This window comes from Dryobates pubescens, chromosome 16, assembly GCF_014839835.1.
Source record: "Dryobates pubescens isolate bDryPub1 chromosome 16, bDryPub1.pri, whole genome shotgun sequence".
NCBI classification, from domain to species: Eukaryota; Metazoa; Chordata; class Aves; order Piciformes; family Picidae; genus Dryobates; species Dryobates pubescens.
The window spans coordinates 13994626-14104377 of record NC_071627.1 but is presented as its reverse complement, the minus strand read 5'-3'; the positions used below and the strand labels follow the sequence as shown (position 1 = coordinate 14104377).

Here is a 109752-nt window from a genome sequence, read left to right as displayed (position 1 = left end):
GCAGGTCCATCAGTCAGCAAAGGATAGTTAAAGAAGGTGTACCCCCTCTAAGGAGCCAGAACAGAGAACCAGTGTCAACAGAAGAGGAGAATGCTGAGGTACTCAATAACTCCTTTTGCCACAGTCTCCATTAGCAACCTTGCTTTTTACCCCTCCTGAGTTGATGGACCTCTAGATGAGGACCAGATGGGTAAAGTCCCTCCTGCTGTAAGGGAAGATCAGGTTAAGGACGACCTGAAGAACCTGAACACACAGATAGTTATGGGACCTGATGGGATGCATCCCAGAGTCATGATGGAACTGGCTGATGGAGTTACCAGGCAATTCTCCATGATATTTGAAAAGTCCTGCAGTCAGGTAAAGTCCCTGGAGACTTGCTGGAAGTAAGAACACTTAGAAAGAAGAAATATAAAGAATATTGGAAAGAAAAGCTTGTCTCATTCAGATTAGAAGTTTAACAACAGTTCCTTTAAACAGAAGTAAATCCACACTCAAGAGCTCAGCAACCATGTCACAGAGCTGATACAACCTTTTTCACTTCTGACAGGCAATCTCCTGCCTTTTGAAACTATCCAGAGTGTGACAGAATTTGTTCTTCACTCTTGATGTAAATCTTAGGGTCACGTGGTTTCCAAGCTCTGCCCTTAACGATGTCTTGGCAGGTTGTACAACAAGCAAAAGTAGGAGTTGCATTAACTCTGCTAAATAGGGAACACAACCAATGGGAATTCTTACTGCATCAAATTTCTCAGTGTAAAATTCTACAAGAACCTATAACCATAGTTGATTCTTAAACAAGCTAAAAAGTATTTTGATGACATCATAATGAAGAAGCTGAATTCAGATAATGCAATAGTCTGGATTTTCTCTAACTGTCAACAGGTTTGCCTGTATTGGCAAGACCTGTATTGGTAAAGACCACTTACACTGGGTTTCACTGAGCAGCTGCTGCACATCTGAAGATGTTAACTTTGAGGGGGAAAAAAAATTCCTCATAAATAAAAAAAACCCACCCACATTTATATGATGGACATCATTGCCTCTCCTCACAATGACCTTCATTGGTTTTGTCACTGCTTGAAGCACAAAACTGTGGGAAAATCCTACAGAGCTCAAGTTTGCTGATAAACATGGTGACCATAGCAAGTACAGAGGCTGGGTGGAGACCTGGTGGCCTGTGCTGCCATGGCTCTGTGGAGAATGAGGGGGGGCAAACCAGAGGCCCACTGTTCTATTCTTCCACTTATCACTTGTAATACTGCTAAGCAGAGAAGTAACACCAAACCCAAGAAATGTCTTGTGCAATGTCCCACACAGGCATTGCACAATAGCAGATAATGAGGTATAAATTTTGTCCCAGTCTCATTTCTCAGTTGGAGGGGATTGAGAGTTTGATGCAAAATGGCAGGGACAGATGGATGGGTTTGTGTTCCTCACTCTCCCCCCAGAGGGATGTCTTTTGGTGAACCTTTGGCCTCAGCTATTCTGAATGCTTTCCTGGGAGATGGACTTGGGGATTGCAAGTGCATTTAGAGCTACAGAGCTGGTCTGTAGTTCAGTGCATTCATCACAGGTAGTCTTAAAGAACCTGCACATGATGCATGTGAATAACCTGAACTGTTGGTGCACTAACTGCTCCAGTGAGCATGACTGGGCCTGCAACAGCCAGGCTGCTATTGTGGCAGCTGTTGGATCCATGCTCACAGCAACCATTGCCAGAGCTGCTAAGAGATCAGTCCAGCTATCCTAAACTCCTCTGACCTCTGAGGACTTAACAGAACCCACAGGGGGTTGTCTCTGACTCTTCTCTAAATGCAACAGTCTCCACTTTTCTGCGAGGGACCAGAGACAGCCTCACCCTGCTAGCGTGCAATGCCATTGTGAGCAAGCTCGTGCTTTTCCAGCAGTACCCAGTTAGGACAGCTAAATTAATCTGCACCTCCCGAGGATATTATCAGTTTTGATGCAGAGGATTTAATTAGCCCCCTGCTCTAAAAGCCAGCCCTGGTTGACACTTAAAAGACGCAGCTATTACACAATGGAATGACAGGAAGAATTACGAGTTCTCATTATGAGCAAGTCTTCAGCAATTGAATTACTGAACTCTTAGCCATCATTAAGCAACCTGTCATCCTTTTCTTACTGCTTCAAGAAAGAGCCCCAAGCGCCACCTCCTGCTGAACAGTTGGAACCACAAATAATCTCAGCAGCAGGCGATCTACGACGATGACAGCTACTCAGACACGCAGATCCATCTGGTGAGTACCAAAAAGTAAACAAGTTTTCTCACTAAGCCACTCAGTATGTCACAGCTATCAGAACTGATGCTTTTCAAGAGCAATCATACGAAGTTAGGGTATGGCTGACCAAGTGGCACACATCAGGAACCTGATCACATAAGGGATATTTTGCTCAGAATTCAGAAAGCATCCAAATAAGTAGCACTTTGGGTGTTTTTCGGGTTTTGTGGTGGTGGGTGGTTTGGGACTTTTTTGCCCTTTTTTTGGCTTTTTTGTTTTGCAGCAGGTTCCGTATTTCTTACTGACATGTCATTGAGCACCTCAGGCATATTGTCAGTTTCTAGCCAGGAAAACAGCACAGAACGCCCAGTGGGTCCCAAACTCAAGATGAACGGACTTGGGTACAATTACTTCACGGAATTAAAATCACCTATTTGATTCTTGTGAAAACTGAAGATGCTCAAATTAAACCAATGTTATTATCAACCAAATATCAAATATAGAATTTAGTACAGAACAGTCCCCTCTTACAGGTGATCCTCAGCTATGTAGAACACAAAGGAGACTGTAAGGACAGCAAAAACTTATCTTCAGAATTCCGAGTCTCTTGTCGTCTGTGTTTTGGCGGACGGGACGGGATTGGGTAAGGCAGGGGACGAGGACGGGGACGGGGACGGGACGAGGGCGGACTCAGCACCGCCGGACCGAACGGCGCGGAACGTTCCGCGGTAAACCCGCGTGTCCGCGACAACTGGCCAATCAGGTGTCAAGACTTCAGCACGCCTCCGCTGATTGGGAGCGAGGTGCGTCGCGTTCAGCCAAGGAGAAAGCTGCGTCTACAGAGCGGAAGTGCGCTTAGTGTGTGGCGCTGTGATTGGCTGGCAGGCGCGGCGGCGGGATGGCGGCGGCGGGGCTGGCTGGAAGCGACTTCTCGGACCTGCGGGAGATCAAGAAGCAGCTGCTGAGCGTGGCGGAGCGGAGCCGTGAGCGCGGTCTGCAGCACAGCGGGAAGTGGTGAGTGCTGCGGGCGGGCCCGGCCTCGCGGCCGGAGGGCCTTGCATTAACGGCTCTCTCTTTCTCCTCGCAGGGCCTCTGAGTTGGCCTTTGCCTTGGACCCGCTACCGCTGAGTGAGCTGCCTCCGCCCCCAGCGCTCACGGAGGTACGGCCGGGACTGGGAGGAGGCCTGGCCAAGGATGGCTTCAGCGATCTGCGGCGCGGTGGTTTCCTTGGAACGCGACCGCACCGCGAACGGGCCCCCGCGGGCGGGGTGGGGTGACCCGAGCCCTAGCTCTAGCCCTGTTTGTGCTCGAGGATTAGAGGGGGTTAATAACGCAAAGGGAAAGCGCTGCAGCTCTCGCTGGTAGAGCAGATTTGTGATCCCGTCTGCATCTGCTGAGGAAGAAGTGAGGTAGTGCTCTTGTTCCGGACCTGGGCGGGGCGCTTCAGAACGCTCTTGCCTCCTTGCCCTTCGGTATTTAACGGGGCGGCTTGAGCTCAATGTGCTCCCCCAGGTGAAAGCATTGAATTTTGCATCTTGCTGTGCCTAAAGGTAGACGCTCGGTAAGCAAAATTTGATATAATTTATTCGTCTTTAGTAAGGTCAAAATTTACTGTCAATACAATTCACAATGTGCTATTAAACTTGTGCTTGCTAGGGCACAATTGAAACTACTTGCATATCCATCCCCACCTGTGTTGGTGTACAGTAGGACTTTTAGATATATGCCTATTTAGTGATAAATTACAGTAGTGTAACACCTTAGGGCATTTCAAGGTGTAGTTACCAAGGAAGTGTTTGCATTTAAGTTAGAAAGTCAGTATTGTTTGATGTGGAATTCCTGAGCAGACTTCTTCTTAATGGTCATTCCTACCCATTGAACAACAAATTGATGCTTTCTGGCAGCTTGACACAACTTGTTCCCTGGAAACTCAGTTTTCTTTAAATGTTTTTACCTAGTTTATACTCAAGAATGAGGAATCTGTGTGAGGGAGTAAGGAGACTTCTGATTGTACTCAAACCGTCTTTGAGGATGAATAAACTTCATTTTTTGGCTTTTGGAGCAATTCCATTTATGTTTGTAACTAGATGATTTTTCTAAAGTGTGTCAGAACTGAGGTCTTGAAACTCATCTGTGTCCCTGCAGGAGGATGCTCGTGATCTGGATGCCTATACACTAGCCAAGTCTTACTTTGATCTGAAGGAGTATGACAGGGCTGCCTATTTTCTGCGGGGCTGCAAGAGTCAGAAGGCTTACTTCTTGTATATGTACTCCAGATACCTGGTAAGATAGAAGGGAAGGTCACCTTTTAGCACTGAACCCCTCTGCTACCCACTTCTCTCTGGAATATCTATTTTGTCTGTTCTGTTCCAGATGACCACTTATAAGTCCACATTGTTTGTTCAGGGAGGGTGTTCTGAGAACTATGATGTTTGTTAAAACTGTGTTTACGTGCTGCTGCTAGCATTGGAGCAAATGTAAGGAGTGTGCTGTCATAATGCCATGTTGGTTTTCCTCTCTTTTCCACAGTCAGGGGAAAAGAAGAAGGATGATGAAACAGTGGATAGTTTGGGTAAGTCTCTGGTGTCAAGAAACACAGGACAATATAACGAGCATTCCAGTGATGCCTCTTCATATAAATCATCTTGGGTTTATGGTTTTCTTATCAATTTTTTGATGATAGTGTGCTACAACATGATTTCTTTCATTCTCTTAATTCATAGTAGAGTTTTATTAGAGATTACAGACTTGTATCTAACTCTTGTCTTAAAGCAGGTGATCAGACTAAGTGTTTTCTGTTAAAAAGGAAAATAATCATAGGCTGAGTAGCTTTCAGGTTGTGTCAGTGATCATTCTGAATATAACTTGGACTTCAGTTGCTGTGGTGTAATACCTCTGACTGAAAGCTCATGGTTTGGCTTTATTGTCCTGCAGGACCTCTGGAAAAAGGGCAGGTGAAAAATGAAGCTCTACGAGAATTGAGAGTTGAGCTCAGCAAGAAACACAAGGCACGGGAACTGGATGGATTCGGCCTTTATCTGTGAGTGTCTCTATTTCTAGCATGTTCATGTGTATTTGCATTGATGTACAGAGTTTGTGATTCTGATTAACTTGACAACTTTCATCACAGGTATGGTGTCGTTCTGCGAAAGCTGGACCTGGTGAAAGAAGCAATCGATGTGTTTGTCGAAGCTGCCCATGTCTTACCTTTGCACTGGGGAGCCTGGCTAGAACTTTGCAACTTGATTACAGATAAAGAGATGGTAAAACTTTGGCAATACTCAGTTGTGGTTGCCACAAGCCTGATGTTGCTGTTGCTTTATTCTGTAAAACTGTATTGGGCAAAGCAATCCAAAATTGTAAATGATGCTGTTAAAACCTCTCTCTTCAGTTGCTTGCCATGCCGTACCTTGTAAACCTTTAGAGATGGGGCTAGTTTCTTCCCATTCACCCACAAAGTGATTTAAGAAATGGCTAACTTGTTTCTTCTGAAGTAGTTGTCAGCAAGGTTATTGCCTTACTCACTTAAATCATCCAGAATAGTGATATGATACTGATGATCAAACACAGGAAGCAGGTTCAGTCTTTCGAAGGACTTTGTAATATAACGGAGAAATAAGGCCAGGGTCTGAAGCAGAACCTGAGCGCTGTCAGATTCAAATACAGTTTCCTCACTGACTGACCAAATGAAATGTCTTCTTCAGTTCTGCAATTCCAGCAGTCATGGGAATGGATTGGGAGTGACTGAATAGAATTACGTGGTTGATGTTGTGCTGCATTTCAGACCAAATCTCTTAATGCTTCTTTTCTCTTTAATACTGTCAGATTGTAGGCATTATTCAGTCCCCCCTGTGGAAGAACCTGGTATTAATTCTTGGTCCTAATACTGCTCTTTTGTAGCTGCCGCTTTAAGAAAGCAATTGCAGGAAAGCCTCCTGCATCAAGAGCATCTACTAAATCATGGGAGGGAAGAGAATGGATTCTTGCCATGGGTGGCTCTTGGAATGCTACTGATTGTCATCTCTTCCTCCTCTTCTTTGGTTCTTGATAGTTGAAGTTCCTGTCCTTGCCAGACACGTGGATGAAAGAGTTCTTTCTTGCACACATTTATACAGAGCTGCAGCTGATAGAGGAGGCTCTGCAGAAGTATCAGAGTCTCATTGATGCAGGATTTTCCAAAAGCACTTACATCATCTCTCAGATTGCAGTTGCCTACCACAATATCCGAGGTCAGTGACACTTAACTGATGTAGGAATAAGCCTCTTCATGCAAACATGGCATTTATAGTTCTTGTTCTCCCCTCATCTTTCTTCAGATATTGACAAAGCTTTATCCATTTTTAATGAGCTAAGGAAACAAGACCCATACAGGATAGAAAACATGGACACTTTCTCCAACTTGCTGTATGTCAGGGTAAGCACTCTTTTTGCTGCCTGTCCACAGTGATGGTGTTTGTCAGAGGTATGTTAAACATGAGCAAAGGAGCTGTCTGGTCTGACCTGTCTGTGAATGTAGGCTTTCAGCTTCTGCTTTCTACTTTGCAGCACCATGAAATACATGCAGTGTACACATTGTAAACTGCCTGGGTTTTCTTTGAAACAGTATCATGCTCCTTTTCTCATCACTTTGATTTCTTTGTTTTACTAGAGTATGAAGCCTGAGTTGAGCTACCTGGCTCACAATCTCTGTGAGATAGACAAGTATCGTGTTGAGACCTGCTGTGTAATTGGTGAGAGCCAGCTCTTTTCCATGTTCTTGCTATGCTGTCTGCAGGCTGTGTGAGGATATCTTAGAAACACTTGTGAAAGTGATCAGCCAGCAAAGCTATAAGACTTGACTGTGGATTCAGACAGCTTAAAAAACAGACCAAATTTCCAATGTTTCTTTATGAAAGAGCTGCTGTAATACTGTCTGTGCAGAAAGGAGGTGAAGAAACCATCCTGGAAGACCTATGTAGCTGGTAATCCCTTTATAGTCTTGAAATCCCAGTGGAAAGAATTGTGTGTCAGGAGCAGGAAATTTATGTTGGATCATGACATGAGTTTGAAGGCTGAGGAGATGTGGTCTCTGATTAGTACAACTGGAAAGGATTGAGAAAAGACTGCTATTTGGTCTCTTGAGTTTTGAGTCAGGTCTGCCTTTAATAAGACTTCTTCTTTCCTAATTTAATGCTGAGGTTGGTTTGTTCATTCATTTGTTATTATTATTACTTAATTTAAATAAATATTGTGGCTTTTGCTCTAGGGAATTATTATAGCTTGCGTTCCCAGCATGAAAAAGCAGCACTCTATTTCCAGAGGGCCTTGAAACTGAATCCTCGTTATCTGGGAGCCTGGACACTTATGGGACATGAGTATATGGAAATGAAGAATACATCTGCAGCTATCCAGGCTTACAGGTATCACTCATGTACTGCACAAAAATGGTTACACGGGGACTGAAGTAGTACTGTCAGCATTTTGTTAATCTTTTGCTGAGCTCTGTCTTGGCTTTGATCCTGACTCTTTTCTGACTAGTTTATCTCCTTTTCTTTGACAGGCATGCAATAGAGGTGAACAAAAGGGACTACAGAGCCTGGTATGGCTTGGGGCAAACCTATGAAATCCTCAAGATGCCATTTTACTGTCTCTATTACTACCGACGGGCTCACCAGCTCAGGTAGCATTGAGAACCGAACTGCGTTTATTGGGTTTTGTTCAGAAGTAGTTGCTACTTGCTAAGGAATTTACACAGAGGAACTTACTTGAGCAAGGCAGAAGAATATCAGTGCTATGTGATTTGTGCAGTCTTGCTATTTCAAATAAATTTTGGTTGTGTTAGTTAAAGATTTTGTAAATGGAATGCCAAGAAGCACTGGTCAGGAGCATAAGAGATGTTTTATGTAAGGGAGGATGAAGACACTGTTAGGCATAGATTTTGTTTGTTTTGTTGTTGCTTGGTTTTTGTTCCCCCTCACCCCACTTTGAGATCAGATGGCTGTCCATCAAACTACATTTGGGAATTGTTCTTTTACAGACCAAATGATTCTCGTATGCTGGTTGCTCTAGGCGAATGCTATGAGAAACTCAATCAGTTGGTGGAAGCTAAAAAGGTGAGTGAAAACTGTTGCATGGAGTTAGACGTTAAGATGTCTTCCAGGACACTGGAGTTGTAGCAAAATTGTCTAGCTAATGCTGCTGGAAATGCATACAGCATAATGTAAGGAGCTTCTGGAAACCATTTATGTGTGGTTTTCATTGGAGAGGTTCTGCTGCAGTGTAACTAGAGTAGCTGACAAGTGGAGAGAGTCCTCTGCAGGTGATAGGTACCCCTTTGCTGGAAAGCCACATAGTATGTCTTTGTGATGTGCTTGACTGAATTTCCTTCCCTGCAGTGCTATTGGAGAGCTTATGCTGTGGGAGATGTGGAGAAAATGGCCCTGGTGAAGCTAGCAAAGTGAGTATCTGTGTTACTGTGAGTTCTTGGTTCTGTGGTAAATGCAACTGGCACTTTGATAAAACACTAGATTGGAGTATTGCTTGGGGAGCTCTCTAATAACTGCTGTCTTAAGGTGTGTAGTGCGTGCAAATCCTGGTGTCCAGCTTTAGTTGTCAGTTTCCCTAAGGAAAATTAGAGGGAATCAGCATAAGGCTGGTTGCAAGGGAGCTCTGAATTTTGATGTTATTTGAGTGGGTAGTGCTAGCAATTGTTTGTTGTATTGAAACTTAAAAAGTAATCCATGGTGGCAGGTGATAGACAAAATTGTAGATTTTTTTTTTTAACATATTTTTTCATTTCCCCAGTCTATGGTTCTGAAACTGGGAAAAGGTCCAATGTGAAAGAAACAATCACTGACATCAGCACTAGTTTTTGGTGGGGATTAAGTAATACAAAGTGCAAAAATCAAGGGGGAAGGAAAAGGGCAAGTGACAGGTGAAGCTGCTGTACAAAGACTTCTGGGATGTGGCAGGGAAGGGGCAGTACTTGGAGGAAATAGCCAGGTCTAGTAAAATCATGGAAATGTAATGGAACAAGCAAAAGTCCCTGCTTTGGTTGTCACTTTGGTTGCCTGTCAGTATCTGACAGGCTCCCTTCCTGGAAATATAACTGTTCTGAAGCTGTGAGGGCAGCACATGGTACGTGTCTTGTAAATGCTAAAGGAAAAGACCTGGCTTTAATCCAGGTCAGGTTGAGTAGGTGCTTTCTCATGGGCCGAGAAGGTCCTCAACAGTGCAGTCTTGTTCCAGTGGCCCCTTTTTCTCCTTTCCTAGGCTGCACGAACAGCTGAATGAATCTGAACAGGCAGCTCAGTGCTATATCAAATACATCCAGGATATTTATTCCTGTGGGGTAAGATGATATCATGGGAATAAAAGGAGAAGTAAGCACGGTATAGATCTAACTTGGAAGGTGCTCACAGATTGTGGCTTCCCCCCCATCACTGCAGGAGATAGTGGAGCACCTGGAGGTCAGCACTGCATTCCGTTACCTGGCCCAATACTACATCAAGTGTAAGCTCTGGGACGAAGCCTCAGCGTGTGCTCAGAAATGCTGTGCTTTCAATGATGTGAGTAGTTGTGCAGCCTTTGCTCTTTCTTGGGGGATCTATGACCTTGATCTTGCTTCCCTTCAGAGTAGGAATCCTTTTATCGAAGGAATGAGGGCTGTCTGCCATGCCAGTCACATCCTGAGTGGTGGTGGTGTATACCTGATTACAAATGCTGCTTATGCCTAAAATCACAGGTTATGGTGTAGAGAGTAAATCTGAACTATTGCTGTTCCCTAAATAAAAGAATTCAAGGCTCCACATAGCAGACTACTGAAAATCTTGGTGGTGAGGAGGTGGTTAATTGGTCAGACACTCCCACATGCTGTGGAGCAGTGGTACTCACATAACATCTTTTTTTCCCTCATCCTCTGTATATAGACAGTGCAGAGGATGCAATAGTATTTGGGTTTTATGTGACTATTCTGAGGTGTTCTATAAACAGACATCTTTGGATTTCACTGCCTGAAATATCCAAGTACCACACAGATCAGGTGAGTAAAAGGAGGAGAGGCTTACTGACATGGTTTAACAATTTTCTTCTGCTATTTAAATGAGGATGGTTTTTATGTAGCCTACAGAATGACAAACTAACTTACCCTGCTAACATACTGACTTTGACCCAGAAACCACCCGTTGATGGGTGTCTTGTTTTTTACAACTTGATTGCAGACTAGAGAAGAAGGAAAGGCCTTGCTGCGGCAGATCTTACAGCTTCGCAACCAAGGAGAAACATCATCCACAGATATTGCTGCTCCCTTCTTCCTCCCTGTGTCTTTGTCGGCCAACAACACTCCCACACGTCGTGTCTCCCCGCTCAATTTGTCTTCTGTAACACCATGAACAGTGCTGGTACTTCTGACCTATGCGTTGGATGTGACATTGCAGATAGGGCTTGTAACCACTGATTTCTTCCCAGTGAAATATCTACACTGATTTCTGCCTTCCTGTTAAGGGAAGGAATTACTAGAGCCCACAGCCGAAGACAGATGTGCCCCAGCAAGAAAAGGTGCTACCAATGTGAAAGTGACTACACTGAGATGTGAGAACCCACGGTGCTTCTCACCAGGTCATCCCAGTCACAGGGCAAATGTGTTCCTTATAGACAGGACTGCTCCTGACAGAGGGATTCGAAAGAGCTTACCTGCTTGAGTTCAAATAAATTTGAAGTCTGAATCTGCCCTGTTACCTCTGATCTCCACTGAACTCCTTTGGATGACCTCTTAGTGATATCACTTCTGCCTGCATCAGAAACTGGCTACTTAAGGACTTAATGGCTGGCCTTGAACTACAGAGATGTTCCACTAAAGCAGTAGATTCAGGCACTTAGAGGTGCTGTATCTCTACGGTAAGACTCTGTCAGAGGAATTCCAAGTAGCCAGAGCTGACAGCTGTTTGCCATTCTGTCTGTGGATCTGACAGTTGTTTTGGCTTTCAGGCAAAAAGCAGCCAGTGTGATAGCACAATAAAAAAAACTAATGGTTAAGATACTGTTCTTGGGAGTCTTTATAGTGCAGCTTTCCTGTGAAACTTGGTTTCCTGTCATCTGGAGGATGCTTCTTCCACATACACCTACTTCACATACTCATCTGTGCAAGATGCATCAGGGTTGAGCAGTTATGCCTGAGCTGGGTTGTAAGGACTGAGTTCATCAGTTTGTCTCCTCCAACTCTAGCTCAGGCACTTCATGTCAAGTTCAGAAATGTGTTTGATGACAGAGTGCCTACTGACAGGTCTGCTGTCTTACGCTAGCTCTGGTTGGTAACAACATCTGTTGCACAAGGTGGTAGTGATTTGTTAAGGAGACAACTACATGTAAGTAGAGGTAGCTTTCTACTGTCTATGAGCCATATATAATGCACCACATTGTTAGAAATCCCAGTGGCCTTATAAAAATCATTAGCTGGCAGTGACAATTGGTGGTTAATTCTTACACCACATGAAATAGCTTCACTTCACCCGTGAGGAAGCTGAAGCTGGGCCAGACTGGTCAGGTGTGCAGTGCCAGGCTACTGCGTACTCGTCCTTGGTTTCAATTCCCTTTTCTGACAGTTTCGTGGTAAAGATTTGGAATGCTAGCAGTTGGTGAAGGAGTAAAGGAGACTGATGGAATTTGGTGTTTAGAACAGAGGTCTCAAAATTCAGCTTTTGTCACTAGCTTTCTTCTGCTTGATTGTCACTGACCAAGGAACTACTTTATAGAAAGGAGACAATCTGCAAATCCAGTACCCACCTCAACTCTCTTTTAGCTTCTATAAATGTTTTTTTTTTCCTGTGGTTCAGAAAAAAAACCAACTACCCCCCCCCCCCCCCCGGACTGCAATATTTGTAGTTACTTAGACTCTTGTTGCTGTAGACAATTTTTGCAGAAAAATGAGCACTTTCTCTGACCAGCTCTGCTACCACTACTCTGTAACCTGCCACAAGGACAAGGGTTGGAACTCTGTTTATTGTCAACCTGCTGCATTCTTCCAGGGCTGTTGCCGTCAGTCTCTGGAAGGATGGGGAGGAAGAGGCTTACAAAGAATCTGAAGAGCAAGGGCCTGTGGTGTCATTGTGTGCATAGCTACCTCGCTCATGTTGGTGCTGTGCAGAAGTGCAAGGGCTTCTGTGGGTGACCTACAGTTTATTCAGATAGAAACGGTTCTCAGGCAGACTGGGCTGGATCTTGTTCCCAGAACGCTATGCACACCTTTCCCATGCGTGGTTCGTGGCCGCCTGGAACGCCAGCCCAGCACTCTCCATGCCGATGTCTCTTTCCTCCGGCACAACGATTTTTGCCACGAGGGGTGGTGTCAGGGTGTCGCTTGGGCCTCTGTCACCCCCGGCCTCCGCGCGTTTCCCGGGGTGGGGGGGGCTCCCAAGCGCCGCGGTTCCGAGGGCTCTTTGTCGCCCAGGCTCTGGTCTGGGGGCGGCGGCCTCACAGACCCTGCGTTCCGCCGGCGGCCGCTGGGAGTCGGGGCGCGGTGGGGACCCCCTCCGCGGGCTCTGCCTCTGTCCGGGCCAGGCCTTGCCCGCCTCATCGCTCCCTTCGCTCCGCCGCGGCGTTGCCATGGCGGCCAGGCGCGCTGCTCTGCGCTGCGGCGGCGGGCGGGGCCTGCCGCAGACCCCGGCCCGGCAGCGCAGGCCTCCGCCGCGGGGAGGCGGCGGGGCGGGCGCCCGCGCTCAGCGTCGGCGCGCAGGAGAGCGGCGGGGCCGGGGCTGGGCGCTGGAGCCGCGGCGGCGGCGGGAAGATGGATGCGCCAGGCTCGTCCCTAGCCGCTCGGCATCCTCTCTTGGCCGCGGCACGGTGAGCGGTGGCGGCTGGGGGGCTCGCCCGGTCCCCGCGGCGGCGGAACAATGACTGCGGCCGGCTGCGGAGGAATGGGGTGGAGGTGTGGGGCTAGGCGAGGAGCCGGGGCGGAGGAGAAGGAGCGATGGAGGCGAGCTGGCGATAGAGAGGAGGCAGCCGGAGCTGGTGATGGAGGAGAGGTGTGGCCGGGCGCAGCCCGCAGCGCGGTGCCAGAACCGCTGCAGCCTCTCCCGGCCCCGCACCATTGTGTGCCCGGTGCTCATTGTCTCTCCCTGTGCTGATCGCGGTGCGCTAGATGCCACCGCTGGTTACAAAGGGAGGGATTTTCCCAGAGCCGAACGGGATGTGCGGAGGCTGCGGCCGGCACAGCCTGGGCCGGACCTCAATGAGATGGCATCTGGAGCGGAGAGCAGAGCCCGGAGCAGCTGTGGGGGCGCTCCCCGGGTTATTTTCGCTCGAGGGCTGCTGCCTGCCCCATGGCACACACACCGCACACGGCTCCTTGCGAGCTCAGCTCTTCAGAACCCTCCTGTGTGCGTATCGGGTTGCCAGGGCTGCTCTCTGAGGATGCGTGGGGAAACATAGCTCTGCAGCCCCTGCGAGCTCCATCTCTTTGTACGTGCAGTACAGGCCTGTTTCTATAGCCATCCCCCGATGGAACAGGCGCTGGGGCCGGCCGACTGCTTGTTCTGACACTGCCGATTGCAGCACCTGAGCCTCAGCATGGATGCTCAGGACAGGTCTGGGTGCTGTGTTCGGGCTCTCTCGTGGCACTCAGTATTTATTTCTAGGCTGTTTCTGTTTTTTGCTGTGGATGCAACTACGTAAAAGATACTGAGTTTACCTTATAGGCAGAGTCTGGAGAGATTATGCATTTTCATAATTGAATTTGAACTCTTGTAAGGCAAATAATAATGGGATGTCTATATTTTCAAACATCTGTGTTCTGATACTGACCTCTGCATCACTGTAAGGTGACACACTGGAGTCCAATTTCTCTATGAATCTTATTTCTTGGGTCAAATTCTGCACTGGTGCACATATCATGCCTGATCTATCAGACCTGGGTTTCCCATCAGGAAAATGTTTTGTCCCTTTTCAGGCAGTAATGTGAGGTTTATTGCTTCTGCTCTGACTCAGGTTTTGTTTCTATTGATCTGTCCTACTGCTCTACAGAAAAATTTCAAATCCTGCTGTGCAGTGGATGCTAGCATGGCTGGCACTGGACCAGTGTCCTCAGATGGGTGACTGAGTGAGGTAAATACCTGGTGATTCTAAGAGATTCATTGGGAATGGTCATGTCTGAGATAGATTATTGCTGAAGAGGGTATGACATGGGTGCTTTGTAAGTAGTTCTGTAGCAATCAAAAGACACTGTGAATGTCTTGATACAAGAAGGACATGAAGCTATTAGGATGTGTCCAGACAGGGGCAACCAAAATGGGGGAAAGTTCTCAAGAATTAGACTTATGAAGAGTGGCTAAAGTCACTTGACTTGTTTATCTTGGAGAAAGCTGAGGAGGGATCTCATTTCAACCTACAATTATCTTGAGGGGGACAGTGGAGAGGGTGGTGCTGATCTCCCCTCTCCAGTGACAGGACACAAGGAACTGGAATAAAGCTGTGTTGGGAGCAGTTCAGATTGGGCATTAGAAGTAGATTTGTCACTGAAGTGGTCATGTTACCAAGCTTGTCAGAGTGTAAGGAATGCCTGGACAAAGCTCTTAGTCAAATGGTTTAGTGTGAGGTGGTCCTGCAAGCATGTGATCCTTATGAGTCCTTTCCAGCTGAGATATTCTGTGATTCTAATCAAGTTAGTGGGGTTGCAGCCAGTTCCACTCTTGCTTCCACAGTGAGCAAAATCCCAAGGAGGAGACTCAGGGAGGTAAGGTTGTAAAGTTTCTGTGGAGTTGCCTGGTGGAGGTGGCTGGGAGCAGCTCTTGATGCGATTGTCCCTTTGGCCATATCGCTTTCCCAGAGCTTTGTCAATGTGGTGGACTGCTGGGGATAGCTGGTTGTCAGCAGAGCTCCTACCTGAAAGTGAGAGTGAGCTCCAGGATGTCAGTGAGAGATACTGCAACCTTTCTCACTTGCTGATCTTGTACTGACTGTTCTGTTAGTGCCTGAGGAGCATGATCCTCACTGGAGGTGAATTTGAGCCAGATATTTCCAGTGTCCATCCCAAGCTTAACTTCAGGTTCTGTGATATATCAAATGCTAATGCATGCCTCAACTTCTCTTTTGATAAGCTTGTCCCTGCTACCTTTCAGTGGCTTCTGGTACTCTCTCTGCTTCCAGAGGCCATTCCCAGCTAAATAATCTTCTGAGTAAGAGCCTCCTACTTACTAGGAACTGAACATAAGGTAACAGCTAAACCACAGTTGTGTGTTAAGGAGGTGATTGGCTATTGTACTTCATAAATGTATGCTGCTCTCTGGTAGACATTTTATTATCAAGACCTTAATGTAGCTGGAAGAATGCTACATAATTTCTGTGCTATTACAAAGGGTAACTAACTGACCTCAGGGTCTTCAAGACAGAATGCTGTGAAAGATAAGTGGCAAAATGATGCCCAGAATAATTTTCAGTTTTCACTTGTAGTCATCCATTTGATGACACAGTTGATATTTTGGTTTAAAGACTGTATAAAAATAGTCCTCCAGCTGCAAAAAAAGGTGTGGTGATGGATTCTGCTATCATAAGGCTGGTGTAACTCAAGCATAGCTTGAGCAGTTGAGAGCAAATCAGTTTGTTAATGCCAACTTCTTTATTTTTTTCCTTCCTCTTTTTAACCAAACTATAGGAGACTGAAGATGCTTGAAATTTGATTTTTCACTACTGAGTCATGGTAATTTTTCATTGTGGTCATTATTTCTGCTTTCTATTTGCTTTGTGAAGTCATGAGGTGGCAAAATAGACCTTACCAGAAAGCATCACCTTCGAGTTAGTCATTCTTTGGATCTTCTAGGTTCCATCAGATTTCTCTTCAGTCTTTGTGCATGGCAATGCAATATTTGGGTTACAAGACTGCAAAAGAAATGTTTGTATTTAAAACCCCAATTATTTTACTTGAATTTACAATGGCATGTTTGCATTATGTGTTTCTAAATCAATACCTTGCTCAAATTCCCAGCAGGTAACCTCTTCAAAGATCCTTTCTAAATCTCTATCACTTGAAGATCTGGTCTTTATCAGATTATAACAAATTTATCTTCCCATTCTCAGAGATGGATTTGGTGATGCCTTCTCTTTAGTAATCATCTACATCTGTGCAAAGCATCTGTGCAATTCTCTGAGCTGTTGTCATCAGCTCTCAATATCTGGAAACCATGAGGGTAAAAACCCCATAATTTTTGTAGTACTTCTAGTTTCTGTATATTCAAGGTCTATCTGAATTTCACCTTTTAAATATGAGGACTAAGAAATCTTTGCTCCAGGAGGTGGGACTCTAAATAGAAAATTCAGTGGCGTATTGGCAGAGTAGTGAAAAAGGTCCGTGGTCTCATCACACTGAATGCTGTCAAGTTAAATAAGTGTAAATACAGCTTCTTTGTACATGACAGGAAACCAGTGTGGATCACAGTCTGCAGCTTAGAGACTAAACCATCCAATGAACTTTAAAGGGAAAATAATGACATGCACGCACTTTCAGCAGGCTTCCCGTTCAGCTCACTACGATTTGCAGTGCTGTATGATTTGCTTGCCAGGCATTTGGGTCACTGGTGGGTAGCTGAGAAACTCTCACATCCTGGAAACTCAAGGACTTGTGTTTCATCTGGAAGGTCACATTTGGGCATCAGAGCCAGTTCCCCATGTAAAACAGTCTGAATCAGCTATTGTCAGACAAGAAGCAAAGTGAACTGATAGATGTGACCATCTATATAGCACAGTTAAACAACGAAGAGGCAAATGAATGCAGCAAACAGTGTGAAATCCTGTTAGTAACAAACACCAACAAATAAGGAATACAAGTGAAGACTGGATAGGCCACAACTGCATTTCTAACTTTGGGTGGAATGTAACTCTGTGGGGAATAACAAAGCAAGCTGATATACCTGAGAAAATGGCTTAGCTAGAAAAGTTGCTGTGGTATGGGAGCTCTTAAAATGATAATGCAAAGCATAACATTGTCTCAGAATATTTTACCAGAAATCTTCAAATGAAATACCTGAGAATGGCTCATGTTGAAGTAGACTTTTTTTTTTTAGGTCTCCCATTTTCACTTTATGCATTTCACTCTCCACCTGGGAGGTAACATCTCACAGTTGCTGTTTAACACCTGTATTCCATTCATCAAGCTATTTGTTGAATTTTGTTGAAATTGTTTATTTTACGCTCTTTCAAGGCTTTAGGGAAAAGCCTCATTAAACCTTACATTGCATGTGTTAGGAAGCAAATCTTCACAGAAAGAGAGATTTGCCATTGGAATGGGCTGCCCAGGGAGGTGGTGGAGTCACCATCACTGGAAGCGTTTAAAAAGAGACTGGATGAGGCACATAGTGCCATGGCTTAGTTGATTAGATAGTGTTGGGTGATAGGTTGGACTTGATGAACTCAAAGGTCTCTTCCAACCTGGTTAATTCTGTGATTCTGTGCAAAAGGTCTAAGTTATGTGGAATCTAAAACTGAAAAGAAGAAATGGTTGTTGCATTGAGGTGCCTGGTGGTTTAAGGCAATCAATGAGTGAGGGAGTCAGGGCTTCTGCATTTAGAGATGGGGATGGGGGCAGGGAGGGGGGAATGTTGATTTTCTTTTAAAATGGAGACACAAATATCTTTCATTATTCATTTCTATGCTGTCTGCGAAATCCTAAGAACCGTTAATGCTACAGGTGCCAGAAATTGATTAGAGTCAATCCTGGTTTGTGTTTTGAGTAGGTTTGGTGCGCATATATTTTGGTGGTGAGTTTTTAAAAGACTTCAAAGTGTATTAATACATAATATACACTTGTGTTTTCATGAACATGAATGTTATTTGTGTTCTTGAAGTTCTGTTGTTCATAGATAAGTTCTTGGGGTTCTGTTACACTTTACTTATTTGTATTTAATAAGTTAAGGTTCTGCAAGCTGCTGTATTCTGTCTCTGTGCATTGGTGAGGAGCAAAATGAAATACAGTCATTTTTTTTTTGAGAATCAGCTAGGAGAATGCTTTAATTTACTATAGGCCTTAGTAATATCCCCTGCTTGTCTTCCCCTTCTGATGGGAAATTGTAATGGGTTATAACCAGTCTTTGACCCACAAAGAGTACATGGGGACTGTTGCACTTGAAAAGCATTGAGTAATTTATGGCTGAAAGAGCAATTTTGTTGGTTACTATTTGGTAGCTTATAACTAAGCAAGAGGTTGCATTAATTGATTTGGAAATGCCTTTAAGAATGAACCTGTAGGTTTAGAGTGTATCCAGTAGGTGTTTTAGAGGCAGAACTGTTTCACCCATGTGTCTGCAGGGGTAGGTATTGCTGACCCAGTGGTGTTCAGCCCATCTTCATAAGGCTCTGTGCTAGCAGCTCCCCGTTGAGTTGCGTCACGTATTTTTGTAGGTCACAGCATGACCTACATGTTGCCGTTTTCCTGGAGTGTGCAGTCAGTGCCAGTGAGCTGTGTGGCAGCCTGTGTTAGGGGAACTCAATGGAGGTGTAAGCAGTGTCTTTGGAAACTGATTACAAATTGTACACAATAGCTTCATGCCTATTAAAATCTCTGAAATTCCCATAAGGTACTTTACTGGTTTCAAATGCAACCTTAATGGAGATGTGTGTGTGTGTGTGTGTTTTCAAGAAAGTATCCCGAATGCCTTATAGCTGAAACCTCTTACTTCTTTAGCACTTTGCCATGTCATGTATGAACCTGCATCTCGCCAGGTCTGATGGGTAGCTTTATGCTTAAACCTTTGCCAGCTCAGAATACACCTCAACCCTTTGTACATAGGAGGAGAGCACTGCTCCCCTGGTCAGTACTAGCAGATGCTTCCATTTATAAAGCAGCACAGTTCAGCTAAATCATCCTGTAAATGTCAGGGGTCACTTTTAAATGGTAAACTGTGAGGATAAATATGACATTTAACATGAGTTTCGCTTTATCCTGGTTGTTTATTTGTTGAGTCCTGTTCTTAACATTATGAGCAGAGTGACAGGAACCTATCTTTTGAACATATGATAGAGGGGCAATAATGACAGTAACTCAAATGAAAAAAACCCAACTCTGGTCACAGTGTGTTCATAAGTGAATAGTTCTGAGCATTTCTAGTGAATGCTGCTTGTGATGTTTTTATTTTTGAAGGTATTTTGACTCTAAAAGATGGATAGAAATAGCTAATGGGATATCCACATATGTGTTTATGTTTCTACTGAAAAGCTGATGTGAAGAGATAAACTGTACTTCACACTGGCTTAATTGGTGCTCAGGTTCCTGGTAATGGGAATGCTCAGATTCTATTCCCAGAAAAAGGAAAGAAAGGGCAAGTATATAGGACATGGAAAGCTGGAGCGATGCATGCATGATGTTCTGCAAGTCATTGATAGTGATATCATGGGAGAAGAAAGTACACATTTTGAAGTGACATGGAACTGCAAGCTGACATGATCTTTTCATCTCAGTTGGTTTTCTTACTATTATGCATTTCAATTAAATAAAAGATGCTCTTGCTGGCTTGTTAAAAGCAAAATCAATGAAAAGAGACCATGATATTATAAACTTTGGGAACTGCAGTGTTTCAGGCTGTACATGTTAGAATAGAATAGAATAGAATAGAATAGAATAGAATAGAATAGAATAGAATAGAATAGAATAGAATAGAATAGAATAAACCAGGTTGGGAGAGACCTCCAAGATCATCGTGTCCAACCTATCATCCAACACCACCCAACCAACTAAACCATGCAACCTGGCACCCTATCAAGTCTCCTCCTGAACACCTCCAGTGATGGTGACCCCACCACCTCCCCAGGCAGCCCATTCCAATGGGCAATCACTCTGTGTAAAACTTCCTCCTAACCTCCAGCCTAAACCTCCCCTGGCGCAGCCTGAGACTGTGTCCTCTTGTTCTGGTACTGGTTGCCTGGGGGAAGAGACTAACCTCTGCCTGTCTACAACCTCCCTTCAGGTAGTTGTAGACAGCAATAAGGTCACCCCTGAGTCTCCTCTTCTCCAGGCTAAGCAACCCCAGCTCCCTCAGCCTCTCCTCATAGGGCTTGTGTTCCAAGCCCCTCACCAACTTTGTTGCCCTTCTCTGGACTCGTTCCAGCAAGTCAACCTCCTTCCTAAACTGAGGGGCCCAGAACTGGACACAGTACTCGAGGTGCAGCCTAACCAGTGCAGTGTACAGGGGCAGAATGATCTCCCTGTTCCTGCTGGCCACACTGTTCCTGATGCAGGCCAGGATGCCATTGGCCCTCCTGGCTGCCTGGGCACACTGCAGGCTCATGTTCAGCCTACCATCTACCAGCACCCCCAGGTCCCTCTCTGCCTGGCTGCTCATCTCTGCTAGTGGTTGAGTGTGACCCTACTTGCAGACAATAACAAAGAAACTTGCAATATATATATATTTATATACATGCAAGTTATTATATATAATAAATATTCAGAATATTATATATAATTAAAAATATAATAACATCTATTTAGAATATTATATATAAAAATATATAATAACTTGCATACAAAGCCATCTTTTTAGTGAACTAATGATGGACCTTGAATAATGCTTAAAGTAGGGAACCACTGACATGTTTTCTTAGGCCCTCATCTTGCAGTGAGCTGGGTGGGTTGGTAAGAGTTCATCCTTTTCCTTACAGTCCTGCTATTCTATTCTATTCTATTCTATTCTATTCTATTCTATTCTATTCTATTCTATTCTATTCTATTCTATTCTATTCTATCTTAAATAGTGTGTCTGTGTCCATGAACATCTCGTGCTGAAAAATACCAGAAATTCCAGAAAATGTCTATTTCCTTTCAGGATAGGACAGGGTTTTGTGTTTTCTCTGGTGATGTTCTTGGTGTGCATTGTGTTATGGCAACATCTAGGGAAATAGCTGTATGAAAAAGAGACAGATGGTATTTCAGCCACAGAATACTAGAATATTGGTTTAACAAATCTCCTCAGCTTTGCAGTGGATAACAATAATGCTTCTGTCCCCCTTTGACTGTTTCCATGGAGCCGCCAGCAGCTTGGATAGAGTTTTTTGGCTGATGTTTTAGAGTGAGGGCCAATGGTAATTTTAGCATGAGCGGCCTAGCAGCACCAGAGTCATCCTGGATTCCTTGTGCAGAGCCCTGAATCCTATGGGTGCCTTGAGCTCAGTTCTGAAGATATTTTAATATTCCTGAAAATTATTTGCTATTGATTAAAAATCTAATTCAATAGTGTGATTTTTTTTTCCCCCATGCAATCAAAAGCAGGAAGTGGTTAAGGTTTGTTCTGAAGAGCTGTTCATTCCCATTTGGTGGAATCATGGAATTATAGAATAGTAAGGGTTGGAAGGGACCTTCAAGGATCATCTAGTTCCAACCCCCCTGCCACGGGCAGGGACATCTCACACTAGATCAGGTTGCCCAGAGCCACATCCAGCCTGGCCTTAAAAACCTCCAGGGATGAGGCTTCCACCACCTCCCTGGGCAACCTGTTCCAGTGTCTGACCACTCTCATGGTGAAGAACTTCTTCCTAACATCCAATCTGAAACTACCCCTTTCTATTTTTTCCCCATTTCCCCTAGTCCCATCACTCCCTAACACCCTAAAAAGTGCCTCCCCAGCTTTCTTGTAGGCCCCCTTAATATACTGGAAGGCCACAATTAGGTCTGCTCAGAGCCTTCTCTTCTCCAGACTGAACAGCTCCAACTCCCTCAGTCTGTCCTCATAGCAGAGGTGCTCCAGCCCTCTAATCATCCTTGTGGCCCTTCTCTGGACACATTTCAGTGTCCCCAGATCCTTCCTGTAATAGGGTCTCCAGAACTAGACAGAGTACTCCAGGTGGGGTCTCGCCAGAGCAGAGTAGCGGATGAGCATCACCTCCCTCGACCTGCTGGCTATGCTTCTCTTGATGCAGCCCAGGATGCAATTGGCTTTCTGAGCTTTCTGGAATAAAACATGTAAACTACTAGCATGTGAAATTTGCTATCTTCTGACTGTAAAAAATACAGAACAGAATTACTAAAACACTTCAGATATTTGCAGCAAGCCTGAGCTGAGTTTTTGTGTTGATCTTGGGATGCTTAATTAGGATATTATACTGAAATAATATAAATTGTGCTTCTAACCACAGCTTTTCTTGATTGTGTATTCTGTTACGTGACTTAACACACAGCATGGAGTGCAGTAATTAGGGATTTAATTTTATTCTGAAACAATGCAAAACACAGGTAAATAAAAAGCCAAAGCAAAGACTTGATTTTGGGTTTATTCAAACCCCTCTGGCAGAATGAGACCTGTATGTTCCCTGTGTAGCTAGCAGAAATATAGTGATGGGAACTGGCTGATCATGGAGTCACAGAATATATCTGTTTGGAAGAGACCTCAAAGATGATCCAGTCCAACCAATGTGGAAATGTTATTTCCCTAAAGTATTTCTTAGGTCCAGATTAACAAACAAACATGAATGCAGTCAAGCTACTGGGATGAAATTTCAAGCAAGTACTGGAAGTATTCCTGCAGTTCCCAAGGGAGTTTCACTATTTTGGGGGAGTGGAAAATGTCTCTCAAAATTGTGGCACATTGTTGGCAGAGATGGTGACGTAAACAAAGGCCACAAGGATTTGTTGAGTATGAAAAGCCGTCACAGTGGCACTGGCTTTAGTTTTCGTGATTTGCGTTAAGGAGCTGCTGTCCTGGGTTACCACAACCTGCTCTCACAAGCCCTTCTCTCCCTATGTAGATGAGGGAAAGTGGCGCAAAACCCCTCTGGGGTAAGTTAAAGAGTTTTACTGGAAATGATACAATGTACAATTATCTTAGCCTGTCTGCAGAAAAGTGCAGCAAAATGCAGGAGCAGCAGCAGAAGCCAGCGACCTTTCCCAACCCCCTGCCCTGCAGCCCACCCAGTGGAAAATACCAACACCCCAAAACTGGAAACTGGAAACTGGAAGGAGCAGGTGGAACAAGAAGCCTCTCATGTTACAATTTGAACTTGCAGCCCCATGACACTTTGCTCCACCCAGCACTTTCATTTTGAAGCCGGCATGACAGCAGCTTGGTGTTGAATATCAGCAGCAGATTCAACTCAACTGATGACACTTGCAAAGCTAGGGAAGAACCACTAGAAGGCATGAAGATTTGGTTGACTTAAAGCTTGCAGAAGAAGTTGCCTTTGTGTCTGACATAGGGGTGGATATTGATTTGTATTCCTGAACTGCTAAGCTTGTCTTTTTGGAAGGGTATAACAGCGCAACTTGAGATTTTGCTTTGCCGTGTTCTGAAGTCCTGGTTCTAGAGTCAGAATTGGGATCTAGAGCCAGGGTCCTTGGATCAGCAGTCTTGATTTGGGAAAACTCCTGATGGGGTTACCTAGCCTGAATCCCAGCACCATTTTCTGGAGGAGAGATGGATCAGCAGAGTTATGAATTAGCCTGTTAATCGCTGTCTTGGCAAGAGTTTAAATGCTGGCTCTGGGCCCCAAAGAAAACAAGCTTAGATGAGACTTTCTGGTTGTTCACATAGCCAAATCCACATCAGAGGGGAACAAATGTCACCCTCTCCTTGAGCAGAGCCAAGTGTCTGATAGCATGGCTTTAGGAGGAGCACATGAATTACTTGTGGTCCCTGTCTGCTTTTGCTATCAGAAAGCAGAAAGTTAAAGTATAAGTGAAATTGAAATATGGCCCTTAGAGTGAGCTCAGATGGGATGAGACTTTTCCTATGGGCAAGGAAAATAAAAGCCTCTTTCTTTTAATTGCAGTTTCAGGTACAATCTACTTGTTCAGCAGTGGTAAAATGACTTCTCTATGAGTTCCTCTTTGGTAGAACAGAGGCGATTATGAATATGAGACAGTTCAAGAAATCCTGGTTGTCTCTCCCTAATATTTTACTGCTTTGTTATCCCCAGAAACTTCCTAATTTCAGAGAGTTCAATTAAGAGAATGGGAAGTAGATTCATCTGCCCTGTTACAGGTGATCAGTCAACCTCTTGAAAGGGACAGAAGAGAGGAGCTAGTGCTTGTGCCAATATCCTGTCTGAAGTGTTTATTCTTTCTACTAAGGACTTCTGAGAAAGAGGAATATTACTGAAATACTGGGAGTAATTAAGCCTGCTTGGTCAGATGTGGCCTGATGCTCTCTTGCTGTGGATGGGACAGGTTGATGTTAACAGTTCCCTGAGCTATTAGCTGTTGAGCAGCGACTGTCAGCTGTGCTGAGCTGTGCGATGTTTGCTCAGATACTTTGTGCTCTGCTCCAGCACAGAGAAGCTGAAGCTGCCCACTTGCTCTGGAAATCTCCAGCTTATCAATGATGTTTCCTTTATGATAAGCCTCACAGAATCAAATACACTACTTCTGGAGGCAGAGTGCTTTCCAGAGCTGGCATGCAATGATGATTTGGTCATGAAATATATGCTTGCTGATAACTGCATGGTAGAATCCAACCTGGCAAGGTTTTGCAACTTCCTCTGTGTGCTGTGAAGGAAGCAAGCGTTTCTTGCAGCTCTGTAGATCAGCTTGAGAATGAAAGTTGGAGAAAAGTGGGTGGTATCTATTAAGAATTTTGTTTCTATATGCTGTGAAAGCTATTCTGCCAAGCAACTGGTTGATGTCAGATTTGGTAAACAAATCTTCACGGAACTCACAGGTGTTGTGAACTGAAGCAACCTTCTTGCTGCAGGCTTTTTTTCAGCATTTCATTAGAGCTTGGTTTGACAGAGATGCTTGGTTTTGACACAGCTGTTTAATTTTTAAGCATGGCAGTATACAAACCAAAATAGTACTCTCAACAATGATTCATTGATTTCTCAATAGCAGGACAATTACCAAAAGAGAAATGTCACAGTTCCCATCTCTTTTTTGTTAGGCAGGGATTTTCTTGATTTGCAGAATTTTCCACACTACATGACTTATGATTGTACTTTATTTATTTATCTTTTATTTTTTTAAATCCAGCTCTAGACTTTGAGACTAAGGGCAACAAAGTTGGTGAGGGGTTTGGAACACAAGCCCTATGAGGAGAGGCTGAGGGAGCTGGGGTTGCTTAGCCTGGAGAGAAGCAGACTCAGGGGTGACCTTATTGCTCTCTACAACTACCTGAAGGAAGTTGTAGACAGATGGATGTTGGTCTCTTGTCCCAGGCAGCCAATACCAGAACAAGAGGACACAGTCTCAGGCTGCACCAGGGGAGGTTTAGGTTGGATGTTAGGAAGAAGTTCTATACAGAGAGAGTGACTACCCATTGGAATGGGCTGCCCGGGGAGGTCGTGGAGTCACCATCATTGGAGGTGTTCAGGAGGAGACTTGATGGGGTGCTTGGTGCCATGGGTTAGTTGTTTAGGTGGGTTGGATTGGTTGAGGGGTTGGACACAATGATCTTGGAGGTCTCGTCCAGCCTGGTTGTTGTTATTATTATTATTATTATTATTATTATTATTATTATTATTATTATTATTATTATTATTATTATTATTATTATTATTATTATTATTATTATTATTATTATTATTATTATTTCTTCTACTTAGATTTGACCCCTTTTTTTCCCTCCCTCTGTCCTGCAGGGCTTTCTAATATTTTTTTCAATGCTAAGAAGGGAAGAGATTTAGAAATTCAGAGAGCGGATTTGTCTCACAGTACTAATCATGATCTGGTCTAGAATTTCATGCCTTTGGACTCAATAGGGTCAGTACAGCTTTAGGGACAGATGCAACCCTGTGGTTAATAGGGGCATATTGTGAACTTACAGGTCTCTGTGAAGATCTTGATGTGCTGTGCAGACAATTGTGTTTTCTTATTGATGATGCTGGGGTTTTGAGAGGGACAAAGGAGTAAATAATGTTGACCAAGCACAGTGCTTTGTTAAATTTGGAAACAAAGACACAAGCATCAAGTTTCTCTCTTTTTTTTTTTTTTTTTTTTTTTTAAACTTCATGTGAGTAGGAGCACTTATGTCAGTGGACTTCCTTGTGGCTTTTTAATGCATACATACATTTTTGTCTCACAGAATGTTATGGGTTGGAAGGGACTGCCGGAGGTCATTGAGTCCAACCCCCCTGCCAAAGCAGGATCACCTAGGGCAAGCTGCACAGGAAGGCATCCAGACAGGTTTTGAAAGTCTCCAGAGCAGGAGACTCCACAACCTCTCTGGGCAGCCTGTCCTAGTCTCTTGGTCAACATTTGGACGTGGCGCTTGGTGCTATGATCTAGTTGTGAGGTCTGTTGGAACAGGTTGGACTTGATGATCCTTGGGGTCTCTTCCAACCTTAGTTACTGTGATACTGTGATACTGTGATTTTGTGTTCCTCCTTTCTGCCTAATCTATGCTTTAGCATGATGTGTCGCTTTGTACCCATCTCTTGCCCGTATCTAAACTGCTGCTTCCAAAAAATGCCTCCTGTCTAAAAGGAGCTTTAATGCATTGAAGAACTGCTCTTCTTTTTTTTTTTTTTGATGTGTGCAAAGGTACATGGATGCCTAGTTCTCCTTTGCTCTCCTCATAGCTGTGTGCACTTTCTCATCGATCAGGAATACATTCCTACCTCCTGTGGACACTTGGGCCTCTGAGAAAGTCCTAGGAGAAGGGCATTTGCTGTCGAATTATTTATGTTATGTTGATGTTTGAGATACATTAGCTATTGCAAGATGCCAAGGAAGCACAGATAGTGGCTGCTGAAGCTGCCTGGTTTTGATTTCTGTGCAAGCAGATGTGTTTTCAAAAATGCCATATGCCCTCAGACCTCCTGGAGCACACAGCCTGTCAAAAGGGCAATGTATTTAACTTCAGGTCTTTAGAAGTGGATGCCTGAAGAGAAGGTTTACTGGCAAATGGAGGCCATCCACCTATTTCACAGCCAGGTAAACCATACATATGGCATGACAAATAATTCTCCTAGCTAGCTAATAATGAAAACTTTCTCAGTGATGTGTAGTTTTATATTTCTTAGTGAAGATTTTATTCACTAAAAACTTCAAATCTTAACACAGACCTTTGCTGTACCAGAATAATTTGTTAGGGATGAGCACAGGCTTAAGGTGGAGATGCCATTTGAAAAAAAAAAGTATTAAAATTCTGTGGTGTCTTTTGCAGGTAGGAGAGACATAAAGTAAGGGATTTAATGTCTTCTTTATTAACATAACTTTTCAATGACTGGGAAAGGAGGCGTGGGTAGCAGGGAACAGTTCGGATATTAGGCAGTAACTGAAACATCTGATCCAGTTCTAGTGACACATTGTCCTTTGTCACTTAAGACTTGACAGAAATAATCTGTGTAGTGCTTAAGAAAATGTCATGAAACCCTGTGTATGTATGGGAGGTGCCAAGCTGTCACTCAGATTAGAAGTCTGCAAATTCAGGTATTCTACTAGTGAAAAATGCAGTGCTACCAAAGAGCATTTTAGGAAACATGAAATCTTCAGGGAATTGTTTAACATCTAGACAGAAATAACCACTGTCTTCTGGTCACAGAATCATAGAATGGTTTGGGTTGGAGGAGACCTTTAAAGAGATGTTGGCTACTAAAACTCCTCTCAGCTACGTACTGGAAAAGAAGCCACCAAGTATGAGGATGTGGCAGTAATCCATTGCTGCTGTCTTAGTTATTGCTAGGACCAGAACTGGAGGTTTCCAGCTCTGAAACTTCAGATGTTAAAATGTAAGCCCAGGGATGGAGGACCTGACTGCTTACTTTAAAGCTACTTAGACAGGTCTGGTGCTATTTTTGAAAAATATGAGGTAAGTGTTCCCACTTCATGGGGGAGTTAGAGACCAGGCACTGCTGAGAACCTGTTGTGAATGTTTTGGCACACTATTACTTTTATAAATCTGGTTGTGCATTCCCACAGATGGTAGCTTTGGGAGACTTCTGCTCTCTAGATCAGGTGCAGAGGGGAAAACAAAATGTATTCTGAAGAGTGGGTTATTCTCTATTGCTGCCTGTCGGTGAGCAGAAGTTTGATAGAGAGGAATTTAAATGCTGTTTTCCACCACTAATGTGAAAAAAAGGTTTTTTTCCCCAATTGATTATGTTATTTGTTTAAAGAAAAATATTACAGCTGAAATTTTCATTAAACCTATAGTAGTTATAGGCCCAAATTCCACTGAATATTTGGGCACAAAATATGCAGGAGGAGACAAACTGTTTTTGGGGTCCATTTCTATTGTGTTTGAAGGCCAGATGATGAAAGAGTCATCAGGATGAGCTGATATTTCTGCTCTTAGAGTCACAGAATTGTTTCTATTGGAAAAGACCTCCAAGATCATTGATTCCAGCCATCAACCCAACACCACGATGGCCATTAAGCCATGTCCAAACTGTGTCCACAGGTTTCTTGAACACCTCCAGGGAGGGTGACTCCACCACCTCCCTAGGCAGACTATTCCAAGGTCTGATCACTCTTTCAGTAAAGAAAATTTTCCTCATATCCAACCTATATTCCCTGGTGCAGTTTGGTGCCATTTCCTCTTGTTCTTTTAGAGACTTCTTTGAGCTGGTGTAAGTTTGCACTGTTGGCAATGTTTTGATATTCATAGAGAAAGAACAGCTGCCCAGTAACTACTGTCTGGAAAAGGCACGTCGTTAGATGTACACACTTGAATGTGTGTCTGTGTGTCTAGCCACATGCAAGGTGTATAACGTGGTGTGTTTACTGGGGCAGGAGCAAAATTTACATTTTGTGTATTATTTTCTAAGCAGGTGACCTTGATTCTCCTTGCACCCACAGCCCTGCATGCATTTCCTTTTGCATGCACAATTTGGGCCTTCCGTTTCAAGCTGGTCTTGTATGTAATCGATGAAGAAAGCTAACCCATGGTTCAGAAGACAAAAATGGTCTGGTTGGATTCCTCTAATATTTTTTTCTAGAGTCAAGCAAGGTACAATGGCAAAGATTCTTGCTACAAATGGGGAGAGTCGTGCAGCGAGCTGTTGCAGCACTCTAAGAGAATGATGGCCTCAGTTATGTTCCTGACAAGGCCCCAAGCAGTGTCTGTGATGGAAATGGGGGCTCGCCTGTCAGATGTGCAAACTGGAGCATGTATGCCCATGGCTGTTGGCTTGGTGCAGTGCTTGGAGCTCTTCATACTCGGCTGAGCTTCTCCTGCAGAGAATGTGGGGTCTCTCTTGTGCTGTTGTTCCAGTGTGAATGGGAAAGCTTTTTCTGTGACTTGTTTTGTTTGTTGCAAACAAAAAGAGAAAGGAGCCAATCTCCCTAAAGGCAAATTGTTTTGAAATAGCCGGACCCCAGCTAGGTTATTGTTGGGAGCAACGTTAAGAGCTTAGTTCTTTGTCACTTCAGATAGGGGATAATGGTGTTATGGGGGGAAGGTGTAGGTGTAGTTTTCCTCTATACTTTTGCTAGTGTATTACCAAACCCAAATATTAATAAGCAGGTAATCTTGAATGCCATGGAAAAGAACAAAATCAGCAAATAAATGGGAATTGGGGGGGGGATTAAAAGGAAAGCATGGAAGCAAAGGAAAAGTAATAGCAATGGGTGACATTTGTAGGACAGAGGAAAACTGAAGATTAAAGAGGCTTCTTAGGCAGACTCTTCTAGTGGGATTGCTCATGCAGTTGTACTTGTCTTTTTATAGTCAGTGTTAAAGATTACAGAGTGCTTTCCTTGAGGCATTCCTGGAGTTTATGGCTTGTTCTGCCACAGGAAGCAGCGCAGTGCTATCTGCACACTCAGTGCTTGTCATACTCTGAGACTGGTATTTGCTTCACACCTCTGGGACTGTAAATATAAATAAACTTCTTCTACCTGCTTATAGTGTGCAGCTAAGCTTGAACTGATCTTGGAAAAAAACCCAACACAACAAAACAACACCAAAAAAAAACCCCTTCCCAACAAGTCCTGAAATTCAAAGTAACTTTTTCATACAATAGCAGTTCTAATTAAGTTCAAGCAGAGCCATGATCTCTCACTGATAAATACACCAGTGCCTCTTGTAAGAAGTGTGGCAAATTCTTCAGTGAATTCATGTAGATTTCCATTCAAGATGCATTTCAAAAGAAATGTGTGCAGCTGTTACTTCAGAATTTACTGGGTGGATTTTTCTGGGGAGAGGGGCAAAATAAAATCTTTCCCTGAGAGCTCCAGACTGAATTTATTATGCTTTAGGAATGGGTTTAATCCTGTCTTCTTGCATGAAATCTGCACATAGGATTTTTAATTCTTTTATTTTTTTTTAAATAAAACCATCTTTTGCTTAACCAGGGAGTTGTTTTTTATGGCTCCAAGTCCTCCAACAATAATTCCTACAGATTATACTGACACGAACTGGTAGAAGGCAAAGCTGCTGCTAGTGTGTGTGGCAGTCATTCATTGTAAATAATTCTGCCAGTCTTTATGCTTACAGACATCTGACAGATGCTTCCTGCAATCTCTGAATGGTTGCATTGCCAATTATTAGGGTCATCTTATTCTCACAATCTGGGAACACTATTGGTGGTTTTAATTTTCTTGCGTTGATACATGTAATGGCATTAGCACTGTGCCCTGTGCACTTCACAGAGTGCTGAAGGCTGCATCTCACTGAAATCAAGAGAATTTATTTATCTAGGGAACTAAGCTGTTTCTTCTCCGACTTAGAATTTAGGATTTGATCCTGTGCACTGCTGAGAACCAGTTAATCTTGTTGGTTCCCTCTCATCCTTTGGAATTGAGAGTGGTCAGGAACATGCCAGTAACAAAGAAAATGTGAAAACCCCACACAAACACCCCCAAACAAAACCAACCAACAAACTTGTGTGTTTATGGAACAGAGAGACGCTTGTGTTCATAGTGATAAGGAAAAAGCCCTTGGCTTCCTGATCTGCTGATGTGTTTAAGCTCACTGCATCACTCTTGGAACAGAATTTTACCAATAAGTTCAGTTGCTGGAAACCACTGGTGGAATTGTTTTGCATTCTCTTGGAAATAGCAGAGGGGACAGTTTCCAGTCTGATACAGGCTTTTGCATATTGATATTTTTCTGCTTCCACAGAGATCCAGGATGCTGGTGAGGTCATCAGCACTTTCCCCTTTCCTCCTGTGGCACATGGTAGGTGTGCTGTGGAATGTCTTTGAGTTTGTCATAGGATCTTGGGAGGGAATCAAGGATTGGGAAGGGTGAGAGGAAGATACTGTTAGTGGATCCCCGAGATTAAAGTGCCTGCTTTGTGGTTACCTCAGCCTGCATGGCTTGGGTTAAATGATTCATCCTTCCTAGTCCTGTACTCTCAACAGCACTTGCGGTAAACAAACTCTGATCTTCATTGCATGGTGCCCCTTTCTGAGATCAGGAAAAGGGCATGTATGGAATCTCCTCTAGAACACCAGACTTGCATACAGAAGCCTAATTGTGCTGGGATTTCCCTTGCAGGTTTTTGGACAAAGATTGCAGTGTTTGTGGAAGTGAGCTATCTCTTGTGTTCAGTAACCATGTGAGCTGTCATGCTGCAGCATCCACTGACAAATAATAGTATGTCTTATCTCTTCCAGGGCTTCCAAAGCAGCTGAGTCTAGTACCTTAAGGAATGTCATGCAGTAGGTGCTAAACTAACTGGCACTGAAAGGAACACAAAAAGATGGCAGTCTGTATTTGAAGCAGTTAAACACATGGACTCTCGCTGACAAGAAACCATGTCAAAAAAAGGACGTAGCAAGGGCGAAAAGCCTGAGGCACTGATTGTTGCCCTACAGGGCGCCAACGAGGAACTCAGGACCAAGTTAACAGACATTCAAATTGAGCTGCATCAGGAGAAATCTAAGGTGAGTGAGGGTTTGGTTTTAAATAAGTGGCTGTGCTGAAGGAGAGAAACATGGAAAAGAAGTGTCACTCTTTCCTGGAACAGTGCTCTGATTCTTTCCCCATATACAACATTTTATTACTGTGATGTCCTGTTGCTTCTGTGAGAAAGACTTCTTTTTACTGGTGGTACAAGCTTAAGCCTGGCCCACAAATTAAGCAGTATGTCCTTTGTAACATCTTTGACCATATTCCAGTTAGTGGGCTTTGTCCTGTCCACTCAGTGTTTAGAAACTGTAGTGTTGGTGGGTTTTGCACAGCTGCCCTTATTTCGCAGTTGAGTGAAGAATTCCTTAAATACAGAGGATGACAATCCATGCCAGCCCTTGTAACCCCTCTGCAGTGCAGCTGAACCATCTTATATGCACTAGGGCATTGTGCATTGTTTCCAGCTTTGTCAGGTACCAGTGGCCTGCCAGAGCCATAGTCTCAGATGGGTAAAGTTAGTCTGAAACCAGCTGAGTATCGTGCAGGCAAGGGATAGTGAGGACCCACAGAGCTGTGAAGGTTTGAGGTCTCCCATAGACTTTAGAAACATTTGACCCAACTGCAGGGCTGTGTGCTACAGCTTCAGCTGTTGCCTACATCGTCTGGGGCAGCCCTTGTAAAACACTTAACATCTCTTTACACTAACAACTACAGCTGTTGTAACCTGTAAGAAGGTCATGGGCTGGATGATACCAGTATAAAATGCTGGCTGTTATTTATGCCCACTCTGCACGTACCATGACTGTGTGCAGTTAAAGTCCTTGCAAGCAAAATCAATTTTCTCACAGGTGATGCTGGAGTGGCTTTGCAAAGAAGTATACTTTTTGCTCTCTACAGCATTGCTCCCTCTTCATTTAGAGATGCTTCCAGCAGCAAGCACAGTATGTCTTATGTTTTATAGCCAGAGTACAGCTTTTGTGCTATAAACCCTTTATGTGGTAAGTGCTAAAGTTCCTTGAACATAGGTGAAATGAAGGCAGTCTTCAGGTTGAGCAGTGTGTTCTCTATGAGCAGTGAAGAGAACAAATGTCTGTTTACTAACTCCTGGTGAATTCTTATGAAGAGGACTGGAAATAGCCAGGCACCTGCAGTCTGGTGGCAGCAGGTGGGGGATTCACATCTTCAGAGGATGAGCCTAGTGACACATTGTTTTCCCAAATGTAATATAATTGAAATCCATCAACCTGGGGTTTGATTCTTTCACAGATAAGCATATATCCTGGGAAAATAAACCCAGAATTACTAACCTCTAGCTTCCAGATGTGAATAAATACAAATCCTTTAGCCTGTAATAGGTCTTTTTCATAATTTCTCTTACAGGCACAGATGTTCGTGCCCCTGGCTCCTCTTTCTGAAAGGCTTGCTCTCTCTTCCTTGGTCTTTATTTAAAAAGGAATTGACAAGGAAGTTCTAAGACTCTTTGAAACCACATTCTTTTTCACTGTAAATAACAAAGCTACCAAGTTTGCTTTGACCTGAACATTTGTTATCCATCGCTTTCCTTTGGTGTGGGTTCACACATGTTTCTGTTGTAAAACTGCTCAGGGATATGAAGTTGCACCTAGAGATATATTAGTGTCAGTGTGGATTACTCTCTGACTTTGGTTCCAAAGCTGCTGTCAAAGAACTTTAAAAACTATTGTTAATGAAGAGTAGTAGCAAAGGACATACTTTAAGTAAAAGTTGGCTGTACCATAGGCACAATAACTAATGCAGGATGCTTTTCTGTAGATAGGTGTCTAAGAAGTGGCTATAATTGTCCATCTGTAAAAGATGATATGTTCCCTGGACTTTCAAACTTGCATCTTGCCTCAGCTGGGACCACAGAGAGCCAAGCTCTTCTCTCTCATCTGATTCACACGTGGTCATGGAAGCTGTAGGAACCTGGCTGCTTCTGAGCTTTGTTAATTTTCTGGTGATGTTGACTGATGGATTATGAAGTTATTAAACAAATGCACTTACATACAGGGAGTCTTATTCCCTGAGGAAATATGGAAAGTACATGTAGTGTCTGCAAAAGATGAGACACCTGGAGAAGACAGTGTGGTTTTGGCTTGAGTAAAGACTATAAAATCTATGTGAATGCCCCAGGAACCGGCCCATATTTTGTGAAGGAGGGTAGAGGATCACCTAGGGCCTGCAGCAAGTTCCTGAATTTGCCATGGCTGTGCATCTGTGTAGGCTTGTTTTGATGCCACTGTGTGTTGCAGGTGACTTTCAATTTATCTCAATGTAGGTTGCTAAACTTGAACGAGAGAAGACTCAAGAAACAAAACGTATCCGGGAGGTGGAGCAGCGCAAGCAAACTGTGCAGATCACAGAGCTGAAAGCCAAACTCCATGAGGAGAAAATGAAGGAGCTGCAAGCCGTGAGGGAGAACCTCATCAAACAGCATGAGCAGGAGATGACACGGATGGTGAAAGTCCGGGACAGCGAAATCCAGCGCCTCAAGTCAGCGCTGTGTGCGCTGCGGGATGGGAGCAGCGATAAAGTAAGGACAGCGCTGACTATTGAGGCTCGTGAGGAGGCCAGGAAACAGTTTGACTCCGAGCGCCTTAAGCTTCTGCAGGAAATCACTGAGCTGAAGTCTGCTAAAAAGCAGGTAGATGAGGCCCTTAGCAACATGATCCAAGCTGATAAGATCAAGGCAGGGGATCTTCGGAGTGAGCATCAGTCCCACCAGGAAGCCATTTCCAAGATCAAATGGGAGAGTGAAAGAGACATTCGTCGCCTGGTCAGTAACCAAAGCAATTCATGTGTTCTCTTACACTGTAGTAAGTTTGCCTCTTGTGCCTCTTAGCTTTTGGTGAATAACAGAAATCTGCAGTGCACCTCAGCCTGCACAAATATGACAAACTTCTCACTGTTCTTTGGCAGCAGTGAATGGATCCCGGTGAGTCATCCAGAGCAAGCACGGTGGTGGCAGCTGACATCTCAAAGCAAGTGACTGGCCCAGTGCTGAGATGCTGATGTGTGTGAAGTTAAAAGTGTCAGAAAAAGAATGTCTGCATCTGCACTTGTGGTTTGATAGTTTCTCTAGCCCTTGTGGTAGTATTCTAAACACAGCTGTAGCAGGAGGGAAGATATCTTTTGTTTTGGTGTAGCCTTCAGTAATTACTAGGGAAAAAGAACAAAATGAGGCCTGCAGAAGCCATGGTGCAAGTTGCCCTGTCATCTGGGGAACTGGACCTGCTTGCAACAGTGGGAAGTTTGTCATGAAATCTGTAATTCAAGATTTGAGAGTGAAGAAAGAAATGGTAATTTAAACTGTCAAGAAGAATTTATGTTGCTTTTTTCTTTTCTTTGGGGGTGTGTGTATTTTTCCCCCAATTCAAAGTCTGTGTACTCAGTGTATATTCTTATGTTGCTGTGGGTTGAATTAAGAAGCAGTTCTTCTTGTCTTGGATAGTCCTGGGATATTAGTCATAAATGAAGTAACAATAAAATGATTAGCCCTGAGTTTGCACTCAGGAGATTAATGAGATGACAATCAGCTTGAAGAAATCCTAGGTCTGCACAGATCTGTTTGTGAGAATTGGACTGTAACCTCTTCTATCTCATCTAACAGAGCTCCATTTACATGAGCAGGGGCTAGTCTAATCTCTCTTGGGTTTGTCAGAGTTTATACTGATTTTTCACCAATATAAATAACTGACCAAAATGCAATGTGAAAGCCTGAACTTTTCATCCAATTATCTGTTAACACCATGCTAAGGTCCTGGCTTCACTCTGTGTATAGCTGGAGAATCTTGCTACTGTACCAGTGCATGGGTATGGCTGAGACCTCAAAATGTGTTGCTTTACAAGCCTGGTGCAGTATGACATAGCAGATTTAAGTGGTGGACACTGCTGTGAAGTAAATCATATACTACTAGACTGGAGAAAGCTGAAATGCTGTTGCCTTTACACAGTAATATTGCTGTTCTGGTGTTTCTCTCATGCAGATGGATGAGATCAAGGCCAAAGACAGAATCATATTTTCATTGGAGAAAGAACTGGAGACACAGACAGGCTATGTGCAGAAGCTGCAGCTGCAGAAGGAAGCTCTGGATGAACAGCTCTTCTTGGTGAAGGAGGCAGAGTGTAACATGAGCAGTCCCAAGAGAGAGATTCCAGGAAGGGCTGGAGATGGTTCGGAGCACTGCAGCAGCCCTGTATGCAGGTTTTTCTAGCCCCTACAAAGCAGAAACATGGCTGTTTCTCTTGATTAAATGTTTTCTCAGGTCCTGGGCAAACATTATCACTATTCACTACAGAAATGTTAGGTCTATAGACTCTTCAGAGAGAATGCTATTGTGACAAAGGTTTGTAAGACTGTTTCCCCAGTCAAATACAAAACATCTTAAATAATTAGTGCCTCTCTGAAAGAATCAATGAACCTAACTACCCTGGTAGCTTCTATAGAATTGGGAAGATGGGCAGGGAGAAAGCTGGGCTTTGAATTCCTGGAGACTCTTAGGAGATCCTCCTCTGTCTTATTCTCCACACATCGAGCCCTTGCTGTCTTTCACAAAGCATGTAACTCACTGGTTGTGTGACTAAATAGATGATGTTTACACAACAAATGTGTGTATTTGCACAAATTTACACACATACAAATGAGGAATTAGAAATTAAATGCAACTGATCCTGAAAGGGATGTCCTTTTCCCCCTGACATAGTGGCTCAGCAAATAGAAGCAAGGTACAGGAAAAGGCAATAAAAATTAGAATCATTTAGCTTTTTGCTTTTTCTTCACCACCTTAAATATCAAAATCTGTTTGGTTGTTTTTCAGTTGTCTGGAAAAATAAAGATATATTTTCAATTGGGTATCCCCCAAACCAGAGGCTTTCTTCCAAAAATACTTTGCCAGCATGTCCAATATGGTAAAAATTCATAAATACACTTTGTTAGTGATGACAGGTGAAGATGACTGCTGTATGTTTCTGGAGGATTCTTTTCCCAAGCATGTGTAACTCTGCTGTGTTGTTGCCAATGAGCAGGACCTGCGCAGAAACCAGAAGAGAATAGCAGAGCTGAATGCCACCATCCGGAAGCTGGAGGACAGGAACACGCTGCTTGGGGACGAGCGGAACGAGCTGGTGTGTGAGCCTTGCACTGCCAGACAGAGGGGGGTGGGAGCCATAGGGACAGCAGAGAGAGGAGGAGACAAGGATGACAGTCAGCAGTAAATGTGCCTTTTCCATCCATCGGGCTAGTCACTCATGAGACTGGGGATGATTTTTTTATCCTGGAATTAAACAGTAATTGAATTACTGAAGTGGTACGAGTACAAAACTGCAGCAGAAGTTGAGGCAGAGGCTTGTAGGTTTCTGTGCAAGTGCTTATGTTCCCTCCTTGACTGTTTAAGTGGACAGCAGTGTACCACGAGACTTTCCTTGTGAATGAAATTATGTCTGTAGTGCAGCATTTCACCAGATTGAGAATAGCTAAGTAGTGGATCTAGGGAGGATGGACAATGGGGAATTGATCCCTTTATCTGATTTACTTCTTTATCTGATTTACTTTATCTGATTTACTATGACACTGGTGATACCTTTATGTTAAAGTCAGTACCCTAGCTTTTTAACCTCTCTGTTTCTACTTCCCTTACTAAGGATGAGGGTGGTGAAATTCAACTCTTGATATTTTATTTTAGTTTTATTCCTGAGCTAGGAATCCTTATGCATTCCTTTCATATCTGTTCAGCTGGCTTGTGTCTCCTGAGAGTTCTCAATGTCATATTTGCAAAATAATGACTTATCTAGATTGCAAATGAGAAACATGTTCATGTGTGTCTCTTCAGTTGTGAAAAGCTCTCAATCCTCAAATTTCTGTGGTAGTGAATAGCATGGAGTCTGGTGAGTCAGCTTGACTAGCTGTTGTATGCCATTAAATATTCAGCCTATTTTTCACAATGGTAAAAATAAATTAAAAGGCTTCTAAGCTGTATCTTGCACAGCATGGTTAAAAGGAACCAATTTTGCGTAATGTGACCAGGACTACTACTGGCAATACCATGCACTTTAAGGTACATTCACAATTAACTTCATTCTTAGGGTAGGATACATGGTTGTTTTGTCCACAACTGTGCTGGTCAGAGATGTAACCACTTCCTAGCTGCTCCCCATCTTTTCTGTTAGCAGAAGAAGCCTTCAGGTACCTGCTTCAGATGAAAATCACTGGGTTAGTTTAATTAACCTAGTAAAATCATTTGATGATGTAAGCAAATGTGGTTAACTGTCCCTAATAGCGGGCCTTTCCTCAGCAGAACTGTAAGAGGCAGGAACCTCCCAGTGACAAACAGTAATGCAGAACCAGGACAGTGTCTTTGTTAGGTAGATCATCTGGGTACAAAGATAATGGATTTCCACAACCACATCCAATTCCTTGTCTTCTCTTAGAAAAATAAATGATGTCTATAAAATACTCAGTATTACTGGATGGGACTAATTCTTCAGAGAAAGGGATCTTGGTTAATAATCTAGTTGTACCAATACTGGGGCTTCCAAACATGTCCTGTGACACTTTCTTGCCTTATAGGGATTTGTTGTTTAAATGTTATGTGACTTGTTTATGGAAACAAAGTTCGTTGTGCATGTGCACAGGTATTGCACCATGTGGCATTAAAACCCAGACTTTATCTTCTAGATAAAGCACAGATCATTTGGGATTTTTGTAGCAGATTTGCAGCTGCCTGGCTGTGTGTTGGGTTGCTTCATCTCTATGTCAGAGTGTTTCCATGGATAAAGCCATCCTTAGCTGACATACAGAATTATGCTTTGAGATTTATAGACAAAGTAAGTTATGGAAGCTTCAGTTCCATTAGATCACTTGGGTGTTTTACAGAATGGAATGGAATGGAATGGACCAAGTTGGAAGAGACCTTCAAGATTATTCTATTCTATTCTATTCTATTCTATTCTAGTCTAGTCTAGTCTAGTCTAGTCTAGTCTAGTCTAGTCTAGTCTGTTCTAGTCTATTCTAGTCTATTCTATTCTATTCTACAGAATTATGCTTTGAGATTTATAGACAAAGTAAGTTATGGAAACTTCAGTTCCATGAGATCACTTGAGTGTTTTACTGAGACAGTAGTCCAACAGGGAAGTAACAAAACCACTTCTAACAAAGGAGGCAGAAAAGCTATCTCTTATTGTGATTGTTTCCAATTATTAATTGCATTTATCAATCCAGCTGAAGCGTGTTCGAGAAGCTGAGAAACAATGTAAACCTCTTCTGGAGAAGAACAAGTGCCTCACAAAGAGAAATGATGAACTCATGCAGTCATTGCAGCGCATGGAAGACAAACTCAAGGCAGTCACTAAAGAAAATATAGAAATGGTTGGTACTGAAGAGCAAAATGAGGATTACTGCATGGTCTGTGTTTATTAGGTGTGCATGCATAGACTTGGAGAAAATGTGTTCTATAGAGTGTGTAACGCTATTGATAAGATACAGCCATGGTTAGGTCTCTATAGAATCACAGAATGTTAGGGATTAGAAGAGACCTCCAGAGATCAAGTCCAACCCCTTTGCCAAAGCAGGCTGCACAGGAATGCATCTAAGTGGGTTTTGAATGTCTCCAGAGGAGACTCCACAACCTCTCTGGGCAGTCTGCTCCAGTTCTCCATTACCCTTACTGTAACAGTGTCTCCTCATGTTGAGGTGGACCCTCCTGTATTCCAGCTTGTACCTGTTTGTTCCTTGTCCTATCAGTGGGCACCACTGAAAAGAGCCTGGCACCTTCATCTTGACACCTACACCTCAGATTTTTATAGACATTGATAAGATTCCCTCTCAGCCTTCTCTTCTCCAGACTAAACAGTCCCAGGTCTCTCAGTCTTTCTTCATAGGAGAGATGTTCAGCTCCCACGCTCGCCCTCGTTTAACTCTCTCCAGTACATCCCTGTCTCTCTTTAACTGGGGAGCCCAAAACTGGACACAGTATTCCAGATGTGGTCTGACCAGGGCAGAATAGAGGGGGAGGCAAACCTCCCTAGACCTGCTGGATGCAATTTTCTTAATGCACCCCAGGATGCCATTTGCCCTCTTGACCCCAAGGTCACATTGCCGTCCCATGGATAACTTGCTGTAAGTCTGTAGAAGAGACTTAGATACTACAGCATTGTGTATGGTGCATACCTGTGCAACACATTGAAGTGAATGCATCATCAGTCTTTAATACTAGTCCCAAAATTAGAATATTGAGTTTCAATTGTTTCATAAAAAAGTAAATGAAAAAAATTATATCATTGAGTCATATCCTACTGTGCTATTTTACATCTGGGACTCAAAACAGAAGCTGTTAGAGTGATGTTTTATGTAAGCATGAGGTTCATCTTTGAATGTAGATGTTCTTGTTAGAGCTGATGATGGCAAAGTGAAGTTCTGGTCTGCCTGTGAGCATGTACCATCTTTCCATGTGTGTATGGTGGATGGGTATGGGAAATGGAGAATGTGCTGGTGGTTTGAATTTGACTAGGGTCATAAATTCCACACATCAGGGATCCACGAAGCAAGGGCAAAGCAGTTATGTCTCCTATATGCTTCAGGTGGAATTGCCTTCAGTATAAGTCAGAACCTAGTCCCCATACATGCTCTCATATTGCTTTGGCAATAACAAAGACAGGAGGTAGAAGTTCAGGGTTCCCAGAGGTAAGGTTGCAGTCTGAGGAGACTTCCCCTGTTGTGTGTGTTTGTGTGCCATGCCTCTGGCTCATAGCAGCCACTGTCCTCATCTCAGGCTGGCTGCCCTTCTGTGGGAGCAGCTTTCTGGCTGATTAGAACAAGATGGCCAGATTCACTTTCTTGTCTTACAGGAAAAAGGCTTTAGTGGTACAGGGTTAATCCACTTTAAGACTGCAGTTCAGCCATGCCCAGAAGACAGATAAACTTCTTGCAGGTGTCATGGGTCAGAATTCTTCTCTCTCAGCTGTGGTAGCCCCGTGGCTTTTCCCACAGCAAAGAGAAGGAACTTGGGAATCTGCCTGCATTAGACATTGGGGCAGTACCGCTGACGTGAATATGTCTGCACATAGCACGTGTATTCTAACTTAGCTCCTTAGAGCTCTGCTCTTTTCACTGTAAATGCCCAAATGATGGCAGCTGGCAAGCTGTGGGTGCCTAGGGTAGCTCTTATGGGCTGTAGCCAACTCTTCTCCCACATACTCTCAGAAGTAGGCATGATGTGGACTTCTATTTAAGATAGATCTGGTACCACATTTTTTGACTTCCCTGCTCTTCTGACTGCCTTTCACATGACTAAAGCCATGTCCATTTCCACAGTGAATACAGCTGTATTCAGGGCATAGCATCATGTGAATAGATACTATTTACATACTCACTGGACAGGTAGGGAGTTGCATTGTATTTAGCATATGTTGGGGCACCGTGATGCATGGCACAGGAAAAGCTATGGTGTATGACTTCTAAGAACTCCTGTAGAGGTTGTACTGCCACACAGGAAGTAAATGAAGCTTTGTTCTAGTTGATGAACTCAGCCTTGCTGTGCTGCTTTGTTGTTAAGAAGTGCTGATATGGGTATTAATAAAGTTATATAAATAGTGTAGCTAAAGAATATTTAAAGGGCTGTACACCTCAAATGAAACATAGTGTCTAAGTTTTAACTGAAGGGATGTTTTTTTTGTCTTGTAATTGATGGATCTTACTTTATCTGTTTCTTCTTACTACAGAGAGAAAAAATGACATCACATCCTCCTCTAAAGAAATTAAGATCTCTCAATGACTTGGATCAGGCTAATGAGGAACAAGAAACTGAATTCTTAAAGCTTCAAGTCATAGAACAACAGAACATAATTGATGAGTTAACAAGGGTATGTTCAGAGCGCCAGGAAATTAAGAGTGATTCCTGCATACAGTATTTCTTCTCTCAGCTACAGGTCTGAGGGTTAATACCTTACTTTTAGCACCTGCATGTTTTTAGATGTAAGTGTGCCTGGATGCAGTTTAAGTGAGTTTCTAGGAGGGCAACTCAAAACTCTTGTGTGTGAATTGTCATTTAGAAATGGATGCAGATTAAGAACTGTGGAGCTTGGGAGGATACCTACATGGTCACAAGTCAAGGCTGTGCCAACCCATTTTGCCATTACAAATAAGCTTCTTTAACAAGAGGCATGCACACAGTGTGATACTGTGTGCTGCTAGATAGTGGTTCGCTAGTTCTGTTGAAGGGAAGGAGGAAGAAACTCCAAAACAGGCTGTTGTCTCTCACAACACATCATTGCTAGGAGTGATGAGTTCAACACTACTGTCATTTAATGACTTTGAAGCAGGCATCATCTCATCTGCAGAGAGAGCAGCTTCACAAAGGAAGCCTAAACCATAGGAGGCCCGAGGCCTCCTAGTGATTTTAACAGGAGATCCATCAGTGTTTATTTGACAGTCTGTAAAAGTAACTGCTTAACAAGAGGTGAGGTTTTTTTATAGCTGTCCCTTTTTCCCTTTTAAGAGTGGTTTTCAGCTGACACTTGTACAGACTTGTCTATGAATCCTCTCTGGATTCCACCTGTTCAAATGTGTACAGAGTTGGTGGAAGCCAAATGTTTTATTTCCTCTGTAGATCTGGCCTTCTACAGCTGCAAATGAGAAGAGAGAGTAACTTCTTAATCTTATTTTCCAGGACAGGGAGAAACTCATTCGTCGCAGAAAGCATAAAAGGAGCTCAAAGCCAATTAAGGTAAGGGGGAAAATTATTTTCAGCTTATAAAAATGCTAGCAGACCCTGTAGGAAGCCACACTTCAGCAATGCAATTAAAGAGAGCTTTATGGATTATATGAATCTACCTTAGTGATCAGGTTTATTAACCTTAGTTACTTTGGGAGAGCTTTTTAAGTCCACTTGGAAATTCAGTTTAGGATGTGCAGCTATTTTATTTTCAGCAAAATGGGGCCTTTCCTTCCCACTCTCTGAAATAGTAATAATCTTCAATCTGATTTCTATAAATATTGGTCTCAAGGTCTAGTATTCTGAGATATATTTACATTTTCAGAGAACTTCCCACCCATCTGCTGAGACATGTTTTTCATAGCACATATGGGCTAAAAAAAAAAATCCTTCTGCATCTTTATTCTTCAGGCAGAAGTTTTTGCAAAAAGAACTGTCATTCTCCACTGCACAGTTCCACAGGCCTTTGGCTGCCCCTTGTATTACTCTGAATTGGGTCAAGTCCAAAGCTGGTATAATTTACAACAATTTAAGAGCTGAGTAGTCAGTAGTGGTGCAAGGAATTCCTTTATCGGTTACATAGGAAGAATAACTTCACAACAGTCACAACTCACCTCCAGAAAGCAGAAATACTGTGTAGGAAACATAGCTTGGTTGCTCTCTGTCCTCTAAGGATACACCCTAGTCCATCAGACATGTCCTGTGAAAGAAAGGCATCTCCTTCCTAAACACAGAGAATTTCAGACCAGTAAATCCTAGAGGTGTCATCACATTGTGTCTGTATGGGTTTTGAAGCGTTACAAATCACATGTAACAGGGAGACAAAGACTAAAAAGTGTTGTCATCAGTCAGCTTGATTTATAAGGCATAGATTATAACAGGGGAGAAATGGCTATTGCTTTCTCTTGGAAAAATAATGAACAAAACCAAAAAGAGAATACATTCAAAATGTTATTGGCATCTTTGGTACATGGGTTTTTTTGTGTGTGGTTTGAAATCCAGGTTTAGAAAGTTGTAACCTGTCAGCAAAAGTGAAGAATGTTGCAAAGCAGAAGTGCAGCTTGAATGCTTGTCAATCAGTTTGCAGAATTATTCATAAGCCAAGTACTTAAATGCTCAAGTCTGTACCTGAAACCAAGCCTTCAGGGTCAAGCATCTGTATCCTCACAGGGCATGACTCACAGTTTTCATTTTATTTAATTCAGTTACTGAGATTGGAGATAGTGAGATGTCAGACACACAACCAAACTGTGTAGGGTGAGCAATCTCTTACAACATGTGCCAGTTATTCTACAACTGGAAAAGATGTGGAAATAAAAGTTCCTTCATGCTAGTTCTGTATTGAAATAACTTTCACTCGCTCCAACAGCAATATCAGTGAGAGAAGCACTGAGATACTGAAAATCTCAGCAGTGCCTGAGAGACAGGAAGGAGGGTTCCATGTTCTACGCCCTTTCCCAGCCTGGCATAGTGTTACCTCTGCACACCAGTGTGCATATTGATGTCTTCTGGACAGCTTTGGGGTTAGCAAACAATTCTTTTGCCTTCCTGCAAGGGCAAAGGCTTTTCCTTTACCATGGTGCTGCTCCTCTTAAGTTTTCCAAGTTTTGGAGTTGAGATGGATCTTTAGCTCAGCACACTCATTCCCTACCAGTGCAAGATCTAATCTTCATTATGGCTCCCTGCTGGTTTGTTTGTTGATGGTAACTGCAGAGGTACTGCTTTTGTTTCATGTCTTGCCTTTTGTAAGTAACTAGCAATAAGATTTTGAACTAATTTACTTAACTCTTGTCCTGCCCCACACCAAAAATCACATTAGCTGTTTCCAAGGAGATTCAGAAATAATGCTTTTACTTCTTTAGAGACATGTGGTGGACACGTTTTTTGGGTACGATGATGATTCCATGGACTCTGAAACATCCTCTGTAGCCTCATATAGAACAGACAGGACACCAGCAACCCCAGATGATGATCTGGATGAGGTAAGATCTGACTCTTTCCATAGGCAAGGAAAGGTTTTCAAGAATCTTTGACTTCCAAAACAAGTAGCAGGCTCTCAGAAACAGTAAGGTTTTATAGTGCATGTTGAGTGGTAAGTTCTCATTAACTTTGGCCTCAATTTTGGCTTCTGATACACTGAAATGCTGAGAGGTTCTAGTCCACTGAGTCTACAGCTATGATACCATTGCAATGTGAGATTATTTTTTCCTCTCCCTCTTCAAGGTCTCTTCAAGAAGAGAAATTTATCACATTTCATTTAAAGACATACAAATGCTGTAAAAATTGCACATTCTTATTACTCTGTATTACAGCTCACTGAAAAAATTCTATTTGAATCAAGACGTATAAACCAACGACTGTGCTTAACAAATCCCACTTGCACTCTCTGCCTTGGCAGTGCTCTGCTCTCTGGTGCTCAGGCATGTCCTTTCTTCTCCTGCAGGGTTTAGCGGCGGAAGAGTCAGAGCTGCGGTTTCGACAGCTGACGAAGGAGTACCAGGCCCTGCAGAGAGCATATGCACTGCTGCAGGAGCAGACAGGAGGCATCATAGATGCTGAAAGAGAAGCCAAGGTCAGTAGTTGGTTGAGTGTAAAAGCATTTCATTGCTGACCAGACATGCAAACCCCTGAATGTGACATACAAGGAGATGGAGTTACATACAACAACCATACTTAGAGAGATCTCTGTTCGCTCATTATCTGAGGACATTTAAAGAGAGTGACAATTAAGAGTGGAGACAATGACTCAGTTTGCAAGGGGCTGTCCTCCACCTGAGCCTGAGCACTGCAGTCGGGCAGGCATGCCAAAGCAGGCAGTTCTGCAGTTTGTCACAGAACCATAAGGTTTTTCTCCTCTTTGGCCCAGGTGTGAAGGGGCTGGGGTTTAAAGGTAAATGGAGGCCTGTGGGTTTTCACAAAGACAGGCATTGCACCAACTTTAGGAATACTCACCCGAATGTTTCTAACAGAGAAATGCAAATACTATTCAAATTAGATTGTGATGCAGACTACAGTAAATTTTCCACAGCTAAAAATTTTGTCCCTGTGTTAAAATCACAGAATCGTTCAGGCAGAAGGGGCCTCAGGCCCAAAGTCCTGTTCCAAGTAGTCTCAGCTGTGACATCTCACAAACATGTTGGCAGACTCAGCTCTTGCAGACCACCCTGGGCAGAAGGAATTGCTTCTTTCCAGTGCCTTTTCCCACTGTGACCTACTAAGCACTTTTCTTCAGTTCAAACTAGCCCTAATAGGGTCTTTTAGCAAAGCCTTTCACCCCAAATACCTGAGCTTATGTTTCACTAATGCAGTAAATGGTAACAATAGACTTGGTTGTGGAGTGGGGTCTGATCTACCACCCTGTTCCCTTGTGTCCTCTGTGTGCCAGTCAGGGGGTAGTGCCAGATGTTGCTGAGCAGGAGTCTTTGTAACTGTTGCTCATTCACTGAGCATAAACCCAGACTCTGATGTGTTTGGTTTTGGTTTAATACCAGCCACATTGCTGGTTTTGTTAGGGTTTAATGCTGTGTCTGACTTCAACAGGCACAGGAGCAGCTCCAAGCTGAAGTGCAGAGGTATAAAGCCAAAATAGAAGATCTGGAGAAAACTTTGGCACAGAAAGGGCAGGTAAGCACTTTTTGAGTATTTTCTTTTCCAATATTGGATCTTACTTGCTCTGTTTGGGAAATACCTAGCACAATTTCAGCATAGACTCCAATGAGATGTAATATCGCTGTTGGGTCAACAGGCAGGCCTAGTGAGTTCAGAAGCCGTTCAACAGCTTGGTAGAGTAACGTGTTGTTACTCTGTGAACAACAGTTCATTCCTATAGTACTTAGCATCTTGAATGTTGTGGCTCCAGTTTTCAATAAATGTGCCCAACTTCATGGAGTTGGATTATTCTGTAATACCACTGCCTCATCCAACAGGACTCGCACTGGGTGGAAGACAAGCAGCTATTCATTAAGAGGAACCAAGAGCTTTTAGACAAGGTATGTTCCCAAGTTTTGAGTGTTCACTCTGAAAGATCATCTGGATCCTGCAGCACACTTTTTGGATGTGCAGTCTGGTGTTTATAGGTTAATATGAACAGGATAGTGAATGGAAAGATGAGCACACTCCAGCTCTGCGTAGGTACCATTGTTACCAGCATCTGTTGATGCTCCTATTTTGCTGGTGAGTTCCAGCCTGAGAGCTGAAAGCTCTGCTGCCTTTCTGGTGCAGAGCTTTGTGTTCCAGTAGCATTGTACTGAGGGGTCTGCAACTGCTGCTGCACTGGCAGAAAAGTTGTGAAGGCTTCATCCCTGGAAGTGTTTCAGACCAGACTGGATGAAACTTTGAGCACCCTGGTCTAGTGGGAAGTGTCCTTGCCTATGGCAGGGCGGTTGAAACATGATGATTGTTAAGGTGCCTTCCAACTCAAGCCATTCTACGATTCTGTGATCACTAGAGACTGGATTTTTTGCAGCCCATGCTACCTCAGCTCTTGCTCCCTAAATATTTAATGTTTCTTGTGACAGTCACACTAGTGCTGAATTTAGATCTTTCCATTAGATAGAGAAACTGGACACAGAAAACAACCGTCTGCAACAGGAGCTGCAGGATGCCCGAGACCAGAATGAGCTGCTGGAGTTCCGCAACCTCGAGCTGGAGGTGATGGAGCAGTTCTTGTCAATGTAGCTGGTTACAGATTAAACTAGTGCACTTGTACTGGACACCAACTTTAATCAAGTGTATACACAAGCACTTTGGTGATAACAGAGTAACAAATCAGGACCAGCATTTCTAATTGTGAGCTGAAGTTTGTCAGCTCCAGTATCAGAAAAGAGTAAGCACCATATTGAGCTAGGTGTCCAGTGTGCATAGCTCAGCTTAGCTGATTGATATCAGCTTGGCTGTTAGTTACTACACCTCTGGATAGGATTTTTCTAGTACTTTGGAGAAATCTGTTATCTCCTGTCAAATAATTAGCCTGAGTTTAGGATCCTGTCCTAACTGGCACACTGTTTTTCAGACTAGGTCTCAATGTTTGTTTCTCTGACTTGTGAAACGAAGAGCTGGGCTTTGCAAAGCATGATATAAAGAGTAGCTATGGCATTTAATGAGTTCTGTGTGCATCTCCTTTATTGTAATGTTCTCTGGCATCTTTGCAATTTATTTTCAGGAAAGAGAGAGGCGGTCCCCACCATTTAATCTCCAGATTCACCCATTCTCAGATGGTGTGAGTGCTCTACAGATCTACTGCATGAAGGAAGGGGTTAAGGTAGGTCAGTTTTATAAGGCAGCATTTCTAACTACAGGAGAACTGGATGTGGCACATACAATCCATTGTATTCATCTCTGCTAAACTTAAGCATTACAGCTCAGTCTAATTTAAGAGGGTGTGATGACTGCTGCAGTTGAATTGGACTCATAATTTTCTCCATAATGATAAAACCCAAATCAGTATGTGATGCATTTCCATGGTGCAAAACAAAATGGTTGATTTCAGCATGGTTCATAGGAGAGATGAATATTGGAGCTGTGATAAAATGTGTATGCCATGCCTTTACCTTCTTTTCTCTTTGCAGGATGTCAGCATCCCAGACCTCATAAAGCAGTTAGACATCCTTGGTGATAATGGGGTGAGTTAAAATGGGAGTCATTTTCCTTTTACAGGCTGCATTTTGTACAGTAGCATAAGTGAAATCTATAACTATAATGATTACTTTTAAGGTCCTTGTTAAATTATGTAATAACAGAACAATTCATTTAAAGAGCATTTTACTTCCATAAGTTAAAGATTTGTTGAGATTTCAATAACCAGAGAAACTAGTAATGAAGCAGCAGCTTTAACATCTGGTTTAGCAGACTGGGAAGGACGTCCAAAGGCCACTGATATTTGGAACTGGGCTTCACTGCACTCCTGTCATTCAAGCAAGCATGAGAATAAGTTTGAAACAGCTACATCTTCATCAGGACTAGAATTCTTCTGCTAACAGTTTCATTAATAGGCAAGAATTATATAAGCCCCTGTGGCTTTCGAAGTCCCCACTTAAGTATTCTATATAAAAGAGATCGTCCTTTATCTCTGTCCAACATTAGATATATTTAAAGAGAATGTATAAAAAGTAAAAATGAAAGGTCATGGTTGCCTCTTCACATGCTGGTCTGAATCAGCATTATTTTAACAAAAACTTTTATGGAAATTCAGCTTTTTAAAGCTAGCATGAAATGGGTCAGAGAAATGGGTCTAATTTTAGTTTGGATGTAATGGGATGAAAACAGATAGTCAGTCCATATCATGCAGTGTTCTTTTTAATTAATATGTTAACAGACTCTTGAGTGTTTCAATGGGAAGAGGGTACCCAGTACTACAGGGATCTTCTGAAATCTGTCAGCCTAGTCCGTAGCCTGGGCTGTCCTTATTCGTGCAAAAAACTGTTGACAATTTCCTTCTTTCCTCTCTCCACAGAATTTAAGAAATGAAGAGCAAGTGGCCATAATTCAGGCTTCCACTGTGTTGTCCTTGGCAGAAAAGGTAAATTGTGTGCTTGCTTTTATTAGGTGTTACATCTCCAGGTGTTACCTGGAAATGTTCTTTGTTGTTGTCCATATTGTCAAACTTTCTAGTGTAAGAAGTGACTCCCCAGGTAAACTGTGCCAGTGCAGCCCCAAACACCTTGCTAAAGCAGGGGGGAAAAAAAAAATCAAACTCAACTGGCCTAAGCTCTGATGTCAGAGCAACTGCAAATACAAAAAGAATGTCAGATGAAGCCTGCAGCTGTCTGCTGAATGAAAAGCATTCATGCCATACTTAGTTACTGTGTGGAATTTCTAGTCCTGAGATTTCTAGAGCTTCTGAAATGATCTGTATGCAAAATTGCCACTGGAATTATGTGTCTCAGTTGCTTGTTTTGGAAATTAAAAATAAAAGTGTGTAAGTTGGTTAAGATTGCTTTTGGTGGCTCAAATGCAGCACACAATTTTGTCAACATGACATCTTCCAAGGAACAACTCCTCCTCTGCAAAGAGAATTGCCATCTACTCAGCTGAGCTATTTTTGAGATGCTCGAGCTTTATCATGGGCCTTTGTCCATGAGATGAATTCACTTCCCTTTCCATTTCCAACCAAGGAAGTTTGCTTTCCCATCTTCCAGTGATCTGGTAATGGTGATCCTCTTGCTTCTTCTCTGTCAAGTGCTAGACATTGCAGCTGCCCCTGTCATGGGAAAACAGCTTCAAGATGGGCCTAAAACTAGCAATAGGTTACTAAAACCAGACTAACAGGATGCTGTAAATATCCCAGTTGTCACTGCCGTTTGGCCTAGAAAACACAGCAAGTTACAGCTCTCACTGTCTTCTCTCCAGTGGATTCAGCAGATTGAAGGAGCTGAAGCTGCTCTGCATCAGAAGATGATGGAACTGGAAAGTGATATGGTAAGCAAACATTCCTTAATATATATTTTAGGGCAAGAGACTGAGTGTGTCACACTTACTTGGTATGCAGAAAGATCAGTGAAAAGGTCTTTTGGCAGATGAAGTATGCAGACTTCCTCTGGTTATTGGTGACTCCATAAAATTGTTACTAGTCCAGTTCAGATGCAACAGCAGAGTAGCACAGAAATAATAAAGGCTGAAAACTTCCCCTGCCTTTCCTGGCAGCTCCTGTCTAGTTTAGAGCATTTTCATGCCTCTTCCAAAATAGGAGAAAGCACAAAAGGAGTTGTCCATGATGCCAGAGGAAGTATCTTCAGACAGATCACAGTAACTCCTGAATTACGCCACTGAAATTCCAGGCGATACCACTGTAGTCACAAAGGGATGATGGATTTAGTTCCACATAGATAGATGTATTATCATACAAAAGCAATCCACAGCTGTTTTATCTTCCTTCTATCCTAGCTGAGTCAGATATTAGTAACTCTGTAGAGTGTCAGATGAAGACCAGTCTCCTGGCCCTGAGGCAGATACACATAGTTGATTTAATAAAACTTCCCACAGTATTTCGAGTAACTAATTCCTTTTTCTGTCCAAATGATCCTTCATTGTAGGAACAATTTTGCAAAATAAAAGGTTATTTGGAGGAAGAATTAGACTACAGGAAGCAAGCTCTTGACCAAGCATACATGGTATGTACAAAGGAAATTCTACAGCACATATTGGCCAATGTTGTGACATGGTGCAGACTCCCGTTGGATCAGGAAGAGAGGTTTTGGCTTTTTTCTTAGTGTCCTTCTATTATTTCATTTTTTTCACATGGCACTACCATGCAATCTGCACAGCTTCAACATGACACCTAGCTTTTCCTGTCACAGAACAGTAAACCTTAAGTCAGAAACTCTTTCATCATCAGTTGTCATTATTGTTGGCTTGTCCAGGTGGAGTCAGTGTAACCATCTGGAATTCAGATGTGGAATCTTGGCCATTTTGCACATCACAGCAAGAAGACAATATGCCGTGAGAAGCGAAAGTTCCTGTTCTAAACACTGCTCTGTCAAGCTCTGATACATGGGTCTGATAACTGGCTGTGCAAGTTCAGCATTGTTTGGTTTGTCAGGGTAATAAAATGCTCATTGATTAGAAGAATCAAGAGCAAAGTGGTCTGACGGTGCCCTGCAGTCTTTCCTCTTGTTTTTAGCACAGTGGGTCCAAATTTCAGAATTGGTGAAATGTTCACCTTTACACTTATAAAACAGACACCAAAATGCTATCCAACTGCTTCAAAAAAAAACAACAGTCAAAGTGAGGGATTTCAGTGAAATTATTAAAATATTATTAATTAATATTAATGATTAATTTTAAAATGGAAGTTCATATCCTTTTCAAAACACTGAGCCATTTTATGAGTTCTCACATTCCCACACACTCGAGCCCAGGGACCACTTCTCATGCAGGTGCCTGAATCTGTCACCAACCCTTCAGTTCCCACTTGTTATTAAATAATGTTTCATCTCTAACTGGCTTTTGGTATTGCATCAACCAGAGGATCCAGGAGCTTGAAGCCACCTTGTACAATGCTTTGCAGCAAGAAACGGTGATAAAGTTTGGGGAACTACTCACTGAAAAACAGCAGGAAGAGCTGAGGACAGCAGTGGAAAAGCTAAGACGTCAGATGCTGAGGAAAAGCAGAGAATATGATTGCCAGATACTTCAGGAGAGGATGGAGCTGCTCCAGCAGGCTCATCAGGTAAGAAAAAGGAATGAAACACATGTGTATCATCTCAGCTTTGCTGTGTAAGTACATAAGCTGAGATCAAATTTAGGCAAGCTCCAGGTGATGAGGGAGCCTGTTTTATACTTTGTCTTTACTGTGTACATGAACACATACAATATTAGCTCATGGAGGATTGTTTTGGCATATTTTGAGTCCTAAAATGCCAAATCAAAGTTCTCACCCAGAATTCTGTCCACATAAATCTAACTTTGCAATAAACATGGTTACCTGTCTGGGCACCAGAGGAGCTGTATGATTGCTTCTGAAGACTACACCCTGTTTATAAGCTACATGTGGTCTGCTCACCACGGAATCGGTGTTGTTATAGTATTGTGTGCTTTTGTAATTTCAGATCTAATAACAACATCACTTCAATCCTTTTTCAACATATCAACCTAAGAGAAATCTTAATGAATCATGAGAAATTCTAATGAGTATGACCTTATGTGTCCCATCTATTTAACACAGGCTTAATATAAAATCGTGTGAAACAGATCCACTATTGATTTTCACTTCCAGCATTTGAGGATGCAGTAACATATTTTGAGCAGTTGTGCACATGGTAAAGTTGTGGTTAAGCAGGGTTAGTGAAGGCATGGTGTTACACAAGATGATCCCTGCAAAAGAAATGGATGTGTTAATTTCTAGGCTTTTGAACACATGGAACCTTGTTACTTGTTCAGCAGAGCAAGTTTACTGAGAATTTAGTTTGGATGTTTTCTTCTTTGACTTCCAGAGGATACGAGATCTAGAAGACAAAACTGATATCCAAAAGAGACAAATTAAGGACTTGGAGGAAAAGGTTGGTTCTGTTACATTTCTGAAGCATGCTGATCAACTGTTTTGAAAGTAATGATCTATTTCTCTTGAATCCCATAACTGTTTTGTTCAGCTGAATCAGCTGGAGCTGTTGGTGGTGTTCTGCTATGCTTTCTTTTCAATTTGTGTTTCAGTGTATACAGATTTAATCTTAGAGTCTCCTCCACAACATTCCATTTTAGGAAACAAATGCTCAACACTTTGAATTCTAGTGACTGATACTGTACCAAATGATGAAGCCTTTACTTGGCTGTTAAATGCTGTTGGTAGGCAGGCAATACTTCCACTAAAGACAGGGTGAGGCTAGCAAGCAGGAAGGACTGAATGAAACTGAGTGAAGATTTGAAGATTGTCCTTATCTGGCAGGTCTAGCAGGTTCTGACACTGTCCTCTTTGATGAAGCTTGTAATCAACTATGCAGTATGAATATGGTACCAGAATCTTGCTCTTAAACTGAACTGGCAAAGAATTACACATGCAGTCTTTATATATATATATATATACATACACACACACACTGCCTCTAGCAGTATGCACTGCATTTTTATGGTGAATAAGGTCGACTCCATCACATGAAGTTTTGTTCCTTCTAGATAGGTTAGGTGGGACTGTTGAAAAAAGATCATAGTATGGGCACAGTGGCTGTTGCCAGTAGTGTCTCCTCTAGATATGCCAGGCTGATGTAAGGTGCATCTCCAGTGGTAGCCTGGCCAGTGTGCTTAGATTAGTAAAGATAATCTACATGTGTTGGCTATAATATGAAATATTGGCTCTGTCAGTACAGTGACAACAGTGCTAAGGAGCCATTTCAGTTTATCTGTGTTCCTACAGTGAAACAAGTGGGCATAATGCAAAACTTGATGCACATAGTTCTTTCTGCTTTTCTGCCAGTGTTTTTGTGATACAAGGACTCAGTGATAATCTGTGATCAGACTAAGACAAAGCAAAAACTTACACCATGGGCAGATGAGACCTTGAATAGGAGATTTTTTTTTAGTGCCAGTTTTCAAAAGAGCTTTCAGCTCACAAAAATTCACATCTCAGAAGGCAACACATTCATGATTAAAATGAGGCATCCAAAAATAGATAATTGAACATTTAATGGTTAGGGTTTGGTATTGTGTGTATGTGTATATATATATATGTGTATGTGTCTATTCCCAGGCCATTTCAAGCATGGATTGCAGGCACTGTTTTTAAATGCACTTCAAAATGCTACCCATGCTGGTTTCATGTCCAGTTTTGTGACTTCAGTCAACCCATGGTGGTTCATAATGACAGTTACACCCCAGGCTTTCAATATGGTGCCAACTGTAATTCATCACCAAATTTATTGGGATCTGTTTCCTACTCCTGGGAGGTACAGAAATAACTGTGGACATACAGTGTTCTCTGAACACACAGTTATTCTAACTTCCCTACACAGTGCAAAAGTAACCCAGTTGCTTACAATGCCATGACCATTAGTTTTTACACAATCTTCTTTTTCTTCTGCAGTTTCTCTTTCTATTCTTGTTCTTCTCTCTTGCCTTTATTCTTTGGCCTTGATGTCAATGTGCCTCTTGGAAAGGTAAGACTGGTTTATTTCTTTCCTCAAAGCTAGCACTTCTTGCACAGAACTGAGTATCACATCCTTGTGTGTTCTTGTGTATGTCTGGAGACAGAAAATTCAGCAGGTGCGTCAGTTTGTAGTAGCTCACAATGGAGAGTTCTCACACTACTGAGTTGCCACAGGGAGCTGCAGTTAGACCAACACCATCCAACAGACTTGCAAGTGAACTGCCAAAGCTTGCTGCTGATACTAAGCTATTCAGAATTGTGAAAATAAAAGCTAACAAGAATTTTGTAGCATCAAACAGCTGAGAGAATTGCAGGTGAAATTCACTGCTGGCAAATATCTCTGATTTGGGGACAGAGCCATGGCTCTTACTCTGTCTCATGGCAGCTTTGTTTCAAAAGTTATTGAGACTTGTGCATAAATACTTATGCCTACAGGGACTTCTATGGAGCAGAGGGCTGTAGGGCAAATGGACAGGCTTGGCAAAATACCCAGCATTTTCATAAATGCCTTGCATAAGGACAAGGAGAAAGAGTTCAACACTTAGAACTGTAAGAACAGACCTTTTCAACTTCTGATTGATAGGCTACATCTTGTCAGCTGGAATAGGTAGGCAGAGGAAATTGTCACTTATCTGATACAGATGTTGTTCTTTTCTCTTTTTTTTTTGTTTGTTTTGTTTTCAGAGTGCCCAACCACACAGATACATCCTTATAAAGGCAAATGCTTCCACCCCTCCCAACGAAGAGAACATTGTTTACACCTATTTTAAAAAGTATAAAAATGAACAACTTGTAGCCAAGACTGCAACCACCTTGTATTTTAAAGCCATCACTCAAGATTTGTTACTTGACAGTTCCTGTCTAAAGCTATGATATATGCTGCATCTAATGAAATTCTATATGTTGAAATTACAAAAGGGGAAGAAAAATAACCTGTGAATCTACGTCACTTAGGAAGAACTTAAAGGGAAGGAACCATTTTCAGCTGATCAAGTCAGTGTGTCTTGGGCATGCAACCAAAGTTACAACAGAAAAATCTATCCCTGCTGTGCAGGGCACTCGTTTAAATGTGACTGTCATCCCACAAATGGATCAAAAGTTAACAGGACAGAGCAGGAGTAACATGAGCTGTGGAGAGATGCTGACAACAAAGCATTGGGTTTGAACTGTCTGGCTGTCTCACTGCAGGGACTCCTCTTCTCCCTCTTTGGTTTGAACCTCAGGAACAAATGACAGCTGCAATGTGGGGGGAAGAAAGAAAAAGTATGTTCTGTTTTATTGCAGGATAAGCAGGACAGGGTACCACGTTTTGGTGCTCAAGATCATAACAACGCATCACCCTACTTGGCAAAGGAAGGGAAGAAGAAGGTGTCTGGCCTAAGGAGGATCTCTGACAAAGCTGTAGCCTTATCTCTCTTTGCCCTCCCTCCATGAACAACATTCTGTCTACTGTCAGATACTTTTCATACTCTTTCAAGACTGCCGTTGAGATAATAATGACTACACTTGGGTTTACTATTTGAATAATACACTGAGGATTGGACCTACAGCATAGTTTCTGAAGAAGAAAGGAAATATGTTGGAGGAAAGAGGGGAGAAAGACAACCCCCTTGTCCCTGTGGTATGATCCACAAAGCATCAGCTTCCAGCTGTTTTGTCCCAGCCCAGAAGAAACGTTTTGGTTTGGCTTGTCAAACTGACTTTGTTAGCTGGCTTCCCAATCAGTGACACATAAACCAAAAATGGGGAAAAGCTGTGTGAACACATCCTTGTTAGAAGTAAGAAGTATGGCTAGTCTGTGTAGATTTTTCCACAGTTACAAATAACTAGAAGTAGTTTGCATTTCAGAGCATTCCTTGCCTCTCCCATCACAAAGGAACCCAGACCAGGAACCCAGTCCTGGTGCCTCCCTGAGGTGTCACAGGTCCATGACCTCCCTGCCCCCCACAGTCAGTAAGAAATGAACCCTGAGGAGTGTCACACCTGCAGCAAACACTGCAAGGGTCCAGTGCCTGCTGGGGTGGGTGCAGCTGCAGCCCTCTTCCCTTCCTCACTGAGGTGCTGTGTGAGCTGTGTGTGGCTGCGCTGCTCTGTGCCTGCTTTCATTTCCCTGCAATCGAAGTCGTGCCTGTTCAGACTTCAGGTTCCTGTGGCAAGGCTCCTTACCTGAGCTGTGTCTTCCACGATGGAGCCTTAATTTTAACTGTCTGTATTACAAATCCAGAAAGCTAAGGGCCAGAATGCAGCTTGTGCATTACTTAAACCTTCAAAACAGGGCTCACATGTACCAATGTCTTACGCACACAGACTCTGCCCATCAGAAGCTTTAGAAGTGCTTTAGAAAGAGTCTCTCCTTGCTTTGCTTTTTTGTTAATTACAGATGAAGCAACTGAGGCAAAAAGCAGCGAAATAACTTGCTGCAGCAACCCAGCAGGTCAAAAGCAGTTCCTTGGCCATAGCAAGGATGAAACTAGTGTCAAGGACTCCTCCCCCTCACAGATACTTTTTGGCCAGAATAGCCTTTAATCGTCAATGCACATTCACCTGACTGGATTGCAGTGCTGGGCTCCATTTCTTCACAAAGACTCCAAACACCCTTATTTCTTGCATGCTCTCAGATTGTGTTAGCCTTCCATCAAAGGTTAGAAGCTATTAGCAAGTGATTTCCTTTTTTTTCTACTCCTTAAGATTAATTTAAACTACAGAATGATCACATCATCTTTAAGCAACCTGCTTCAGGCAAGAGGTTTACTGAATTCTGCACCAACTGTATGTTTGTGGGTTCATTCTGTTAAAAGCAGACTTGTGGGCAGGTGTGGTAAATTAATACAGGTATGTTGCATGCTCTTTGTTCAAATTCTTCAAAATTGTTCAAAATCTTTCCCCCTGCAGCAGAATCTGTGGATGAGGCTGGCCCAAATCTACATGTGCTTCCCAAGAGTGCTGCTAGCAGTTCACCCCTGAAATGCTGGAGTCAGGTCCCTTGAGAGTCCTGTGACACTATTGGAGCAGTAAGCAACTTTACAACACCTTGTTAGCTACAAAAAGAGGGTTTTCTTCTCTGGTTAATCCCTCTTCCCCCTCTCACTCCTCCTTCCCCTATTGCAGCTCCAGTTAATTTCATACCACTTGGTCACGGTGTCCTGCATGTGAACAGGGGATGCTGCTTTCCTAGCATGAAGGTCAGCAATTAAATGTTCTCTTCCAGTAGAAGAGTGAGCAGCACCTCTTTCCTGTGACAGTGGAAGAACTTCCACCTCTGTTTTGGTTAAAATTAAAAAGGAGGACTAGAAACCATGCAATCAGAAGAGAGAAATCAGAAGACACCTGGCTGATCTCATGGCAGCCTTCATCACTGAGGCCCTCTGAACTGTGCTGTGCAAATCTTAATTAATTTCTCCTTTTTTGTTTAATTTCCCTTCCCTTAGTCCTCAAATACACCTGCAGGTGCTCCATGTCCAAGGGCTGGGGGCAGTAGACAGTCCACAGCTTATCTTGGTCTGCAAACCTAAAAGATGGTTGTGTTCCCTCAGAGAGCTGACCAACAGCTGCTTTGCTCTCCTTGCAGCATAACGCAAGCCATGCCTAAAACACACTTGCTGATAGGAGTACTATAAACTTCCTGCTGTCAGCTAGATCCAAATGAGTTTGACCTTTGTGTATATATATATACATGTACCCATATAATACATATGTATATGTACATATATATACATACATATGCATATATCTATTCCCTATTGTATATAGTAAATTGTTGCTATAGTTTATGAAAGTATGCTTCCAATCTAGGTATGGGGAACTGAATCTCAACTTGTTTAGCTGCCACAACTGGCACACTCCTTGTGGTTTAGTTTTACATCTCATGGGCAACTAGTATTTGGGTCTGGTTTTTTGGGGGGGGTCTGCCACTTTTCTCTGTCCCAAAACTGTTTGTCTAGGGTTTCCTGCTGTCCCCGCCATCCCCTGAAACAGCGTATTGCGAATCCTCCCTCAAAATTAGTCGTTGCAGCCAACCTCCCCTCTTCAAAACCACCCAGCAAATAAAAATCAATTGATGGCAGCCTTTGAGGGCAGCAGATACAGCCCTGGGTTCCCCCATCCGTCTGCCCTAGGCTGCAGCAGAAGTGCCAGCACTCCTGGCTCTCTGTACCCCCAGAGCCGCATCATGTCAGCTTGATCAGAGTCTGACTTCACGTTTTTTCTCCACTGACCATGTCAGGAGTTTCTGAAGATCATTCTTTCAATTGAAGCACTTCAGATGAGGGCCTATTTAAGTGAAATGCATTTAGGCAGCTGGGGTTGCAGAAAGAGGGCTTCTTGCAGTATCATCGCTTGGCTCACAGCTCCAGCTTCTCTTGTTGACATGCCTGGAGGACCATGGAGGCTTTTTTGTATATGTATTTAATTTTCCAGCTTCCTACCCTCATCTCGGTGGGAAACCTCCTGTGGACCCCCAAAGCTTTCTGTTCCATGGCTTCTCACAAAGACCGAACAGGCCAGGCTCTCTTCACCAGGGCAAGGTTCAGTAAACAGCCACACAGCTGCTGGTGATTCAAAGGGTTTTCCTTTTCCCTGCCCTCCCTCACATCAGCACCTCTGTGTGTTTTTATATCTGCTTTTTGTTCCCAGTTTTCTGGTGTCTGTTCCAGAACTGAATTGTAAATGACTTGGCAGAATGACCCTTTGATAAACACTGGACGTGTGTCTGTACTATATGTATTCATGTGTAGAAGAGAATCCTTATTGTATGTAAAGTTTTATGAATGGTTATTTTTTAATTTATGTATTTAATATAGGATTCAATGACCTCTGGTGTTTTAGTTTGTATAAAAAAAAAATAAAACAGCAACATTTTTAAAAAACAATCTCTCACTTTACATTCCCAGAGATGCTCAGTGTCTGTCTGTGATCTGTTGGGAGGAACCATGCTAAATAGTGGGGCCAGCAGGAGCAGGGAAGTCATTGTGCCCCTGTACTCAGCATTGGTTAGGCCACACCTTGAGTACTGTGTCCAGTTCTGGGCCCCTCAGTTTAAGCAGGACATTGAGACACTTGAACGTGTCCAGAGAAGGGCAACAAGGCTGGGGAGAGGCTTTGAGCACAGCCCTATGAGGAGAGGCTGAGGGAGCTGGGGTTGTTTAGCCTGGAGAAGAGGAGGCTCAGGGGGGACTTTATTGCTGTCTACAACTACTTGAAGGGTGGTTGTAGCCAGGAGGGGGTTGGTCTCTTCTCCCAGGCAACCAGCACCAGAACAAGAGGACACAGTCTCAAGCTGTACCAGGGGAAGTTTAGGCTCGAGGTGAGGAGAAAGTTTTTCACTGAGAGAGTTGTTAGCCATTGGAATGGGCTGCCCAGGGAGGTGGTGGAATCACCATCCCTGGAGGTGTTCAAGAGGGGACTGGACGTGGCACTTGGTGCCATGGTCTAGTCATGAGGTCTGTGGTGACACGTTGGACTCAATGATCCCAAAGGTCTTTTCCAACCTTGGTGATTCTGTGATTCTGTAAAGCTGATCACCGGAGATGCCTGCTCTGTCCCTGACCGGCTGGTACCTAGCAGGGGACAGGGGCGAGGCCACGCCCGAGCAGCAGGGGCTAAACGTGAAATTCTCCGTGCACATTCCGGCGTGGTTGGGTGATGAGGGTGGGCAGGCGGCTTCCCCAGCATGGGCCCAAGTGTGAGTTTATGGGCTTGTGCTAGCCCTGTGCAGAGAAGAAAAAGGAAAAATGAAAAAGAAAAAAGAAAAAAAGGAAACCCAAGCTGCTTTCTTTTCGGTAGATGGGGGAGACCTAGTGTGTGCGATCCCTGCTAAATTCTTGCCTTGGGCTCTCTCCCGTTATCCAGACCTTTCCAGCTGCTCGGCGCTAGCTGGAGCCTTTTTGCGTTTCTGCCTGTGAGACACGGGCCGGGATCGGGATCTGCTGGCCTTTCGCTGCGGAGAGGCGGCACCGGCACCACGACAAGCTGCGTCCGCCCCACTGCGCGGCCGGAGTCGGGCAGCTGCTATCGCCGCGCTCCACTCGGCCGCCAGAGGGCAGCACCTCCGTCGCCCAAGGAAGGGCTCCGCCCTCCCGTCAAGCGCAGCCCCGGTGGCTTCTCCCGGTCCCCCCGCCTCGTGCCCCCCTTGCCCCCGGTCTCGCAACAAGCCCTGTTACCTGAGCGGGATGTAACTGCCGCGGGACCCTGCGGGCCGGGCGTCACCCACTCGGCGCTGCCGGGCAGCTTACGGGAGCGAGCACGCCGTGCCCGACCCGCGGCCGCTAACGGCAGGAATCTGCGAGCAGCGGGTGCGGGCTGCAGGAAAAGCTATGGGGGCCCTTTCTGTAACCAACAGCAGGGAAGCGTTGGGAACCACATGATGGAAGCTCATTAAAGTGAGAAACACAAACCGGTAATAGCGGTGATGGAAAGCTGAGTGTTTTTGCCAGACGTTGCCTCTTCAGGTGCTGGTGATACTTCCCACCATCGTTCCCAGTACTATATTTGTGTATTTTGCATTTTTAGAGCCGTTATACTCTTTGGAAATCACTCCCCTGCAGCCGAATCTGTGCCATTTCTCGTCTTAAAATGATTTAAATTGTCACTGAAATAGGGAATAAAACTCCTTAGCATTGGGGATAGCATTAACGAGCAGGCATTAAATTATTACAGAGTTGTGCAAGTCTGAGTGCTGAGCACAGCAGCTGACGTTCACGGCTACGGATCATGTCAACCTCTCCTAACCATCTACAGGTTTGTCTCTTGCTGGCTTCCCATTGGAGCTCCAGCTTCTCTAAATTCACTGCATGTGAGGGGATTTATTTTGGGCAGGGATTTTCCAGTCAGGAGCTGTGTGTTTGAACGTTGATTTAATGAAGCCGTTTTAGCCTAGGACTCTGTTTAGGAGCCAAAAGCTGACTGTGCTATTTAGTAGCACTTTTTTACATCGTTATCTGGGATGTTTCAACTCTCAAGGACATCCGGATCAGAAGTCCCTTTCTTCATTGTTCCGGTTTGTCCTCTAAAAGAACAGTTTAACCCTGAGCTTTTTTAGTAACAAAATGGTCATACTGGTAACTATGACTCCTGTGTATGACAAAGAACAAGGCTGCTGCTGGGGAGTCTCCTGTAATCGCTGGGAGAAGCCAAGATACACAGACAGCTGCGCAAAACTATTGAAAATCTGCCCAGGTCTGCCGGGATAAAAGATTAATGACTCTGAACTTAAGGCTGCTTTTCTGGCTTTATGGATTATTGCTGAAAAGGTTTAGATTGGCCAGTAAAATAAAACTTTTCACTCAGCATGTACTGAGACGTTAATCTGTTGCTACCTGCAAGGTTCAGGGAACTGACCTTCTTTGGGAGCCTTCTCTTGTTCAGGAGAACAGAGTGGACTTGTCCCACTTCTTCTGCTGAGATATTTTTTTCATTTTCATGAAGAATCTTCATGATGAGAGCTGGGGCAGCAGTGAACAGCAGTGCTTTTATTGCATTTGTTGTCAGAGAGACAAAATATTATTCAGCCCTACTCGGGAAGCCCATAATCCCAGAAGCGAAAGGCAGCACAGCCCTTGGAAGCTGTGTGCATGGCAGAAAAGAGATAGTGGAAGGAAATCACCAAGGAAAGTCTGGGAGGAGAAATGGAAAGTACATCTTGAAAGTGCAGAGTTGTAGCCAGGAGTACTTTGCTCAAGGAATGAAGACACAGTGCTATGAAATCAGCTTCAGAATGGTAAGCCTTGGTGTCAAAATCCGTGGTCTGATTTTGCCATCTCCTGTGCACACCTGGAAACATGGCCATCCCAGAGGTCATTTTAATGACAGCAACAAGAACTTTGACACCAGAGTTTGGATCCAGATCTCCCTCTGTGTTTCTCTGGAACAGCTGCAAGACACTAGAAAGGATGGGACAATGCAAGGGAGTCCCAGACCATATGGTTGAGAAGCCAGGCATTGTGTGAGTCTGTCCCTGGTATCTGACAGCACTTGACCTCCACCCTATTAGAACATACGCTGGCATGATGGTGTGGTGGTAGCCAGAATCAGGCTGTTTGGGCTGTGCCTGAGGAATGTCCACTTCATCCTGTCTTTTATCATTAAGTAGGGCTTTGGTGAGAAGAGGACTGAGCTGCATCTGTCGGGGCAGGCGTGGCCAGTACTCATGGCTGTGTGACTGCATGTTAGGAGGTTTCTGTGTTGTCTCTGCAGCCCATGTGGATGGCAGTAGTTTTCCATTGTTTGGGAGATTGTCTAAACATAGTCAAAGCCCTCATCACTGGCAACATGCCATCTGCTCTGTCTTGAGGGGGGCTGAGTTTCTGAATATGGTAGAAAAATATGTTCCAAAGCCCCATTCCTGCTTGGACAGAGGAGCATCCCATAACTTGTGCCACACTGACAAGAAGCCACTGTGCAAAGTCTGCTCTGGTGTCTGGCCACCAAGTGACAGCCATGAAGAGGGTGCTTTGTGCAACAAAGAAAATCCTTTGGAAACCATTTTAGAAGTCTGGAGCAGGACTGACACTGGAGATATAATGATTTCAGTGTGTACAACAGATGGAGACTTTAGAGCATGGAGCCACTAATCTATGGATTACAGACACCCTAATTATAGGCTGACACTTACCATTTCTGAGAGGCACTCGCAGTCGAGGGAGAATCTTGCAGATCTGAATGCCATGTTAGGGATAACTAGGGAAGGAAAAGAGACTGGAAAATGCAACTGTACCAAACTCCTGCTCATTTGTGTCTTGGAATGCTGTATGGAATGGCTACATGATAATTGCTGGAAGATAAACCAGCTTCAACAAAGATGAAACTGGAGCCTACCTAGAACCAGCAATGCTTTTAAGTCCGGAGTTCTAATGGAGGTGCAATCACCCACCCTGCCTCCCATCATACATAAATTAATGAAACATCATCTGTTTACTTCTGGCCTTATCCTGTACCAATCTAGCTAGTAAAATGCAGAAATTAACTGAGCTACACAAAGGTCAGCTGAGCCATCACCAGCCAGAGCAAGGATCCTGATGCTGTACTTTGCCTAAATTCCTCTGTTGCCTCACACCCAGGGAAAACACCCATATTTGAGCCTAGCAGGAGCAGGAAATTCAAGCTCTTCACCTTTATTCTCCATTACACTGTCACTGCTCATACCCTGAGGATAGCTCCTACCCACAGCAGTCAAGGTAAGGCAATTGCAGAGATTAATAACAAAAACTTGGGATCTGGCAAGATGCAGTTGTCAAATAGGTTTTCAGTGCCTCCAGTCAAAACTGTTGAGTTAAACAAGCCTGGCTTAGTGCCTGTTGGAACTCCAGAGCCCAAAGAGCCTCCTGCCACTGTGTTCACAGCCTGTAACTATCGTGTGCTCCCTGCTCTCTGAATACTCACTGCCTGCCTCACTAGCACTGGCTGCTAGCAGCACCCACAAACTCTCACTCAGCACAGCCCTGGGTGCTGAACCCAGCATCTTTGGGTGCTCTGCCTGCTCCTGTCAGGGGATGGTGCCCTGCTGCTGGCCCATGCACCATCACAGCCACATCCCCAGGCTAGGACCCATCTGGCACAAACTGGTGTGTGATGACACACAGAACACATCTCCCATACTCAATGTGGCAGAGGATTGGGAGCAGAAGGCTCCTTCTGCCTCTGCACCCAAAGCAGATGATGTCAGAAGGGCTTTAAGCTCTGTCCCAGCCACATGACAGCATGTGGTTTAGGTTTAAAATATTCTCTCATCTGGAGGAATCATGAGCTTGTGACCTTAGTACTTGTGTTTCTACAGATCTCACCCTGAGTGATAATATGTGGAACAGCCATCTGGCCATTGGGAGGATGTGCTGTGTTCTCCCCTCACCACAGGTGACAGAATGATTTGTAAAGATCAGTTTGATAACAAACACCTCTCTGTTCCATATGGGTGGGGTTTTCCACAGGTGGCTGCCTGTCTTTGCTACTCAATAGCTTCATCAGCATCTTCACCAGATAATGCTGACTTGCAGCTTGCACATGAAATCATATTGCAAATGGATAAGGGACCTAGATCATAGATCATATGTATTTTAATCTAGATGAGAATATGTGTAGCCAGCCAAAAGAAGTTCAAATTCCAAACTGTGTGTAATGACTGTTGTGTTATACTGTAGGGTTCACAGATTAAAATTCACATAAGCAGCAGCTCTAAGAATGCTGGAAGTGAAAGAGGCCATTCAGGCTTAACGTTCATACACATTCTCTTTGATGTTTGACAAAAGCAAGGATAAAAAACCCCAACAACTATATTAAAATGAAGTCATCGTGAACCAGGATAAGTATTTAAGTATTAAAAGAAATATATTGCAGCATTTTCCTGGCTGTATGAAATGGGTTTTCAAGCTCTGGTAACTAATCTGGAGTGAAAGCCAGCAATGAGGAGATGGGGAGATCTGAGCATGGCATTCAAGGTGTGTGTGCCATGGAGCCGCTGGATCAATGGGTGAAGATTAGTGCATGCCACAGCTACTGGGAAGAATCTTGGCAAGCTGGGTTAGAAGCTGAAACTTAATAAGTGAATCTCACTCTGCTCATAAGACAGCGTTTGTTCTGTGAATAAAGAGCTCCCAGAGCTCTCCTGCCAAGATTTAACTAAAAATCACACAAATATGCATGTTTATTAGATTCTGATCCTTAGAGAACCTGGGGACATGAATCCTTATAAACCATGGTGGCTTGCAAAAAGAATCTGGATACTGTAAAAAAAAACAACCCAACCAAACAATAAATTACATTGCTTCATCTGGTTTCCTTTAGACTCCTAAAGCAAAGTTGCTGAGCTGTTGCATTCCTGGTTGATGTCCTACATGAAATCATATTATTAAGTCCAGAGGCACAGCTGACTGTTCCCTGGTCCGTGTTTCACCATCGCTACAGCAACGGCCACAACAGCTTTGCAAACCCTATTGTTCCTTTTGGGTTTGTTCCTGTCCACACTCCCCCCTCCCATGGCTCCTTCCAGCTATGGATGGGACAATTTACACTGCCTTCAGGCACTGATTCTTTAGGTGTCAGAAAGTGTGAGACTGAAGAGGGGAAGAGAAGCCAAGAGCAGTGAGAGAGCTGGACAGACAGTGAGCAGAGTAAGGAAATCTTCAGCACAACCTTGAGCAGGGCACAACCAGAGCAGCACAAACCCTCACCAACAGCTAATGCTGGAATATTTCCCAGAACAAGAATATTATCTGGTGATTAACCTCTCCCAAGGCTTGTTTGAAGCTGGATGTCTAATGTCATCTGAGTGTTTTGCTGTTGTGGGGTTTCAGCAAGTGATCACAAGAAGTCAGCAACAAGGCTGTGTTCTGATCATGCTTCAGGCAGCAGGAATGGCTCTTGAGTGTTGTTGCTGCTGATTTACAGAGGTATGACAGAGAGAACAGCCCAGCCAAAGGCTCCTGAGAAGGTGGGTAGAAAACTGGCAGTAATGTCAGCTCACTGCCTGAGCCTTGTGCTGGTGTGTTGCAGGTACCTGAGACCAGGTGTGATGGCCTGGGTAGGAAGTGCCTGTGTCTTACCATTTTAGCATTTCAGTGTGAAAAATGTGACAGGAAACTGTGATTTCAGACCAATAATGGAATAGGGAAAGTAGAGTCACCTCCTATACCACCTTAAAATATGACCACAAGACCCAAAGAAATCTTGAGATACTCTCATGAAAATCAGACCAAAACCCTTTTGATTAGAACTGCAGCAGAAACATAAAGATTGACTGCCAAAGACTGTGAAAAGCTAAACTTGTCCATGCTTGGCTTTAGCAACTGTAAAATGATGGAGAGGCTGAAATCTGACATTGGTTTGGAAACTGGAAGAAAGTCACTGGAAATTGTTCTGGAATGGGTTTCCTAACAATTGTCTAAGTATATAGCTCAATTCACAGTGTAAAGAAGTGTGAGCAATAAAAGCAGTTAAAGCAAAGCCTTCTCCATTCAGCAGGAGCCAACCCGTCAGGTGAAGCTGGTGGTCAGGCCATGCCTGTGCTAGCGGCCATGGGGCTTTGCCTGCTGTCTCCTGTCACTGCCTTAGCTGTGCCCCGTGTGGATGCCACCAGCCAGCAAGCGGGAGGCAGCTGATGGCTGCGGCGGACGCCGGTTTCCTTCCTGCATTCAGCCACACGGTGATGATCTAACTGCTCCAGAATGCCTTCAAACTGCAGATGCGCAGCCTGATACCCACCCACAGCAGACATCTGCTGCGGAGAATGTTGCCTTGCCGGGAGGACGTGCAGCCCTCTGCATGAACTGTTCTTCTGCAGCGCTTCAGCTCAGAGTCCAGCAACTACACCCACAAGTGGCCACGGGTGCCTGTTAGTACTTCTTGGAGGGGAAGATACTTCCCTCTGTTAAAGACACAGCAGAAACTCCTGGTGTGCTTTCTCGGTGTGGTCTTAACTGAGGCTCCAGTGAAGCCACACTGAGGGGGCACAGTCCACATCTGCTCACTAGTGGTTGCTGATGCCCAGGTACTTTAAGGGCTCAGGTCATCAGCAGAGTATTCCCTTTGTGAACAAACTGCAAGACAAATGCAGTGAGGATCATGTAATAGTGGCTTATTAATGTTTATTTCTTTATAATAACCATACTTAGGTTATGTGCATTCGGAGATTTGAATGAGAAGCTTCTGGAACTGCAAGTCTTTTGTTTGTACACTTTTTGTATGTTTTCAACCATCCCAGAAGTTTAGTAATGTTAACCTGACACAAAACATACTTTACAAAACAAGATTATTATTCTGCTTTGCATGGTCCAGGGGAAACATAATGAGCTTCACTTCCTGGAGCCAGATAAAGGAAGTCTGAAAGCCTCCTTTTCCCCCCAGTGGGGAATTTCCTGCCATTCCTGATACTTCGCTGGTAAGAGACAACAGCAGTCTTCAAGTTAGGGATCAAAACTCCTGTCCAGGTGTGAAGAGAACACAACTGGATGTTTTCTTAGGATTAATGGAGAGCTTCACTGAAGAAGAAGGAGGGCAAGTGGCAGATTTGAAGCACTCGGCACATAGGAAAATCAGTCTGGTTTCATTAGGTACCAAGAGAAGATCTGTATGAATGAAACCTGGGCAAATTCAGCCTGATCATTCTGACAAGCAGCACTGGCTGCTGTTATATCTTGGGTCCTCAGTTTGCAAGCTGTGATCCTGTCTTTAACTTAAAAACATGGGAGCATTCTAGACTGCATAAATAGTATTAATCATCAATGTAGAATGTGTGAAATGTTTTTCTCAGGATCCCCTCAGTCAGGATGTTTTAGGGCAGGATTAAGGCCCCCATGTGACATGTTGATAAAGCAAGCCAGAGAAAAGCAGTAGGCAGCTGTGTGAACTGGAGTACAAGTATCCTGAGCTATTCTGAGCTTCAGAAGTGATGCTCAGAAAGCACTCTATAAATCTCCTCATCCAGAACCAACACATATGCTCAGACAAGAGTGCTGTTGTTAGACACAGCTGGAAGCCAGCAGTGTTGTGCTTTCCCTGTAACTTCAGAGAATGAATGAGAGAAGAATGGCAATATCCACCAAGTAGCATAATAAAAACACAACAACCTACAGCATTTTGTATTCCTTTGTATATAAAATAGGGAACTTTATAGTGACCAGTTCCCCAAAGGTTTGATCCTTGGAGCACAACCCTGTATCCACACCCCCTTGTTTGGAGGTTCCCTACAGAGCTGTGTGCCCAGGGTGGAGTGCAGTGGATGGGCAGCACTTGTGCATGAAGCAGGACAACACCCCAGGAGGGATTTTCTGTGTTGCTGTTGCTGACTCCTGCATGCACCAGTGGCACACACTGGTCTCCTGAAACTTTGCAACTGTCAGATGAACTATGTTGATTAAATAAATGCCAATTATTTTTATGATGTGTTTTGGCCTTCACTGACCTGGTTAGAGTCACACAAATATCTGAAAGCTGGAAGCAAATGTAGCTTATTATTAACCCTCAGAGCTGCCTGCTTACCTGAAAGAACATGCTTTGGGAGACTTCTACAGGACCTCTAGCTGATCAGAAGGTGACATGTCTGATGTCTGAGGATTTAACAAGGATCTTTGCATTTGGGCTTTTTTCTGTTCTCTTTGGTGCATAAAAGTATTTTAGTATAAATAAAATCTACAAAACTTATCTTTTCATTGCAATGTCTTCCTTCAACAAATGGAGATTTCAGCCAGGACTTAAGTTCATCCTCTGGCCAACAAAGATAAATCTCTCTCTTGTGATTCCTTCCCCCACACCTGCTTTCAAACAGATGGAAAGCAAACCCCTAGCTGTGAGCACGAGGCTCCCTGGCGTGGCTTGGAAAGAAACAAAAATGCTTGCAGACTTTCTTCTGGCCTAGCAGAGGGCACAGCTTTTCCTGGACATGGCAAGCATAGGTTTTAGTTCCTGCAAGTCATTGGTCCCTCCAGTGTGAGATTGTTTTACCTCCAGAGTGACAGCAAATGGAGTGACAGGCAGGCAGACAGGCACGTTTCATTCACATCCTGGTTTGGGTGGCTTGCACACAGCTAAGGTGCTTATGTCAGGGGCTACACCGGGGGTCAGAGGATTGGGGCAGAAACCCTGCACAATGACTGCCCTCCCTGCCTCAGGAGCTGGCCAAAATACATTTCACTGCTTGCTTCCTCACAGTCACAAGAGACTATATAAACAAACAAACAAACACAGTACCTTTAAATCCACTGTAATTCTGCTCTGCTGAGATCTAATTACTGATTATAGGCATGTAATCACTGGCATGTAATCACTAATTATCTCTAGATACACCAGCTGTTTTTGCTAGAGAGCATCAGTGTACTCTCCTGAAGCTATGGGCAGAGCTGTTGAAACCAAGACCAATTTAGGTCTGCAATGGTTGATTAGGTCAAGTACAACACCATGGAAACAAGGAAGTCTTAGCTTAGTCCTCAAAGTCTTGTCTAGAAATAAAGGAAGGCTCAGAAAGTAGTAGCTGCTGACCCCTGGGACAGGCTGGAATGAGAGGGAGTCACAAATGACATTTGAAAGCAAGTCAGCATTTGACATCACAGCAAAGAACTAAAAGTGGATTTCTTGAGTGACAATGGCCAAGCCAGGCTTCACAGTTTGGAAGAATATACTGGATGGTGTCATCCAGGAAGCAGGGAATAAAACGGGTGGAAAGAGACTGATTTCAAGAAGCAGAACATGAACTTGGAAGAACTGGGCTGACTGCTCTTGTAGTGAATCTGGTGCAAGTCTGGCAGAATTTGGACTTCAAGCTGGTAAAGAATGGGTGTTGTCTTACACAAATCCACCTCATTCAGGCCCTAATGGTCCACCACTCCGAGTCAGACAGCTCTTCCAGAACATGCAGTCTCACCGTTCTCCAAACTGTGATCCTGAAAACGACCACTGACCTGTAACCTACAGAAGATAGACAAAGGTTTATTCTGACCTTCTAACATACTATGTCCAAAAGTTAGAAACTGGAGCATGGTAATGGAAGCATCAGCCACTGTCCTTCCCTGGTCAATGGAGACAGCAGACTCATCAGTTGCATGCCCTTCATAAATGTGACATTTCTTGGGGAGTGAAAGAATCCACCCACCTCTGACCTCTGCTTCTGAGTAGGACAAGCAGACCTTCCTGTCAAGTTTGTCTCTTTTACTCTCTCTTCTGTGCTTGTCCTTAGCCTGACTTGCCCTGAGGAACAAGAAATGCAGTGCTGGAGGCTGTCCTGACATTGCTTCAAGAATGAATCAGCAAAACAATCCTAATTCTCTGGCAGTCTCCTAAAGCAGGATGCCCCAGTAAATCAGGACTGTGGAGTAAGGAAAGGCAGCTGTAGCTTTGCATGAATCAGGAGAACTCTAATTTCATCATTGCTACTCACCATGCATGTAATAAAGGGACGTGGCTTTACCAAACCCTGTAGGAAGAAAGCAGTGTTAATCTGCCACTACCACTGCCCTGCTGTTTCTCAGTGCTTCTCCAGCTCAATCTACAGACCTTAGAAGCAAATGAGCTACGAAACCAGACATGCATGTATTATGCTAACAATGTTATGTTGTCATCATGTCCCTTTCATGCACAATTGAAGATCTGCAGCCTCCAGGCCCACAGGAAAACCAGTGCAAAACCATTTTGTATTGATTTGACATCAGGGAAGGAAATGTCCTTACTCACAGTACAGCTCTGCTTTCGTTGCGCTTGTGAGCATTGGTGAAGGACAGAGTCAAATCTCACCTAACGTCAACAGCCTGTTTCCTTCAAATAACACAGCATTCTCTGAGTCTAGTGAGCATTGTGGTCATACTTACAGAGCCTGAGATATTTCTATTCCACCCCCCTAATTCAGTAGGGAGCAGCTTCCAGCAGCACAGGCAACCTTATGTGAACAAGAAGCCACAGTCTGGGACATGCTTTACTCTTTTTTAATCCTTTTCTGGTTTTATTGTAGACACAATTACATTGTGTAGAACTGGGAAGCAGCACAGGAGTTTGCCAACAGAGAATGTAGAGTTTTTCCAATTAAGAAACTGCCTGTCAGCCTCACTAACAGAAAGTGAATTAGTAAAATTAACAGAAAATACCCAGCAGAGAGCAATGATGCCTTGGCAGCAGCAGGCAAGATGACCTAATAAGACTTCTCTGTCAGTACCTTTGCTGTTTGAATGATTTGCCTGGCAATTTAAATTCCCCTCCAAACATTAAAAAGATAACACTTAGTAAGTGGGCAGCCTCATAGAGAAAATGCTTATGAAAGTTATACCACCTGCTCTGGTTACTCAGTCATCTCTGGAGCCAAGACTTCCCTGCACAGGTCCTACTGGGAAACACAGCTGATGCCCTGGCAGCAGATGATGAGAACAACAAAGGAAACCAACACAGGGCTGAGGGCACAGAATGAGGAAACGCCTACCCCAGACAGAGTGATTATGTCTCATCTCGTTAACTAATCCTTCTGTAGAAAGGGATTTGCTTAAAGACCAGTTCCAAGAAGGCTGCACCACTCCCCCCATTCATAACCAGCGCAGCTTTAGCCTGCAGCATAGCTGATTTCCATCGCAGAGTTCTAATCATGGACACAGCTCTCACCCAGCCAGAGAGGCAGGCTAGTCAGACCTACATTAGAAGCTTGCCACTACAGATGGTAATTTCTGATAGAGTTAATGCTGTTCCCGAATCAGAATACCAGCCTATTTATTTTCTTTCTGGACATGACCAGCAGTGCCCATCTGGCAGACTCAGACTCCTGACGCAGGAGGGACAGGCACCCCTGTGCTGGGGTCACAACGTGGATGCAGTCCCTGAGCTGAGGAAATGCTCTGCAGAGCGGATGTTGTAGTTCTGGTAGGTCCTGCAATGGCACCCAAGTGACACTCAGTGTGTTGCAGTGACTGCCATCACCATCCCCCTAGGGATCAGGACAACCTCCCCACCCCATGGGATCCCCACACTCTGATCTGTGCCACCCATTTACTTTGCACAGACAAGCAGGAGGAGATATGGTTTGCCAGCAGCACTGAAGATGCACCACTCATGACTGTTTGCCTTGACAGCATTTTTATAAGCTAGCAAACATAATTTAAAGAAAATGTGCTTAATTACAAGGGATGGACACTTTGTCATTGTGTAATTGAAAGCTTCAAATCTGATCTGAGACATACACATACAGAAATACAAATGATGTATTCTGCTGGGCTCAAAAGCAGTCCAGTGCAGTGAACACTGAGCCCAAACTTCAGTTTTCGTGGTATTGTTCGAACTAGAGGCCTTACAACACCCAACAAAACGAATCTTAGAAGGGAATGGCAATTTGAGACATAAAGAACTGTCTTGCATACAGTGAATAATTTCCATTAAAGGTCAGATTTTAAAGGCTTGACTTCTTAGAAGAGCCCCTGTACTCCTTCACTGGTGCAGATAACTTCAGTGCAATCATTTCTGCAGCAAGGCACTAGGAAAGATAAACATTAGAATCAGGATTTGAATAAATATTGCTGTTAAAGTACAATACTGAAACTTTGCACATTCACAGACTCAGACAAAGACCAGGCTCTGTTCCAAGGAATTTTAATTTCCCATAAAGCTACACAACCATATGGAGAAGTCCCAACCAAAACAAGGGGTTCAATCTTACTTCACTGTGGTCAGTGCACAAAGCCACCCAGCAGTCTGTGGCTCAGGAGATGGCTCTTTGTCCTGGGAAAGGCTTGCTTCCAAGTGTTAGTACTTGGCAGCTAGAAGTCACAGCCTCTGCTCACTGCCTGAAGTCTTCTGGACACTAGCTCTGACATCAGTAGACATGCAGTCTTCCCCCTTTTCTAGGGGCAGAAGCTGGCTGGGGTGTTTTTTAGCCCAGGTGTATCTGCTCAGTGGATCCAGCTTGCAGTAGAAGAAGGATAAATTCACTCAGGCTAAGGCAGTTCTTGAGGAAAGCAAAGATGTGATGTGCAGTCACCCTGTGCATCTATCTGATACTAGCAGTCTCACTGCTAAGTGGCTGGTTACAGAGGGAGAATGTTTGCCAGGAGAGCAGCAGTAGAAGAAGCTACAAACTGAACTCACTCTGACTGAGGGGATGCTTCCTTCCTTAGCTTCCAGGTGCTGCTGCTGTTCCTGTCCCTGGAAGGTGACAGCAAGCATCACGCAGGCAGCAGCACAGGCCCCTTCTTGGGTGAACTGCAGGGCTCTGGTGCAGCATGAAGCCCACAGCAGTAAATTCTGTGAAACCACAAAGCTGGGGTAGGTGCTTATTGAAGTTCACGTCAGATTGTGAGAACAACCAAATGTAATCTTCTCTGATGTTGCTTTACCTAAGGGTGGACACTGACCAGTGTTTGAAAGGTGATGCAATGCTGTTAGAGTAACTTTCCAGCTTTGTCGACAGACTGTTTATAGTGCATCCTCTCTTCTCCTAGCCCCTCACATATGAGTAATCAGTCAAAAATTCAAGGTCCTGTAGATTGTTCCACTCAGGTGGAGGAAAAAAAAGCATAGAGTTAATGACATTGGTACAAGTTCAGTTACAAAAGCAGGCTGCTTCTCAGAGTGCAAAAGGAAGGAAACAATCCTAAACTATTTCCTCCCTTGTAACTTTGAGCCTCTGTCAGCCAGTGCCCATAGACTCCCACTCTGGGCTAATCACAGGAACATTGTTCTCCAAGATAGCCCAGGCTCCATGGGAATTTTTCCATGAGTGAGAACCACCAGTCCTTGGAGGGCTGGCAGAGACAATAGAATTGCTTTGTTTGAAAAGCAAATGGCTGGAAAAAGCATAACTGACAATGTCTCATAACAGATATGTGGTGTGAGAAATTGCTTGGCAGGATGTTGAGCCCAGGTACTGCACACACTTGTTCTGTAGAAAGAAAAGCACATTTGGGGAAAGACTTTCTAGTCAGAACTGCAGTTTTGGTGCCATGTGGCAGAGTTCAAGGGCTGCTGCTCAGCGACAGCCCGTGGCACTCAGACTCAAGCCTTGCTGTCGCACTCCCTTTCAGGTCTCCAGCACTTGGGAGCTGAAGCTACACCTGAACTCTCCGAGCAGCACCTGAAGCCAGCCCACCCCTCGAACTCGCTTCTACAGCTGTGTTGAAGGTGTTGGCGTGACAGGCCCACGAGTGTCCACGCGTGTGCACAGCGAGCCCCTTGTGCAGCTGGCATTGCTTGTGCCCAGCCGCAGGGTACTCACTTTGATGCCTGCCAGGGCCGGTGGCCCGAGCGCAGTGACATGCAGCCATGTGCCGGTGAATAATCGCGATCAGGAGCCCCCGAAGGTGGCCGCTGCCGGGGCAGGCAGTGAGCTGAATTCCGGCAGCGGTGAACAGCACGGGCAAACCTCGGCTTCCCCGCCGAGCCCTGGCTCTATCCGCGCTGGAAACACGTTCCGGGCCTGCGGCCGGTGCCATCACACCCCCGCAGACCCTCGGAAACCAACGGCTGGAGCGGTGCGGAGCGGTGCGGGCCAGCGCAGAGGCACCGGCGTCCCGTCCCGCCCCGCCCCTGGGTACGCGGTGCAGCCGCCCTCGGGGCCGGGCGGGGAGGCGGCTGCTCGTGTCCCGCCCGTCGCCGGGGGCGCGCCCGGGCCCGCCGTGCACGTGGCTGTCCCAGCCAGGGCTGCTCGTCCTTTATCGCCGGAGGCCCGCCGGGACCGAGCTCTGCCACACCGGTGGCGAGAGCAGGTCCGCAGGTCCGCCCGTCCGCTGAGCTCCCACCGCCGACCCGAAGCCCAGCGGCGCCGGTGAGCGGCCCCGCCCCACTGAGAGCCGCCGCCAGCCCCGCCCCGCACGGAGCCGCCCGCGGCCCCGTCCCGCCCGTCCCGTCCCGTCCCGTCCCGGCGGCGCGGCGGGCATGGCGGAGGGCGGGCGGCGCGACGATGAGGAGCTGCCGGTGTACCTGGCGCGGCCCGGCACGGCAGCGGTGCCCCGGCAGAAGCGTGGCGGCCTCTTCTGCAGCGTCGAGGGCGCCTTCGAGAGCAAGACCCTGGACTTCGGTGCGCTGCGGGTCGGGCAGCGCCGCGCCCCGCCGCCTCCCGGCCCCCAGCCCAGCCCCAGCCCCAGCCCCAGTCCCGATCCCGGCCCCGGCTCCGACACCGGCGAGCCTCGCGCCACCTCCGAAGAGGAACGGCTGCCGGACGTGGCTCCCGCGGACGACAGGGTAGGAACCGGCTGGTTGCGGACGGCGGGGAGGCACCGGGGACCGGTGCGGTACGCGGGAATCGGGCCGGTGTTGGCGAGGCTGGCGCTGGAGGGGCCACGGACGGGCCCCTGCCGTGGTGCCGGTGTGGGCTTTTCTGCTCTGTCTGTCTGCCGTGCCCTCCAGTGTGCAGAGATGCCGAATGCCGGCGGTTCTCTTAGCAGAACCGCCCTCGCCCCGGTACCGGAATGGTGACGCTGAGCGGCAGCCTGTTGGACCCTGGGAACTCGAGTTGCTCCTTCTATACGTGTGTGAAAGAATAGCTGCACCTCCCCCCAAAAAGGAAAATTTTGGAGTTGTTGCTCCAAACCAGGCTGACCCTTCTCTCATACTGACACGAATCTGAAGTGAGTGGCATCACATTGGTCTAAAAGGGGCATCACTGAAGGTATCATCAGGCACAAAGTTTCTTGGCTTAAGCCAAGCTGAGGGCAGTGGTCAGACTTGTCCCACCCTGCTCTGCAGATTCTCTGGCAGAGGCTGGGATAGTTTCCTGGTCCAGCTCTGGTCTCAACAGCCTGAGTTTGGCAAAAGCATGAGTGACTGAGTGAGTAGTGTGGAGTGAATTCCTTAGCTGGGGCTACTGCAAGGGTGTTGCTCATTCACGTATGAGACAAGTAAGGCCACCATCATGCCTGTGGGTCACTGAGTTCACTTGGAGATGAACTCAAGGGCACTGGTTTTCAAGGATCTTGTAACAGGGTCTGAAGAAGTGGTGGGGCTGCCTTGGGGTTCTGCAAGAACCTCAGCTTGTGTCCAGAGTAGAACCTTGATAAACTGCAAGTGTTTGTCATCTGGAGGAGTGATCTCAGCTGCAGGACCCTGGTGGAAGCAGAAGCAGTGAAGTGCAGTGACTTGGCCTGGGTTGGTTTGGAGGAAAGAATCAGGCTGTCCTTAATGCCTACTATCTTCTGTAGAAACTTCTAACTGGGCAAACCTCAAAGCTGACGTAGGCTTTGGTTCCTGCTTGTGAGCTTTGCTCTTTTGCAGCCCATTTTACAGAGTCAGGAGTAAAACTGACATTATTCCAGTCGGAACAGTCTTGTGTGTGTGGTTTGAATAGCAGCTGCAGAACTGACCACTGCGCTGACTTCATGCTGCCGTTTGTTGGAAAAGAAACAGAAACTCACAGGGGCTGTCCGCAGGCTTTGCTGAGGGCTTCTCTTTATTAGCTGTAACAAAAATTTGGAAGCCTTGTTCCCTTTTAAGGTCTTTTGTAGACACTTATCTCTGGAGTTTTGTAGTTGAGGTTTTTCTCTTCCTCGTGATTGCTGCTCCTAGATTTCTTCCTCTGAGGCCTTCCACCTGATAAGCATCAGCAAGCAAATTCTTTTTCTTTGCACGTCTGGCCTAGGAAGATGGGAAGCTTCATATATGTGTTCTTGTGTGTTCTTGGCTAGAAGGAATCCTATGATTTAGCACCACAATTGATCAGTTTAGGACTGTCCTGGAGTGTGACCATCCTGATGGGGAGTAGTGCCTGTCGTTCCTGCTCTGCTGCAGAGTGTTTGATCACATTGAACTCTGCAGACTCAGAGCACACAAAGGCCCTTTTGTTGAGGCAAATCAGACTTCTTTGAATAATTTCACAGATTAAGAAACAGAGAGAGGTGAAGTCATCTACCCTTGACCAGGCAACTTGTGTATTAGGAAAGCTGGAAGTGAGAGCCTTGCCTGTGCCCAGGGCAGCAGGGTATCTCCTGATTTTTGCAGTGAACAATTGCTTGGAAGTACCACAGACTAACACACCTTTTCTTTTCTTTTTCATGGCATTAATTACAATTAAAGCCCCAGAATTTCTGTGGGAAGACACTTGCAGCGTGAAGCTTCCTTGATGGCATGTGATGTCATCTGACCTGCCAGTGTAGTGCAGGCCCAGGTAGATGTTTTAACCTTCCTTAACTTTATCACAAAGTCTACTAAGAGGACAAAAGCTGAGCTGTGGATTTGGGCACTGTGCAGCCATAGTTACACTGCAGTGAGGGACAGGCTAAGGGCAATGAGGTGCCATTGTCTGTGCTTCAGCAGTGGGAACTTGAGCTTTGCCTGCTGGTTGAGCAGTCATTGGGGCATGATCAGGATTGGCTGCTGGAGGGGGCTGCTGCCCACCTACTGCTGTGGGCAGAAGGACTACTGAGCTTGGCCACATCCCAAGTCCTGGCACAGGTCTTAGAAGAGATGTGCCTGTTGGGTGCTCCTGCTAAAATCAGGAGACTTCTTTCCATGGCAGAAGGATCTGCTACAGTAAGAATTGTTGCTGCAGAACACTTGAGATTTGGAGTAACAATGCTGGGGGCAGATTCTGCTCTGATCTAGACTGTTCACAGAGATTGTTTAGCAGCAGTGATTTGACTGGGTGCAGGTTTCCATCGTCAACAGCCAGTGTGGACTCTACCCTTGCGAAGTCTCCTGCAGCTTTCCTTGAGAGCTGCCTTTGTCTCACCAAAGTGGCTTGCAACACTCACTGCGCTACAATGAAGCCAAAGAGTTTCTTTGTAGGTCACAGATAACAGCACCGTCTGAATTCTTGTGGTGTGTTCATCGAGGGCTAGTAATGTATGAGTCGGTACTGGAGAGCTGCACTTCTGGGCAGCTGCAGGGCTAACATGACTTCAAGGAGCAGGGAAGGAGCTTTACACTCTGTGTTCAGTGCCAGGGAAGAGGGCAGAGCAGAAGTCTGTGGTCACCTCCATGTAGTTGCTTGCTGCTCAGATGTGCAGAGACCCTCCTGGTCAGTCATGTAGGCAGGAGCCTGTGGCTGATCGTGCTCATCCCAGACGTTTGGGCCCAGCCTGCTGTGAGGCTCTCCAGTGCAGTCGTCATTTCCAAGGCAACTGGCTGTGGTCCCACAAACACAGGATTGCAGCCTCTCTGCAGGCTAGGGCAGCTCCATCAGACTGCTGGCTGGGGAGGAGCAGGACTATGAGGGAAAATACCAGGCAATGAAGGCAGGCAAAGGGTCTGTCTACTCCAGGAGACCTGCTGGAGCCAGTCCTTGGCTTTCTGCTGGAGGCAGCAAGCGTCACATGTGCCATGTCATGCTCAGTTGTGCGACACCACTCAGATTCAGTTTGTGATAAATCCTGGAAAGACACCAGGGCTGCCTCACATGGAGGAGGCAGCCTGAACTAACTCAATTCTCTTTCTGACTGTTGCAAAATGTGCTGTGACTCCAGCAATCAGCCTGTTTTTTTCTTTCCACTGCCAGTAATTTGTAGCAGAAACTCCAAGCCAGCTGCAGTCTCTTCCTCACCAGAGAACTTGGTGTGGGGTAGGAGTTACAGTTGTGCACTGCCTTTTAGCACAGTTTAAAATCTTGCACTTGTGGAAGGGATTCTGAAGCACTTTGGCAGCATTAACTCATAACCTCAGTGTCACCCTGTTCAGCAGAGCTTGGATTTTCAGTTTGGTTTTACTTTTTCTTTTATTTTTCTTTAAGAGAAGGCTTTGGAGTTACAGTATTTCTGGTATTTCTACAAAGAGGAACAAACCCAAGCTGCTGAACTATTTTCAACAGTGCAAACACAACAGTGAAACCCATATTCTAAATGATGGAGTTTGATACTCTGATCTTTGTTGAGAGAAGTCCCACATATCTCCGTGTTTTTAAGAAATCTGATGCCTGAAGCATTACAGTAAGAGGTCAGATTTTAGCTGTTCATGCCAGGACATAGCCTATTGCCAGCAGTTATGCAAAACTGGAGAGTCTGATAAACCACCGCCTGTGTAAGAAGACACAGAGCCTGGGTATCAGGTGTTACACAAGAAGGGAAGGTTTCTGAAGAAAAGAGGTTTATGCTTGCTGCAAAGAGCCTTTGTTTTACACCAACCTGCACCCTAAAATGGCACTAGTTTGGTTTATTGTACTACCTTGTGGCAACAGCCTATGTTTTCCATCTGGCCATGTTCTCAGCTCTGGGTGGCCAAGGCTTTGAGCCACTGGTCCTGGTGTGGCATGGTGCCGCTGGAGGAGAGAGCTGTCTGCAGACCTGGGCACTGGGGATGCCTGCCCACCACGGCCACAAGGCACCAAGCTCAGGCAGCTCGGGCTTTAGAAGGGTGCTGCAGCTGCCATTCTGGGTGATGTGTTTTTGAAAACCTCACGTTTTTCCCTGGATAATATAGGTCTTCATGGAACTTTTATGCAAGACAGAAACCGGGTTTTGCAGCCAGGTGTAAAGGAGATGGGCTGGTGGTAACTAAGTCATCTGCTGATCCAGCCTGTTCTCAGCCTCTTAAACAGGTCTCTTTGAAGAAGGCAGGGCATGGGGTGGGCTGCCTGGGGCCACTGGCAAGATGAGCATTTCTGCTGGTGCCCCTTTTTGTGTCACAGCCCTGGGATGCACAGTGTTTAGAGGCATTCTGGCATGGTGGTTTAGAAGAGGCTTGTGTGCAAGACAAGGAGTTCTTTACTGTATCTGTGAGAGGGTTTAAAATGCTCTTTACCTTTCAAAATGATACCCCAAAAGCACTTCTATGTAAAATAAAAAGGCAGTGATGTGTTTTTCTCCACATTTAACAACTAATGATGGATCCTAGCTGTGGCACATTTCACAGGACAGTGGGACATCACCAAGCATGCCAGGAGGTGCACCACACAAGATACTGTGGCAGTAGCCCAGTGCAGCAGATAGGACAGGTGATGATTCTTTAATGCTGTACATATTTGCTGAGTTTATCAGAAAACACAGCAAGACCTGCACCTGTGTTGGGAAAAGTCTGCTCTCATGAGTAGCTTCCAGAGTAGCTGAGATTGTTTCTCCCTTGACCACAGAGTCCCAGTGAGCTCCCCCAGTGCTCTGCTGGGGCTTCTGTCCCTGCCAAGCTACTGGCTTCAGTGTGAGGTGCAGAAATGTAGGGCTGATGCCTGGGCATCTCTGGTCCTGGCAGAGTTGTTACTGGGAGCCTCTTGGCAGACAGCTTTCAAGCTACAGACATACTTTGGGAGCCAAATGAGCTACATGAACCATTTCTTGTGGTTCTCTCAGATTTGTGTGACTTCTGAGATGCCCATATTAGGGGACAAAGAAAAACAATGTGAAATTCCGAGAAGGAGCTAAATAATTGGAGATTTGCAAGGCAAGACTTGCTGCTCTCTCTTGAGAGAGGCTCTGTTGTGTTGGAAACTCGTCTGAGCAATTTTATGAACATAGCTGAAAGTGTCAAACACAAACTGCAGTAGGCTTGAATTTAAATGAAACATTGTGGTTTGGCTGCAGCAAAATAGTTGGCTCTGTCCAAAATAATCTTTTCCTTTTCTTTTTATTCAAGATGTCAGTACCTCCAACAGGCCAGAACAACCCTAGCTCTGCCTGTCCATTGGGTGGAAGGAGTGTTTATCTCCAAAAGATGCCACCAGCAAGGTAGATGACAGGCTTTTGGGGGCTTTCTTTTCCTAATGGGTGGTGTCTTACAGCAGACAGGCAGTTGCCAGGACATATTTCTTCCATGAGGATTCAACAAAGTCCTGGGGTTGTAGCTCAGCAGCTTTTCTGTGTCACTCAGCTGCAATGTTCATCTGCAGTCCTTGCACCATGTGCCTGGTGGCTCTTACCTGAGCAGGGTGCATGGGAAGCTCGGGGGCTCATAGGCTGCTTTTCCTTGATGGTGGCCAGCTGCTTACAGCCTCTGCACTGGATACAGGGATCAGGGCAGTCCAGAAGAAGCTGAGCTCTCCTGTCTGCAAGGAGGAGACCTGGAAATTATCTGGCAGCTGGGCTGCTGGCACTGGAGTTTGAGCATGACCTTGGCTGAGTGGATACAGCCCAGGAGGAAAATTGTGAGGCGCTTAAAGGGAGGCTGTGTGAGTCATGTGGTGGGAGGCTGTGTTAAAAGTGACCCTGATTAGTATCACTGATGACTTGGAGGGAGAGGTACAGCATGTGTACAGGTGACAGCAGTGTTGTGAACACTAGCTGGAGTGATCCATCATAGCCTTGAGGACCTAGAGAAAGGCTGTAAAATGTGAATGTCAGTGCAAGTGGCACCAAAACAAGGGCATTTTGTGATGAGACCCAGAAAAGTCCTCTCACTTGTGTGGCCTTCTCTTTATAGGTGATCTGGGTGAGTGCCAAGCTGGTCACTGGTGGTCAGACCTACTCCCAGGGAAAACCATGGTGGAGACCAGCTAGAGCTGTGGTTTTTACTTTGGTTGAAATCTTTCCCTGCACAGACCTCTTTCATTGTTGCTTCTGCGGAGAGGTGGAAGTCAGAGAAGGCTGAGAAGCAGTTGCTATGGGTGGCTGGAGGAAATGGGAGGAAGAAACAAAAACCAAACATGCCATCAGCCTTCCTGGAGACAGGGCTGAGAGGCTGGAAAATATAGCTGGACCTTGGCTCCTTCAGCTGTGCTGGATCTTAGCGGTGGGGCAGATCCAGCAGCATCTCCCCCATGCTGCTGGGAAGAGCTGAGCTCCATTTTACAGCACGTGGGTTTGGATCTGGTTCTGGCTGTTTCTGTTCAGCTGAGGAGGGAAAGAGGCAATGCTGAGCAGAGAGCTCAGACATTTCCTTGCTCTGCATGTTAAAGGGGGCCAGACGGGTGCCTGGATTTTACAGACTCAGGCTGGCTTGGCTATGCTCTGAGGGAATTGAGGCATTTCAGTGGAAATCCTGAGGCTCTTGTGTAGCCAAAACCCACCCTGTGGAGGGAGCTTAGCACGAAGTGGAAACCGTCTGCCTTCAGGCTTGGCTTCAGCATTTCTCCAGAGACTGTTTTGGGGTGAGCCTCTCCTAGCCTGGATGCAGCATCTCCAGCGGTTGAGTCCTGCACATTGCTGTCCCCATGGCAGCAGGCAGTGTGACACCCAGACACCTCCCTGCCCTGTGCTATGTGCTGGTGTGGTGGCAGATGTTGTGAAATCTGTGGGACATGTCCTAAGGAATGGGATTGTCAGCTTGTGCCGGGAATCTGCATCCCCAGCTGTGATGCCAGGGTCAGGCCTCCAGAGCACTGATATTGGGTTAAAGGTTGTGAGATGACAAAGAGCCAGGCATGCTGTGTTGTCTTTGTTTGCAGCAGGCAGAGACAGGGAAGGTGACAGCTGAGTTCTCAGGCAGCAGTACCCTCCAGCATCTGCACCAGCCCTGGGTCCCAGTGGGTCCATCTCTGTGCTCTGGTGACATCCTGTGGCAGGAGCACCCATCACCAGCCCTGTGCTGCTGGCACTGGGCATCTCTGCCAGGCTGGGGCCAGAGCGGGAAGAACACATCTCCTGACTGGGATGGAATGTCTCTGGGGCACCTCTTCTTCCTGAAAGCCTGGCTGTACGCTCCACTGCTTCTGCTTCTTTACCTATGGCTGCTTTAGTTTCCACCCCACTTCTGCAGTCCAGTTCCAAGCTCTTGAAGCCATTTAAAGGTACCTGGTGGCAAAACCTAGATCTGTGAGTTCTGCAAGCCCAGTGTCACCACCTTTTTGTTCTCCTGCTTTTCCTCCCCTCCGTTTTTCTCCTGGTGTGATTTCTGTGGTGAGCCAGGGAGCCTCCCCCTCACCTCTGGGCTGTCCAGTTTCTCCATCCCTTCCTGCAGCAGGTCCTGTGGTGGGACCAGGGGTTTGTGGGGGGCAGCACCAAGGGTCTTGGATCAGGGGAGTGTGATAAGGACAGGGGTTGTTAATGCACGTGGTTGGTAATGAAGTTGGGGCACACATGCCACTCCTCTGGGCTCCCTGCATTTCCATCATGCCTTTGGAGGGAGGAACTGGAGAGTCGATTATCCAGGGGTGAAATGTCTCACACGGTCACTGCCTGATGCTGAGCAGATGACAAGGGCCCTGGCAGTACCCAGTCCCACTGGACCAGCTGCAGTGGCTGGCAGCTGCCTCAAAGCCTTGTCCCTGTGTGGGTCACAGGGTGAAAGGAAAAGCACCTGCTGAGACCCCCAACTCAAGGGCACTTCATTGCTCTGCAGGATCAGGCTGTAATTGAATTAATTGGCCTTGAAGCTGCAGTCACTCGTGTACACACATTGGCATATCCCATTTGACATGTTTGGTTTCAACCTCATTTATTTCTGGCAAAGAGAAGAAACAGCTTCTCCCTTGCCTGGACACCTCTGTGTGCATGTGGGGAGCGGGAGCTGTTCTGTGGGGGCTCCAGAGTGAAAGTGTGTGGGCTGGAAAGCTTCTTGTTGCCTCTGGGAGATGGTGTGCATGGTAGGAATGGTGCAAAAGCCAGTGTAGTTGTGTTTCTCAGTAACAGAGCCAGTGGGCTCTCTTCCCAGTTGCTTCTAGCTCTGGCTCTTGAGTTGTACATCAGAGACTGGGCAGGCTGGAGCCAGCACCTCTGAATAGCACAACCGTCAAATGCTTGTGAGCACTCATCACTCGTAGCTGGATTCCCCCAAAGGAGAGAGGATGACCCCATGGATCTCAGTGGAAAGGGGACAAAGTGTGGAGGGAAACCCATAGCTTTGAGTCAGCAGCACCCTTCCAAAAGGGATGGCATGCACAAGCACAAGGAAAGCTTCTCTGAAGTTTCTGTGTGGCCGAAGTTCCTCTTGACAAAGTCCTTGCAGCCTTCTACTCCCTGCTCACACTGCTGGTGTTCCTCACCAGGCTCCTGTCACCCATTGTGGCTGTCCACAAACACTTAGTGCCATGTGATCACTGTGGTTGTTTGGGGGAGGCTCTGAGCTGTAAAGAGTATTGCCACTTTTAAATTTCAGATTGGCCATGCCTCTTGTTGAGGAAGTTTTGGAGCATGTGAGTAACACCTCATTGCCTGTACCTGGAGGAGGTCCTATGGAAAAAAAGAGTCTTTTTCCATTTTGAATGTTTTGGACCCAGGGCAACACTTTTTTTTATAGTGTATTTGTGTGAGTGTCACATAGCAACTAGGAGGAAAGCACATCTCTTCAGAAGGGTCTGAAGTCACTGTGGTTGGCCAGGATCCAGGGGGCTGATGCAGGCTCGGGTCTTGTAGCTGTCCAACTGCTCGAGTCAGCAGTATCCATCTGCGTGGTCACTTATCTATTACTAACTAATTAACTGCTGCTGCAGACACCATACATGGTACCACCCAGCTCAGGGATGCCCTTAAACTTTCTGGAAAATGGGTGAGTGAAGTTTCAGGAGGTTTGACAGTAAGGGTTAAGGGTCTTTCTTATCTCCTGCCCCAGCCAGTCGATAACTTCAACAGAGACCGGCACTGCAGCATTGTGGTAGGAACAGAGTGGTCTTATGCCTCCTCCCCACACCCTCCTTGGCTGCAGACGCTCCAGCACAGCTCTGCTCCTCAATCCCTTCCTGGCATTTGCACACACCTCTGCCCACAGATCCACCAGGGAGGGGGAAACTTCCAGAAGGCTTTCAGCCCATCTTCTGATGACTTACTGGGGTGGACCAGCTCATCAGCAGCAGCACAGGAGCTGGAGAAGGCAGGCAAGAGGCAGGGCTTGAGTGGTTCAAGCAGCCCATGCAATTTTGCAGATTCCTTCAAAGTCCTTGCACTAGTAAGTAGGTTCTTGAGAAGATGCTGACTTTCACTTCAAGCTGGTGAAAGCATTGGGGTTTAAGATAAATATGTATCCAGTAATACTTTTGAAGAGCTTCAGTGTGAGCACATACAGAATAACAGACTCAGTGAATGACAAAAGCTTGGGGCTGGGTTACTGAGCTCTGGAAACATTAAAGCTGGTGGTGAGGGAGGCTGGTCATACCAGTTGCTGTTCTTAAACTCCACAGCAAGGAGAATGAATGTTTAACACCAAGTATGATCCTCCACTGAATCCTGGCAGCAGAGCACATGCTCCAGTAGGTCCATGCTATCATCACCTGCTTCCCCAGGGCTTGGTGGTAAAGCTGGCTGCTGTGTCGGGGGTTGTGCTGTGGAGATGGCTTTGCTCTACAGGCAGCAGTGAGCTGAGAGCTCTTTGAGCCCCTGCACCACTGCAAACCATAGTGGGGTTCTGGTTCAGAGGGAACTGAAGGGAGGATTGGGTGTTGATCTCCCAGATCCAGATGGCTTGTTTCTCTAGCAGGAGCTAGAAATCGGATCTACCTGTGGCAGGTGTGGCTGTAGGGTTTTGGTAGTGGAGGACACACCATGAGCTGCTGCCTGGTGGCAGAGTCTGTGGGAAGATCTTGCTGATGGCATTCAGATCTCTACGCATGATGGGAGTTGCAGCTGGGAGAGAAAGCAAGATCCAAGCCTGGCCATGACTCTGCAGGGCAGGGAACCAGCCAACTGCATCATGGATCATGTCAGGTGGGATTGGGTCATGTCATGTTCTTTCCATGGTAGCATATCTCCAGCTGGCCCACTCCCAGCTGTCAGTGGGGTCCCAGGCCCAGCATCACTTAGTCTCAGCACACACTGAGTGCTGGTAACTAGCTCCACAGTTTAAACCTCTCTGCCAAGGAAGGCTGAAGAGCTGCAGATGTGCCCAGTGCTGCTGGCACTCATGGTGTTTGCATAGGACACAGGATTCCTGAGGCAGACATGCACTGCATTTATTAGTTTATAAATGTTTTCAGTTCTTTGCTTGGGAAAGAAAGCTTGAGGTCATCCAAATGCACTCCAGCAGCACCAAAATGTCTGTTCTTTTTAGAAATCTCATTTTTACTAATTATGCCGTGGAAAAGTTTCATTCTGCAATGAGCCCTGTCTCTGCCTGCTCCCCCAGCCGTCCTCCGCACTGGCTGGACCTGGGTGTGGGTCTGGCTTCACAGGGGCTGGTGGGCGATGTTGGGTGTGCTGCATCTCCGTACGCTGTGAACGGTAGCCAGACCCCAGTATGTGCTTTACTGGGAGTGGTGTTCGGTGCTCGGTCCCCACTACCCTGGGGCGGTGCCCAGCGCCTGATAGCTGCTGCACTGGGAGCGGTGCCCGGTACCTGATAGCCGTTACACTGAGAGTCGTGCCCGGTACCTGGTACCCGGTACACTGGGAGCGGTACCCAGAGCCCAATACCCACTGCGCTGGGAGCGGTGCCCGGTGGCGGGGCGCCCCCTGGCGGCGCCGGGCGGCGCTGTGGGCGGGGCGGGGCGGGCCCGTCCGTCTCCGGTGGCGGCTGGCACGGCGGGCGCGGGCTCGGTCTCGCCTTTGTGCGGAGCCGGTGCGGAGGGTAGCACAGGCGGCAGTCGGCCGGGCGGAACCATGTCGTACCAGGGCAAGAAGAACATCCCGCGCATCACGGTGCGTGCCGGGACTGAGCGCCCCGCGGGGCGGGCGGGGGTCGCGGGGCGGGCGGGGAGCGTGGGGCCGAGTCGGGAGGTGCGGGCCGGACCGGGGCGGCGGCGCGCAGACAAAGAGCGCTGCCCAGCGTGCCGCTCGCCCAGGTGGCCCGGTGCCGCCGGTGAGCCCGGGCCGGGAGGAGCCGCGCCCTGGAGGAGTCAGCCCCGGCGGAGTGTCTGCGCCGGCAGCCGCTCCCCGGGCACTACTCGAGTCCCCGAGTCCCTGCCTGGAGCAGCACCCAGAGAGCTGCCCTGCCGGGCGGTCACGCCAACCCGTCTGGGCGCACACCGACCCGGTGAGCCCGGGGCACGCTGCCGCCCCGCCTGCTCGTGCCGCGAGCGGCCGTTCCCGGTGCTCGGCGAGTCCCCGCTGCCCCGGGGAGCGGGCGGCGGGTGCGGTCTGGTGTTCGCCCGGTGGCCGCAGGGCGTTCCCCGCGCTCGGTGCCGCCCGCGCATCCCGAGCCGTTCTCTAGTGCTGCCGCATCAGGTGCAGCAGGGGCCACACCTACCTCCGGCCCGGCCCCGCTCCGCTCCGCGGGAGGAAAGGGGTTGTCGTGTTCCGTGTGAGGGCCCCCTGTTCGGGCCCTGCTGGTGCTCTCGGTGCTGACTCCTCACCGGGTTTCCAGGCTCGGAGCCAGCCGGTGCCTCCCCTGCTTCCCCAGAGGCGGCTGCGTGAGGCTTTCTTCTGGGGAGGCGATCGGGTCCTTTCATCTCGCTGATGGTTCTCTGCTGGCTTCCTATAGCTCTTGTCTTTCCTCCAGAGGACAGCTTTGGCCCTTGAAGAAAAAAGAAGAACAAAGGCTTGAGCTTCATTAATCTTTTTCGTGTACAGATGTGAGCAAAATGCTCTCAGAGAAGCACAAAGATCATTACCCCTGTCAGGAGAAATTCCTTTGTCAGCCCAGGTTCAGTTGCTGTAATGAACAATTTTACAGCCTCATACATCTCACCTTTTCTGTGTCCTTCAACCAACCTGGTGACAACATTGCTGCTGCAGGTGGGATTTCTCCTGTTCCCTGGGGCCTTTTCTATGAGGACCTTTAATGATGTGCATTACCAATATGCAGGGCCTGATCCTGTGGGATCCAGACGGAGCTTTCTCACCTCAGTGGTACAAAGCCTGACATATTTCTCCCTATGAAATCCTTTCCTCAGCCTGCTGGAGCTGAAAATGCTGTGGGTGAGTGGTGTCTGTGTAGCTGACCTTACAGTAGCTCTTTTCTGGCTTCTGCAGCAGAGGACAGCCCTCTAGGACTCACTTGCCCAGTTCTGCAGCATTATCGAGTCCTGGCTGGGTGCAGGAGATTGCTCTGGAATTCTGGTCAAATGACTCACCCATCCTCAGCCCCTGCTTTGAGGCCCAAGGGAAGTAATGAAGTCAGGTGTTGTGTGGTCTTCTGTGTTTTAACAGAACGGCAGAAAGAAAACATCAGCTATAGTGTCTCGCCTAGAACAAAGCCTTTGCTGTTCCTCTCTGCAGACTGCCCCCCCCCCCGCCCCAGGCATTCTCTTGATTTATTTATTCCTCCCTCCTGGGTATCTGCCTCAGAACCTGTTCTTGCAGGTCAGGACACAGTGACTTCTGGGGACTGTCAGAGGCCTTTAAACCATGAGTGGGGTCTGGAGTGTGAGCAGAGAACTGCAGAAGCCACCTGGTGCTGGTAACTCACCTGTGAATCTCAAAGCTCACAGCACTGAGCCTGAAGTGGAGGGAGCAATGCCCTCCTGCCATCTGTCACCCTGCAAGGGGCAGAGCTGGCTTTTGTGAAGGATGTATTGGGAATTTGGATAATTTTACTTGCTGACAGATACAATTTGAACAGTGTGATTCTGGAGATGCACAAACCCTGCCTTCTGGTTCCTGTCACACACAGTTGTGCTGCAGTTGGAATTTGTAGCTAGTTTCGGACAATAACATCTAAAACCCCACAGTTTGCCCACTCTTATCTGTTTGCAGCAATTTCTGGTCTGTTCTAGAACAGTAATTTTAGTGGAGAGGCCAGGAGCACGAGAGGGGGTGCATGTGCTTGGGCACGATAAAGTGCTGTGGGGGTGATGCCCAACCTAAGCTGGAAAAGCCAAATCCACAGCTGTGTGTGGTGGGTGAGGCTGTAGCTTCTGAGGGGAGATGGGGAAGTGTGGGCAGATCTGTTGGTTGTGATGTGCAGAAAACATGGGGAGGGGAGGTTAGCTGAGCTTTTAGCTTTCTCAGTGATTGCTTTCACCAGCTTGGTATGGAAGTGTTGATCACTGTGTCTTGGGTTGTGCACAGTGCATCAGAGACTAGTGAACGTAGGATTACTTTCCAGGTGTGTGCTGATGCTGGGATGCCCAGCTCAGGAGAACAGTTGCTTCAAGCCTTGTGCATCTCTTGGCAGGCTTTTTATTAGTCCCTTTTCTTTGGTTGTTTGGAGATACAGTCAAAATATTCCCCCTCCTGCTGTCCACAGTGTGTTTTCCTATCCCTGCAGAAAGGGAGGTGGAAGACAAGTAGTGAAATGTCTCACCCTGATTTCACAAAATAACTGTTGACAGAACTGTTGGGTGAATCAAAATTGCCCAGACTTTGTGCTTAGGTCACAAAAACCTTTCCTATGCCAGGCAGACTGGAGTTCCCATATCTTTTTCTTGGCATGAGCCATGTCCATCCTGTTCAGCCACCCCATTACAGCCCATGAGCACAAGCTCTGTGATGTCCTTCACATCTAAAACCAGTGAGGTCTGCATGGTGATGGTTGGTGTGTTGTGTCAGGTGTAAGTGGGGAGAAAAGCCTCAGTGACTGAGGAGACAGATTTTTGGTAAGCTGGCAGCTATCAGTGTGACAGTTCTCACTGTGTCCACAGACTGGGTGTAGCTAGTGGTTGCCCTTCTATCCCTGCGACTCCAGCCAAGGTTTTTTCCATGCTGTCGTGTGGTCTGTTAGTAGGGAGGAGACATCCAGCTGCTGCTGAAACACCACTGCAGTTAGTGTCTTTTCTTTTTCAAAGGAAAGATCAGTAAAGCCATGTGCCTGCTTTCATGTTGCCCTATTTATGCCTATGTGCTTTAAACAAGGTGAGCACTATTCCTGGATGGATTCAGCAGCCTTTGGGAAGCAGCTATTCCTTTTGCAGCATCACACTGAGAAATGTTAAGAGACCCTCTGCTATTTTGGAATCTCAAATGACCAGATGATGCCAAAGAGTGCCAGGAGCAGAGTGTGGGCATGAGGGAATGGGTAACGTTTTGAAAGCTTGATCCCAAATGCCAACAGGAAGAGACAGGCTTCTCAGCAGGGCAGGGTGTTGGGGGCTATTAGTGATCCTGCCAGGTCTTGGCAGAGCTGTGGTGGAAGAGACTTTTCAGGCTTGGTTTCATGTGGCAGTACCTGTGCCCAAAGTAGTGGATGCTTATGAAAGGTGCCACACTGGTGACAAGTGGGCAGTCACTAGCTGCAAGGAGGCTTGTTGAGGCACTATCAGCAGTGGAGATGAGGCTGGCAAGGCTAACAGGTCCATGCCAGGAGTCAGGTGGAGCTGCCTGCAACCACAGTCTGTCTGGCAGGTGGTACCTTTCACTCCCACTGTGACTTCAGCATGCCAGACCCTTTGTGCAGAGGCTGGCCTCTGGGCACACTCACCCAGTCCTGTGACACTTCTGCCAGGCTGGGAGGGAAGGTGCTCTCTGCAGTGTGCCCAGCTCCTGGATCAGGAGGGTTTCTCCGTCTGCTCACAATAGCTGATGACACGATCTGACACTGGCTGGCGGGGAGAGAGGTGGGTGTGGAGACACAGAAATGAGCCCTGGCAGGAGAAACAGTGCATTTATTGTCATCTGAGGCTGCTCTGGCAGCCAGTGCTGCAGTGTTGTTATAAAGTCAGACTTATTTCCTTGCAACTTCTCTGTTCTCTTCCTTTGGTGTTTTCCTGCCTCTTGACATCTGGGTGCACTCCTGAGTGGTGCCAGAGCCTGTGGAGGTGGTGTCATTTGGAATTTACTTATTTCACTTTATATTTTCTCTTGTAGCTGGTGGATGGACGCCCATGCAGCCCTTCCCTCTCCTGCAGGCATGGGGACGTTTGGCAGCCAGGCTCCAGGCAGGCCCCAAGGCAGCGCCTGATCCCCTCAATGAATGCCTTGTTCGTGCTCCAGCCATTATGGCCCTCACCATCTTGTGTACTAACAGAGTGAGCACTGAGCAGCAATTCACATCTGCCACAGAATGACCATTTGTGTTTGTGGGCAGCATATTTTCTGAGTCCATATTCACAGTTTATTCAGTAATTGTTGAGTGCTGCAGTCTCTGACCCCCACACCACCTGTGCCTGTCTGCTTTTGCTTTCTCTTGTCCCTGGTGCAGGTTGGTGCAGGCCAGCAGCACTGTGTGCTGCTGCTCCTGGACTCTGGTGAGAACCAACTCCAGGGCCTTTGAGAGAGCAAGTTGGGGATGTTTAAAGAGTATGGGCAAGACAAACAAGCCCAGTCATGCTATTGGATCTGGGCAGTTAGACTCAACTCTTCTCATCACGTAGACTAGATAAAGCCAAGGAGGACCTACCAGAGCACAGGGGACGGGTTAGGTTGGACAAATTCCACATGCAGTTCACTGAAATGTAAAACAACACTCTTCTTCCCTGTGTTTCTAACCATGGCCTGATGCTGTTGCTTGATAGTTTCTGTCTGCATTTTCTCTACTGTTACGTCCTCTGTCTGAGCCTTCATGTCCCACTGCCCTCCTGCCATATCTGCTTTCTTCTGAAGCATAGCTGGAGAAGTCATGGTGCAAACTGTTGCCATTCACAGCAGGTCTCCTTCCAGCGTTGATGGAACAGCAGGATTAAACAGAAGCCAGGCAGGCTGGCAGAAGTCTTGTGGCTGTTTTTGGGGTGGGATTGTTTATAAACTGGTTGGAAGCAGAAGCACTGAGGTAGGGACAGGCTGAGCCCTTACCTCTGCCTTTAGAATGGATCCAAAGAATGTTTATCCATGTGGTGAAAGGTGCTTGATACATACAACTAGATATCTAAATCTGTCATAATTTGCATCTATGGGAGCCACGTTGACTGGCAGGCTATAAGCAACTGGCTGTGGTCACATTTTGTTCTTTTAGGGGTTTCTGAACTTAAAATTACAATGTTGTTAGTGAGATGACAATTGGGTAGACACAAAGGGAAAGTCAAGTGCCCTGTGTTAGGGGAGGAGGACAAACAGTGGCTTGCCAACAGCATTTGGTTGTGCTTGGGGTCCTCAGCCCCAGAGCTCAGCATCACTGGGTGTGTGTCTGTTGGAGGGAGGCACGGTGCAGGCTGAGAGCTGGCCTGAAGAAAAGTGCTGCAAATGGGAGGTAGTGATGGTCCCAAAGGTCATGAGTCAAGGCTGCTATCTTGGTGTGCTGGTTATGGTCTCTCTGAGACATCTGTCTAAGCTGTGAGGGAAGGTCTGTGACCCTTGCTTCCAGACCCCCTGCCTTAGACAGCAGATTCTGCTGGACCTCTGCACCAATGTGTTAGCTTGGGTCTGGGGAGAAGGGGAGAGGAGCCCAGATCTGCTTTCCCAGATCTGCTTTCCAGGGAGGACAGTGGGTGGGACAGAACAGGGGAACAGCTCAGCCGTGCACGGTCCCTGGTGGGAGGCCAGGCTGCTGGTCCCTGTTGAGCTGCGCTGGACGGGGAGGCGATTCCCCGCTGCTGGCACTGGGGTCATGGGCACAGCTGTGGGCAAGGAGAGGCCAAAGCTGTGCCCCCGTGCCTATACTCCTGCGCCAGCACTGAGCTGCTGCCGGGCTGAGCATGCGGAGCGCTCCCAGCCTCTCCCCACCCAGTTTCTTTGTCTGGCTGTGAGGATGAGATGGCTGTGAAAACGCACACGGCTGGCAGGCCCTCGGCTGCTGCAGGCTGCAGGGACACGGGGGGATTCTCTTTCATCCTCTGTTGTCAGGGAGGAAGCTGCAAATTGGCACCGCTGTGGTGATACTCCCAGAAACCACCCCGGTGGGGGGCGGGGGGGGGGGAAGGGAGGGAGGGCAGATGAAGAACAAACCCGTTCCCTGGGGAGGAGTTAATTGTGCAAGAGCTTCCCTGGGCGAGGCTGGCTGTGAGCCCTGCCGAAGGCTCCGGGCAGCCGTGGTCCAGGCTGGGGCTGTAGAAGCAGGGGTTAATTCACACCCCAGAGCCTGAGCTGCGGGCGCTGGCTGGGGAGAACAGAGGAGGGTAAGGGAGGTGGAGGGTGTTTGGGGCATTTTACATAGTCAGTAAGATGGAATATTTCCTGGAACATCAGCCAGCTGTGCTACCCCAGAACCTGGTAGCCATGTGTGAGATCAGGCTGTTTGTCCCTGTACTGCCTGCAGTGGGTGTTCAGACTTGTGCAAGGTAGAGGTAGTAAGTAGAGCAGCACTTCAGCCTTCCAAGTTCCTCAGGACAGGGGCTGTTCCCCACAGGACAGTGTCTTTTCTCTCCCATCAGTGTATGCTGAGTTGCCCAGATCCAAAAGCATGAAAACAGGAAGAGCATTAGAGCAGTTCTGGTCTTGGTGCTCCTCCACTGTCTGGTCACACTCCTTTGGAGAAGGCTGATGGCCACTTGGGTCGATAAAAAGGAAAACAGAGGAGGTGGTGAGATGGGCATGCAGTTCAGTGCCTCTTGGGCATTGTAAGATGTCTCAAAAGGACTACTGCCAAGTGTCGTAAGGGAGGGACAGATTCCAGCAGCAGATGCATCATCTTTAGGGCTGCCTATCCCGTGGGTGGTCTTTGCAAGGTGGTAACAGATGAAAGATACAAGTTGTCATCTTTAATATAGCTTATTTTGCATAATATTTGGGTAGGATTTAAGGACATGCCCTTAAGAAACTATGTGCTAAATACCAGTGCATGGCTTGTGCTGGCTGCAGATTTATGTGCATTGTGACCTGGTGTGGGAAGCTTTTGACTTTTCTCTGTGTATTTTGGAGGCATCTTTGGTGTGTCCCCAGTGACTCTCCTTTGTACTCATCTTGCCTCACTGGCGGCTCTGTAAGCACCTCTTCTGCTAAAAATCAGCCCTACAAGTATGGTTGTTTTGGTCCTTGCCCTTGTCCTGTGGTTTCAAGTGTCAGTCCAGATGTGCAGTCTCTGCAGTGCCAGCTGTTGGGGTGCTGAGCTGTGCAGTGCAGTTGGAGAGCACCTGAGGACAGTGGTGGCCACTGAGAAGCATGAGTGTTGCCTGCTGCTGACAACCACTGTGTTTTTCCCTTTGTAGAGTGATCGTCTCCTTATCAAAGGAGGGAGGATAGTCAATGATGACCAGTCATTCTATGCTGACATTTACATGGAAGATGGCCTCATCAAGTAAGTATGGGACTTCTGTTATCTCCACTACTCCTTAAATCATCTTCAGGTTGTATGGTTATTGTCTTTTTCTGTATGTGGCCTGGACCCAACTTGCCAGCCAGTAAAACTTGATGGTTGAGCTGTGCAGAGAGTGTGAGCAGTGTGATTGCCTGCTCTGTATGGTGACTCCAGTGGCTGAGCTACAGTAAGGCAGATGATGCAGCATCCATTGTAGAGCAGAGCTACATCTGATTGCATCAGGAACAAGATTTATCTTTGACTTCTGCTTTGCCCTTTTAACAACATTACCATGAACAGCCTCACACAAGATTGCATTGGTTGGCACTACCCAGGCCAGTGCTGTGCTGCAGGTCATCTGCATCCTTGAGATTTTCAGCAATTGCAGGCACCCAGCTTGTTCATCTATGTTTTGGAGGTGCAGTCTCATTTTTTAATGGCTGCAGTTCAGATGTGGAAATGTATCCCACTGGGACCAGCTCCAAGCTGGGTGAGTTGAAGGAGCCATGATGGTTTGTAGCAGAGAGGCCTGAAAATACATTTCTTGCTCCATGGTGAGAGGAAAATATCCAGACTTCAGAGCATGGTGTGTTTTAAAGACCTATCAACAGATAAATACTTTAACAAGTGGGGCTGTATTTTTGTGAGGCTGGTATTAACTGAGGCATTTGTGATTGTCTAGTACTCATACCCAGGCAGGGTTTCAGAGCCAGCTTCAGGTCTTGCTATGGCACAGATTTTCTGGGTGCTCTTGGGCAAATCACTTGGCATCATTTGCATCCTGAAGGTCATAGAATTTCATTGCCTTGGAAGGAAAATGCTCTCACAAGTGAATTCTGTTCAGAAAACGGTGAGAAGTTTAAATGCTTTGGTGATGGATTCATCCCCATAAAAGTGGGGGAAAGAGCTGATGGTTCATTGCTGTGAGGATGCTGGAGCGAGCAGTTCTGCCCACAGAATTTTGTTACTCTAAGAAAAAAGCCTCCAAAGTGACTAGGGTTGAATGAAATGTGAAAATGGAATTTGTTCTTCATTTACCTCCCCAGTGTGCCAAGGAAATCAGAAGTTTTCCACTAAACCCAACTTGTCTTTTTTCTTGATCTGCCAGGGAAGACTGACTGAGGAAGGCTTGATGGAAATAGGATTTCTGAAAGAAGAGATTTGAAGGCTGGGTGCTACATATGGACAGATAAAGGGATTGAGGGGGTGAGGGGCTGAGTGAAGGGGCTTCTAAGGCTCAGGTGACCTAGCCTGAAGGAGGGCTGGGTATATCTTGGGAGGAGACTCCCATGTGCTAGAACAGCACAAACTCCAGAGGACTGGCCTGTCCTGGCATTTTAAGTTATGAGCAGAGGTAAACTGGAACTTTTTTGGTCTCCTGTTTTCAGGAGTTATTTTTAGGTACTTGGGATTTTAGCTGCCTTCACTACAGCATGGCCCTGCTGATAGCAAAAATATCCTTCAGGGTGAAGGAGACAATGTGAGAGGCAAGGTCCTGGGGTGGGGAGGACTCAGAGAGAGGCCACCCAGGCTGCAGGTGACTGTGCTGTGCGCTTCACAAGCTCCTCACCAGCTCCCTGGAGGGAGGCTTCCCTCTGCCCTCAGGACTGGGTGCTGTGACCAGCATTGCAAGTCTCCGAGTCCTGAGCTGGCCCAGCAGCTGTGGCATTACAGCGGGAAATCATCTTTCTCTGTAAGTAAGCCTCAGACTTGAGCCTTACTTAAAGTGGTCAGGAGGATGAGGGAGAGGAGAGATTAGGGGTGCAGCTTACAGGAAGCGGGGCTGGTGTGGGGTTTTGTGTAGCAGTTCTGCCTTCTGGAAGTGCTTTCAGGAGCCTGATTTGTGAGTCTGTTGGGTGCGATGCCCTAGCCAGCTTTCTGCCACATGCTACATATAGCTCCACGCCCATCACAGCATACTCACCAGTTACCCCAACCCAGCACCTACCCCAGACAACGGGTTCCATCACAGACACCACTGAAGCTGTGAGGCAGCCACCCCTGGACTATGCAAATTGAAGGTTTAAGCAGGGCAGACAATCTTGTGTGTTGCTGCAGAGCACAGTGGTTTCACTCTGCTGGCTCCCACAAGCGCAGCTGTGGAAGTGGAGAGGAGCAGTGGGAGTTGACCAGGCTGCTCCCAAGCTGAACCCTTCACTGATTGTATTGTTGTTGGTTTTCCTTTGCTGTGGCTCACCACCTTGGTGTGATCTCATCAGGCAGATTGGAGACAATCTGATTGTCCCTGGAGGTGTCAAAACCATAGAAGCCAATGGGAAGATGGTGATCCCTGGAGGAATTGATGTCCACACTCGCCTGCAGATGCCATACAAGGGGATGACAGCAGTGGATGATTTCTTCCAAGGAACAAAAGCAGCCCTGGCTGGTGGAACCACCATGATTAGTGAGTGCACCAGGAAGGTCCTGAACATGACAGCACCCACCACTCTTGAAACATTTCCCAGTTATTTCTTTTTCCTTTACTCAGTCTTGTTTTAAACATCTGTGACAGCTTGCTCACCTTTTCTGTGTGCTTTGTCAATGCAGTCTAGAGTGAGGATTGGTATGAATCTCTGGGATCCTTAGTAATAACAAAGTGGTGGGATGGAGAATTGCATAAGCCCCCTTGCCCTTGCAGATCCCGTGTTCTGCAGCCCTTCATTGTCTGCAGCTGTGGGTACTCCTGGGACCCTCAAAAGGAGCAACATTACTTTTTTCCCCTGTTATATAAAAATAGGGCAGCATGATGCTCAGATGACTCTGAGCTGAGGAACAGAGCAATGTCCTGGCATCCTGTGCTGCTCAGAAATAAACAGTGCTAACGAAAAAGGAAAAGGAATTCTGAGGTCCTTCCCTGGAGAAGGCCATGGCTGCACTGGTTTGAGGTCCAGGTTTTATGGCTGTGCAGTGGTCACAGCTGGGTGCACTGCAGGGTTTCTTGGGATGCAGGAGCAACTGTTGATTCTTCCAGGAAAGGTCTGGGTTTCATGCCCTCCCCCTGTTAGTTATCCTTCCCCCTGGGCCAAATAAATAAGTTGGGTGGTAAGGCGTGAGGATGACAGGGTGGGCAATAAAAGGTGCATTAGTACTTCAGTGTGGGAGAAAGCTGTTTGTTAATGGAGTGGAAGTGGGGGTGAGGGAGGACAAGGCCCTTCAGCTGATTTCTCAGCAGAAGCCTGTAAAAGCCCCTGGACCCCTGCCAAAGGCCATTAGCAAAGGCTCTGTGTGCTCCCTGCTGAGACAGGAGCCCTGACATATCGCAGAGCTGATGGGCACCACTTTGGAGTTGGGCTGGGATCGTGGCAATGGCTGGCAGCATGCAGGCTCCTGGTGGGGTGTCCTGGGTGGGGAGCCCATGCCCACCCTTTGCCTCACTGTGCCTCTGCAGTGGACCACGTGGTGCCGGACCCTGAGTCCAGCCTGGTGGAGGCCTGGGAGCGGTGGCGGGAGTGGGCGGACGGCAAAGCCTGCTGCGACTACGCGCTGCACGTGGACATCCCCCGCTGGAGCGACCGCGTCCGCCAGGAGCTGCACACCATGGTCCACGAGAAAGGTTTGCTGCCCACCACCCCCTGCACCTTGGCCTTGGTGAGGAGGGCCAAGGGTGACCAGCCATCCTCAAACTGTTGAGTGCCTGCTGGCATCTGGCATGGCTGCCAGCAGGTGCCATGCCCGTGGATGGGCTGGTTGGGAGGAAGAGCCTCAGCTCACCCCACTGTCCTCTCTGCTCTGCTTCAGGAGTCAACTCCTTCATGGTGTACATGGCCTACAAAGACTTGTACCAGATGTCAAACACTGAGGTGAGACCTGCTCTGCCACCTTGGCTATGTCAATGTGAGGGGTGGTGAGGGGATGGCAGCTGTGCTGGGCACAGAGTGGCTGGGGGATGGCAGCAATGGTGGGTGTAGGGCAGTGGGGAGATGGCAGCTGTGCTGGGCACAGAGTGGCTGGGGGATGGCAGCAATGGTGGGTGTAGGGCAGTGGGGAGATGGCAGCCATGCTGGGCACAGAATGGCTGGGGAACAGCAGCCATGCTGGGCACAGGGACTGCCAAGGCCATGCACAGGCTAGGGCTGTGTCTCTGCTCTGCAATCGTTTTTTTCTTGTCTCTCTTTTAGTTGTATGAGATATTCAGTTGCCTGGCAGAGCTTGGTGCCATAGCTCAAGTTCATGCTGAGAATGGAGATATAATTGCCCAGGTAACTAACTACTCTTCTGATGGGCAGGGACTGAATGTCTATCCCAGGCAGATGTGTAGGGCATCAGCAAAATGGCTGTAAAGCTGCATGGACATCTGCAACATGGTCGCTTTGCTGCTCAGTAGCAATATCTAACATACCAAGATTCTTTTTGCTGTGAGTGTGTGCTGTGTAAGTGATTCTACATAGTGAGTTAGTGATTATCTAAATGGAAGAGGGTGGGCCATCAAGTACGGTATGTTCTCTCTGACCACAGCTCTTGTTCAGTGTGGAGAGGGAGAGGCCTTTGCCTTGCCCACAGCCAGCTAAGAGAATTAAAGTGCTTGAAAAGTGCCGTGGCAAGAGAGGAATTTTCTCCCTGCTGTAAGCACACAGCCAGCTAATGGAGCTGGGAATTGTTGTGAGGGATGTGGTTTAGTGGGCAGTCTGCGTTGGCTGTGCTGTAATTGGTGCTGGATGAGAGAAAGTCCAAATGTTTTGGTTTTCATTAAGAGAGAGAAGACATTGCTCAGTTATGCTCTTCAATTACTTGTTTTTTTCCTGTCTCTCTTGTTCCTGAGAGTTGAAGAAGTGTGAACGAAGAGGTCATTCTTAGAACATCCCCTCAGATGACAAGACTTCGTTTTTCTTTGGGCTTTTTAGAGCTGCAGTGCACAATTGGGTGGCTTTTTCACATGGAAACAGAGAGTGATCAGAGGAATTGTATTGGCTAGAGTTTACTTCAACGCCAGACTAACTGCAAAATGCCTCAGAACTATTAGTTGGTAGCATTTCACAGGCCTGCATGCACAGACGTACATGGTTATCCATGATCCTTAATTATAACAGCAAAATACTTGGGATGATGTCAACAGAGGAACTCAAAACCTCACAGTACCAGCTTCTGTAGAAAATGATACAGGATTTAGCATTTGCAGATTTCCCAATGACTAAATAACAGCACTGGGGACCCAGGAATAACCTTGGGAGGAGAACTTTTTACTGCTTTAATGACTGTTTTCTCAGTAATTTCTCCTTGGACTATTTGCTTTTCAGAAAGAGAGGAGAGCCAGGGGGAGGCTTTGAAAGGGACTGTAAACATCAAGTGTTCTACATGGAGATGGGGAGCTTTGTACCCTTGTTTTGCCCACGCTGTGCTGGTTTCACTGAAGATGTTTCAGGCAGTGTCTGTGCTCCCTCTGAGCCCTCCTCTTTCCCCATCCTCTTTCTCGCTCAAACCCTTTGAGGGTGCAGCTGCCTCTCACCATGTATGCTGGTCCCCACGACACAGGGTTGTGGCAGCAGTCCTGAGGGAAGGGCTGCACGCAAGGGAGGGATCTGCTTCTGTGTGATTGGTAGTTTCACAGTCCTGTAACATCCTTCTGCCCTTTTGGTGTCCTAGGAACAAGCCAGGATGTTGGAGATGGGAATAACGGGCCCCGAAGGCCATGTGCTGAGCAGACCTGAGGAGGTAAGATGCAAAGGACAACACCAGCCTTGCACTGAAGAGCTTTCTCCACAAGTCACAGCAGGGTGTAGTGGGGCCAAGCATGCACAGTGTGTGTGTGCACCCCTGAGTGTCCACTTGTACAGGCAGTACTGGCTTTCTTGTCATCAGCTCAGGAAAGAGTGAGGCGCATGCTTGTGACAAACATTTTTCAGTCTTGCTCAAGTCTCCTAGCAGAAAAAAGGGCTTCTAAGTCTCCCAGAGGTTAACAAGCGAAGTTCTGTGTGGCTAGAGCAGCACTTGGGGCTGGTTTGAGTCTTGTATAGATGAATCCATGGTTGTGAGAGGCCTGAGAAGAACTGAAGGTTGAGTTTCAGTTCCTCTGACAATTCACTGTGCACATCTGAGTGCAGAGTCCAGCCTCTTCCTGCTTAATCTCTGCTTACGGTCTTAAGTGTGTTTCAAAATCAGATGGACAAAGCCTTTGGTGGAGGGAGTGGGAGGGATGGAGAGGGGAAATTCCCTGGTTACAAATTCTCAACACACTAATTAGATTACTTCTAATTTTAGCTCTCAGGGTATTTTTGGTCCATTAATATGAGCTGAGTCTAATTTCAGATGGGTTTTCTTGAGATAGCTTCCTGCTGAGAGGTGCTTTTAACTTCCTACAGCACGTGAAAGAAGAGAACAATAGGAATTTGGTAGAATAGCAGAATTTGGTAGCTGAGCAGGGGAGCACAGGGACAGATTTGTATTTCAGGGTTGTCTGGAAATAAAATCAGTTGTCTTAAATTAAAAGTGTAAGAGCCAGACTCTCTAATGGCTGGAAACAGCAGGCACAGCCTAGTGCAATGCAGTGCTTGCTCTCTTTGAAGCATGAGAGTGTAAAGCATTTTCCTGCACAGAGAAGAGACTCAGTGTCAAATCAGAGTCCCTCTGTGTGTAAACTGCCATTTATTTTTATGGCTCTAAACCCATTGCCACTACTTGGCAAGCTGACCTGCAATTATGGGATGTCATGGTTGTGCCAGGATTTGAGAACTGACCTATTATTACAAGACAGCACTGCAGTTCTTCTGCAAAGTCGATGAAACATTGTTGAGTGTTTGATCTTGAAATGCCACTGGAGCATAAAGCAGATGAGAACAGTGCAAGAAGGCTCTTGATACCCAGATTTCATTGCCTTTAAAAGTAACCAGTCAGACATACTCTACTTGGGACAATGTAAGGTAGAGCACAAATGACCCTGCTGCTGCTCATAAAGCCTGCAGGTTAATGACTAAGCAGTGGGAGAGTGGTCCATAGCTCCATGGGACCTCTGCGGAGGTTAAAGACATACTCTTCTACCAGGTGGTGGTAGAGATTGGTAGGGCAGGATGGTGCTGCTCCAGATTGTGACTTGTGAAGGGTGTTCAGTGATGGCTTTGTGTGCTCTTATCTACATGTTAAACCCCCTCAACGCTTAAAGTCCGTAAGTGTGCTCTTCTTTAATTTTGTGTTTAAAGAGTGTTTATGCAGAAGAGAAAAACCTCATTTCTCTGTGCAGTGAATAGGCCTGCAGAAGTAGGAGAGGTGTCTGGGTGCACGTGTGTCTGGGTGCAGGATCTGCTCCTCTGACTCCTGGCAGAGCAAAGCTCACACAGCCGCAGGCAGCTCCCTGCAGCTGGCAGCCCTGGCCTCCCCCGGGAGCTGGCTGTGGCACGTTGTCTTTTTAAGGCTTCTGTTGTGAACTTTCTCATGCCAAAGCTTGAAGCCAAACTGTAGAGCAAACACTTGGAGAACCTCTGGGGTTGAGCTCAGGCCAAGCATGGGCTGATGTCATTGTCCAAAGATATCCCTGGTGATGGAAATCCGCCCTCTGTTAACAGCAGGGCAGAGAGACACAGGGCGGGTGTCCACAGGCTGGGGCAGCAGCAGCTGCGTGGCAGGACAGCAGACCCTGGTGCCAGCAGCCTGCCAGTGCAGGGCTTTGGGCACCCCAGCCTCCAGCAGGGTGGCACTTGGTTAAAACAAGTGCAGCTGAAGGAGAGCTCAGAGCAGGAATCTGAAGGGGCAGACCCTTTCAACCTGTGAGCTGTGCTGTCAGGCATGGGCAGCAGACCTTGGGCTTCTCTGGTTGTCAGGAGAGCTGGAACCAGGCAGTGGTCCAGGCATGGTCTGGACAGTGCTGCCTTGTGGCTGGACTCATGGTTTGGGCCTGAGGGAGGCTGGAATGGCCCCCTCAGGGGTCCCTGATTTACCTGCCCTCAGAGACTCAGGGGTAAGGAGTGGATGCAGGGTGTCAGCAGCAATCCATGCTGTGCCAAGAGGTGCAGGAGTTCCTGCCCACCCTGTGCTCCTCTGAAGCCCTGCACCATCCTCTCTTCCAGCTGGAAGCAGAGGCTGTCTTCCGGGCCATCACAATTGCCAGCCAGACCAACTGTCCCCTCTATGTGACTAAAGTGATGAGCAAAAGTGCTGCTGACCTCATCTCTCAAGCCAGAAAAAAAGGTGAGTGGTAGACCCCTGCTGCACACAGCCTCGCTGCTGCCACAGCGGTCCTGGACAGCTGGAGACAGTGGTCCCTGTGTCCTCATGGTTGTTTTGCAAGGCCATCACTGTACCTCGTGTGCAGACCAGTGCTTCCCCTTCTGCTGGGGAGCAGTGAGCTCAGGGATTCACCTGACCTGTGAAGGGCACAGGGACACTGCGTCGGGCCATGGGGAGTCACCTCTTGTCACATCAGGTAACATCAGCACATGAGTCACTGGCAGGAGCAGTGCTTTAAACACCAAAGTTTGCCTGCAGCTGTGGACGGGCTTTCTGAGGATACTTGTCCAACCTGTGTGCAAATGGTTTGAGCTGCTGTGTACAGCCCTGGCCTGTCTTTGAAATGCTGGCCTCTCAGAGGTGCTGGTGCCTCTTCAGGTGGCTCAGGGCTTCCTTTGTCTCTGGTGGTGCAGCTCAGGGACTCCTCATGTGCACTTGAGCATGTACATAGGCCGTGTTCAGTGAGCCCTGGCCCCAAGAGTTGGTGAATGAGTAGGAGGCTGGCAGGCAGCCTCTGCCCAGACTGCTCACCCCTGACACTGATGCAAGCTTTGCTGTCTCTCCTTTCTGCCCAGCACCTGAGGTCCAGCAGGCAGCATGGGATGGCCTGATGTGGGTCTAGGTATCCTCTGGTCAGAGCAGGCTGTTGGTAGTGTTGTGGAACAGAGATGCCTCCGGGCTCCTCCAGAACAACATGCTTTCTGTTCCCCTTTCTAGGCAATGTGGTATTCGGTGAGCCGATCACAGCTAGTCTCGGGACTGATGGGACGCACTACTGGAGCAAGAACTGGGCCAAGGCTGCGGCATTTGTGGTCTCTCCACCTCTGAGCCCAGACCCAACAACTCCTGACTACATCAACTCCCTCCTTGCCAGGTGAGTGGCAGCTCTGCTGGGCACTGCTCTGGCCTTGGATAGGGAAGGAGGAGGTTAGAAGGTATCTGGGCAGTGCAGACATCAGTGCAACCTGAACTACTGCTGTACCTGTTTCATGAGCTGACTGATGACACGACTCTGGCCCCAAGCCTTGGTGGCTCTGAGTCTCTGCAGCCTGCAGGGGTCTGTCCTGACACCTTTTCTGCAGTTTTCTGTCAGGCTTCAGCAGGAGAGGTGGCAAGGTTCCAGCTGGGCTGGATGACTTGTCTTATTTCACCGGAACAAATCTGGCAGAGATTAGGAGGCATGTTGTCAGCCTGGGCCTCTGGCAGTGCAGTCACTCAGACATATGGCTGAAATTACCAGAGGAAGATGCAGATTACCGGTGGATTAGGGCTGACTCACAGCTCCAAGCAGAGCTGTGGTATCTGTGCCATCCCAAGTTCAGGCACAGCTGCTCTGGGAGCCAGGTGCCTGAGGCCACTTGCTTCATGGGCAATGCCAGGAGCCATTCATCCTGCCATCAAATAAACATGTGGCCTTGGGTGGTGTTTGCCTTTGTGGCAGAGATGCTGTAGCCTGGGCCAGAGGCTACACAGCTTCTTCATCTGCTGTGCTGTGTGAGTGTCTGTGTGGGGCTGAGAAGAGCCTTTGGTAAGCTCCAGTGAGCCAAGCAACTCAAAACAGAGCCCTGCAGCAGATTATGATGCTCTCCTCACTGGGGAAGGTGGGCAGTGCCCCTTGGGTGCAGGAGCTGGCAGTACACAACAAAAGGGCTGAATGTGGGGTTCAGGCCTCAGGAGGAGTGGCATCTTCCTCCCTGCATGGCAAAAGGGCTGCCCTCCCAAACAGACCTGAAGTGGCCAGGAATGGCTTTTATGACTCAGGCTGGGATGTTTGGGGTTTTTTATCCTTTGTGTTAGTGCAAATGACAGTCTGGTATGAAAGGACATCTTGGGGCTTGACACAAAGGCTGCCTTGTTCTTGCTGAGCTGGTGACTTCTCAGGTGTGCAGGGTGCTGTCTATGCCCAGGTGGGCAGTACAGCCTGGCAGTTTCTATGCACCCATGGGACACAACCACCATAGGTGGAATCCTTCAGTCAAAGGGGCTGTAGAAATAGGGGTGCAGAGTAAAACAGAACTGAGCTGGGGGCTACGCATGCTCCGTGTCCCTCATATTCCTGCTGTAGTCTGACCATGAAGTGACTGATAATGATCTCGCTGCCACCACCCTGCAGTGGTGACCTGCAGGTGTCAGGAAGTGCCCACTGCACGTTCAGCACCGCGCAGAAAGCAATTGGAAAAGACAACTTCACAGCCATCCCAGAAGGGACCAACGGCATAGAGGAGCGGATGTCTGTCATCTGGGACAAGGCAGTGGTAAGAGCCACACCAGGGAGAGGGTAGAGCAGGCGGGTGTGACGGGCACCTCTGACACTTCCCTGCAGAGCTGGGCACCCAGCTGCCTTTCTCCTCTGGCTCTGAGAGTCAAAGCAAGCAGAGCAGCAGAGGCAGCTCTTGTGGGTTCGGGGTGAACAGCCAGGAGCTGTGCCAGTGCCCTCAGTTCTTGGTCTGTCTGCTGCCAGCAGTGGGATCAGCTGCGGCGGTCTGGGTCCAGCTATCCAGTGGGTTGTGTGGGAGTGAGTCTGGTGCTTCCCAGGGCTTTTATCCTTCCTCTCTCCATAAGAGTGCTTTGTTCTCTTTGTGTCTGAGCAGGCCACAGGAAAGATGGATGAGAACCAGTTTGTGGCTGTGACCAGCACTAATGCTGCAAAAATCTTCAACTTGTACCCACGGAAGGGGAGAATAGCAGTGGGCTCGGACAGTGACCTGGTTATCTGGGACCCCGATGCTGTGAAGATCGTCACGGCAAAAACCCATCAGTCTGTAAGCCTCTGCTCACCTGTGGGAACACTAGGGTCTCGTCTGTGGGGTGTACTGTGTGAATGCTGCCTGGCTGCTGGGAGCATGGCCCTGCCATGGACTGAGCTCACGCTCTGGGCAATGCTACTGTGACTGTGGGGAGGGAGGTCTGTGAGCCCTGGACTAACATATGGAGCTTTTCTCATCCTACTCCGTTGCTCTTCTGCTAGGCCTGATTCAGGCAGGTGCCTTTCTTCTTATCTGGTTCCTTGTCCAGGTACAAACTTTTCCTGGCTTTGTTAGCTTACTTTGTTCATGCCTTACTTTGAGCCTAAGTCGTGCCCTCCTCTGCAGTTGAAGTCCTTGCTTACATCAAGCTCTGAAGTGGCAGGTCTTGGTGGGTTCTTAGTTTGATGGACTAGTGAACTAAAGGAGGCCTCCAGGGCAGGCAAGGCTGTCACAGGTGTCCTCTCTGCACTGGTGATGTCAGCAGCTAGGTGTGCTGACTAACCAGCCCTGAGTGGGCAGGCAGTGCTCATGTGCCTCCTGACCATCACCTTCTGGTTGTTGCAGGCAGCTGAATACAACATCTTTGAAGGGATGGAGCTACGTGGGGCCCCGTTGGTTGTCATATGCCAGGGGAAGATCATGCTGGAGGATGGAAACCTGCACGTGACCCAGGGGACTGGACGCTTCCTGCCCAGCAGCCCTTTCCCTGACTATGTCTACAAGCGCATCAAGGCCAGGAGGAAGGTGAGGAGATTAGGAAGCCCCAAGGCAGAGTTGGGATACTGTTAGCCCTAATTACCCTTTTCCCTTTTCATTGATTGGTTTTCTTCTGCTATTCTCATTGGACCCTGGAAACAGTGCTGCAAACTGATATATTCTGAGCCTGCAGCTGGTTTAGCTAAAGCTTGGGCAGAGAGCTTTGTCCTCAGTGTTGAGGGTGGTCCAGCACTGGGGGCAGATACTTAGCTGGGTCAGCAGTGGGTGACGCCTGCTGCTGTTGCTCTGCTGCTGCAGCAGGAGCCTGTACTGAGCTCAAAATGAGGAGACTGGGCAAAATGGCCTCTGCTTCCTCATGCAGGCAGTAAAAACTCATGCCAATGGACTGCCTGTTGTTGGGCTGTGCATACTCTGCAGGATGGGATTGAAGGAAGACTGTCACACAGGAGGGGCGGTACAGGAAGTCTCAGGCATGCAGGATGAAGGGCACAGGGCTGGTGGTGGGAGCTGCTTCTGCAGTGGGACTGTGGAGCCAAGGATCACCGGAGTGTGCTGCTGCCATGGCAGGATGCTCCCTGGGAGCAGAAATGTGTCACTGTCCTCTTCTCTTCAATGACAGATGGCGGAGATGCACGCTGTGCCCCGGGGCATGTATGATGGACCTGTGTTTGACCTGACTACCACTCCCAAGGGGGGCACCCCTGCAGGCTCAACCAGGGGATCTCCAACGAGGCAGACACCCCCAGTCAGGAACCTCCATCAGTCTGGATTCAGCCTGTCAGGTGAACACATGTGACAGCTGGGCTGAGAGGGCGCAGAACCACTTGCCACACTGTCCCAGCACTGGCTTGTGCAGGGGGCAAGTTGGAGATGACCTGGGGCAAGCTGAGCACAAAAGCAGAGCACAGCAGGGTTAGACCCCTTGTGTCCCTTAAAGGATGGGCCTGGAGCTGTTCCTCCACCCTTCTGCACCTTTCACTAGGAGCAAGGAGGACTGTGACTATGGAGGTGCCAGCACAGCATCACTCCTGCTCTTTCAGTGTGGGTCTGTTCATGGAGGAGTGTCTGCACAGGCACTGACGCCAGCACACCTCTTGGGGTCATTACTGGAGGTGGAGATGGAACAGGTTGCTGTAGACAGCCTTGGGAGGCCCTTTGGCAAGACCCTGGGCTGCCTGGCATCTCAGTCCTGTGAAGAAAATGCTCCTAACTTGGCTGTCCCCGTTTCCTCTGTGCTTTTTTCCTCTCCCAGGTACCCAGATTGATGAGGGCGTTCGCTCTGCGAGCAAGCGCATCGTTGCGCCCCCCGGAGGCCGCTCCAACATCACCTCCCTCAGTTAAGTGTCCCTGCCGAGGAGGAAACAAAACCCCTGCGGAAGCGAAGGAATAAAAATGGTACCTTGGTGTTTAAGAAGGAAAAGCAAATAAACCTGTTCTGAAGAATTGATGAGCCTCAAGCCTTATGTTTCACAAACGCTCCTCGCTACCTAGCTTTAAAGATATTGCTTCGTTTTGTTTTATGCATAGCCTTAAACCCCTGTGGTTGTTGTTGTGGGTGCGGTCGGGTCGTGTTTCTCCTCCTCCTCTCTGTATGCATGCCGCTCAGACAGGTCAGTGTGGTGTTCGTGTTGGACGCGTGTGGGATGCGGTGGCGCGGGGCAGCGGGAAGGACCCGGCCTGGGGAGCCAGCCGGGCAGGCGAAGCATGGGGCCGGCCTGAGGCACGGTGCGGGATGGGCAGGGCAGGCTGGCAGGTGCTGGCAGGGGCAGCTGGGGCCGTGTCGTGTCGGTGTCCTTCATCTCCGCCCGGCGCTCGCTGGCGTTTCACTGCGAGGCCCCATGGGGAGCCCAGATCATCTCTGTAACAGCTGCCGCAGCGCCTCGTGTCAGGAGTTTTACTACTTTGTACACTTTATTAAAAAAAAAAAGGTTCCTTCAAACAACTGCCGTGGATGGTTGGAGTTTTTTTGTCTTCCTTGGGCTGCTGCTGGGCAGGGGTGGGGGGAAGCTGTGCCTTGTGGGCCAGCCGGGCAGCGGGGCTCCAGGAGGGTCTGTGGGCTGTGTTGGAGCTGGAAGACAGCGTTGGGTGGAAGCAGCATGGTGTTTGCTGCTGTGTGTCAGAGCTTCCTGGGCAGGAGCAGAGGTCTGGGGAAGCTGGCACACTGCATTGGGTGACAGGCTGCTCAGTTTGTCCCTCTGATCCCTGGCTGCAGCCTGGCCTGGCCATCATGGGCCATGATGCCAGTTAGAGCTGCACCTGCCATCTGTGTGGTGCATAGCCCACCTCTGCACAGCATTGCCTGTGCTCAGGGCTGGCCTGGAGGCTCTCAGAGTTAAATCCTCCTCTTCTGTCCAGTGCTGTTCATCAAACCCAGGGTCACAACCTCCCAAAATTTGCAAAGCATGCAGAGGAACCCAATTGTTTGTGAAGTACTACAAAAAATAAGTGCCAATCTTGGCTGTGCTAAATAAATACACTTGGGTTTGTTTGTTGGTGGTCTTTTTTTCTCCTTTCTTTTTTCTTACACCCCCCCCCCTCCCCCCCCCCCCCCGATTAAGGTCAAATACTTGGAATATTTATTTTTACATGCCTGCAACTCAGGACAAGTTGTCCATGCAGCCATCTTTTGGGGGCCATGCCAGAACAGCTGTGCTGGGGGGAGGAAGGCTGCTCATGCTTAGGAGTTTTGTGAAGTTCTGCTCTCACATAATTAAAGATTTTTTTCCCTCCTGCCTGGTACTGATCAAGCTGAGGCTGTGCCTCCATTTACATAGAAAAAGGGGAAAGGAGGAAAGACTTTAGAAGTCATTTAAGTTCTCCCAAGTTTTGGGGGGGGTTCTGCCAACCAGTACAATATTTATGCAGCCACAGACTTTTCCCAAGTGAGGAGCAGGGTGTGCTGTGACTTAGCAGGTGAAGGTGGCTTTCCACTTGCAGTGACCTGCTTTGAGGACTGTGACAAGCACTCATGAACTAACTCCATACCAACACTACAGCTCCCTGGACAGAATAAGGGTCATGCTTCCCTGGTTGGTTGTTTCCACACCAGCAGTTCACAGCAAAGCTGCTGCCCCTCTTCCCAGCCCTGCACTCTTCCCTGTGCTGCAACCATGCTAAGAGCCTGATATGAGCAAAAAGCCCAGGCTGCCAGGCACAGCATGTGGAAGGAGGTGGTGGCACTGCTGTGCACCGGTCCTTGCCTGCGGGGCACTTAACCAACTGTGCAGAGGAAACCAATGTGCACAGCCCTTAGGGCTCCAGGGAGGAGGAACACCCCCCCTGCTTTGCTGTGCAAATAACCTCAGAAGTAGCATTGACTTCTGATCATCGGGGAAGGTGCCTTTCATTTGCTGTTGGGTTTTACTCAGGTCATTTTTTTGACTTGGTCAGATTTTTCAGTTGATCAGAAAGATAGGAAGGCACAGGGGACACAAAGACAACCTTTGGGTAAGTGGGAGGCAAATGGTTCTTCACTCATTCATTATATTGCTGAGAACAGGAAAAATGTCAGAGAAGGAGCTGAAACCTCAGGTCTGCCAGAGCACTTAAACATTGGCATCATTGCCAGCATGAAGGTGAAAGGAATGCTTTGGCCAACCTCAACTTGGGCAGAGCCTGCTCCAGAGTGTAGCTGTTCCTGCAAAGAGAGCTGCTTATATCAGGCGTGGCTTCAATATCAGAGAGGCTGAAAATCCCCATTCAGAGTTACCTCTGGTATTGGAGGCCAAGCCCCATCAGATTCAGTGAGTTGTGGCAGTATCACGTGATGGTGGATGTTTTTTAAAGGCTGGCCTGGAAAAGCAGCTGGATGTCAGGCATTCAGCAGTGCCTGTCTGGTTCCTCTTCAGTCCACATCTGTCTGCGTGCCGTGAGCAACCACCGTGCCAGCCCTGCTCTATGAGAAACAGGTACAGGAACCAGCAAGGAGAGAGGGGGAAAGAGACAGCAAACCTTTGCTGCCTCCTCCCAGCTACAGAAGATCATCGCTGCTCCCAGCTAAGGAAGATCTTCACCACCTCCAGCCCTTGGTGCCCACACTCAAGGGATGTTCACAGGAGGTGTCCGTAAACAAAAGCCACCCTTGTCACTATGCACTGGTGGAGACCTTGCAGCTGAGAGCAGCCTCTTCTATCTGGTGCAACCAGCTATGAGCCCATGGAGACTTCAGAGCTCCACAGAGCCTGGACCCACCGCCAAGACCAGTAGTAGTGATGACAGCTCTATAAACAATGCATGCTCAATCCTTGGGTGATGCTGCTGGCAGTCACCTTGCAGGCAGCACCAGGGGCAGTGATGCTGTCTAGCCAAGCTGAAAGGGTGACAACTGTCTCATCCATTTTCACTCAGTCACATTCCTGCCACCAAGAAAAGCAGAATAAGAGGATCTGAGTCTGACTGACTGTGGCAAATTGCAACGGCAGCACCCACAGCCTCTCCCCCCACACCCAGGATCCACAGGCTGTGGGGTGGAAGGCAGAGGGAGTGGGTGTCCCAGCTCCAGCCAGCCACCATGTCCTGGGCTGTGGGCAGTGTCCTGGACGAATCCAGTGGCCCAGTGCCATGAAGGTTTGAGGCGGGCATGCAGAGGCACCATGAGAAACACTCCAGCAGGGTTTAAAGCTGCTCTCGGAGGTTGTTCCGGTTGTCCTCCTGGGATCTGCCTCTGCTTTTTGTCAGTGTCTCCTGGGTGTCCTTGTGGTGGTGTCTCACCCTTAGGGAGAGAAAGTGACAGCTGAGCTGGGAGGGTCCCTGCAGCCCCCACAAGAGCAGAGCATGTAC

At 46.7% G+C, this 109752-nt stretch overlaps 3 protein-coding genes across 6 annotated transcripts; all 3 read left to right on the top strand.

Moving 5' to 3' along the window:
* The first annotated feature begins 2955 nt into the window (after positions 1–2955).
* Positions 2956–11244, top strand: CDC23 (cell division cycle 23). Its single transcript, XM_009902297.2, has 17 exons — positions 2956–3043; positions 3126–3254; positions 3328–3400; positions 4386–4523; positions 4770–4812; positions 5175–5280; positions 5371–5503; positions 6292–6469; positions 6557–6654; positions 6889–6970; positions 7486–7639; positions 7780–7899; positions 8257–8332; positions 8615–8676; positions 9492–9570; positions 9668–9787; positions 10439–11244. The coding sequence occupies exons 2-17, from the start codon at positions 3139–3141 to the stop codon at positions 10607–10609; spliced, it is 1749 nt and encodes a 582-aa protein (XP_009900599.1). The 5' UTR covers positions 2956–3043; positions 3126–3138; the 3' UTR covers positions 10610–11244.
* Positions 11245–12923: 1679 nt separating this feature from the next.
* Positions 12924–59054, top strand: JAKMIP2 (janus kinase and microtubule interacting protein 2). Of its 3 annotated transcripts, XM_054168439.1 has the most exons (23): positions 12926–13055; positions 31181–31237; positions 31678–31947; positions 34209–34706; positions 35917–36126; positions 36956–37054; positions 39147–39293; positions 41645–41785; positions 42592–42648; positions 44499–44618; positions 45080–45208; positions 46177–46260; positions 46563–46625; positions 47188–47286; positions 47798–47896; positions 48204–48257; positions 49088–49153; positions 49984–50052; positions 50667–50744; positions 51599–51802; positions 52566–52631; positions 54146–54218; positions 54893–59054. In XM_054168439.1, the coding sequence occupies exons 3-22, from the start codon at positions 31819–31821 to the stop codon at positions 54194–54196; spliced, it is 2463 nt and encodes an 820-aa protein (XP_054024414.1). In that variant the 5' UTR covers positions 12926–13055; positions 31181–31237; positions 31678–31818; the 3' UTR covers positions 54197–54218; positions 54893–59054. The 3 variants fall into 3 exon arrangements, with proteins under 3 accessions (XP_054024415.1, XP_054024413.1, XP_054024414.1); XM_054168440.1 differs by lacking the exon at positions 31181–31237 and having other exon boundaries at positions 12924–13055; positions 51641–51802; XM_054168438.1 differs by lacking the exon at positions 31181–31237 and having other exon boundaries at positions 12924–13055.
* A 15314-nt stretch (positions 59055–74368) lies between these two features.
* Positions 74369–106894, top strand: DPYSL3 (dihydropyrimidinase like 3). Of its 2 annotated transcripts, none has more exons than XM_054168372.1 (14): positions 74369–74833; positions 93267–93355; positions 95575–95759; positions 96744–96908; positions 97094–97155; positions 97474–97554; positions 98936–99004; positions 101350–101470; positions 102227–102383; positions 103623–103764; positions 104101–104271; positions 104821–105000; positions 105593–105755; positions 106226–106894. In XM_054168372.1, exons 1-14 carry the CDS (start codon positions 74528–74530, stop codon positions 106312–106314), a joined length of 1980 nt encoding a protein of 659 aa, XP_054024347.1. In that variant the 5' UTR covers positions 74369–74527; the 3' UTR covers positions 106315–106894. The 2 variants fall into 2 exon arrangements, with proteins under 2 accessions (XP_054024347.1, XP_054024348.1); XM_054168373.1 differs by lacking the exon at positions 74369–74833 and adding an exon at positions 85860–86010.
* Positions 106895–109752: the final 2858 nt, after the last annotated feature.

What these genes read in the sequence shown, in the direction of transcription:
- CDC23 (XM_009902297.2), top strand. Translation starts at nt 3,139, where the DNA reads ATGGCGGCGGCGGGGCTGGCTGGAAGCGACTTCTCGGACCTGCGGGAG. An exon ending in TGAGACCTGCTGTGTAATTG is followed by an intron (nt 6,971 to 7,485) that starts GTGAGAGCCAGC and finishes CTTTTGCTCTAG; the next exon opens with GGAATTATTATAGCTTGCGT. An exon ending in GCAGCTATCCAGGCTTACAG is followed by an intron (nt 7,640 to 7,779) that starts GTATCACTCATG and finishes TTTCTTTGACAG; the next exon opens with GCATGCAATAGAGGTGAACA.
- JAKMIP2 (XM_054168438.1), top strand. Translation starts at nt 31,819, where the DNA reads ATGTCAAAAAAAGGACGTAGCAAGGGCGAAAAGCCTGAGGCACTGATT. An exon ending in TCCGCAACCTCGAGCTGGAG is followed by an intron (nt 47,287 to 47,797) that starts GTGATGGAGCAG and finishes ATTTATTTTCAG; the next exon opens with GAAAGAGAGAGGCGGTCCCC. An exon ending in ACATCCTTGGTGATAATGGG is followed by an intron (nt 48,258 to 49,087) that starts GTGAGTTAAAAT and finishes CTCTCTCCACAG; the next exon opens with AATTTAAGAAATGAAGAGCA.
- DPYSL3 (XM_054168372.1), top strand. Translation starts at nt 74,528, where the DNA reads ATGGCGGAGGGCGGGCGGCGCGACGATGAGGAGCTGCCGGTGTACCTG. An exon ending in ATGGAAGATGGCCTCATCAA is followed by an intron (nt 93,356 to 95,574) that starts GTAAGTATGGGA and finishes TGATCTCATCAG; the next exon opens with GCAGATTGGAGACAATCTGA. An exon ending in CTCTCAAGCCAGAAAAAAAG is followed by an intron (nt 101,471 to 102,226) that starts GTGAGTGGTAGA and finishes TCCCCTTTCTAG; the next exon opens with GCAATGTGGTATTCGGTGAG.